Consider the following 142,490-nt stretch of genomic DNA (forward strand, 5'->3'; position numbering starts at 1 on the left):
CATAATCAACATAACAGTTAAAATAATTGATAAACTGGATGTGAAACATGTAAAGAAATCAAAGATGGAAAAGGATGTAGAAGGGAAGAAGATAGATAGGAGAGACCAACAATTCATGTGTTTTGTTCATATTCTAGTATTGAACCTTAATCTAATGACATAAAATTACAAGAACACCCTTAATGACTAATCCTGTTTTCTCTTAACACTCCCCCTTGAAGTATTCCTCCCAACATTTTTAGCCTGTCAAGTAGATGAAAACGATGATTTGCAGTCAGCCACAGTAAATATATGAGCGACCTGATCCTTACTCGATATATGTCATGGTACCACATCTCTATTTTCTACCTTTTCACAAACAAAGTGGGCGTCTATCTTAAATCTTAATGTGTTTGATCCTGGCATGAAATACAAGTTCCCACGACATCTTGATTGCACTTTGGTTGTCAGTATAAAGAGAGTGAATCTGGAACAGTATGTAGCTCCTGTAGCGTTTGTTTCTTGCTACTCCACGAGACGACAATGCTTTCTTTTACAAACACACAGAATCTTGTCACTTATTTTCTCTTATCGGGGTCCCCTGCCCAATCAACATTTGAGTATGCTGCAATTTGTAAGTGGTTTCGTTGTTCTTAGTCGTTTCTCCATGTGGATTTCGCTGTTAGAAATCGGGCAATCCTTTTGGCCGTCTTCAAAAACCCATGAGCACACAGACCCATCCTCATAGGTGCTCAAATGATAGTAATAAGGAAAGAAAATCATCCAAACTCATTTTCCCATCCAAAAATTCTCCTTCCTTTTCATTTTAGTACAAGGATCTTACATCCGACTCCGTAATCTTTCTCCTTTTCCATTTCGGGGAAGAAGACATGGGAAACAAATAATACCGCAAGCAAAGTTCTCCCTTAGCTGTGTAAACTGATCAAGGATTAGGAAAATTAATTTTTAGTGGGGAAGGCACTAACGATTGTTCTCCCAACCCTTCTTTCTATGTTCTAAAAATCCTATTGGTGTCTTGCTTTCTATGGCACCTTTTCTGAAGGTCATAGGGCATCTCTTTTTTCTATCACATTTTCTTGTTAACCGATCTCTTTGTCAGAAGCAATCACTTGAATTTTTTTGAAGAAAGCTAGAAAAGAAGAAATAGATGCACTTCAAATGAATAATATACGGAAACTGGTTCTAATGCATACCCATGTCTTCTGGGAACTTCAGTCACATAGAGGGCTTTATTTTGTCCAAGTGTTTTGTTCTCAGCAATGACACTGATAACATGCTGAGGGAAAGAAATCAGAGCAAGGATGTGTAGTTAGTTATTCAGTCAATATGGCATATACATAACTGAAAAAGGAATTATATTTTATGAATAAAAGACCTGACCTTGCGAGTTATTTCATATAAAGTTTTAAAAAAAACATATTAAAAAGTAGGGATTTGCTAGCGTCCATTGCAGAAGGCATTTCGCAGATGGCCGGTTGCAAGTGAGAGCAGCCACCTCGTGAATGAAGACAAAATCTGCTTAAAAGTGAGCCTATGTGGCTGCTCTCACATGCAACAGGCCATCCGCGAAATGCCTTCTGCGATGGACGCCAGCAAATCCCTAGAAAGTATGGCAAGTTCAGTAAGACAAAACAAAAAAAAGACAAATTGGAATTACACTCCAAACATCTGCTTGAGGTAATACATAAATACAGAAAAAAGAAATCGGAGTGAGATCTGTGCCAGGAATGGGAGCCATATGGGCAGGGTCAGTTAAAACTAAATTTCGATGGGTCCAATGTGAGGAACCCCGGACCTGCAAGAGTAGGAGGTCTTCTTGGAGAGGATAGTGGAGCGATGAGATGCCCCAAAGACTCAAATGAGGCGGAGATCAAAGTGGTTCGGAGGAAATGAGGCTAATTGACAGTAGGCTTTTTTATTGCCCAATTGTGGAGGGAGACTCCCTCAATGTTATCCGATGGGTGAAGGGTACTCACCCGCACCCATGGTGATTTGCTCCTTGGATAGATGAGATCGATTCAGGATTGTTTAGCGTCTTCATTTATCTCCTACCATCATGTTAGAAGATCGGCTAATTCAGAAGCCGATAGGTTAGCTATGGATGGTGTAGACTGGGAAAGTCTTCATTTTTTTTTCCGTTCCCCCTTCTTTCTGCTAGCATTCTTTCTCTTTGTACTGACCACCTTTGTCTCTTTGTTTCTCTCGTCTTTCATATAATAAAATTCATTAGCATTCAAAAATAAATATAAGAAATCAGAGTTTCTACAAGACTTCCAATTGCCGTTTTTCCCACCGAGAAAATGACTCACAAATGAGAGAAACTAAAGCTGAGCAAGTAATGCAAAAAAGAAACAAGTTAATAATTCTTTTACTCTACAATATTAATAAAAAAAATAATCCCCTAATAAAAGCAGATCGACTTATAGATCTTTACATATAAAAAAAACAATAGCCATAATTTGTTTTAAGTACTGTAAAAGTGTAAATGACGCCACTGTTAAAGAGAAATGATTCAAAGAACGTCCTAAAAGATATTTTCCTGACCCTCTTAGACACAGTTCTCAAATAATGTAAGAAAAATCTCCCACTGACTCGCAAATTGCTGGTTATCTTTTTTTCCCATAAATTGACATAAACTCACATGGGCCAGATCAGTTGTAACTGACTTGTTTGCTCAGGCAGGATCAGGGAAAAAGTGGATGATTCATTCTTAAGGAAAACAAATAAAAACACCTAACAAAAATTGGGAAGCATGTCCAATATGCAATGGCTCATAGTCTTCAAATAGGGCCAGAAATCCCTGGTTTGCATCTGCCTAAGAGTTCTGAATATGGTACACAAAGAAGGAGAGCACAACAAAAAAGTGAATCACGGATAGAATTAATCTACATATATTTCATTAACTCATCCCTGGTTTGCATCTGCGTAAGCCTTCAGATATACAGAAATGGCAAGGAGCTTCTTATTAGAAAGAATCCAAAGAGATTTAATAATACAGAAATGCTAATATCATTAAGTTCATTGGTAGATTTAGCAAGTGTAATTTTAAGTATTCAATAATGACTTACATGGTGCTACAGATATTGGTGTAAAGGATTCTTGGACTTATACCCAGCTTCCATGATGCCTACAAACAAAAGCTCAAAGTACAATAACTAAAGAAATTAAACCTCCACTGTAACTTAACTACGACATAAACAATCTGATAGCGATATCTCCTGCCTTGAGCGCACAATTTCTTAAACATACAACTAGTAAGAAGATGAGCCATCAACATTTACTGATCCGATTGTGTTTTAAAACTTGCGGCCAGATTGCCATAAGGGACAAAAGTAGAGACCTAATGCATGTTTGTAGATTAAAAATATCTATATCAACATTTTACTTCACTCACATTTGTTCTTAGGTGTATTATTGATGAAGCATCCAGTATTTAAGCCTACTACATTGACCAAAATTTATATATGAGGGCCATCAGACTTAGAGATCTATAGAATAGTGGTGATAAAGCTATATGTTGAATTTTCTTAGTGTTTAACTCTTTATTCACCATTAGCAGTTTGAGTTCTTCATGCTTCTGCGTGTTTAGATTGCATCATGAATGCCTTTTTCTTTCATTCATGTTTCTTTAGATTTGCTATGTAAATTTCTTTCTTTATTACCTTTTTTTTTTTCATTTTTACTCACACTTTTAGATCAATGGATATATCTCTATTTGTCGAATTGTCATTCATAACTCTTTACTGATCCTAAAAATTGATAGTAGTCAGACCACACGCAGACTCCAAACATGGTTTCCTCTCTTGAAAATGAAGAAACATTTGAAATTGGGCTAATGACCAACACGTTATTAGCTATCATGAATTGAATTTTTCTTTAGAAGGAATCTGTAAGGTAATCATGTGTATCAACACCTTCGGCCAAAATGGCAGAATGAATACCTATGCAAATAAATTCATCAACAAATGCATGATCCTTTTTCAGTTTCTTGTTGGGACACCTTGTTCCTCCCCTGTTGTACTTATTATACACTATGGAATAAAATCGTAACCTTTCAAAAAAAAATAAAAGGCATGATCCTTTGGACTGTTGTCATCCAAGAACGGGTTAATTGCAGTCAATGCATACCCATGAATTTCATCATAAACCAGATGATCAAAGCAATGCAAAAAAAAAAGGGAAAAGGACAGGGTCACTTTAGTACCAATGTTATGCTGCCTATCATTAAAACAAGTATTAAAGAGCCCTGTTTAGACAGAATTTGTTTGAAGTTGAGGAACAAACAACGTAGACTTCAATTCATGGATGAATTCAAACATGGGACCAACTTGTTGAGATGGTGGGCCCAAGTTACGGTCTTGGGTGAACAACGTAGACTTCATGGATGAATTCAAACATGGGACCAAATTGTTGAGATGGTGGGCCCAAGTTACGGTCTTGGGTCCTGCAGCCTAGATATGAGACTAGGTGAGCCCAGCCTGGTATGGGACATGTTTAAAGGACCTAGCCTAACGCATTCCACCAGCCAACAGTGCTCGAGCACTTGGAAAGGGCTTCCTGGTAAAAATCAAGAGTAAAAGCCACTAGAGTGAAGTTGCCAAAGAGTGGGCCGTCACGGAAGGCCGACCTGGGCAAAGGGCTACTTAGAAAAAAAAAAAAAAAAAAGGTCAGAGTGAAAGCCGTCACAAAGTGGACCGGACGATGGCGGATGCGGAAGAATGGTGGAATGTTACGTCCTGAGTGGGGGCCTGCCTAGGTATGGGACTAACCACATGGGAATGGTTTAAAGGGCCTAGCCTAACGCGATTCATCAGCTCTTAAGCTCTCGGCGTGTTGGTTAGATACCTAACAGCCCAATGCTTAATTGGTCGGTTAGGTGCCTAAAAGCCCAATGCCTAATTGGTTCAGTCCGTGGGGCCCACCCTATTCGGTGCAAATATCAATCAGGAAGGGACATTTCCACCCTCTTTCCCAGCATTTACAAAACAAAAGAAATAGAGGGAAATCTGGATATCCCAGCATTTACAAAATGGCATCATAATCATCGGAGACAGTTGGTGGACTGTATTTTGCTGAACTGTGCCATCTGATTCTGGAACAAGAAGGTGAGTTGCAATTTCAAGCAATTTCAAGGTATCCGTGAAAAAGTAACTCAGTCATTTTGGAAAATGTTTGGAAGACGAGAGAGAGAGAGAGAGCCAAAGATGTATTGCACGCTTTCTCTGTATATTTTCTTCAAAAATGGGAACACCAAAATATAGAGATATATTCTCGTATATTTATTTCATGAAGAGGAAATCCTCGACGTCAATTTCTACAAATTTCGCGTTGAGATTCTATTTATTTTGCTGACATGGCATACTATCAGCCGTTTGTTGTTTTTGGAATACGGAACGGCGAGTCGAAATTCATGTGGCGCGCCCCGCCTTAACATTAGGGTGCAACTCGGGTGGGGTGCGTGGGGTTGGATCGGGTTGAGCCCAACCTTAGATAGCATTTCCCCAATCCCAACCCGAAACCTTGGGTCTAGTTCCCCAACCCAACTTGAGCCAAAATCAGGGTGAACCCGTCAAGTTCGGATTGAGTCCAACCCCAACTGCACCAGTATGCACTAGGGCTGTTGTGGTGGCAGCTCGTGCAAACATGTCAAGTAGAAAAGCCAGGACGGCCCTACTTTCAATTGTCAACAAAAGCAAGTCGTGCCACCGGACAGCTTGCAATGGAGCTGTTCTTTTGATAGCGGTGTAAGCGTAGTCCAATATCTTTTAAAAATACTACAACGTGGGATGATCGATGCCATGCATTTGATGGTGCACGACGTAAATAGTTGCACTAACTATTTACGTTGTGGCCCATCAATCATCCTATGTTGTAACGTGTAAGCCGTACAATACTTTTTGAAAAATATTGCACCATATAAAAACTCACTAGGCTGTTTGGAAATGAGGATTTTAGAATCCAGGTTTTAGTTTGAAAGCGGTGTAAAATCTAGATTTTAAGTAAGAAATCCATGTTTTAGAAATCTTCCCAATCCTGAGATTTATAAAACCCGGAAACATAGGCCGATCTCCTACTCTCTCCCTACCCAAAGAAGTGCGAGAAATCAGAAAACAGAACGACAGACGCTCTCCTAAAATCTGCAAGTAAAACAATATCAAGACACGCTGGTATCGAAGGTTGTCCCAAACATCCCTCTTATTTTGCCACGTGTGCTTAAGGAGGGACATGCTTGTTATTTTACTGAAAAGACAAGGGTCTTTTTGTAATGAAAAATTATTTCACTAAGGGCCTGCCCAGTTTTTGTGGAAAGGAAACGGATTTTAACCCCAAATCCGTGGAAAATAGCTTAAAATCACCGTTTTGTTGCACGGAGACGGAAAGCGCAAATGTGACGTGGTTTCCGACTTATCCGACGTGGGTTATCCGTTTCCGTCATTTGAAATCCGAGTGTGTTAGTCGGATTTGAGCCTCGGAAAAACAGAGGAAAAAGAGGAGGTGCGCTGTTTTAAGAAAACCCACGAAGAAAACCTCCCAACTTTGTCTTCCTCCACGGAGAAAACCTCCCAACTTCGTCTTCTTCCTACTGTACTTCTCGCAACTCCTCAAAAATCAGCAGGTAAGTCTCCTCCCTCTATCCTCTTTCCCTCTCTTTCTATTTTTTATTTATTTTTTGGTCGTATAAATGTGTCTTTTCTTCTTCTATCTTGGAAACCCTCATTTTTTTCATTTTTTTGTTGGAAACCTTAGTTTTATGTTTGATCTGTGTTGTAAACCATATATTTGACCATTTTTTTTCTTCGACAGCCTCTTTTTTGCTGGAAACCCTCTTTCTTGCCATTTGTTTTTCATATTTGTGTTGGAAACCTTCGTTTTTGGGTTCGATCTATGATCTAAACCCTTTTTTGGCATTTTCTTTGTTGGAAACCCTCTTTATTGCCATTTCTTTTCCTGATGTTGGATCTATGTTTGAAACCCTCTTTTTGAAGCCCTTATTCTGTGTTCCAATAGTGTAGGAAACCCTCTTTTTTTATTTTCTCCATTTCAGTTCATTGGCTTGGATTTAAGGGTTCGGATTTAGGCATTTGAGTTTATTGGATCTGATTTATTGTCTATGAGCAAAATGTTTGTGATCCAATAAACCGAGATTCTCATACTTGTTGATTGTTTGTCTGTGATGCCCAATACTGCTGTTTAATCTCTGGTTTGCTTTCCTTTGTTTTGCAGGTGGTCACCCTCTCATTTCTTTTCATTTCTAAGAACTATTCCATCATTTTCAAGGTAGTCAACACTCACAGTTATTTTATTTTTCCTATTTAGGTATATGTGCTTATATTGTTTGGATGTGCTTGGATGGATGGACGGTTTATGGAGGGGTTGTTTATGGATGGATGGTTTATGGAGGGGTTGTTTATGGATGAATGGGTTATTTATGGATGGTTTATGGAGTTGTTGTTTAAGGATGGATGGTTTGTGGAGGGATAGTATATGCATGGTTGGATGGTTTATGGAGGGAGTGTGTATGGGTGGATTGATGGTTGATGGATGGAAGTGTTTATTCTGATTGTGTTGTTTGTGATTATGTTGATTTCTTTTTTTTTATTTTGTTTAAGATGCTTTATTTGTGATTGTGTTGTATTTTCCATTGAGTTATTGAGTTCTTATTTAGAGTAAGATGCCTCGTCGTCCTACAAGGAGGAAGAAAGAGTTGATGCGAAGAGCTGAGTTGAAGCGTAGTAATGAGCTAGTTGGGCAAGCAATCACACTACTAATGGCTGGTGCTGTTGCTATGTTAGTACTTTGGAAAGAGTACTACGAAAAGTATCTTCTCAGAGCTTCATATGAAAGCAATTACTTCACGCGTCGTACGTTCATTTCCTTTATCATCGATTTAGATGAACATTGTCAAAACTTGCTACGAATGAACGTCACCTGCTTTCGTCAATTTGTCGAAATATTTAAAAGGGCAGGAACCCTGGAAGATACAATCCATTGTAAAGTGGAGGAATAAGTTGCAATCTTCTTGCATATATATAGCACATAATCAGAGGGTTCGGACTATTCGAGCATCTGCTAGATGTTCAGGGGCAACTGTTTCAACGTATTTCAACAAAGTACTAAAGGCAATTTTGGGTATGCAAGATTTCTTCATCAAACCACCGACAGGTGAGACATCATCGCAGATTGAGGGAAATCCAAGGTGGATGCCATATTTCATGGATTGCATCGGTGCAATAGACGGCACATACATACGTGCTAAAGTATGTATTGAAGAAAAACCAATATACTTTTGTCGTAAGCATTTTATAGCTCAAAATGTTTTGGTGGCCTGTGACTTTGACCTAAAATTCACGTATATCCTACCCGAATGGGAGGGTTCGGCTTCTGACTCGAGAGTGTTAGTGGATACATTAACAAGGGCTGACAAAATTCCACTTATTCCATGTACATTGTATATGACATAGTTACATTGTAGTAAACAAGTTCCCACTTATTACTAGTTGCTGATATAGAATCTTTTTTTTATTTGTAGGAAAGTTTTACCTCGCCGATGGCGGGTACCCTCTCTTACAACATTTCATTACCCCGCATCGTAGGACCGCATACCTCCTAAGTGAGTGGAGCGAGCGGCGTCCACGGACTAGTAATGAGTTGTTCAATCATAGACACTCGTCCTGTCGAAATGTCAGTGAGCGCACATTTAGCGTCTTGAAGAAGCATTTCAATATTCTTAATGAAGAACCAATGTACAATATCGCGAAGCAGATTGACATCTTCTTGACATGTTGTTGCATCCATAATCATATTCAGCGTTTCATGCCTAATGATTCAATACTAGAAGATGTGGACAACTTTCTAGCTAGACAACTCTTGCTACAAACTGTGAAAGATGAGGACATACCACGAGATCCTCCTCAATCAAGGGATGATGACAAAAGAGCATGAGAGGAAATTAGAAACACGCTTACCACACAGATGTGGAATGATTTCAGTAGACGTCATTGACGTTAGGGGATTATAGTTTCACTCCATATATGGTTGGAGTAATTTTATTATGTTTTGATGGTTGTATGACTCTTTTACTGTTTCGAGTAACTTTGTCATGTTCTGATGGTTGTATGTGTGTTTATTCAAGTAACTATGTTGTTATTAGTGTGATGGATTAAAATTTTGAAGGAAGATAGTAGCTAGTTATTTTGGATGATGTATGTTGTATTTTTTTATGCTTGGATGATGTATGTTGTAACTTTGTTATGTTTTGATGGTTGTATGTTGTAACTTTGTTATGTTTTTTTATTCAAGTTGTTATATGGATGTATGACTCCTAACAAATATATATGTGCATATTGAATCAGAATGACAACTGCGCTACAAACCTCCCAGAAGAGGGGGGAGAATATCATTTGGAATGACCAAATGGACAAAGTGTTGGTAGATACCCTTCTAGTTCAAATCACAGAGGGGTACAAAATCCCAAACGGTTTTAAGGATCATGCTTATATAGCTGCAGCCACTGCAATGAATGCCTTTTTCAACCTCCAACTCAATAAGGAGCACATAAAAAACCACATCAAGACTATGTAAGAAACATACAAGAGTGTTTGCATCATCCTCAGTAGAAGTGGTTTTGGTTGGGACAATGACACCAAAATAGTCACCTGCGAGAAAGAGGTCTACGGTGACTACATCGCTGTAAGAAACACTTCCTCTCAAGATACAATCTTCTTATAGTAGTATCATATCCAATATCTTCTTATTTTTTATGCTCATTGTCACAGGCTCATCCAAAACATAAGAAACACTTCACTACCCATCATGTTTTGCATGACGATATGTCCAAAATCTTTGGAGATGAGTTCGTGAAAGGCGTCGGGTCTAGGACGCATGAGAATCCAAACATAGCAAGTTCGTAGCCAGTCAGTCTTTATGACATTGGGGATGACTTTGCAGATGACCATACCCCCATGTCTCAACACCCACCATCTCGAGAAACAGATCCCATTAATGGTGGTAGTGAGACATCTCCCTTAAGACGGGCTGGCACCAGACGACAGAGGACTCGTCAGGGTGGGGCACATTTGGACAGTATGTCGCGTCTCTCAACAAGCATGGACAAGGTTGCCGATGCCCTCACAGGTGCGCGTGCCCCTGCTTACTTTGCACAGCTTCGTGAAGCTGTTAGAGGGGTTAGGGGTTTTTCACAGGATATCTTGTTGAGGACCACAGAGTACCTCACAATAAATCCATCTCAGGCTCATCTTTTCATCATGTACGAGGAGGAGGAGAGGAGGTCGTACATCCGAAGGAAGATGGCTCGTTTCATCAGGCAGCAGGTGGATGATTGAAGGTGGTTATGGTGGTAGTTACTGTTATATGAACAATACTTTTATGACACTTTTTGGGAGGTGATTATGGTGGTAGTTATTGTTATATAAACTTTACAGTCTTTGTTTTATTTTGGATGGTGGTTATTTATTTTGGATGTTGGTAGTTATGGTGGTAGCTTTTATTTTGGATGTTAGTAGTTATGGCGGTAGTTATTTTTATCTGTAATGATCTTTGACATTTGGATGGTGGTTATTTATTTTGGATGTTGGTAGTTATGGCGGTAGTTATTTTTATCTGTAATGATCTTTGACATTTGGATGGCGGTTAATGGCAGGCGGTGCATATTTTCTATTTTGACATTTGGATGATGCTTTGACATCTTTCCATCATGTGATATGTTGTCTTTTTGTTAAGTGAGTATGGGGAAGCAGAAGTACTATGATGTCTTTAATGGCAGGAGGCCTGGGATTTACTACGCTTGGCCAGAGTACCATGAACAAGTTGACAAATTTAGCGGAGCATGCTACCGCTCATTTGGGACGTTGGCGGAGGCTCAGTCACAGCTAGACACATATTTGGAGAGAGCCAGGTATCGGAGCAGCGAAAGAGTTGAGGAAGTGCAAAGAGTAGAGGAGTTGCGAAATAAAAGAGCAGAGGCGGTGCCACAGAGGGTGTTACCATGGGTTTCCCTCTTCCTTGTTGGTTCCATTATATTGCTTTTAAAATCTACTTCTTAAGTTTTTTGAGTATTTATTTGTATTAGTAGACTATTTGGTAGGGCTTAGGGGGCATAACTTGCTTTATATGTGGTAAAGGACATATTCTGTGTTGTTTCTTTTCCGTTTCCCTGGCAACTGAATGCACATTCCTGTTGTTTCTTTACTGTTTCTTTTCCGTTTTCTGGCAACTGAATGCGCACTCCTACTGCTTTCTTAGCAGTTTCTTTTCCTTTCCATTTCCTTCTGCCACGTCATTTCCTTTTCCTTTCCGTTTCCTGCGCGCAACTGAACAGGCCCTAAGGCTATGTTCATTTGTTTTCCAAAGAAAGTAAAGGAATTTGATATTGTAAAATGGAAAAGAAAAGGTAAAAAAACATATAATGGAAACCTATGAATAGTTCCTACAAAAACTAAACAAAAAACTATTAAGAACAAAATAGTATCTATGATCTACTTTCTAAAACTTATTAGGAAAGAGTCAAATTCAAACTTTTGATGCTATTATTCTATTTTATGTGTTTCTCAACTCAAATTAGTCCTATTAAATGAAAACATAATGAAACATAAAATAAGAAAGTAATTTTTAAATTTTATAAAATATATAATAAATTGGTGCAATAATACATACCTTTTTGTTTGGTTTCCTCCGATATCTCATTTTCATATAAAAAAATTCAATAATAACCTAAGATATATAAGAGTATAAATATAATTGTTAGAACATTTTAGTGCTAATAATAAATCTATATAAGAATAGATTATAAGTGTAAAATAGTGTAATAGGAAAAACCTTCATTTCAAAAAGAAAAATAGGAAAAACCTTATTTATCAAAAAAATATATAATTTGTTTCTCATAAAAAATCACACTAATAAATTTGATAATGAGTCACATCTAAAACTATTATAAATTGTCTTGAAGCAAAGTAACTCACTTAAAGGCTCTGTTCACTTGCTGTCTCGCGCCTTCCCGAGAAAGGAAAACCGTGCTTTTTTTCCCGAGAATCCAGTTTTCACGTGTTCTCTTGGTTTGTCGAGAAAGCGAATATTACAGACGTGGAAAAAGGAAAAAATGACGTGGAAAATCTCATTTTCTTGCTCTCACGGGATTTGATTTCCGACTAAATTGGTGGGATTTTGTTTCCTTTCCCACGCGAGAGTGAAAAAAGTCGGGGTCTTTTTATTTTCCTCAACCACGCGAGAGACAAACCCAATGAGAAACAAGACCATGAACCACGCGAGAGACAAACCCACTCTGGCGTCTTCTCCGGCTCCTCTCCGACGAGGTACGCCCCACTCCCTCACACCTCTCTCTCTCCTCTCTTCCTTGCTTTTTATTTTCTACGGTTTTTATTCTTTGAAGCCATCTTCTCCGGCTCCTCTCTGATGAGGTACGCCCCACTCCCTCACACCTCTCTCTCCTCTCTTCCTTGTTTTTGATTTTCTATAGTTTTATTCTTTCAAGCCATCTTCTCCGGCTCCGGCTCCTCTCCGGCAAGGTACCTCCACTCCCTCGCCTCTCTCTCTCTCTTCTAATTTTTCTAAGGAGATCTAGGGCTTCAAAGTTCTGATCTGGTTCATTTTAATTGATTTCTTCTTGGTTTTTGCCACTGATTTTGTAAAAATGTTTTCATTTTTCTATTTTTTGCCCGTGCTAATTAGGGTTTCTATTTTTTTCGTTTTGTCAGTTGCAAAAAACCGAGTTTAAGTTTATTTTAGATCAAAAATTTTCCCCCATGCTGGTTTCTTCTTGGTTTTTGCAACTCATCATGTCAGAACTGATTTCTTCAAGTTTTCTTCTTGCTTAGTTGATTTATTTTTATAAATCTATGGTTTCATTTTTTTGGGTTTTTTCCCCGATTTGGGTTCGGATTTGGGGTTTTTTTTTTCTTCATTGATATGGCAGAAAAGAAAGCGAACCCAAATCAAGTAGAAAGAAGCAAAAAAATTGGTTCTGATCTAGTTCGAAAATTTGGGGTAATTCAAATGGGTTTGCAGTTTTGAAGTTATTGCACTGTTCTTGAAGTTTTTAAGGGATTTCACTGATTTTGATCCTTTTTTGGGGTGTTTCGGTTCAGTAGGGTTTTGTTCTTTCTAATATAATGGCTTGGTTGTTGGGTGTTGATGATATGTGAGTGTCGATGATATATGGGTGGATGGGTGTTGTACATTTGGGTTTGGAGAGCTTTTACAGCATGTTTTGTAGAGCTTTTACAGTATGTTCGTAGGGTTTTGCAAGTGAACAGGCACAGGAAACCTTTTCTCTGGATTTCTCAGGTTTTCCTGGGCAAGTGAACAGCCGCAGGATTCCTTTTCCAGCACAGTTTCTTTTCCTTTCCTTTCCTTTCTCCCACGTCAGATTCCTTTCCTTTCCTTTCCTTTCTCGAGAAAACAAGTGAACGGACCCAAATTGTTTATCAAGCACCACTCTACTTCTTGTTACAACCTATGGGCAAGTAGCATATAGATAGATTAAATGACATTGAAAGAATGAATTTTTCTCCTCACCACATTTTATGTATGTTTTTTTTAAGTTTTTTAGTGGCTTATAACAAGAGTATCTTTTATGTGAGGGGAGTCATCACATTTGATGTGTTTTTTATGGTTTTTTTAGAGGCGTACAATAAAAGTAGCATTTAATTGAGAAGATTTAAAGAAATAAGTTGATTTGCTCATCACACTTGTGTTAATACTATTTTGTAGTAAAAAAGACATATAGTTGCAGAGTGATACCATTCCAAAATGAAAGTTGCAAAGTGATCAGCAACAATTCAATGAAAAAGTATTAATCAAGTCAGATTTTTACACTTGTATTGATAGAATTTTGTATACCAGACAAGACATATTGGGTTAGAGGCCATTGCTAGATAAGTGTTTAACTTTCATAAGAAGTGCAACTTACTTTATTTTTTTGAAAAATCCAAATAAGAAATTTAGGCTTCAAAATTAGATTTAGGCTGAAAAAACAAAAAACCCAAAACTAACCAGAGGGGTTTTCCTACAAACTTGCAATGCTGAAAAACTCAGCAAACGAATTTTCGAAAACCCTGTTATGAAGAAATCTTAAAACACCAAGTAGAAAGCCGATTAGTAATAAAATAAGTAGAAAACATATGATGAAGCAAATGTCACTTACCCGGAAATCAAAAATAGAAAATAAGAAAGGGCATACGCGAATAGTGCCTCTCCAAAACGAATAACCGAAAACCCTATTTTGATTGTCTAAAACTCAAAAACTAAACACCTTATTTTAATCTCCTCGAAAACAAAAACCAAAAACCCTATTTTGATCTACTCAAAAATGAAAATAGAATCCCCCATTCTTGTCACGAAAATGAAAGCAGAAAAATCGTATTTTGATCTTCTCCAAACAAAAACAGAAAATCCTATTTTAATCTTCTAGAAAATGAAAACAGAAAACGAGAAAGAGAGGGTGAGGGATTACCTGGTTTTGAGGATTGGATCAAAACTTTAGGCTTGGAAGTTTGAAAACGATAGAGGTTGACGCAGAAGCCTCTCGAAAAGTTGGAAGATTCCACAAGTAACATTTTCAGCTACTCAACAGCGGAAATAAGACATGAGAAAAGATTGGAAAATGACATTTTCACATGTTTTTTTTTTCTAATTTTCACGTATGAGATTCTCGATTATGAGGAAATCAACAGGACAACCAATTCCGTGTTTTCAAGGAAACTTTGGGCTACTTTTCCTTTCCTTTCCGCCTCCTAGAAATCAATGAATAGAGCCTAAGGGCCCGTTTGGTTTGCTGGAAAGGTCTTTCTACTTTGGAAAGGCTTTCCAGGGAAAGCCTTTTCCTTTCCTTTCCTTTCTAGGCAAATTATTTTCGTCGTTTGGTACAACAAAGCCGAAATATAAAGCTTTTTTCTGGAAATGTATTAATCTCGTTTGGATGCATGTTATTTGGAAAAGAAATAACTAGAAATAGAAAATATTTCAATCAAATCCAAAATTAAAGAAAAAATCATGACAGCAAAATTTTGGCTTACAAAAAAATCTTGTCTGCCTACCACAAGAAAGGGTCTTATTTTGATGAATAATGAAGAAACCAGATTCTAAAAGAAATAAATAAATGAGAAAAAATTGAACTAGGATACAGCTATCAGCCTATCAGTGCTAGAAATTCTTTGCTCCCAATCTTCAAAGGTCTGGGTCAGATGACAATCTAGGATTTGACAGAATCCTGATTGATGTCGATTACTCTGGCAATATGTGATTATTCATAAAATTACAAATTTAGGATGAGAAAAAAAAACACACAATGAAACATGACCATCATAACAACAAGAAATGTACACACATAGTGCAATAACCCTATCAGAACAACAAGCAACATAAACAATATAAATACCCTCAGGAAACACCCAATAAGCACTTTCGATTTTCTCGCACTGAGAGTACATATGAACCGGATAATTCTGCACAAAGAGATCTGATATCAAGTGGGGTTTTCATAACCAAACAATGTATTTGTTTGCCTTCTTCATTGGCAGACAATTGGGCACATGATCTGATGAGAAATGGGAACGCAAACTGGTTGGGAAGAGAGAGAAAAAAGGCTTCTATAAGCTGATGGATTTGGGTGTGGGATCTGATGAGGGTATTGTAGAAATGAAGAGAAATCCGCAGTTTGATGAAAGTGATCGAATATGGAATTGGCGTAATCCAAATCGTTGGATTTCGGAATGGAAGAAATATGAGACGGACAGAAAGATTGGATGATTTTGGTGGGGATGGAAGGATGATTGAAGAAGATGCCTGTTTTGATGTATTGGGCATGAATCTGTTGAATTTCACAGGTTGAATAGCATCAGCAGGTAGAGACAGGGAGAAAGACATATTTTATTATAAAAAAATTAGAACAATGACTTCAACTTAAAAAGCACAAAAATAACCGGAAGAGAGAGAGAGAGAGAGAGAGAGAGTTTATTAGGAGGTAGATGAAGTTGGAGATGATAGCTCACGATTTCTGTGATAAACTTTCGTATGAGAGCCTTCTTATTAGGCGAGGGGAGATGAAGTCGGAGAAGATATCTCACATTTCTCTCTCCCCGATATTTATTTCCTTCGTGGAAAGGAAAGGCGCATCTCATCTTTTAGTTGGAAAGAAAATCGAGTATTTGCCTATTTGGGTTGAGTATATCTAAGATATGGAAAGGTCAATCCGTGATGTATTTGCTTTCCTCCTCTAGACAAACAAGGGAAAAAAAGATAAAATCGTGGAAAAGCTTTTCCTTTCCATCTCTTTCCACGCCTTTCCACAAAACCAAACAGGCCCTTATAGGCTTATATGCCTTACCATATGGGACACCCGAGGGCTGCTGTTAGTGGAATCCTGGACACGGACGAGCCTTCTTAGCAGCTCACTATAAAAAAAACAAGACAAAGAAAAAGTAGCGTAATGTCTACTAAAGTAGAACTTACCTTCACCGCCTCTCTACAATAAAATGTCCGCTCCAAATCCCGCCGGAAATAATGGCGAAGACGGAAACGGAAACCACGCCGCGGTTGCCAAAACCGCCGGAATCATAGTATTTTCCGGCATCGCAATAAGCATCATCAAAACCCTAACTTCCAAGAACAAATCCCACAAATCTCCTTCTCTCCAAGAATCCAAGGTAAAGAAGAAAAACCCAATACTCTTACCCTCTCTTTTGCCCCATTTTTTTTTCCTCTTTTGCTAAGAGTCATCTACTTTTGTTTTTCTTTCAGAAACCCATTACCCAGAAAAAGAAATCATCACCTAAAATGCGTCAAACCATAGAGATTGTGAAGGGAGATACCCTTTGGGGTCTCTCTAGAAAATACGGGGTACGTTTTTTTTTGTTTGCATATTTGGCTATTTCTTCTTCTTTTTTAGCTTTTTGATTTGGGTTTTTTTTTTTTTTTAAATGATAGAGAGTGGGTGGTTGTAGGTTTCGATTGATGCAATCAAGGAGGCGAATGGTCTTACGGGGAACACGATCTATGCCGGGAAGAAACTCGTTATTCCCTGATATGTTTCTCTGGATTTGGCTTGTGCTAGAATCCTTTTTTTAGGGTTTATGTTGTTGTATCCACACAGAAAAAGTGTATGATATGAGTTTTTCCTCTTGAAGGAATGGAATTTCACTGTTTTTGGAGATAAAAAAGTGTTTCTTGAGTTTTTATAGGATGAAAGGCCTTTTGGTGATTTGGTCCATTATTTTTCAAAAAAATGCCGTACGGCCCACACTATAGGATGATCCAAACCGTCCATTGTGCCTGAGACATTGTTATCACAGATGCAGCCTAATAGTCCATCTGATTTACATTGTTTTATAGGAACACCATGGATTTGGTATGGAAAAAGGGTAAGTGATATATATTCGCCCCCTTTTCTTCCTTGTGCCAGCTCTGGTGTATTCATAATTCATCACTACACTACAAGGCAGTCGCGGAGCCAGGATTTATGCATGGGGGGTGGGGGGAGCTCATACTGTCTTATACATAAAGGGGGACAGCCCTTCAAATTTTAAAGGGGCTGGCCCAATTGAGTTGGGGCTATTAAGGAATTGGCCCAACTCAACAGGGGCAAGCTTATACTGTCTTATACATAAGGGGGGGGCAGCCCTTAAAATTTAAAAGGGGCTGGCCCAATTGAGTTGGGGCTATTAAGGAATTGGCCCAACTCAACAGGGGCAACTGCCCCGGTGCCCCCCTTATGCTACATGTAGCTCCGCCCCTGCTACACGGGGTGGCTTAGGAAACAAAAGAGGGACAATATATCATTTCCACCCAAGAAAAAAGAAGTAAAAGACGAAGCCAGAAAGGTGAAGAGAAGAATGATATGTGGCATCGAGTGGAGAGGAACAGTGGAAATTTTTTTAGGCGATTCTGATTACCGGAGAATGCGAAGGTGGAGCAGGTTAAGGGCACTATGGAGGATGAAAATTGTATTTTCCTTTGTATGTTTTGGGAGACCAAAGGAAAGTTATGACAAATTAGTGTTTCTGTGTCATCTTGTGTTTTGTTGTAATAGATTTGATGGAGTAGAATTTGGGCTTAATGTATGCAACATTTATGAAGGTATTTGGTCCTAATTTCATTCCCTATTTCCCTTTGTAGTTTCTTCATTTCATCGACCTGTGATGTGATGATCATTTTTCAGATTATTTCTTTCCTTGCATTGGTTTACGTAATTTATGTTTATAGTGACCACATGTTTTGTGGTGGTAGATGTGTCGACATTTTTGAGTCATCCATCTTACACCAGTTAGATCATGGTCTAGAATCACTTTTTTAAGAAGATTTTTCGGTCATGATCTACCCTCATCAATCCTTTCTTCTTTTCTTTCTCTTTCTCGAGGGGGGAAAGAGAAGTAGGGTCTTATGGAGGGAGGGGGGAGGGGAAAGCTTGGGCCTACCTATCCCGATAGGACCCCATAAAGGAACGGGAGCAGTTGAGAGGTTCCATATTGCCGAGCCGAAGGGCAGCACTTCTGTACGTGAGCCGAGGGCCGCTAAATAAATGGTTTAGATCATCAAAATAAGCGAGCCTAGAGATGTAAATGAGAGGAAGTCAAGAAATAGAGGACATGAAGAGAGGTGAGAGTAGCAGAGAGTGGCTCATGAGGTCCATGTCACTCGTGAGGGTAAGTCGTACGATTTATTGTCACTGAAACATTACTTTTTGTAGGGAGGCAATGAATGATTTGCCCCAATGTCCCACTAAGAAATGCTGAGCATAAGTAGACTTCCTTCAAAAACGAAGAGTTTTTATATGATGGCCGACCGGGTAATTTACAAGGGCTAGGTGGCCCGTGAGTCTTTTGACCAGATCCACCTAGACCTTGCTATTTTGACGGTTGGGCACCATATAAATTCTCCAAAAAGAAAGGCAGGTCTTATACATGTGTACCAACATTTAAATTGACCATCAACATAAGCCTTTCATAAAAAAAATACAAAAATAAAAGAAAAGAGAGCATGAAATAAATTGCTAAGATGAATGGTTTGGATCATCTTAAGAAGTGGGCCCCACTGTACTTTTTTGAAAAAATATTGGACTTCAATGTAGAAGTCTAATTAAAGTTCAACACTTTGGTGACTTGTGAATAACTGGAACGGTAGAAATTAGACCTGGCAAACAGCCAGGCCGGGCCGGTTTTGACCCTGCCCGTATGGTCCGGGTCAAACTGGCCTAGTCAAAATGACCCAGAAAATTCTACGGGTCACTAAGCTTGGACCCGCAGGTCACCCGGATTTTTGACATATGTTTTAAGATTTTTTTATTTGTATCGGGATTTGCTAGCCACCTTCACCAGCCATTTATGTTGACTGTTTGAGAGATTTGTCATATTGTTTATTGTCGCGTGGTGCAAACTGCAAAGATTGGGAGAAGTACGATTTGTGAAAAAGGTGGCTAGCAATAAATAATAATCATGGAGTACTAAGTTTTAAGTGAGAAATTACAGGAAAATGGAACCAAAGCAGAAAAATTACCGGAAAAAAAACCGAAAGAATGTTCTAAAATATGACAATTACGAGAAAAATACATAGAAAAACAGAAAGTTATGACAATGACGGAAAAAAATACATAGAAAAATTAAAAGTTTTGACAATTACGGAAAAAAAGTGCCAAAATAAAACCTTGCACTTCTCTACAGGCGCCCGCGGGTCCACCCGGCCCGGCCCAGTTTTGACGGGCCGGGTGGACCCGCGGGTCAATTTCAAACGGGTCACTGATTGGTGACCCGGACCAGTAATTTACGGGCGGGCCGGGCGGACCAACAGGTCCAGGTCACTTTTTGCCAGGTCTAGTAGAAACTCACTTTTGTAGCAAAACTTTCCCCCTTCCATTTAAATATTATCTAGACATACTTTGTGACTCCAAACAATGTATCAAAGGAAGATCATAATTATCAAGTGAAACTATTTGATGCACGTACTCTTAATGGGGTCAAGTCTGCACCTATTCTTCCACCGCTTTCCATTTTTTCTAGCACCAATTCTTCCATTCTTTTTTCTTCTGTCTCTTCTTTCTTCTTCCTCCTCTTCCGAGTTGTAGCAATAGTCTTCTTCTCCTTCCTTTTCATCTTCCTCCCCTTCCGAGTTGTAGCAATAGTCGACAATGCAATGAATAAGGTGGAAATGAATAACCAAAAAAAAAAAAAAAAAGCAAAGGAGAAGAAGAGGGCAAATGGTTTTTTGGATTGCACCCCTGCCTCAATGTGAAAGGGGGATAACTCTGTGCACTTAAATTTATACTTAAAATGTAATTAGGTTGTCTTTTTCCCAAAGAAAAAGTAAGGAAATGATATTCTCACAATCTCACCCCCCTTATTTTGATAATGAGACTCCACACTATGAATCAATTCCCAAAAGTACAATTAGTACAAGGTAAGTGATATGTAGCCCCACTTTTGTTTACTTGGGACAGCCACTTGTGGTGCATCAATGACTGCAGATGGGCTGATTTAATTCACTTGGGAAGGACTCAACAGGAATGATTGCCATGGACACTGGAGGTGGCTGTCCCTTGTAAAAAAAAAAAAAAGGGGCGGGGGGGGGGGGGTGCTGAGTTTATCATTTCCCTTGGTATAATCCATTACTTATTTGATCTATTTCAAGTGGGGCATTATTTTACCCCGGATATGGCATTGATGTTTTGGGTGATTTGTGGAGACAAAAGGGTCATAGGGGTGCAACTCGGGTCGGGTCGGGTCGAGGCCAATCCAACCCGAGTTGCACCCCGATGAGGATCAACCCGACCCGAGGAACCTTTTTTTCCAACCCGAATCTGACCCGACCCAAGTTCATTAAAAAAAAAAAAATTTAAGCTTACAAAAAAAAATTCATAAACACGTCGAGTTTCACTCAGGTGGGTCGGGTTGCCCAAACCCTCAACCCGAACCCGAACTGGCTTTTTTTCGGCTTGAACCCGACCTAAGTTGCACCCCGAAAAAGGGAGATTGGGATAGCTAGCCTTATCCAAGGATAAAATAAACCTTGGTTTGCCACCGCAGGGAGAATGGACCCTACTGAAAGAAAACGGGGAGTCAGACATCAAAGAGAGAAATGAAGTCACCGATCAAAGAATACAGGTTAGTTAGGATGTCTGCCCTCCAACTGAATTCCTTAAAACCCCCGCTTCCCAAAACATTCAAACGAGAGGGTGAAATAGAGAAAAAATACAGAGAGAGAGAGAGGGGGTTTGCTTCTCATCTTTCCTTGCTCCCTTTAACTCAAAGCAATGGCAACATCACCTCAACCTCCAAACGCCAACCACCCTCTCACAAACATTACAAAGACAACAATGAAGAAGAAGAATAAAATGTTCCATGGAGGAGCAGAAACTCTATCCAGTAATAGAAATTTCCCTTTGAAGAAGAAAAATCAGCTTCCAACTTCTATTTCTTTTCCCTTCTTTTCATTAGAGAGTGGGGATCGAAAATAATGGAATCTGAAGTTCCTCTCTGCTACTCATGTGGAGACCCAGTTGGGTTCTCTTCCAATGGAGAGGTCTTCGTGGCTTGCCACGACTGTAATTTGCCCGTTTGTCGGTCTTGTGTCGATTATGAGATCAAGGAAGGAGGGAAGAACTGCTTGAGATGCGCTGCTCCATACGTTCTCACCTCGGGTTAGTCCTCATCTCTTCTATCCGCAGCTCTTGAGCTTCCTATCTATTTTATGTCTAGTTTATTTAATTATTGAAGCTTTTAGTTTGTTGAGAAATTCGCCTATGAATGGTTCAGGGTTGAAGAAGAACACCACTGATAAAAATGTTGATAGTATAAATGATTAAATAACATCAACTCTAACAGCTCGGAACGATCACACATTGTTGTCTGAGAATTGGAACCCCCACCTTCCTAAAGCTCAATTTTGACGGATTTAGTCTTGGAAATCCATGGCCAGCAGGGGTGGGCGGAGTTTTGAGAGATGAGTTTGACAATCTTTTATGGGCCGGAAGTTAGAGCTTTGCTTCAGGGTGTTCAACTTGTTGAACCTTCCCAAATGGCTCACACGGTGATAGAAGGGGATTCCCTTAACGTGGTTAGATGATCGAGGGGAGTCCATGCCATAACATGGAGATTTTCAAATTGGTTTGATGAGATTCAAGATTTGGTGGAGGGGCTGAATATTTCGATAAATCATGTTACTATGTTAGAAGATCGGCCAATGGAGAGATTGGCGAGGGAGGGGGTGTCTAAGGAAAGTCTAGCCTTATTTGATCATCTGCCACCTTGAGAATTCCTTTTTGTCTTTTCTCCTTTTGTTTATTCTTTACTTCTCCTTATGGGGTCTCGTACGTTCAGGTTCCCTGTTTTATTTTGATGAATTTCTCGCCATGGGAAAAAAAACACCAACTCTAACGGCTTAAGCTTTTGTAGTAATTGGTTGTTTCACATTGTATCTGAGCCATGGTCCTGGCTCAAAAATCAACAACTCCTTGATATTAAATATCTACGCGTACGGCCAACCCAAAAAGAAGAGCCACACTTGAGGGGGAGTGTTGGAAGTATAAAATTATTAAGTTTTTGGGGTAATTGGCTGTCTCACAAAAAATTCTTGAATCCACAAGAAAATAATAGAAAAACCTTGAATCCACGAGGGACGAAGCAAACTGAAATAAATTTATTCAATGAAAGATATTGATTCATATACATGCATGCATTCCTATTTATAGTCTCCTTTTTCTCTTAACTTCTAATCCAACCAAAATTAGGATTTCTATCTTAACCATAACTCTTACTAACTAAAAAAGAAAGCAAGAATTCTAAATGTTCGAAACTTACCGACTTCTCCAAAAGCTTAAGCTGCACTCTGGGCTGACCATCGCATGTGGATTTTTGCTATCCAGGAGGTTTGAAGTCGAGATTGGCTCTGATACCATGTTAGAAACTTACCGACTTCTCCAAAAGCTTAAGCTGTTGGAGAAAGGCGTTATTTATCTTTTATACTTTAACACTAAAGAAAAGAAGAATTTGTTTCCTAAATCAAAAGGATAATCTGATACAATAATGTATAAGCATATAACAGATTTTTTCAGTTGCACAATTTGTTTCAATTAAGTTTTGTGTGTATTGGATCAGACTGTATGATATGCATTGGATTTTTTGGGGTTACTGGTGCACATTGTATTTTCAATAGTTTGAACAATTTATGGAATTAGCTCAAATTCTTGTGTTTTTTACTTGTGTATATTTCCTTCCTCAAGAATCAAGATCAGCCATGAGTAGCTCAGTTAGACGGTGATTTTATTACTCTTTCTGATAAAATATTTTGTTAGCATTCTTTGACTGTGTCTACTAATTTGTGTATCTTGTCTGAAGCCTTGAACGACCGGTCAAGATTTTCATTTGGATTAATTCTGTATTCCAACTGCTAGGATCTGTTTATTGAATGCTCTGCATCTTTTCTTCTAGAGATTTTTGTCCTGTAACCAGTGTGTATTTTGGTCACAATATCTTAAGGTTCCTCACTAAACATCTCTGGATGGAATATTCAGAAAACTCCGTACTTGATGTGGAAAAAGATGTACCGGGCAGAGGTTTAACTATGGGAGCACATCTCCATGATTATCAGGTACCTGTCCCCTTTTTTTAATGTATGTTCCAGCCTCTTTGGTTATGTTTGGGTTAATTTATCAAGTAACCAAATACATCCATGCATTAGAATGCCAGCTGATTTCATAATTTTATCATAAATTTTGTAGGATACTGCTGGTCATGGTAGGAATTTAAGTAGTCTTTCTGCAGCAGAAACTGGTAAGCCATTTTTCCCTAGACTTCCTGTGAACAGGAGGCGGTTCTATTGTATTCTGTAAGTGTTGAAATTTTCGTAACCTGAATTATCTGATGTTGTTTTGAAGATTCAATTGGTGAATCTGGGAACCCAATATGGAAGAACAGAGTAGAAAGTTGGAAGGAGAAAAAGACTAAGAAGAAGAAGGCAGCGAGTAAGGTTGGAAAAGAAGCCAAAATTCCATCCGAGCAGCAGATGGAAGAGAAGCAGTAAGAGCTTAATCCTATGCATTATGTGGACTCATTTAGAAGGTAATGAGATTAATTTTGTTACTAATATATGATTTTTTATACAGGTCTGTGGATTCTGGACAACCACTTTCGAGAATTATTCCAATTCCTCCTAATAAGCTCACACCATACAGATGTGTGATCATTATGCGACTAATAATTCTCGGACTTTTCTTCCATTACAGAATAACCAATCCTGTTGATAGTGCGTATGGTCTATGGCTCACTTCTATCATTTGTGAAATCTGGTTTGCCATTTCTTGGGTGTTGGATCAGTTTCCAAAATGGTTCCCCATTAATAGAGAGACAGACATCGACAGGTTATCCTTAAGGTATGCATCTGAAAGCTCAGAACTGTGAAAACATATGAAAGTTATGGGCAATGATATTTTCACCCCACTTTTAACGTGATTTGACGTCAAAAAGCGTTAAGTTGCCCACTGTTCATGTTATAAGGGGGGGTGAATGTGTACTGCAGATGTGTGAAAATATCATCTCCCGAAAGTTATTTGTATATGGTTATATGTTTTAGTAGCTAGAGAAAATATTAAAAGTAGTCGTGTCATGGTTGTGACTTGTTTGACTTGCTTCTTTATTCTCATGCATATAAGGATACTAGAATGCTCATGAGTTTCAACATTAAGCTCCCATCAGTATTTTCCTGATTTCTTCTGATAGAACTACTTTTTTTTTTTAAATATTCTTGACATCACCAAAAGGATTTTGTAATCATAGAATTCTAACAGCATGTCTTCATGAGAAAATATTAGTATAGTTGTGCAAGCTTAAAGAGGTCTTGTAGATTGGTTCTTCCCTATATAATAAAAGATATGTCCGGTATACTCATTCATTTGCATAAAAAATCAGTAATTAGCATAAGATATCCAATAATTCAAGAAATATTCAATAAAAATGCAAAGATTGTATGCTCACAAAGTTACCCATAGTTTTTCATGAATTTAAATTTCATGACTACTTGGAACCTATTAAAAAAAGGATGGTCCATTTTCAGAGTTTCTGCATACGGCAACCAAGATTAAACACATATGCACATTTACAGAGCTCTTAGAAAGAAAACCTTGATTTATCATTTTGTTTGTATTTTAAAACTATGTATATACTATTCATATTGATGTACTTGTTTATGTCCCATGCTTCATGAACAAAATTTATAAGTATTATTCAATATTTCAATATCATTATGTATGTGTACAGTCTCGTAAGCATGTCTGCTTTTGTAGGTGTTGTATCTTACATTGCATGTCTATGGCCTTGTCTAAGGTATATATCTTGCAAAAATGCGTAAGAAATATCGAATAATGGCATAATAAGAATTGTATTAAAAAAAACTTGTTCAACTAAAATTGATACCCCATTGTGGGTTTAAAGCTCAAGGTTTTTAACTTGAATGAGTTTCATCCTGGAATGCCTATCCCCTTCTCCCCAAATTTGAAGCTTAGCTACTATTGATGGTTGATTAGTAACAAAAGAGGAGGCATAATTCTTAAGAGTTGGATATGTCACAATGAAAACAGTTGTCTATGACTACCTTGATATTGCATATCCGATTCAAAGCTCAAGAAATCTTTTGCTCAGGTTAAATATCATCCTTGTTTAGCTCAAATGTTTATCCCTTTTATCCACTGTTTAAAAACTCCCTAGGATAATCGTCAACTGGCCCTAGTCGACCCCCTTTACCTTGGCTGGGTTTTCCTGTGAATCTGAGTTTTCCCCCATCAAGTCCATCAAAACTCCCTTTACTCATCTGAGTTAATGAAAAATTGACAGCGTCAATTATTGACTTACCCAAGTCTGACTCCCTTTTACGTCGACGAAGATCTCATTTGAATCTAGGTTTTTGAAACACTCCTTTTACCCTAAATTCATTGCTTAGATACAATTGATGGTTGACAATAAGTGAAACAAGTATTAAAAATCATTTAGTGGCCACATAGGAGAGAAAAAATGCTCAGAAAATGAGAGAAAACCAAGAGGACAAGGCAATGCAAGATACGAATCAAAGGATAACAAGAAGCAGTTAATGCAATGCATAAAGTTCTAACTAGGGCTATTCTTAGATTTCAAACACAACACAAATTGTAATAGAGATCAGGCATGTTGTTCCAGCTATACAAAGTACCCTAGTAATTTAGAAATGGCATCATCATATCAAACATTTTTTAGCAACATCTGTGTGCACTTCTCTACTCATCAAAAAAAAACATCTGTGTGCACTTCTCTATTTAAGCAAATTCACTTCCTCTATGCTAGGGTGTTTTCTTTCTACTTTTTTTCTTCTTTCTTTTTTATTATTTTATTTTGAGATCAGAATTTAAGTTATATTTTCAGTCCAAAGCTGTTGATAATAGTGAAATTTTTAGGGAACAATATAAGTCCTCTATGGTTTATCATGATCTTTGACCTCTATGGTGACTCTCACTTTGAAATGTTTCACAGGTATGAGAAAGAGGGTGAAGCATGTGAACTTGCTGCTGTGGATTTTTTTGTTAGCACAGTCGATCCATTAAAAGAACCGCCATTGGTCACTGCCAACACTGTGCTTTCAATTCTTGCTGTGGATTACCCTGTCGACAAAGTCTCCTGCTATGTCTCTGATGATGGCTCGGCTATGCTTACATTTGAATCTCTTGCAGAAACGGCTGAGTTTTCAAGAAAATGGGTTCCGTTTTGCAAAAAGTACTCGATTGAGCCAAGGGCACCTGAGTTTTATTTCTCACAGAAAATCGACTATTTGAAGGATAAGATACAGCCATCTTTTGTAAAGGAACGCAGAGCAATGAAAGTAGGCATCTAAGCTTAAACCTGACTTCTACTTGAAGTTCAGTGTTATTACTTTATCACAGTTGAAATGCTTAATAGTGGAGCAGATATTGATTGAACATATGCATTAAAGAATAAAAAACACTGAGGCCAATTTGTGATAATTCTGATTTTTTTTCTCTTTATTACAGAGAGATTATGAAGAATACAAAGTGAGAATAAACGCTTTAGTTGCAAAGGCTCAAAAAACACCAGATGAAGGCTGGACAATGCAAGATGGAACATCTTGGCCAGGAAATAATCCTCGTGATCATCCCGGCATGATTCAGGTTTGATTAGATTCTTTCTGCGTCTAAATTTTTATTACCTGAATTTCTTTATTTTACCTGAGTTAATTTTTTTTTTTTTTGCGGTGTATCTTTAAAAGTGCCACTTCTCAGTTTCTTTCAGAGCAATACTTTTGGAACATTATGTATATCTTAATGTAAACATCACCAACTCTTCTCTTGTTTGACATCTTGTGGACATACATGGCTTCTCCAAGTGCGTTTTTGGTATTTATTTCTAAAATGTAGTTATTTTTTATTTTGGAAAGGTTATTGATATTTTTCGACTCCCAAAAATGTAAGAAGTTTTCATCACATGGCTACCTGTCATTTTTAAAACTTATTTCACAGTTCATTAAGAATAACAGGAGCATGCTATAAGTTCTCCTTCAGAAAAATTATAATTGTTTCCTACAGTACCACACAGCTTCTAACTGCCTTATTAATTTTGCAGGTTTTTCTTGGACATAGTGGTGCCCATGACATGGAAGGAAATGTGCTCCCCCGACTGGTTTATGTCTCAAGAGAGAAAAGACCTGGGTACCAACACCATAAAAAGGCGGGCGCCATGAATGCACTGGTATATATCTACATCATTCAATTATATATTTAAAATTATAGGATCTTTTAACAGGTTTATCCAATTTAAGCTGAAATTATTGGTTCCTTACAGGTCAGAGTGTCTGCAATACTCACAAATGCTCCATACATTCTCAACCTTGACTGTGATCACTATGTTAATAATAGCAAGGCAATTCGTGAAGCAATGTGTTTCATGATGGATCCACAAGTTGGTAGAGATGTTTGCTATGTTCAATTTCCTCAGAGGTTTGACGGGATTGATCACAGTGACCGATATGCTAACCGAAACATAGTATTCTTTGATGTAAGCATAGAAATAGACATTTCTACCTTAGAAAAATATCAAGAAAAGATGACATAGCAGTTGTTGAGTGTTCTATACTATTTTCAGGTTAACATGAAAGGCCTCGATGGCATCCAAGGACCAGTCTATGTGGGGACTGGTTGTGTTTTCAACAGGCAAGCACACTATGGTTATGGGCCTCCATCTTTGCCCAATCTTCCCAAGGCTTCTTCATCTTGCTCATGGTGCGGCTGCTGTTGTTGTTGCTGTGGCTCTAAGAAGGATCCTAAAGATCCATTAGAGGTTTACAAAGATTCAAAACGGGATGATCTAGAAGCTGCCATTTTTAACCTCAGAGAAATTGATAGTAAGTGTGTTTTATGTGACCATATTTTGAAGGACTTGGCAATGTTTCTTACATGGTTTTAAATTTCCCTGAATTTTTCCTGGAACGACCGAAACATTTCCGTTTCCATCCCCATCGAAACGGAATCTCCATGAATTCCTCCCATGTCATTATTTCCGATGAAATTCCCGAAATTTCAATCGAAATTCGACAGAAATTCCCGAGATTCAACCGAAATGGTCGGGACGACAAAAAATGGAAAGATTTTATGATTTGCATTTCATTTCATTACGTAGAGAATGATATTTGGTAGGCAACATTATTGAAATGCAGGGCAAAGTACGGTATCTTATGCCAAGGATGTTTGATCGGCATTGGACCAACACGTGTCACTAGGTTTCTGATGTGATTAGGCCATTATGGATGTCTTTCTTGCTTATGTGTTGGTTTCTAATTATGTATTTATGCTTATTCTAGCATTTCCCGAAGTTTCATCTTAAAATTTCATCATTTGCATTTGCTTCCATAAGTTTTGGTGATTTTACAAGATTTTCACTGAAATTTCCACCAAACCCAAAATGTGTCTGTTTCCATGCCGACTGAAACTGAAACTGAAATTTAAAACCTTGGTTTCTCATGATATGTGTATACTTCATGCAGATTATGATGAATACGATAGGTCACTACTAATCTCACAGATGAGCTTTGAGAAAACTTTTGGCTTATCTTCTGTATTCATTGAGTCTACGTTGATGGAGAATGGGGGAGTACCGGAATCTGCAAACCCATCAACCCTGATCAAGGAAGCAATTCATGTCATTAGCTGTGGGTATGAGGAGAAAACTGAATGGGGAAAAGAGGTAAGCCTTTTGGTTTCATTTTCTTCCCATCTGAGAAATTCATTTTGTCTTCCTGAAACATGCAATTCTGCTGTTTTTCTCTTTCTTTTTCTCAGGTTGGTTGGATATATGGGTCTATCACAGAGGACATTTTAACTGGTTTTAAGATGCACTGCCGAGGTTGGAGATCAATTTACTGCATGCCATTGAGACCTGCATTCAAAGGATCAGCGCCTATCAACCTCTCCGATCGGCTGCACCAGGTTCTACGGTGGGCTCTTGGGTCTGTCGAGATTTTCTTTAGCAGACACAGTCCCCTCTGGTATGGTTTTGGGGGTGGCCGCCTAAAATGGCTGCAAAGACTGGCATATATAAACACCATAGTCTACCCATTTACTTCCCTCCCTCTCATTGCCTACTGCTCTCTGCCTGCTATATGTCTTCTGACTGGAAAATTTATCATTCCAACGGTAATTTCTTATCTCCAGTTCAGTAAATTAAAAAAGGAATACTACAATATGTTCTACTATCAATTTGACTCTGACACTGATACTTTGGTTGTATCAACTCATTTTAATGGAGTGTGCCTCTTCAAATTTATAATTGTTTAGAGACTATAGATATGCATTTCACAAGTTCGCAACTTCCTTTCTATTGTGCTCGATGACTAATCTTGCTGATGTCCTAACATCCTCTTACTCTTTTAAATTTTTAGCTTTCAAACCTCGCCAGTGTGTGGTTTCTCGGCCTTTTCATGTCTATTATCTTGACGAGTGTGCTTGAGCTGCGGTGGAGTGGTGTGGGCATTGAAGATTTGTGGCGTAACGAGCAGTTTTGGGTTATTGGAGGTGTTTCTGCCCATTTATTTGCTGTTTTTCAAGGATTTCTTAAGATGCTTGCTGGCATCGACACCAACTTTACTGTGACAGCAAAGGCTTCTGATGACGCAGAGTTCGGTGAGCTCTATGTTTTCAAATGGACCACACTTTTGATCCCTCCGACAACACTTCTCGTCGTCAATCTGGTGGGTGTTGTGGCCGGATTTTCTGATGCATTGAACAGTGGCTATGAAGCTTGGGGGCCTCTTTTCGGCAAGGTCTTCTTCGCATTTTGGGTGATTCTTCATTTGTATCCTTTCCTTAAGGGTCTCATGGGGAGGCAAAACCGGACCCCAACCATTGTCGTCCTCTGGTCAGTGCTGTTGGCATCTGTATTCTCGCTTATTTGGGTGAAGATTGATCCATTCTTGAGTAATACGGACAGTTCTAGCGGTACCCAGAATTGCATTTCCATCGATTGTTGAGTGTTCAGATGAGAATAGGAGTCATTGATTCCTAAGCTATGAAGTTCGAAGTATGCTTGGAGGTGGATTTCAGTTCATTGAGTCCATTGATTGTTGAGTTTTCAGATGAGAATAGGAGTCGTTGATTCCTAAGCTATGAAGTTTTAAGTATGCTTGGAGGTGGATTTCAGTTCATGAAGATTATATGACAATCCCCAGCATTTTGTACTAAAGATAGAGGTTGCAGTTACTTGCAAGTATTTGCTGAGATGGGTTTCCAGTGATTGTTAGATTTCTCTGGCAATCAGTTACTATTGTTTGCAAACCGAAATGTATTACAGCCTTTCACTATATAAAAACTCCTTATGTTACAAAGGATGGTTAATGTAAAGGAAAAGTTGAAGAGTATTAGTGTTTAATGTCTAAGACTGGTAATCTCAGGCATGGTTACAACATTCTCCGGATAATTCATTTTTTTTTATTTTTATGCCTGAATAATTAAACAAATATCGCATTTATTTGATTAAATTTGAATTTACCAAATAAAGCATGAATTTTTTGAATTAAACTAGAACACTATGAATAATTTGTCAATTTTCTTATATGTTTTTTGTATTTCTCTCGAGAAATTAAAAATTAATGAAAGGACATTATAGTGTGAACTTATGTTTTTGTATTTCTCTCGAGAAATTAAAAATTAATGAAAGGACATTATAGTGTGAACTGAACCAGATCCTAGTCTAGCAAAAACATGCAGTTAAACATCCAATAAATAAGCATGTAACAGATATACCTGTTGTAAATAGGAAAAACTTGTATTTTTTTTTTAAATATTTCCTGAACAAGACCCAAACTTTTCTGAATTTTTCAAACATTTACCAAATCTAAATTGTTACAACGATCTCAGCCTCCTATAAAACTTTTCTTTTAATTGGTGATTCATTATTTCATGCTCTCTACTAAACACAAATTTCAAAAGCTGCTATGAAGAACGCTTCGTTTAGAGAACTGCATTTAGGGAGGGAGGATTGTCCCATAGAATAGAATTTTGGTGCATGACCAATTTATAAGACCCTTTCTTTCGCGCTAAATCAATTTTTCCTTCAACTGTAGAACATGTCTAACTTCTGTCAAGGTTTTTTTTAAGGTAACTTTATTACGGAAAAACCAATGTACATTTACATGAGGGGCCCATATACCCCACTGAAAATACAGAGACATCCTCAAATAGCTGCAAGTGTTGCAGACCCGGCACATTACAGTCACTAAGGCAAAAATACATACAGTATCTGCATGTTCTACAGGTTTTAATGGTTCCATCATACATCTTTATCTCCATTGTGCCTATCCCACTTGTCTTGCATGAATTGTTGGGCCACTACGTAACGGAGGGTTACGATCATCCTATGGAAATGATTTCTGGGGAACAACCTATTTACGTTGTGGCCCAACAGATGGACGGTTTGGATCATCCTATGGAGTGGGCCGTGCAGTACTTTTCGAAAAATACTAGACTATGCAGCCACACACCATATAAAAACTCCTCTTTATGAACCTTAAAGCATTACTTTAGCTTGAACGTTCATCATTCATTTCCAGTTCAAGGGTAATCTGTGTTGCTTAAAGGGAAAAGGGAAACCCTCTAGCAAACGAAAATGTGTTTGGGTTTGTTTGGGTTGAGATACGAATCATAAAACCAGAAGGATATACAAAAGATTACTGCTTTAAATCACAGTCCTGTTTGTAACATCTTCAAATTTCTTTTTCACTTTCCTCGTTTCAAATATTTGAATATCACTCCAGATCATAATCCTGTTTTTAAATCATAATCCATTACCAGCAACCCCTTATCTACCAAAGAATCTTAACTAATTTACACTAATTTATTCATATCAGTTAATGAGAACTGACCTTTGGCTATTAGGAATGATGCAAATTCAGAAAAGTGGGTGGATAATCAGCTATATTTGATTCCATATCTTACTCATGTTTGGGTCACCAGTACCCTCTGCAAGAACATCTCCCATCCTCAAAATGGTGAAAGCGATTAGAATCTCTCATGATGATCTCCCTCCTCATCATCTTGGACATGAATTTCGCAACCTCATGACAGTCACCACATACTCGTAGATTCTTACTAACCCGAATTGGCTTTCCAGTCGGCGAATTCAAGATCCCAAAAGCAATAGCCAATTTCTCACTGTGCCCACAAAGAACCTCCTCCTTACTCGTATCATCTCCATCAAGCAAAGCATAACTCTTCTTTGGAATGTACCCTTCCTCTTTCATCGTCATTCTTACTCTTTCCAAAAGTGTCTGTATTTTTCTAGATTGTGGGTGTGATCTGTCCCCCGCAACAAATACATGAACTTTACTCTTGATCTCTATCCAACTACAACCCGGGTTCTTTCGTAGCCGACGGCGACCAATCCTCTCTCTCAAGTTCTTCACAGCCTCCCATTTGTCGGCCTCTGCATATATATTGGCCAAAAGTACATAATACCCTGTGTTCTCTGGTTCTAACTCGAAAATACGCTCCGCAACTTTCTCTGCTAAATTTACATCCCTGTGGATCCTGCATCCACAAAGCAAAGCACCCCAAACAGTGGAATCCGGCTTAATTGGCATCAATTTGATGAACTGATACGCCTTGCTTAAACGCCCCGCACGGCTAAGGAGATCCACCATACACGCATAATGCTCCAATTTCGGATTGATTTTACAGTCATTTCTCATGATATTGAAGAATCTCCATCCTTCATCTAATAAGCCTGAATGACTACATGCATATAGAACAGCAACGAAAGAAACCTCGTCTGGTTCAATGCCCATATTCCGCATCTTCTTGAAGACTTCAATGGCATCTCTTCCACGTCCATGCATTCCATATCCCGCAATCATCACAGTCCATGAGATCAGATCCTTTACAGGCATCCTATCAAAGAGAAAGCGCGCGAGTACTAGAGCACCACATTTCACATACATGTCAACAAGAGCATTAGCTACATAACCATCTAAGAAGAACCCATTTCTCAGTATGTGGCCATGGATCTCCCTGCCTCTCTCTAGAGCAGATAGACTGGCGCAGGCCGGGAGAATACATGCCATGGTTACTGAATTCGGCTTTATTTCAAGTTGCATTTCACTAAACAGACCAAGTGCTTCACTGGGTTGACAGTTCTTCGAGTTACCCCCGATAATGCTATTCCACGAAACAATATCCCTAACAACCATATTATCAAAAATCGATTTAGCTTCCATCATGCTTCCACATTTTGCATACATGTCCACAAGTGCATTAGCAACAAACAAATTCGATTCCAAGCCATTTCTCGTAACATAATTATGGATCTCCTTACCATTCTCAAGTGATCCATTGGAAGTACAAGCATGAAGGATACCTGTAACCGCAAACACATCAGGCTTAATACCTTCCGTTTCCATTTCATGAAACAATCTGATTGCCTCATCCAATTGTCCGTCCCGGGCATAACCCGATATCATTGAAGTCCAAGACACTACACTCCTCTTATTCATCTTTCCAAAAATCTGAACCCCATCGTCCAAATTGCTGCATTTTGAGTACATATCTAATAAAGAGTTACTGAAAGTCATCTCCTTGTCAAAACCAACTTTTATTGCATAGCCATGAATCACCTTCCCCAGCCTAAGATCACCCATTTCTGCACAAGCTGGTAGAATACTGACCATAGTAGCTAAATCCAGATCTATCCCTGAACTCCACATCTCACTAAAAATTTGGAGTCCCTCTTCAGCAAGACAATTTGAAACGTACCCGCTTATCATCGTATTCCAAGATATAGCATCTCTTTCAGGCATTTCATCAAACACTTTGCATGCAAACTCAATTTTCTTGCATTTAAAATATAGAGCTATAAGAGCATTTCCAACTGTAATATAAGAATCAAACCCCAATTTCAGCACATACCCATGTATCATCTCACCATCTCTAACACTCCTTAAAGCACCAAAACACTTCAAAACACAAGATAAAGTATAAGAATCAGCTGCAATCCCCAATTCTTGCATTTGTCTAAACAGAGATACACTTTCTCTAAAGTCCCTATTCTTTGTATATTCATTCATGAGAAAATTCCATAGGAAAACGTTATATTTAGTAATCCCATCAAAAACCCTTCTCCCCTCTTTTAAATCCCCACAGCTAACATACATAAATACCAGTTTCGCACCCAAAGCGCCATCGATTTTAACACCCGAAGAAGATATCATCACATGGACTTTCCTTCCATCTGAAAGGGATTTAAGATCAGCGCAGAGTTGCAATATAGAACAGTAAGTTCTCAAATCGAGCTGTGCATTTCTGGGGTTGGAATTACAAAGCAAATCCATGGCTGATCTTAGGTTACCCAATTCACAAAATTTGCAAATTTCTGAGTTGTAATCAGTTTCATTTTGAGACAGGGATTTCTCGAGCAATGCAGAGGATCTAAAAGAGGTAAATGGGTGGGAATTTGAACTAAAACGTGGGTTTTTTGACGAGGGTTTAGAGGTGAAGAAGTCATGATTCGTATGGAATGGTTTTCGCTGCTGCTTTTGGTGAAGTGAAAAAAAGCTGAAGTGAGTCGTCGAGATTGTGACTACCGCTGTTGCCATGACATCGGAGTGCTGTTGTGAGAGTTGAAGGGACGTTCAAGGAAAGAAACAAGAAAACATGATGTTCTCGCTCTTATTTTGATATTGGCACTCCCTATCTTCTATCTTATTTTAGAAAATATGGTTTCTGAGCTCGAGCTCAGAAATAGGATGGGTGCCTGTGTTGTTTTGCTTATCTTCTATCTTATTTTAGAAAATATGGTTTCTGAGCTCGAGCTCAGAAATAGGATGGGTGCCTGTGTTGTTTTGCTTATGTTAGATATTGATTGACATAGATAGGGTGTGCCTAAGAAACCATCTCCAGACGTTGCTTTGTGGAGGTTGAAAATGGACGGCTAGAAATTGGGTCCATTTTTTGCGTCTACAGATCAAATGGTTAGGATAATCTTATGAAGATGATTTGTTATGAACACCCTATCTATGTCAAGATCTATGGAATTAAGGGGTTGGATGAGTCAAACAACATGGGAGATGCCCTATTTAAAAACTTTAGCTCAAATAAGCTATTTGAGATCGAGCTCAGAAACCTCGCCCCATCTTAATTGGGTTGGTGCAAGGCCATACAGAAGCTTGTGAGAAATCGCCTCAAAAACATCTTCATCCGACTTGGATAGAGTAACAAAAATCAAAAGAGACTAACGTAAGCTGAAAAAAAAAAAGGAAACGACAACAAAATCACTCCTCTCTGGTTGAAGTTGAGCTTACCCACAAATTGGGAAGGTCTCGTGAGCCATCTTCCTGTTTTCACATATTGGAGAGGGAAAGGATATATTTGTCCCCATTGGAGTGTGAAAGGAGTAATCAGGAATGCACTAGATGGGGTTGACCCTGAGAAGAAAAGGGGGCGGATACATCACTTCCCATTTGGAAAGTCTGCCCTTTTAGTGCGTGTTTGGCGTACCGTTTAAAACACTGTTTGGCGTTTGAAACACCGTTTTGAGGCCAAACGGCCGTTTGGGAGTGTTTGGGTGCGCAGCCTCCGTTTGAAACACCGTTTTGAACCCTCAAAACGGTGTTTTGCAAACGGAGAGGGGGACGTCCGTTTGAAACACTGTTTTGAACCCTCAAAACGGTGTTTTGCAAACGGAGAGGGGGACGTCCGTTTGCAAAACGCCGTTTTGAACGGAGTTTTTGGGCTACGGGTTTTTACATGTTTGCCCTCACCAAAACCCATTTTTACGTATATGCGTGCGATTTTATGCGTTACGTCAAATATAAAAAAAGTGGGGGTGTTAATATCATTCTTGAGGACACAAGTTTGTTAAATTGTTAATATTTAATTCAAGACAAGGGGCTGCTGATATCATTATATGATCTCTTAATTTTGATTTTTTAAAGACAAAAGAATTAAAAGAAACCCTAGTTTCTTACTTTCTTCATCTACTTTGCAAAGTTGCAAACCCTCTCAGGCCTCACTGCCTCAGCGCCTCCACTCGTCCGTCAAATCCGGCAAATCCGGCCGTTGAGAAGAAGAAGGAGAAGAACCCCAAAGGTAAAGCCATTTTTATTTTATTTTTGACAATGATGTTAAATTTTAATAGTGTTTGAATGAGATCCTAATGACCTTTTAATATTGGGCCTAATGAGAAAGTAGTTGAGTTACATTGACACCAACCAAACAATGCCCTTTTTGATCATTTTACCACTAAAACTCTGTTTTGGGGCATTTGCAACCAAACACACAATACCTCCGTTTACCGTTTAAAACGCCGTTTTGATCTGGCCAACCAAGCATAAAAATGCCGTTTGGCAAAACACCTTTTTGAACCAAAACACTGTTTTGCAAAACGGAATTTTAAACGTTATTTCAAACAGTACGCCAAACACACCCTTAATCTCCTTCGCTAGAAGGTTTTCGGTTGCTTGCACGGGAAATTCGGGGAAAGGCATTCTGAAGCAGGCTTTTGAATGAAAGACAGCCACACAGGCTTATTTTCAGCAGATTTAGTCTCATTAACTGAATTCATCTGAGGTGGCTGCTCTCATGCAAAAGTCGGTCGTGAAATGCCTTTCTGCAAAATTCTATAGCAAATCCCTTCAGTAACATGGCGAACTCACCTTGGTTTACAATTTTAAGCAGCAGGTTAACTAAAAACAAATGCGTCCAATTGAAGTGAGCTAATTAAGTTGGGAAAACGGACAACAGAAGTTTTCATTTTCCATCTTCAAAATCCGTACTTAAAAAACATGTACACAAAATCAATAAGGATTGAAACAAAACAAAACAAAACAGGAAAAACACAGATTTTAAACTACAGAGCCCTAGATTACCGACGAAACAGTCAAAGGAACTAAGCAACCTTGGTGTTTTGGGTTGGGGTCGGCTGACGAGCAGGAAAACAACCCCGTCTTCTTTCCTTCAGCCATATACTCGCCCCTTCTAAACACTGAATCTTCTTATACTCGCAGCTTCCTGATAGACCCGTTCCAAATTATCTTTATGATCAGACAAATATACAAAGCCAGAAATGTTGGCAAAAACAGAAACAAGCACCAATCCCAAAAGACCAGCCGCTCGTTGGTATATAGAACTTTCTCACACTGGGTATCCCCCACTTGCTGGTCTGAACCTGCAGCATATAAGCATAGAGTGGCCGCCATTGCTTTGAATTCATAAAAGAAGCACCCTCCTCATCTTTACGTGCCGGCTAGGTGCAAGAAACTCAGACCGGATTGCCGCTTCACATGCTCAGGAATAAGCTTGTTGATAAGCTCTGGTGAAGCACCACTTAACTGTAAAGAAAGAGAGAAAAAATTGTGACAAAAGTAATCTTGATCACTTTATGTCGTATATAAAAACATAACGAGGACAAATCGGAAACAAAAAAAAAGGAAAAAGGCAGAACTTCGAAGCAAGACTACCCATGGTATTTAAGAATAAAAATTACAACATAAACTGGAAATTAGAAGTCCAAATAAAAACCAATGATACAGCATACATTGAAAGAAAAATATAATCATCATGCAGATGTGAAACATACTTCTTGTTTGAAGTTGAAGAGAGGTGGTAAAGGGCGACCATTTGGCAGGCGAGCATTGGGCTCCCTTAGTTCGTCAAAGAAAGGATGGGCACATGCTTCCAGCTGCAAAGCCAAAAAAAAAATCTGTGACAAGAGAAAAGTAATACCAATATCCACATATGAAAATAGAAAACTTTTTGCTTGTAAGTCGATGAAGTGCAATATCATACTAGGCAGGCAACAGAAAATGACAAGTAAGACAAATTGATCAACCACAGCAGAAATGCCCTACTCCATGAACTAAGGCTGAAACTTGAGATATTTTAGTAAAAAAACCACCACCATAGACAAACATACAAAAAACCATATTTTTTGGAACAAATAATTGATTTTTATTTTTTTTGAATGATAGGAACAAATAATTGATTAACGATGCAAAGGAGTAGAATTGATCAGCGGAATCACAGCCAACCTTAATTCCACATCGAAAATTAAATGAGTCAAAAACATCTTTGTTGTTCCAAATGAAAAGGCCGGGTAAAAAAAAAACTCACGGCAGTGCAGCGAAGACTCGGCGAGTACTGGAGAAGACGTGAAGCAAGATCTATTGCTTCTGGAGGCATCCGTTTGTGGAAAACCTGAACCCAAAAACTCAAATAAGAACAGACAAGCACAGCAAATATCCAAAAAAGGAAAAGATACAGGCAGCAATATTTCTGAAGTTGGTTGGCCTGATAAACTACCAACCAAGCATAAATACTTGCTTACAAATGGCATAGGACAGATCAATTTACATGAAGTGATCAATGCTCTATCTCAACACGTTTTACAAGTCTTATCAAACAAACAATGTTTAACTACCCTGATTTCCACATAAAAAATTTAAACTATCAAACTGAATGACTATTCCAGCGTGATTTCAAGGGAAGCTGACTTTCATGTAACTTGTAAAATATAGTAATATACTATAAATATATTTAATATAATCAACGAATTTCTGTTTTCTGCAAACAATATCTCCTCAGCGGGTATTCTGGTCAGTAACTCCCTAGGGAATATATCCTCATTGATGTTAAACACCAAGATATTTAAGCCCACAATGATAGTTCACTCAATTCTAAGTCTGCAATAAAGAAGAGTAGTTATAGAGTGTGACATAATAAAAGTGAAATGATATCAGCACAATCATGTTTGAAAATTTTCACTAACGCATCTTGTCTTTTAGTATTTAAAGCTGTCATAAGGTTATGAGTTATTACAGTTCTCAAAAAGCTCTCAAAAGGCAATTAAATAAGAAAAGACACGCTGGGTCTGTGCAATTATTAAAACATGGTTGTGCTGCTTGTATCATTTCCCTAAAAAAATCACAATATAAGGTCTATTTTCCACATCATTTGAATGTTTCGTAAAATAAAACAACATATAATATTAATTTATTTAGGAAAAGTTTTAATTAGTAATTGATATATCAGAAATCTTAAGGGAGTCTTTTATAATGAAGCAGTTAGACACAGTCGTACCTTGTGCCAAGGGTGAGCTTTTATCTGTGGAAACCTAAATTCGGTGTAATTAGGATTCATACACCGAATTTCCTCCCTGGTTGGAGTACCAAGAACCTACAAAAGCAGGCACCTAGTAAGTAATCCACAATTCATCATAAAACAAAAATATCCAGCACTACCTATCACAGATAGCATCTACCTTGATGATCTCAACAAGTTGATCAACTGCGCTTTCCCCAGGAAATAGCGGCTAAAGAAGTTGTAAAAATTGAGTCAGCAAGCAAGAAATAGGAGTCAAACTAGAAAAACCATTGCAAAATATAAAAGGCTGTCATTAACCAAATGCTTAGCCAGTTTCACCTGGCCAAGAAGCAGCTCGGCAAGTACACATCCTGCTGACCATATATCAATTGACGTCGTATATTCTGTTGCACCAAATATGAGTTCTGGAGCACGATAGTACCGAGAACATATGTAACATATGTTCGCTTCACCCTTGACCTGATTGGACAATTGCATCCATGGTGAAAATAACATACATTGGAAACTAACATGCAAGAAAAAGTAATCACAAATACCAAAATGAATTGAAGTATGAAATAAAAACTCAGTTTATATACATAAAAGAGTACACACGGCTAGAATCAGATTACCACTACAAACCCATGCCATTGGAAATTAAGGCAAACAGTTCAACTAATTGTTCTCCAAATAGAATAATGCACAATGATAAACCCATACATTCATTAGTTAAGACATCCCATACATTCATTAGTTAAGACATACAGGGTGATAAGAGCAAATAATCTTCTTTCCACAGCACACATGATTGGTTTATCATGTGAGGCACCTCTACTACACTTAGTCAGCAGTTTAAAACAGCCAGGTCTTTTGAGTACACATAGGCCGCTCATTTTTTCCATGACAAGGCATCATTTCAAAGTGTGACTGCCCTGCCCCTAGCATTCCTCTCTCTCTCCCTTGCCTATTTTGTAGGGAGCATGGAAAGGTGGTTGTAGTCAGACTATCCGTCACCTCTTTTCCGCTACTCTCAATCATGAAATTTCATTTCTTAAGGTTCCAAGCAATCTCTAAACCAGGATTAACTTCATATTCGAGTCACCGACGTGATTAAATCACTACCAAAAAGGTTGGAAGCTATCTCTACAGAGCAACACTCAACAAAGCTAGCCTTGGCAAAAGATAGAAAGCAGTAAATCAGGTGAAATATAACAAGCATTGTGTTTGCAAAATCAAGATCTTTATTGGTTAAAAAAGCAGTGCAAGGCATTTTGCCTGTAATCAAGAGAAATAATGTGCACACCTTTAACTGTTAATTTAAATATAAGAATATGAATATGAGAAGAAAATAAAAGAAAAAAAAAAATATATATATATATATATATATATGAAGTCTCACATGAATACCGCATACAAGATTTCACAAAAAGCTATCATAATTTACCAGGGATTATAAGGTGCCCGGCCTTTTTTCGAAGAAAAATAATGGCTAGTAAAATAGGTAGGAGCCCTTTCAATTATCCAAACCAATCACTTGTTGGCCCCTACAATAGTTAAAACCATTCATAATGTAGGATGTAAAATGGACAATTCACAAAGTTTAAAAACACTGGTACAAACATCTCCATCATCAAGGAGTTAGGCTGGTGTGATGCATGAGATTTTTCACCTATGACTCATCCATTGTATGGCCCGGTCGATGAATGCTTTGAATCATTAATCCGTTGGATCTAACTTGTACTTTTGCATGGGAAAAATATACAAAAGTATAATCACACACCTTACAGGTGCATACTAGGAACTGCATACTAGGAACTCTGATGCATGATCTTCCACAATAAGCATTGTATTTGAATTTCATATTAGGGAAAGGGTTAAAGGATGATTAGGGATGGATATAATAGGGAAAGGGTTAAAGGATGATTAGGGGTGGATATAATAGGACTTTGGGTTCGATACAGGATTTATATAGCTAATGAAAGGGATTTTATTAGGTTAATTTGAAAAGACAGGAAACGATGTGGGTTTGCAGAGAATTAAAGAAGAATGAGAAAGAAACTAAGGCAGTCACACCTAGGATTTTCCTAAGCATTCAAAAGAAGGCAATCACACCCTCAATGAAAAGCTTAAATGATGCAAATTCTGGAATTCATTCACTGCCTCAAAATGTCTATTACAACTGTTTATATAGACTCCATATAAACTTGGTGACCAAGTAAACTTAGGGCGAAGTAAATATAGTTGTCTTGGACTCTTTAAACTTACTAGACTCAATAAAAGCTGGCCCAAATCAACAAGATAGGCCCAAAAATAAAAGCCACATGACCTAGCCTACTAGTACCAATCCGAAACCAAAATGACCAAAATACCCATAATAATAAAACTCAAAATTAATAAAGAGTAGCAACAGAACTCAAAACTGCTTTGACTCATTAGGCAAGATCTGGTTGGGAATATTGCAAAATAATTGTATTGGCCTTTGAATTAGGCTTGCCCCTCGTAATATTTTTCAAATCTCCCTAGCATGGTGCTTGCATCGTCTCTCCCTTGCTTGGGAAAACTCGACTCTCGGGAGTTGAATGAGTGATATCCCTCATAAAGATCACGGCCCAATTGTTGAAATTCCTCATCAGAAATCCACGTGCCATCGACCACGACCTATTCTTCCACTTCACCAAATACTTTTGGTACCCACAGCTTCGAGTCCGACCACAGGATATTTTTTTTATTTATGAGCTTATATTGGTGATTTGGACCAGCTTTTATCAAGTCTAGTAGGTTTAAAAAGTCCAAGACTATTGTATTTACTTAGTCTCCAAGTTTACTTGGTCACTAAGTTTATGAACTCCATATAAATAGTTGTAATGGTTATTTTATGGCAGTGAATGAATTCCAAAAATTTTAGCATTAAAGCTCTTCATTGAGGGTGTGACTGCCTTCTCCACTAAGTGTGAATGCTTATGAAAATCCTAAATATGATTGCCTAGGTTTCTCTCTCATTCTTCTTTAATTCTCCGCAAATGATTGCCTAGGTTTCTCTCTCATTCTTCTTTAATTCTCCGCAAACCCACAATATTCCCCGTCTTTGTAAATTAACCAAATTAAATCCCTTCTATTAGCCATATAAATCCTCCATCAAAACCCAAAGCCCAATTTTATCTATCCGTAATCATCCTTCAACCCTTTTACTAGACAATGCCCTAATCTGAAATTCAAATGCAGTGCTGATTGTGGAAGATCCTGCATTAGTTTGGTATCGGAGCATATCAACACTATGTCTACTCGTACGGGAAGAACCTACAGAAGGAGATTGACTGATCATCAATGAGACGATTTATTGTTGAGGCTTTTAGAGCAAATGGATGGGTTAAACACTTGTATTGGGGTCCTAGAATCAAGGGTTACTCAAACCACGGGTAGCTGCAACCAACCTTGATGGAGAATCGAGTAGAGGTGACGCCAAAGGTGAGAGCTGCTTAACGAGATGGACAGAAAGAATATCAGCCACGTAATCTCACTCTAAGGCGGGGGAGTAAAGACTGATAGGCCTCAACAAGAGCCCCAAGCCTCCTTGATGGACGGGCCAAGGGAGCTGCTCGAAAGAGAATATTACGAGCCTCAAGACATGGCGGGAAATATCACAAAGAAGCTAAAGGTGGATGTGCCAGACTTCAACGGGAGACTTGATCCAACAATCGTTGCCAGTTGGTTGTCTGGGATTGGGGAATATTTTGATTGGTGATATGTCAAATGAGACGCAAGTTCGTTTTGCCAAGATGAAGCTCGTGGGTCTAGCAAAAGTGGGGTGGATGTCCTAAGTCTAATCTTCTTATGTCCCCTTACGTCAACCAAACCTTTAGTACAACACATTCCTAAAGGAAAGACTCACATGGTTGACGTAACAAAGAAGCACGATGGTACCCATCAAAAAAATAAAAAGCCCGATGGCAAAGACTTTTGCTTTAGGTGGGGAAGCAAAAGACCACATGACCTAGCCCACTACTACTAGCCCGAAACCAAAATGACCAAAATACCCCTAATAATAAAACTCAAAACTAATACAGAGTAGCCCACTACTACTAGCAACGAAATTAATAGAGTAGCAACAAAACTCAAAACTGCTTTGACTCTTTAGGCAGGATTTGATTGGGAATCATGCCAAATAACGATATTGGCCTTGGAATTCGGCTTGCCCCCTCTCTTATAATATTTTCCAAGTCTCCCTTCCAAGGTGCTTGCATCAAACTCTCAAGAATACGAACAACTACAGAACTGTAACAAAATGGCAAATGATCAATTTGGTACCATGATGCAGAAATGGACCACAGTGACCGGCAGCTCCACAGGCATTGGAAATTTACTAAAATTGCACTGATAAAACAACCAACTGGCATCAAACTCCTGATTCCAAAAGACCACTTGATAATTCATCAAAGAGAACCAAGAATAAAAATAAGTATGTATTGCACCCAAGCCCATTTATATGAACAGGATTAACTTAGAACAACAATCCATAACACACAACAGTTCCATAAAAAACACCAATTGAGTTGAAAATACTAAAATAAGGGATGATCTGTAGCATTGTTGAGCTTTATGTCCTTTGCTCCGCTCCAAATATATGCCCTCGTGCCCAGCTCGGTCTTTGGTTGTTGTTGCTCTTTCAAGCTCCTAATAAATCTTTTTATCATAAAGATAAATATACTAGAATAGAAGACAATGCAAGCACTTATTCTCCAAAGGAAGGTTGAGTCATTTCCCAAGCAATTCCTAAAGCAAAATCAAGAAACATGAAAGTGGAAAGAAATACAAAATAGCATTCCTGAATCCTGTAGGAATACCCTACAGTCATCTAAAGCTACTAAAAAGACCAGCATCACTTCATGAAGAGCAACAAAACCCATGGCAACTGTTCCATTATTATCCAGACAATTTTAGTAATACCTTCTCGGACAAAAGCTCTTAGATCAGAGGTGCAATCTTTCTCCTGCTCGTGTACCAACTTTTTCTAGATCAAGGTCTATCTCCAGAATTGACTAGCTGAGAGTTGACTCAGGGCAAGCCACACATTGCATTGGCTTTGTTGATCAAATCAAGTGGAGTCAGCATCAGGATGATGTGTAGTTAATGGTTGCAAAAGGCCAATGGATGTTTATGGTGATTACAAACAAGTGGAGACGTCAACAACATATCTTTAGGGTAGCTGGGAAATAGACCAAGGTGGAGATTGTTGGGATTTGTGTCTTGTTTCCACCTTAGAAGCAGGAATCTTCCCTCAAGGGGCCGCTCCTGACCCAGAACCGCGATTCAGCGCTCCTTAGGAAGAACCTTCCAGGGAGTGTGATCCAAGAGAGATGGAGACCGCTCCCATGGCGCTCCCAACCGGCTCCTATTACTCCATTTGTACCCCCATCGCCAACTTACTTGCGTCAAACTCCTCCAACTATTCATAGTACTTCATTGGAGCAAACACAGAGGCAAATCTTCAGAAGGCATGAAGAAAGAGGACACGAAAATGAAGATTGTTCGAAAGTACGACTTTTTGCTTGCATATTGGGTGCTCTTGGGTTTGATTTTCCGGGTTGTGGGGATAGAGCATGTAAGGATTGGGTTGAGGGATTAGCAATTATCTCCTTGTAATCTCCAGGGCTTGTTGCTCATAGTGGAAGATGGTGTATCTCCTGTGGATGTAGGCAATCTTGTTGAACCACATAAACCCATGTCCTCGATGTGCACCCTTTGGTTTGTTTACAGTTCCCATCATGTAACTCTGATGTTAGGCTCATTGTATTATCACAACGGCTGTGACTTGACAGTGAAGGTCTCTGGTTCTTTTGTGCATGCATTTCATATAAAAACTCTTTAATATGGCCTCAAGGCCTTAATGTGACCCCGAGTAAACTTTAAACAAACTAGTAACCATTTTAAAAAATTATTACAACGGAAACAATGACAAACTAGACGCTAAATAAAGTTGGTATTCACCCTAATGGTGATGGTGCCTTCAAGTCTATAGAATTGGGGTCATGGGTTCAAACTTCATAGTTATCTATCTGGACAAGTTCTACAAGGAGCAAACTTCATAGTTATCTCTAGAGAAGGCGAAAAAGAGACCGTAATGTCTACAAGGAGCATTGCCTGCACCAAATATTAGTGACACATCCAACATTCAAAAAAAGCATTAGTGAAACTTCCATAACCATTCTAGCTGGTGAGGACAAAAGATAGGCTGCATGATCATTAAACAAATATATTAGAATGCATGATCATTAAACAAATATATTAGAATCAAATACTAAAAACACATGAACATACATTTGCACGTAGATTCATGATAAATATGGATACAATCTACAATGCCCAAGCACCAAGACAAAACACATACAAATCAAGTTACTGCTCAACATCTAGGAACATAGAAATCAACTCTACAAGGAGTTACCTATTAGACATGCGGATGTTAAAGGAAATCATGAATGCGACCATGAATGCCATGCATATGTACTTCAAACATCATAATACTTAAGACACTGCATGTGATCCAGCGATGTCTTGTACTGGTAATCATATTATACCATATCCAAATAATTTTTTACATAGAACACTTAGGAATCTGAGTGACCCAGCAACAGGAGCCCTCATTCCAGTCCTTACATGTGTGTTTACAAAGGTTATCATGTACACCATTATCCAGGGGACACACCAAACATACCATAGAATGATACACACTTGAGGGGAGGTTTTCAAACATACGAGAGACAAAACGACACTAGAGGCTTAACCAGCATGCCCTTACGGCCATCTCAAGCCTCACCCAGCCAAGAGCTATGTACAATTGATGATGCAATGTATCATTATGCAAGACGCCCGTAGTAAGGATACAATGCGCATACAAAGAAAGGATGATGTCGTACATATTATTCTGCATGCAACTCCCTTTAAGTCCAATCAATTAGACACTCTTCTCTAGTAATATATAATTGAGGAAACCACAACCTTTTTTTTTTTAAGATTCACCTTAGTACTCCTTGTTGTCCAAGGCACAAGAATCAAATGAGGCACATAGTTGATGGTTACTGCATGTACTCCATAATTACCTCATCGCTTGTGGACTAGAGGTCATGCATATCCTAAAACTTGGGTATGGACACATTGTAAGAATACAAATGAAATTTATCATTATTTTCTCAAGTTTATAATAAGCACCCACTTCGGATACACTTTTTTAACCATGCAGGTAACATCGTGTTTAATAATGGAAAATGTCAATGGTTTCAGAATAAGTCCAGATACAAGAATTCTAGAGATTTTGCAACACAATTCAAGTATCCATTTTCCTTGCAACAGAGCAGATTAACCATTTTTTTCCGAGGAGTCAGCTGAATTAGAATTCAAGAGCATTATATAAAAAAACAAGGGCATATTCATACCAGAACTTTCGCGCTTCCAAAATCACAAAGCTTGACCTGGTGAGTAAGAGGATCAACCTACACAAACTTCCACTAGCAGTAAGAAAAACTGCCGCGATTCCTTGATTAATTTATATAAAAAAAAAGCTGCAGAAATCTTATGGTCAAACAGACATACCAGAAGATTTTGAGGTTTCACATCCCTATGACAAACTCCAGGCACAGTATGAATATAAGCCAGTCCCCTAAAAATCTGGCCAACAACGCCCACTGTTAAGAGGGGAAAAAAACAAATACAAAATATAACATGTTAAAAAACTAGAAAAATATTATACTTGGTATGTGTAAAGTTTCACGTAGATAAGTGGCATCCTCTGGTTCACATTGCTGTAATGCTTCAGAACCCGATACACAGTTTCAGGAACATATTCCATGACCAAGTTGAGAAAAAGCTCATTTTTGCTTGTCGTGGAAAAGAAACAATGCTTCAAAGATATCACATTGGGGTGATCCATAGAGCGCATTAGTTGGAGCTCCCGATTTTTAAACCGTCTATCCTGTAAGACCTTCTTTATAGCCACAGTCTCCCCTGTTTCCAAGCATTTTGCCTGAAAATAAATAACAAGAGCATTTTTTTTTTACCGTTAATAAATAACCAGAGCATATCTTCAAAAAAAATATGTATATCCAGAGTACGAAATCAAAGGTAGGCATATCAGAACTGCTGAAGATATTGGGAATCAGATCAACTACTATGGTTATACCTGAAAAACAATCCCAAATGACCCAGTCCCCACAACACGCTCTGCCATGTAACTGATGGTCTGCAAAATAGAGAAAGAAATACAGTTTCTTAGCTACTAAAAAAATGTGTGAATAAAATATGCTGCTTCCATCGATTCACACAAACTTAGTTTGGGCATTCATCAAAAATGTCAATGGCATACCATCTAGCATACATAGGTCACTTAAGTTACATTCTAACACACTTAGATTCACCATTTAACCTAGAATTTTCCAAGGCCAGGCCAACTTGTATACGTTTACACCAACAATATCGATTCTAACATGCCCCAATTCACCATTTACAAAAACTGTTTGAAATCAAAATTTTAAAATAATTAAAGAAACAAGAACCGGAACAGCCAATTTGTAAGATCTAGCCCTAACCCGTTTGGCTTCTCCATTTTTGCCTCCAATTGTGGTGGAAATGATGTGACCGGTGACAGGATCATTTCCCTCAGCTACAGATGCTGATATTTCCTGCAACAAAGAGTCGGCGAAGGAGTTACCATGAATGTAATTTAGGATCCATAGATTTGAAGCCTTAAAAGAAAAATAATGGAAATATATGAGATGTTGATACGTTTGAAGCCTTAGAATAATAATGGAAATATATGAGACGTTGATGGCGAAAAATCAACCAGCAGAGCAAACAACATACAAATGAAAGTAAGTATAACTAACCATTATGGTTAAAAATCATCAGATTTCTAAAGTAACCCTAGGTTAGAGGAAGGGAATAACTCAGATGTAAAAATCATAGAGAGAGAGAGAGAGGAACAGCAATAAAAGGATGCGAAGATGTAAAGGAGAAGCAGAATGGAAACGCAATGCTTTTAAAGAAAGCATGAAATTTCTGAATATGGCAGACCAAACAAGAAAAGATCAGAAAATCATGAAAAGAGAATCAAATGCGACTAACGCATCAAGTAAACCAGAAAAGATTCAAGAACAAGCAACAAGAACGTAGCTGGCAAATATGAGAATAAAAACAAAAAAATCCAAAGGGAGGAAAAAGAAGTAATAATGAAAGATCAAATATCTCAATAAATGTAGCAGGAAATCAAACGATCAAATGAAGATCGTAAAAATTGAAAGAGCAACTCCAACGACACACGGAGAAGAGGACAAAGATCAAAGATCTGATTAAAAATAAGAAATGTAACTGAAACAGCAACAGATCGGGAAAGAAAAACAAGAAAACCAAAGATCCGACAAAATCGAGGAGAAGCGTAAAGCCTTAAAAGCATCATAAGAAATAAAAAGAAAAATCAAAGATGTGACGGTCAAAAACAAAATATCACTCAGATCGTGAGGGAGGGAAAAGGCAAAAAAAAAAAAAAAAAAAAAAGAGGGAACACAGATCAAAATCGCTGTAGAAACAATAAACCAAGGCAGAAAAAAAAAAAAAAAAAAAAACCTGATCGCTCCGATCGCAGCAAAATTTAGAGATCGATGAAACGAAACCTCTCGTCACCGGCCTTGATCGAGAAGAACAGATCAAAGAAAAAAATGTCGCACCATCGCAAATGAAAAAAAAAAAACAGAAAGAAAGAAAAACAGGAGAACGAGCAAAAATACCTGTAGAATCTAAATCTCTTCCAAAAGAAATAAGAATGAGATAATATCACTAAGATCACCACCACATGATGTAAAAAAAACACGAAAATGGTGAAATCAGCAACGATTCATCAGAAGAAAACGGACAATAGAGGAATGGAAGAAAAAAAAAAAAAACGGAGGCAGTAAAAAATCTAACCCTAAAAAAAGGAAAACGAAGAAATCTGGACAAATATAACCCTAAAAAACAGGAAAACGAAGAGATCTGGCCGGAAAATACCTTATGTTCTCCCATCTCAGGAAGACGAGGCGCGATCTTCACTCCTTCGTTCTCTGGTGGATGAGGAAACGAGGCCATGTGCAAAACTCTCTCTCTCTCTCTCTCTCTCTCTCTCTCTCTTCTTTTTTCTCTGTTTGTCGACCTCTGCAAAATACTAAAAAGTAATTAATAATTAATTACGTTGAAAATAAAGCTAGATTATAAATAATTAGATAAAATCAGAAGACTGAAAGTCTGAAATACGAAGGCGGCAGAGAGGGGGGTTCCGGTTTTGATAGGACGTTGTAGTAAGTGAATTGACATAAATACCCTTTGAGTGGACAGGTGGTTCCCGACAAAAGCTGTCTCTAGTCACATGGTGGGTGGGGTTCCCTTCACGAAAGCGAGGTTAAGTCATTTTGGTGCCATCCCAAGTGTATCGGATCCCTGGGAATTCCGTATTTCTTACTATATTGAAGGGTATTTTTGGAAGCCCACCACAATTATATTATTTTCAAATGACAAGATTACTTTCCCATACGTTAAAGTAAGTCACTGGATGAATTGATAGAATGAAGGGCGCCCTCACATAAACTAGTTTCAAGGGCGCCCTCATTAGTCAGTTTCAGCAAAAGTGCATTTAAGATTGCGCCGAAAAGAGTGGATGGTGCCTGAAAATGTGGAAACAGTGTTGACTTTGGGGAATTCAACCAGTGGGGACGCCCTTGAATCTGATTTTTGCAAGGGCGCCCTTCATTCTATCATTCCACAAGAAACAAAGACTAACTGAAAATTACCGAAAAGGACAAATAAGAACCTGATAATAAATGTGGTAAATAAATAAGATAAAGTCGCGACTGTCTCTGGGACTTTTTGGTCAAATACGGAAACCGAGGCGGGCTTTCTTCGTTCAACAAGAAGGGTATTGCCGTAAATACAATACAATGACCAGGGTAAACTTTTTTATTATTTCTCCGTTACTTTCAAACTTGGCAGTCGTATACTCGTTTCCAATAGATAAGAACAGAAGATACATGTGTAATTTAAACGACGCAAATGCCCTCCTGAAGGTGCAGTGTTACGTCCTTTTCCCGTGAAGAGCCTAAGAGGCAGTTTCGTCATTCAGGAGTAGAGTCTTAGGCCCTAGGAAATCAAGTTACTTAGTGGTACTTTATTTTTACTCGTACGGATTTCCGTACTTTTCGGGGAAAAACATATGCGCTTGAGAGAAGTACGGAATGTGTGCGATAGTTTGGAGGAATTAAGGATTTCGGTATTTCTGAAAACAAGAATCAAACACGGGCGATTCTTCAAAATCGGGTGGGAAAAGAACCATGATACCCTTCTGACATGATCAGAGTCCTCGTATGTTGCCTTTCCTGATGGATGAGAACATCAATCATTATCTTTTAAAATTTTTAATGATAAGAACTTTAAATATCCTCAAAAAAGCGTTACAGTTTCTGTTAGGAGCTTAGATGTAATTGCTGAATTTAACTTAAGAACTGACGAAGATGAAGAAGAAAAAGAAGAAGACGAATCTTTAATTGCATAAAGAAAATGAAAGATTGCTGGCTTGGAGGCACCAGTACCTCCAATTACAATAAAAGAAAATTTCTACACAACTTTTTTTCATACTCTATTTTTTTTTTCTTTCCTATTTATAGTTCCTGTAATACTCTATCTGCTTCTAACTACTTAACTTCCTAACTAACTCTGTTACAATTCATTCTTGCAGTTAATCCTTCAGCCTTGCTGGCACTTCTCTCTTTATGTTGGTAACTCTTCTTGTAGCCCTTGGATCTACCTGGCTCGTTACATTTGTTTCCCCTTGGAAATGAACTTTGTCCTCAAGGTTTAAGTCAGGGTAATCATGCTTCAGAAGTTGTGGAATGGCCTCTCCCTTCCTCTGTTTCTGGACCGTGATACTCCTCCTCATTAATAAGCAAAAACAGTGCTTATGCTTACATTTATATCATGGATTGTACTTTTCATCACATGTATAACACAATCCTTTATCACGTTTAGCTTGCAATTCTGCTGATGTTAACCTCTTAATTGGACCATTCTGCGGAGGAATTTTGGTAATTGATGAAGAACCCCCAATTGAATTATCAGTCACAAGCTGAGATACAGGGGAAAAGGAAATTTCGAAACTGGGTTTGTATGTAATTTTCTTGGCATCATTAATCTTGGCTTCAACCATTGTAGCTAAACCTACAGCTTGGGATAAAGAATTAGGCAAATGAATCTAAACCTCATTTCGAATTTCTGGTTTTAGACCGTACACAAATCAATCTACCAAGAATTTAGAAGGAAGATGAACAGTACGGTTGGCTAAAGCATCGAATTCCGCTTGATAATTTCCAACGGTGGAGGTCTGCATTAATTTGGCTAATTTGCCTTGAGGATTATCATAAATGGAAGGACCAAACCTGGTTTGGAGAGCCACAACGAGTTGTGCCGAAGAATCAAATGGTTGTTCCCTTTCCCTTGCTTGAAACCAATCATATGCTTTACCATCAAGATGGAAAGAAGCGATTTCTAACTTCAATTCTTCAAAAGTGTGTTGAAAACGAAAAAATTTCTCTACCTTCGAGATCCAAGCCGTTGAATCAGTGCCTTCAAATAGAGGAAATTCTAATCTTAATTGTCTTGCAGAAACCCTCCCAAATTATTAGCATCTCGAACGGTTTCTTGAATTCCACCTCGCACGCCTGCTTGATTTTCATGGCGTCCTTCGTGATCAATTCTTCTTGACAATTGATTGACTCTACCATCAAGAGCAGTGAGTTTGTTCGAAATCTTGAGCAGAACATCTCGCTGCTGAATAACGATTTCTTGCTGAGTTTGTATGCGATTTTCCTGTGAAGAGGTAGTCTCACGAAGTTTCTTGATTGCATCATCCAAGCTCTTCAAACGAGTATTCTCAGCCATGAGTTAAGAAGACAATGAAAGCACCAATGTTAGGAGCTTAGATGTAATTGCTGAATTTAACTCAAGAACTGAAGAAGATGAAGAAGAAAAAGAAGAAGATGAATCTTTAATTGCAGAAAGAAAATGAAAGATTGCTGGCTTTGAGGCACCAGTACCTCCAATTACAATAAAAGAAAAATTCTTCACAACCTTTTTTCATACTCTATTTTTTTTTCTTTCCTATTTATAGTTCCTGTAATACTCTATCTGCTTCTAACTACTTAACTTCCTAACTAACTCTGTTACAATTCATTCTTGCAGTTAATCCTTCAGCCTTGCTGGCACTTCTCTCTTTCTGTTGCTGACTCTTCTTGTAGCCCTTGGATCTACCTGGCTCGTTACAGTTTCCCACTTCTCACGTAAAATCACGTAAGTCTCTCTTGGCTTAGAACGGCGACGTTATTGAACATTTATTATTTCCCATGTCTCTTTTGGCTTAGAACGCGGTCGGATTCTTGAGTACGTTGCCGGAATATCAAGTACGCCGCCGGATTCAAAAAACACACATCGTTCAAAGATATCAAGTATGCCGCCGGATTCTAGAGTACGACGCTGCAATATCAAGTACGCTGCCGGATTATAGAAAACGCCGCCAGAATATCAAGGGTACGCCAGTGGAAGTAGGGTCTGAACAAAAATAGAGTGTACGCCAGCGGAAATAATGGGTACGCTGGCGGAATCTCATATAAAGAGGCGGTATTATTAGAAGACGTCACCGTTCCATATTGATGTCCACGTGTCGTGGATCCGACAGTCTATGCATATTGGGAACATACAAGATTTAAACGAACCCAAGAGACTATGGGTTCAAAGAAAAATTTCAAATCCAAACCAAACTAGCTGTGTATAGAGGCGCTAGCGTTCCAAAAAAAAATTCAACACGTGTCAAGCATCCATCCATCTCTAGTTATTTCCAACGGCCAAGACAGAAACGAACAAAGGTTCTGTTAGTTGAAATACACATTCAAACGAACAAAAAGAAGCCTTGTGAAGCGCGCCATTTAATGGGCAATAATGAAAAAGGAGATTTTTGTTGATGTCATAAGGGTATCAGGGTCTTTTTCCCACCCGATTTTGAAGAATCACCCGTGTTTAGGGGTGTCAACGGATCCACTTCGGGTCGGATCCACCTATGTCACAGTCACGATCCATTCAAATTCCTTATTAGTAGGATTGGAGTCAGATTGGAGTCAGATCCTACCTTCTACGTCATGATCATGATCTATTTTAATTCGGACTGTCCATCAAAGTGTCCTATTATGTCCCACTAAGCTAAGTAAACAAGTAATTTTTTTTAAGGTGAGCAATTTAACAGCTTGAAGAGATATCAATGCAGAATGATTGATCTCGTTGATGCTTGATGGCGAGCTCCAGAGGAAAGAGAAATGAGAACCCTAGATCTAAGTTTTTTATGCTAAAAAAATTAAATGGAATAAAAACCTGAACGCTTCCTAGGGCAGTGTAAGATCTACGAACGAGGGAGTCTCTCTCGCTGGACTCCTCTTGAGTTTCTTGTCTTCTTGAGAGAGATTGGGATTTGGGATCACCGTTGTTGTTAATGGTAGCCGGGTAGCCAAAAGAACAAAACCCCAAAACCCCTCTCTCTTTCTTCGTGAAGGTATGAAATGAAACGATTGAAATGAGTGATGTCGCATTCCCATCCGATTCATTAAGTGATAAAGAGGTTTTGACCAAAATACCCTTTATAGAACGGTTAGCATTAATAAAATTTGGAGGATATTTTTGCAAAATATTTCGGATCATGACTATCCAATGGGCATATGTGGCTTGCCATACCCAATCCGAAATTTTTCGGAACCCATATTTGATGATCCAAACCCATGGATCTTATTCATATGTTTAGATCCCGTTCATTAACGTTCTGATTCGGACGATTCATCGAACCGTCTGGAACCATTGACACCCCTACCCGTGTTTGATTCTTGTTTTCAAAAGTACTCGAAATCTGTAATTCCTCGAAACTATCTCACACATTCTGTACTTTCCTCAAGCGCATTTGTTTTTGCCCGAAAACTACGGAAATTCCGTACGAGGGTGCCCAAAACACTTTCAAAATGAACCCCGTCCTTGAAATAAAACTATGATGCGAAATGACCAAAATACCCTTAACCAACAGTTAAAGCTTTAAACAAAGATCGTCACCAGCACTCACCCCTGAGTGAATGATACTTTGGTTATTTTCTAGAGGGGGTGACTGATACTTTGGTTATTTTCTAGAGAACCATAATCAGCCCAGATTACACCCAAGTAGAACTCACCCATAAAAGTTAGTCATTAAGGGGAGGGTGCCCAAATCCTTATAAGTCCTTCCAATGTGGGGTCTTTGCGTTCGGAGGATAACCAAACAGGGAGATCTCCATCCCGGAGGATTTTCACCGTCCTAAGGATAAACAAGAGTTTATCACACCCAAACTCTGGTACCACTTATTGGGACTTAGGTAGAACCCACCCTTAAAAGCTAGCTATTAAGGGGAGGGTACCCAAGTCCTTATAAGCAGTCCACATCGGGTTCTCACTTCCGATGTGGGATCTTTTCTCTCTAGTGGAACTCCAACAACACATATTGCACCATTTCAATCTTTTTTTTATTATTATTAAAAAGGGGATCCCGTCCTGTCTCTGTCTCCCTCTCTAAATTATTGAGTGTTGCTATGGAGACCGAGAGTGCAACCTAACAAATCCTCATATGCCACATGGCAAGGGAAGGGTTGTTTTGCCGTTCACATGGATAAAAAGCCAAAAGTCAAGGGAAAGATTGCTGATGTGTTAAAGAGACTATTTGTTGGGTTCCACTCTGTCCCCAACTTGGTTACCATATCATTATTATAAACTATTTGCATATGATCTGAGATGCAGTTAATCTTATTCGCAGGCCTTGGCCGCAACGAAGTACTTTGTTGTGAATAGATGAGATTAATCTCACTAAACCATTTTTTTTTTAAACCTTGGCCGATCACAAAAAGAGTGAAAGGTTGATTTCTATCCCCCTCCCCACCACCCGAAGGATAAAATTACCCCCCCCCCCCTTAACGTTATTAGCTAAGTTTTAAAGGGAAAGAAAAACGTTAAAGGGGGTGATTATATCCTCAAGCAGTGAACCATTCTCACAGAAACCGTTAGAGAGGGGGGGGGGATTTTATCCATCACAGGGAGGTGAAATCATTTCCCTATTATGTCTATCTTGATTAATGCTTCCCATGCGGCCTAAGTTTCATATTTGCAAATAAGATTAGATTAAAATAATCTTATTTGCATATATTAATAGTGCCAATATTCAAAGATAGAAAATTCTAACAGATGCAGTCCAATATAACCGCCCCCATTGGTCAATATCCACTTAAGGCTATTGACCAATGGGGGTGCCATTTCACCCCTTTTTTTCCAAGGGTGCCTCTGAGTGTAGAATCCCTCTTATGATTATCTTATGAATGAGTTGCTATTTAAAAAGAGAAATTATATGATGTATGAGGCATGTTTTGCTGCCATGTTTGACCGTTAAAAAAAAAAAAATGAGGCCATGTTTTGGCTGCCATGTTTGACCATTCAAAAACAAGATGAAATATTTTCCATGGAATTGTAGGTTATGAAATGGTGAGAGACAGCTAGGGAGGGTGAGAAAAGGAGAGCTAGAGAGAGAAGGCATGAGTGGGGAGTGGTGAAAATGCTGAATTAGATCATCCAAATACTAGTAGTTCCACATGTCTCATTGGAAAAATATTTCATGGCAGCCAAACATGTGCAGATCTCCGGCTCAAATTTGTTAGAAACACTCTTTTTTAGGTGACCTGCTCAGAAAAGTAGAGAGGCAAGATAGCTATAGCATATCCATTTCATCAAGTTTTATAGGAACCATCCATCAAATGAGTTGCAGAATTAGTTCTACAATAAAGCTTAAGCCCAGAGAATCAGTATAAGTACACATCTAAACTCCTTCCTCAATCCGATCCAAATAACAAAACTAAAATCAAAATTCAGCCCATTCTTACCCACGATGAGCTGAAAAGACTATTCTAAACTAGAGAAAATAGTCTAGTCATAACTTAGGAAAGAGTTTTACAAACTAGCTTAAGTGCATTCAGACGCCGTGGGAGACATGTTCGAATGAAAGCTAGAACAGCTGCCTACTTTGGAAGTTGGTTTGTGATGCTTCACAAGAGGGACCAATGACTGCACAACGTCCGCCATTAATGGCCTGTAATCTGCTTCAGGTTGTACACACATGGCGGCAATAGCAGCCACCTGAATAACCTCTTTCACTGAATACTGCCCTTCTAATGATGGATCCATTATCTGTACAATCTTCTGTCTGTCCGTTAGCCGAGTCAAAGCCTTCGGCATAAAGGATGAAAATTTTGAATAAGTAAAACTGTAATTATGGGTCATATATGCTAGAAAATGACAAGAAAAAACAATCTACAGCCAGAGGCCAACTTAAACAGCACCATCTGGAAAGACCTCATGGATTTACATGGTTTAAATATAGGTGTTCTAGCAAAGATCTCATCCACTTATGTAGGGGGAAGAATCTAATCGTCACTGTCTATGGGGCTTGTCTGGTTTGACGATGTTGAAGTATAAATGATTAAATAACACCAACTCTAACAGATAAAACTTTTACAGTAATTGGTTGTATTACATGGTATCAGATCTATTGCCTCACAGGAGATCCTGGTTTCAAAACCCAACAACTTGATATTAAAAATCCACGTGTACGGCCAACCCGAAAAAAAGGGGGGCCACACGTGAAGGGGAGTGTTGAAGTGTAAATGATTTAATAACACCAGCTCTAACAGCTTAAGCTATTGGAGTAATAGGTTGTTTCACAGAACATAGAGCCAAAATAGGGAATTCATCTAATCCAGGCTCCTAATTTAGCAAAAAAAATGCTCATCATAAAAAAAAAAATTAACCACAAAAAAAGAAGAAGCTGGAGTGCAATTCCCACTCAGCCCAGGTTAACATATGCCTTTTTAGGGGGTCAAGTTCGTAAGACAGAGGCATGGGATTTAAATGTGAAAACAAACAATGGATGAAGCAGGATACAGGAATCTCCAATATCCCATTCAGTCTATCTGCAAACCGGACAGCTCCATAGAGTAAAAAGATTTATTTCTGTAATTTTCTACGTAATGGGAATAACATAAATGCAGCACTTAGGATGGTAAGATGAAAGTAGATGCCCACCCAAGATACGAGAACGCCTTCACCAGGAGGTCTTTTCATGTCAACTGGAACCCTGCCTGTGAGCAGTTCCAAAAGCACAACCCCATAGCTGTATACATCTGATTTGGTTGTCAAATGTCCAGTTAAAGCATATCTGTTTACACAGTGAAAGCTCCACCTTTTAATATCGTTTGAAATGACATTATTTTAGGTGTCTAGGTTAAAGAATAGAGTTATGCCATTCACTTTAATGATAAAACTAAACAGGAAATGAAGATGCAACATTTTATTTTCAAGAAAATAAAATAAAATATGTAATTCTCACTCAGGGGCAACATATCCTTGTGTGCCCAGGACCCTGGTGGAAACATGGCCTCCGACTTTCTCAGATCCAAGCTTGGCCAAGCCGAAGTCCGAGACTTTGGCATGGAAGTTTTTGTCGAGGAGGATGTTGCTGCTCTTGAAATCTCTGTGAATTATGGGTGGGCTGACATGTTCATGGAGGTATTCCAGACCTTTGGCAGCTTCCAAGGCTATCCTCATTCGGATTTCCCAGTCCAACTTAGAAACACCACCATAGGAACCTGCAAATCTAAAACCAGACCAGTAAATTCAACAAAGACAAAGGCAAATCAATCAGAACTACCCTTACTGGACAAGTCATGTAACATGCACACAGAAATTTGAACTGTATTATATTTTTTTGAAACACATGGGAGGAAATGCCTGTTTTCACTTAAAGACATTAAAATACACAATAAGAATAAAGCCAAAATACAATACAAGAATAGATAGCATCGATTATCGAAGCAAGTTATCTTCACCTGTGCAGAAAAGCTGGTACATGAGAGATAATCAACCACAAGCTATTCTATAGCATTATGATTATTGCAGATTGCTTGTCAATAAGAGAACGTTTGGCTACCATGAAATTTTTTTCCTGGAATATTAGCTTACCCGATGGTGGGGAGAGTGGGAGAGGGACAGATATTAGAGGGACCGAGTGACAATAGGGCAAGAAAGGAAATAAAAAGCTCTACTAAAAATATGGACTTTTTCCTGATTTTTAGATACTTCACACCCTCATCTCAGTCGTGCCCTCTCAAATCTCTCTCCCCCTCCCTCTTCCACCCGCCCTATAAAAAACAAATCCTGGCTGCCAGACATAGCCTAAATTTACTATAGTAACCTACTTTACGTTCTCAGTCAGTTACTCCTATATATACGAGGAAAAAGTTTGCAATTACTCTTGGCATTTGACAATAGAAAATGTACTAAATATTGTCTGAATATTGCATTCTTTTCTTCCTTACCCTCTCCCACAGTGAACTAGAGTGCCTTTTACGCCTGAAGATCAATAGACCTACAACTAGAAATTCAAATTGGAAGACTCAATCGAGACTGGAATCATCATACCATTGTAACTGGGTTAAAGCCTTTACACCACATGGATGACATCATCAGCAAATGTACATGGAATATGGGAGCTGTAAGGAGAGGCCAACAGGACAAAAAAGATGAAATCATCAAAATTTGTCACGATCTTCCAAGTTTTTTTTTTTTTTTTTGGTATTCAATAGCATATGTTAAATGATATAAACAAAGAGTTCTTCGGATTGATAAAAGCAGTATCTTCTGAACATGAACATCTTGGAGTTGGGACTTGGGATTGTCGTGATTTGTGGTCTTCTGATGAAGAGTTGTCTAAAAAGTTTCAGGAACCGTGCAGAAAAAAAGAGCAATATAGCACTAATCTGATTTTGTTGATTTTGAATTTTAAAGTTGGATTGATTCATCTCGAACCCCCAGATAATGTGAACTAATCTGATTTTGTTGATTTCAAATTTTAAAGTTCGTGTAGATACTTAGGTTATCATTTTATCATTAGGATGAAAAATGTGAAAATATCTGATCTTAAATCCGATAGATAGATTTACTTGATTAAATTTGGACTGCGTTTAGAAAGTTCATTGAAGCCTCCAATAGACAATATTTGGGTGGATCATTGCATAACTGAAGGTTAAACCACCACCCTCAATTACTTTTACAACATATTTATTCAAAAAGAAATCAAATCCTTCACATTAGCTATACGTAAAAAAAAATGGACGAGGATGCAAAGAAAATCATGTATTTCCTAATCCCAAAGTGCAGAGATGAAAACATGAAGAATCAGCTCATGAACTCGCTGCAAGGGTGTTGGCAGGAGGGAACTCAACCCCTAGAATATCGGAGGCCTTCGGAATCAATGTCATCTCACCAACCCAAGTGTGGAGAGTATTGGTCCTAAATATGGAAGCAGGCATCGTACATCTTCCTCAAAGTGTGAAGGCTAAAGAATACGGCAAGGCCCGACTACTGGCGGAGTGGCAGATATACATCACCCTACAATCTCTCTTGAGACCACCATAAAGTTGGCAGGTTTTCAGCCAACAACCTTGGAGGCACCTCTTCTCACCCAAAATTTGATGCATACAAGTTCTTAAGCAAAAAGGAAATCTCCAAGGACGAAACAAATATAGGCTAAAAGCTAAGGGCGTGTTCAGTAACGCTTCCCATTCTTGCCTAAAGAATCGGGCAGAAGCGGATTGTGGAAGCGACAATTTGTTGTCGCTCCGTGGAATCTCCTCAATTAGCCCTAAAAAAATGGGAAATATAAGTAACGGACTCTTCGTGGGTCACGCTTCCGAACAAGATTCTCCAACTTTTTTGTGCTTTAGTCATTCCTGCGCCTAAAAAATAGGTAGAATCTATTTTTTAGAGGTTTGCCGAACACGCCCTAAGTGACTCGAGATTCAGTATGATCACCTCCTCCCCCATACTCATACTCTAAGTAACTTCCTTCCGCATCTCACTTTTGAGCATCTGTGGTGTTAACCTCGAGAAATGCCATTTGGACCAAGCAAAATGCGAGAGTCGTGCCATCTTGGTACAAAGCATGTTTATAGAAGACATGGAAGTCAACAAAGAGAATAGGAAATACACAAGATAGAGGCACAAGAAAAGGTACCTTCCCATGCTAATTTCCTACATCTCCAATCCACAAGCAAGGTGCGACACGCCGACACAACTACATGTCATTCCCCACAAACACATGAATAATGTCTGGGAATTTACCATTCAAAATAAATAAATAAATAAATAAATAAATAAAAATGTCTGGGAATTTACTTGCATTCCCTCTCAAAGAATCAAAAAGGAAATTTCTTTCACTTCCAAGGAACTCTCATATCATGACATTCATTCTCAAATTTTGTGAATCATATATGCAAAAGGCATCCCGTAAATTCTAACACAACTTTGCTAGCACACATGGCTCAATTACACGACTTTGCTAGCACATGACTTTTCTCCTTTGTGATGGCAAGCCCAATCTCATCACGTACAATTTACATTTTCTACATTTAGGATGCATTTCATAGATAGGATTATAGGAACCAGTTTGAAGAAAAACAGTACATCTAGGGTGTAAATTTTATAGATTTCAAGGACTAAACTTCACAGACATGCATCAACAAAAAAGGTAGTCTTCCCACATTCACAAAGGAGCAATTTCAAGGAAACCCCAACTGGACCTCTAGGGAAACAACAGAAATCAAGTAAATAGAACCAAAACACTAGTCTCACAAAGCGTCCCTACAATCCAAGCATGCATGCAAAATGCTTGCTAAAATTCATATTAAATCAAGCCAACCATCATATAAACAGGAACATTAACATTAGCATCTTGATTCCGTATCTAAGTGCTAATGCTTCAGCATCATTGATCCCTTTCCCCCCACCAGTCAACAGGAAACTAGTCATGCAATACCTTCCTCATCTCTATAAATGCCCCTGCAATTCTTGTTGGAGTCAGTTGTCTAAGCTCGATCAGTCAAAATTGAAATTATAACTCCTTGTGGAGGTGCCCATCTAGAGATAATTTTGTTTGGACTTTCACCAGCCGAAAAATAGTAACACCAAATGATAAGAAGTGGCTTTAAGGCAAGCGGTTTCAACTCGTGATTGTAAAAAAGAACAAAGGAGTCATTCCTACATCATACGATCATTATCGAGAATACAATAAAAAAAACTAGTGATTGTACGAAGTGGGCATAGGAGTCATGCCATTTTTTCTAGTTTCTATGAGCCCCGCCATGCTAGAAACGAGAATATAAAAAAAACTAGTGATCGTACGAAGTGGACATAGGAGTCATGCCATTTTTTCTAGTTTCTATAAGCCCCGCCATGCTAGAAACTTCATATGAGGCATAGGAACATATGTACTATAGGCGGCCCAGTGCAGAGGCTCCCGCCATTACAGGGTCTAGGGAGGGCCAGATGTACGCAACCTTACCCCTGTTTTGTAGTGAGGCTGTTTCAGTGATTGAACCTGTGACCACCAGGTCACAAGGAACATATGTATTATGTGCAAAGAAAATTAAGAATCAGCAGATCACTTGCTGGTCTACTGCAAAGTACTGAGTGCATTGTGGGCCGAGGTTTTAGAATGGTTTGGTATTTGTTGGACGCAGCCAATAATACTATAATAGTAAGGGAGGCATTGGAGAGCTGGCAGTGTAAACACTCAGGTAGTCTTGGGCGATCATATGACACGTTGAGCTGCATGGTGGGGTATTTGGAACGAGAGGAATAATCGAACCTTTAACAACAAGTACAGTTAATTGGACTTTATTTTGGAAAGAGGCTGAAGGTCATTCTAAAGACAAAGCTTAAGAAGTGGAAAGAGATATTTCTTGGAAGAGGAGGACCAAAAAAGAATGTCAAAGAGAGTTGGGAACCCTCTCCTCTGAACCTAATTATACCTTCTACTCTGGAACATATCCTCCGAGTAGGCAGAATCAGGAATGGCAGAAACCTCCACAACACCAAACTTTCCTGTCCCAGCTCAATCAATGTCAGCCTTTAACCAACATATCTTTTGGGAGCTAAGTATTACTAATCACTTTAAAAGGCTACTCAGTTCAGAAAAAAAAAAAAAAAAAACACAAGTATCACCAAATATTTATCAAGAAAATAGTTTTCTTCTAATCTGTCCAGCATGACAAAGACGACAAGAATATTTGTTTGTACTTAGATATTGACTATCGGATGGTTCAAAAAAAAAGAAAAAGGGCAGTGATATCTTCCCCCCTTCTAACAGAAAACGTTAACTTTTAAGCCTTTCGGAGTTAACGGTGGCTCCCCCACCCCTTTGCATATCCTAACGATATCTGTTAAAGGGGGGACAATATCCATCAGAGGGGGTGGGGGGGAGGATATCACTTCCCAAAAAAAAACCACACATCACAGTGAGGATATTTAAGAAATGTTAAAGAAAAAATGTGAAGAAAAAAAAAACCCAATAGAATCACCTAGTAAAAAACCAGAAAGTGTGCATACCACTGTCAGGATACAAATGTTCTTGCAGACCTCCATTTGCCATATACTCATAAACCAACAATTTATGGTGATTGTCTGTGCAGTACCCAAGTAAAGACAACAGATAAGGGGAATGAAGCCGACTCAGCAAATCCACCTGTCATCCAACAACTACCCAGATAATAAAAAGTAAAGCATTAACCTTGCAAATGAAGTAAATGAAAATTTTAATTGGGCTTTACTGGGGTATCTAAGAAAAAGAAAAACCAGAAAAAATTGTAAGGTTATAGAAACTAAGTATCAGACCTCCATTTTGAACTCCTCTTCTCCCTGTTTCCCACACCGATCCATCAACTTAACTGCGATTTTTCGCCCCTCTTGAATCACACCCTTGTAAACCGACCCAAAACTGCCATGACCGATAATATTAGCCTTACAAAATCCACTGGTTGCAGAATGAAGCTGCTTGAAAGTAAAAACCTGAACTCCTTTCTCCATAGTAATCTGAACATTTTTTGAACCATCCTTTCCACCATGGTTCCCTTCAAACCAATAAATAGAAAATAACAAGATTAGATAATCAAATGTACAAAAAGAGTGATATTGAGAAAAAACACAAACAAGCACAAAAAATGCACGAATGGGAAGGATGGGAAAGAGGAAATTTCATAAAGATCAACTAAACAGAGCAGAACAACTACATCCAAAACCAACAGAAAGCAAACGAGAGGAAAAAAAAAAACCCTAAACTCACCTTTTAGGGTTTTTAAATGCTTGGAAACCTTGTTCCGGATGTAGCAGTAGTAGCAGAAGGAGAGAAGCAAAGAGACCACAGCCAAGACAGCTAGGGCAACGATGGCCACGAGAACAATAAGTTCTTTCTTCGCATCTCGACTCACTGGTTCCATTTTTGCAGGCGCATTCAAAACCCTAACCCTAGAGAGCCAGTTAAGAAGAAGCTGGCATTAGAAAAGATAGTGTGCGTTTTTGAGCCTGTCTCGTTTTGTCTTGTTGTCAGGAGAGTGTATTTATGGAAGGAGATGGTGAGAGACAGTGGGTTTTGAAGGTTTCTTGACGGAACGGGAAGAAGAGGAGAGAGTGTGAGAAAGACAAAGAAATCCCATTTCCCAACGCTTGAGAGAGAGAAAATGGTGGAAAAAGCTGCAAACAGAGGGAGAGGGTTTTGAAAAGGCTGATACGGACAAGACTGGACGGCTTTCTGAGGCGTTTTTCTTTCATATGCGCGCGTTATTTTAGTGTCTCCCAAATTACAAAATAATGTAAGGGGCAATGATTTTTTCGCCCCCGCTGTAGGATTATGCGCCCCCTGGTTAACGTCATTTGACGTCAAAAAGCGTGGAGTCTGCCCATAATTCACTCTCCATTGTGTATTACATGCTCGCGAAGAAGCATGGTCACCGGGAGTTTGTACACCCATAAATGATTAGAAAATTTTGTTTGAAAAGGACTTTTCTTGCCTCCTTTGTATTCAATAAGATGATCTGGTCTGTTGATCAGACTGGCGCTAACAGGTCAAACCCCGAAATCTTTCATCTTTGTTTAGGGGTTTGCAAGTAAAACTAAGGGGCCGTTTAGATATGCGGATTTTAGATTCTTGAATTTCCTCAAAATCATAGTTGGGAGATGAGAGAACAAGAAAATAAGCTATCGTTTTCTGTTTTCTCGCGCTTCTTTCCATCAGCAAGAGAGAAGGACCCAAGATTCTAGAGAAAAGTGAAGGAGTGCCCTATCTATAAGGGTACTCTTGGGGGTTCCGCTTCTCCAATGTTATAATAAAGCTGCCCAGACCTTGTGTATTCCTTTGTTGGCTAGATGCAGAAAAAAAGGATCACGCTTGGGCCCTTGACAAGTAAGGAGACAAGCCATCGTTTTCTGTATTCTCCCCCTTCTTTCCATCGGCAAGAGAGAAGGATACAAGATTCTAGAGAGAAGTGAAGGAGTCGGTTTCCTTCTCTCGTCTCCAAACTATGATTCTGAGGAAATCCAATATTCTAAAATCAGCGTATCCAAACGACCCCTTAATGTTGAGTTTTGTAGATTCGTTCTGCACGGGACTACTAACAAAGCTCATGAATGTTTGCAATACCAACTATCTCGGTTACAACTTACAAAACATTTCCGTGCGGAACCCAAAGGGCCCATTTAGTTGGAAAGAAAGGTTTGGATACAAAGAGTTCTCAATACTACCATTAAGAGACCGTTTGGATACACGGATTTTAGAGTCTTTGATTTCTCCAAAATCCTAGATGGAAGATGAGAGAAGGAGACTATATGTCACTTTCTGATTACTCGCCCTTCTTTCTGTTAGGAGATCATCATGTTCCAGGTTTTAGAAATCTCAGAGGATTTCTTACTTAAAATATGGGATTCTAAAGAGAAGCGAAACGGATGGTCTCCTTCTCTTACCTCCCATCCATGATTTTGAGGAAATCCAAGATTCTAAAATCCACATATCCAAATAGCCCATAAAGGAAAACTGATATTCACACTACTTTGTTAGATTCTAACTCCTCCCCTTTATTTTAGGCTTTGGCTGGCAACAGAGGGCCGTTTGGATACAAAGATTTAAAAATTCAGAATTGCACAATTTTGGATTTTACAAGATAAAACCTGCATTTTATGATCTGAAAATGTACAATATTGGGGCATTTTTGGGTCTAGAGAAATTATTTTATTGGAAAAAAAACCTTTAAAAAGTGGAAATTCCCTGAATTAAACTCTATTCAAAAAATGGGGAAAGAGAAAAATCCTACTGCCATCGATTACTTTCTTTTCCAAGAAAATAGAGTTTCTATTTTTCGGGGCTTTACTTCTCATAACTTCTATCTTCAATGCTTATCTCTCCTCCTCTCTCTCTCTCTCCCTCTCCATATTTTTCATGAACCATTTCTTTAGGCTACTTATATTGGCACTACCATGTTTGATAATTACACGAACTGACATTGTCTTTTATTAATTAACCGGCTGGTAAAGATTTGTTACAATTAACAAAGAGCTCTCATAACTCATAAGCCAACTTAAAAAAAAGAAAATACAAGGTGAGTTAGTGCAATTATCAAAACAATATTAAGTACCCAAGAGAAATCATATCATACTTTATTAGCTGTCATAGCTTGGCCCCATAAAAGTATCCAAGTCCAATATCTGTGCATCATATGCACGCCAACCAAACATTTCTGAAAAGCAACACTATCTTAGTGGCAACCAAAGGGACGGACCTTTTTAGGTTTCCTTTGTTTTGAAGCATAAGAAAGGGAAATATTCTTTACCCTCCTTTTCCTATGGTTTGACAGGAAAGTCAAACAGTAAAAAGAGGAAGGAGGGGGCTGTCCCAGGCAAGAAAAAGGGCGAATATTTCACTTCCAAAGGGAATAATAAATCCTCTCATTAGACATTTCGATTGTAACATTTTTTTGGCCCCCCCCGAACTGACCCTTGAGTATTCTAATTTACTTATACGAGACTTTCGAGGGGAAAATTAGTGCCATTTAGAACTTAAAAGAGAATAAAGACTAATGCATTTTCAACCTTTCAAGGGGAAAATTACCGCCATTTTGCCATAAACGAAGATACAATTCGGAAATCGGAATTGAATATCATGGAATTTGCGTGTGGGGGTTCCTCCTCTCATTCCCATTTCTGGGGGCACCGGAACCAGTTCAAACTTCAAACACAAGAGGGTGACCCATTTTAAGTCTGTGGGTGGGCCCCACCAGTTGTGAGAACAAGGAGAAGGTGCCAAACTTTCCACAGAATCCACTGTTTTTCTTCACAAAAATAAGAGGAATGCTAGATTCACAGGCGCCTTTGGAAAAAAGGCAGCAAAGGGCGTCCCTTGTCAGATTCCACTAAAGACATTTATGATTTAAACTTTAAATGGGATTTGACCAATGCAGGCGCTACCACAACCAGATAAAGGCCATGTTTTGGCTAACATGAATATTTTCTCAATGGAATATTAGGTTAGAGAGGGATAGAATGAGTGGGCAAGGGAGAGAATTGAGAGAACATGACGACTCCAAGATAAGAAAAACAAACTCTATTTTTGGAGAATTTATATGATGGGTGGACGTGAAATCACCTGAGGTCTAAAAAAAAGTAGGTACGGCCCACTTTTTTTTTATGATCCAAACCATTCATCTGTTTGGGCACAACGTAAATAGGTTGTGCCCTAAAAATCAGTTTCATAGGATGATCCTAACCCTCTGATCTGTAGAAGATTCCATAAGTGATTTTTGGAAATCTCCATATTCAGATCAGGGTTAGGATCATCCTATGGAACTGATTTTTGGGGCACAACCTATTTACGTTGTGCCCAGACAGATGAACGGTTTGGATCATAAAAAAAAGTGGGCCATACTTGCTTTTTTAGACTTCACGTGTTTTCACGGCCACCCATCATATAAATTCTCCTATTTTTGAGTAGAGATGTTCTTTTCCATATTTTTCACCCCCTCCTCACTCTCACTCTCACTCTGATCAGTGAACTTTTATAAACCCCAACATCCCCCCCCCCCCCCCCACACACACACACCATTTTTGTCTGACACTACACCCCGAACTCAGAAACATGCAAAAGATGATGCTTTCAAGATTTGTTTCTTGAATCGCCAACAATTCTTTCAAGACCTTCTCTAGAAAAAAAGAATTACAAATGATAATTTATAAAAACGAAAGAAAGATTGGCACATGAACATTTTATCTCTATCAAAATTCCCACCTTCATAATTCGTCCTCCCCAGAGTCTCTTACAAAAAAGCATACCCAGCCATTACTTGAGTTGTTGCTGCTTGTTGTAGTGATCTGCTGCCATTGATAGCGACTGTATTGAAACTGGGAACCCCTGACCCATCTGCATATCCACCATTGAAACAGAAATCATCAGAAATTAAATAAGAGAATGATAGTTTGGACTTTGGAAGGTAATGACATGGAATCTTTCTTTTTTTGAAAATTACAACTATATAACTGAGAATCTTTAATCTTCCAGCCAAACACTGTAAAGATCTAAGTTCCATATTGAGCAAATCATGTGTTGATTAAAAACGGTTAAGTTCAGAAATACTACAGTAAGGCCATTAAACAAACTCTGCAATGGTTGCACCATGAGATGGCAGTGACAATGGAGTTAGAAGTGTGAAAAATTATTTCTAAAGGGTTTTTTTTTTTTTTTATAGATAATCTGGGGTTTGGTGGGGACCCCTACCGGTTTATTAGAATGAGAAAGATATTACAATCAGCATACGAAACACTAACCCTATCACAAGAATAGGGAAACAGGCCAAGAGAACAAAGACAAAGAGGAAGCACAAGGTATCTCAAGAGCAGCTAATAATCCAGAGTGTTAATCATCCTCTGACTCAACTTCCTAGATCTCTGGCTCTCCCTCAGATTCTGGTGGCTCTTTCCCTGCCACGCTTCATTTTGATTAGAGGATGATGTAAGCTTTTTTTATCGGTGTCTGGAGATTTTGAATTGCTGATTTGGTCCCTTTCAGCTTCTTCCCCATTATTGGAATTGTCTGATTCTGGTCCATTTCCTGTCTTGTCATGACCTTGAGACTTCTCTTGGTCCTCTGCCCCTCCCTCATCCTCTAAAGGGTGGGGGCAATTTAAGAATAAATTATCCAAATAAGGTGGCAAATTTGGGCAAGGGGCATTTTAATGATAAACAGCAATAACCTAAAGTTTTCTAAGTCTCATTTAGTTCTTAATATAGGGCAATCATTTCAAAAAATCTTAAAAAGCAGAATGGGATTTCAACCCACAACCTTTCCAAGGTACGAAAACAACTTAACATAATACGAATTAAGTTGTGCTGAATTAATATTATATATACCTAAATTTTATGTGCTTTATTTTGAAAAACATAGGACAGTATTAAAAATCTCATCGAAAAGTTTACAGCAGCTTGCCAAACAAGGGCTAAGAGAAAAAAAGAGAAAAATAGAGGTCTTAAAATGTATGTGAGCAGGTCTAAAGTGTTTTGAGTCAAGACCTAAGGAGGGAATGAATGACTCTGGTTTATTTTCAGACTTCTTCCCAGTCTTTTTCCGAAACATTTCGCTGAATTCTTCTGAAGCCAAACTTGGTAACAGTGGGTTCGAATAAGCTGTGCAATTTACTACAAGGGTTTTTGCCGGAGGTTAGAATCTTGGCTTCTGATTTTGGTAGAGGCCATTTGAACAGTTATTTTCCTCTTTTGGTTCTTTCTGTGTTGTCAGTTTTATTATTTACCAATTAAAATAAACTAGTACTCACTAACAAAGTGACCAATAAGAAAGTGTAAAACCTCACCGTGCTACTCAATGTGAAGGAGTTCATGTACCCAGCGTATTTTGAAGCTGCCAACAATAAAGAAATAAGTTGTCAAAGCATGAAGAAGTCTAGCAAGATATGAAATAAGTTCCTGCTAAAATCAAGAGTGTTGATGAATCTTGAGAGAACTCTGAAAAAGATTGATACGTCCATTCCAGGCATATCTACAATGTAAGTATGATTATATAATTTATTTTCCTCATAAATATATTTGATAACTTCCGAATATTCTTGACCTAACAATCTAGGCCAATACATTTTTTTTGGGAAAAAGGTATAACACATGATAAATTGATAATAAATGCAAATTCCCTTCGAGTAAAAAAACAACCTATTTGAAAACTAACTGATGGCTGACACATTGAGTTTGAAAATGTATGAAAATAGGGAGAAAACCCAATACAATTTGGGTGCCCTTTGTATATATTTATAGAGGGCTTTACAAGTAGTTACCATGGAGAACATGTGCTTAACTAACTATAACTACATGTGTTTGAATTCAAAATAGATAACTAAATAACTTCCTAACCTACCACTACCATGATCCAACGGTCAGATCTTTCTAGATCGATCCACTACATTCTAACATGCCCCCTCAAACGTATGTGGATTAAAAAACGGCATACGTTTGATTACAATAAAATATCCCACAAAATTAAAATCCACCAATTGACGCACACAGCCGCTAATGAAAGTCTTTTGATGTTAGTGATTGAAGCCTTTGTCGAATGTCCACTGAATATGATCATTGATGCCGGTTGCCGAAGAAAATGTCCCTTGCAAGATAAGTAGCAAAGAGCCTTAATGGGCTTGTTGGAACTCGAGCCTCCATGGGCAAGTCTTCATGGGTCGTTTTGGATACCGATCCTCATGGAAAGAGATCACAATGGAGCTAGCCATATTAGGCATTTGTGGGCCTTCAATGGGCCATCGGTTTTGAATGCCGATCCACATGGAATTTTGAATGAATCTCTCAGGCACGCACCTCGTGACAGAGGTACCTCAACTGAGGAGAAAAAGTACTTCGGGCACGCACCAAAATTAGGTACCTCAGCAGAAATAGGACGAAGAAAAGAGAATTAGAGAAAATAGGTGAGAAATAGAATAGAGTCTAGCAAAATGACGATTAGAGACTAGAAGAGTGATAGAAGACAAGAGAATAAAGGTGATGACACTTTTAAAGAAAAGGGTGCCATTATCAATAGATAGGGATAGGTTTATTGCAAGGAGATGATTTGGAAGGGGGTGACGACAATTTCTATCTAATCAAAGCGGTCAATCATTATGGAACATTGGACTAAGTGACATTGGATTTTGTGGTGAGAAGCAACAAGCAAAGGGAAAAATGGTTATACATCTTTGAAGGGGGGTGAATATGGAATAGCTTGAAAATGTTAAGGATCTGGAGAAAAGTGAGTTATCGGCTAAGAAGCACGGGTACTCTCCGGAGGCCCACGCACCCGTGTCGGGTGTGTATCGGGTGCGGGTGCTCTTTGGGTGCGTACCCGGTACACACCCTGCTCAGGTGCCCTTGGGGGCGCACCCGGTTCAAATTAAATCTAAAATTACATATTTACAATAGAGGGGCTGTCCGAATTAACAAAAGCGTGGTGGTGGTGGTGGGGGGGGAGTGAATATATATATATCCCATAATTAAAAACCTAACAACTTAGAAGTAATATTAGATTTTGGTGATGTTATTGTTATTTGATTGTTCTCCAATTAAATTGTTTGAATTCTTTAACAAAATATTTATTTTTATAAATATATAACAAAATATAAAAATATATTATATTCAGCGTACTCCCAACGTACCCGTATTGTGTCGTACCCGCACCCCGTACCCGTATCCGTGCTTCATTGGTTATCGAAGTGCAATCCTTTGATTTCTAGTGCAAGAAACAACAATAAGTCCATGAGTGATTCTTCGGCAAGCGGAAAAGTGAGACTGGAACCATTTGTTGTTGAAGCAACCACATAGATTTGGTGGCGCTAAAGGTTGAGGACGCCTTGAAATCTGAAGGCGAGGGTGGGCGGATTTGAAGATCATAAAAGCAAGTAGCAAAATGGAGGGAGGTAGCAACGGACAAGGATGGTGGCCCGGCGAGATCTTGATCTCCAAACGTGGACAACAGAGTGGCAAATGTTGGGGTTTTGATGCGGTGGTTTCAGCGGCCCGGCGAGATCTTGATCTCCAAACGTGGACAACAGAGCGGCAAATGTTGGGGTTTTGATGCGGTGGTTTCAGCCATGAGAAAGAACATTCTTGGAGAAGGAAGAAGGAGAGAAGACAACATCATGTGTTTATACATGGATTTGCATGATTGCACCGAAGCATAGAAGATGACACAACATGCATTTGCACGGTTGGGATTTGAGAGAAGGGTTTCAACTTCTTCTTTTTTTTTGGAAAAAAAAGAAGGATGTTTTACCATGGCCAGGCGGACGTCAAGATTTGCCATCCCCCGGAAAATGAACTCGCTTGTTGTGATCAGGGCAAGATCTTAGGCTCTGATACCATGAAAATGTATGAAAATAGGGAGAAAACCCAATACAATTTGGGTGCCCTTTGCATATATTTATAGAGGGCTTTACAAGTAGTTACCATGGAGAACATGTGCTTAACTAACTATAACTACATGTGTTTGAATTCAAAATAGATAACTAAATAACTTCCTAACCTACCACTACCATGTGCTTAACCAACGGTCATATCTTTCTACCGATTCCATTGGGCAGATGGAACTATCTTTGTTATAATCTATAAAATGCCCAAAATACAATAAGATCATACAGAAAAGATGATAATAGAAAAAAAAATCCACCAATTCATCTTGAATGATCTTGTGATTCATCGAACATTCGCATTCCAAAACAAAATTGCTCCATTTCTTGTCAATTGCCACATTTTGACAATTAGGTCACTGAAATGCTTATTGACATGGCAATAGAAAGTCTATTTGGTCACAGACATGCTTTTAGACATGGCAATCAGAAAGTTCAGTGAAACTTTCTGAAATTTGGAATATTTCAGACAAGAACTTGTTCACAAATTCTTTTCCCATATTTATATAAATGTCTGTGCATGTGTGTTTTAATTTCACAGGAATTTATTTATATTAACCATGCATCAAGATTACATATATACGTCTAACAAAAATGTTCACACATGATTTTGGCATTTTGCATATTGGCATTGCTATTGAGTGCACAAGACCGCATGTTAGCAGATACAAATATTACTTACTTTTCTTTAAACCCACAGGCTTTGCAAGCAAAAGAGCATTCACAAATGCACCAACATTTTCACGTATAGCCGCCTCAGAAAAATTCACCTGCAAATGATGATCCCATGTGAGGTAAAGTCATAAGTACCCATGTCAACATCCATAACCACAAGAAGTTAGGGAACATGCATGTTTGACAAACACTTGTTACTTTGTGAGCCTGCATGTATTTAGCTATAGATCAATCAGGAATTAACATGAACTCTGCGTGTCAATTGATCTTCAGCTACATCAATATCCATACATACTAGTTAGAACATCCAAGTAATGCACAATAAAGGGTAATTATCTATAATTTGTAGATATAATGGAACCAAGGTTTTAAATTTCGGTCAGCATAGAAACATATGCAAATGATAAAATTTTAAAAAGAAACTTCGGGAAATGTTACAATAAGACAAATACATACTTAAAAACCATCACCTAAGCAAGAAAGCCATCCATAATGGCTTAATCACATCGAACACCTAGTGACATGCGTTGTAGCACATGTCAGGAACAATAAATACAAAAGTACAAGGACCTGTCATCGCCGTCCCTCCTAGGGCTGCGACTTTATGTCAGTACCACAGATTAATGAGGTGGTATTAGTCCCATGCCGATTTGACAAGATTTTATACGGTGTAAGCCCTTATAGTCCCTTATTTTTCAAAAAGTACTGTGCGGACCACACTATAGGATGATCCAAACCGTACAACATATGATGGGCAATAATGTAAATAGGTTGTGCCCTAAAAATCATTCCCATAGGATGATCCCAACCTCTATAGATCAGAGGGTTGGGATCATCCTATGGAAATGATTTTTAGGGCACAACCTATTTACGTTATTGCCCATCATATGTACGGTTTGGATCATCCTATAGTGTGGTCCGTACAATACTTTTTGAAAAATAACGGACTACAAGGGCTTACACCGTATAAATATCCCGACCTGACATCCCATACATAATATATGATTACTCTGTTGTGCAGTCCAAGTCCAATGGTGTTGCCTACCAAATATCATTATCTACATTAATGAAATGAAATGTAAAGTAAAATGACTTCATGACTTGCAAAAAAAAAAAAAACATTTCCCCTTTCTCTGTTTAATTAGAGGCTCATCATTAGTACAATGCATTGGTTTTGAAATTTGAAATTCTTGTGACTTCACATTAAAATGAAAAGTGGGCCCACCTTCGATTCAGCTAGGATGGAACCGTAAAGCATGTCGACAAAGATAAAAATCTTATTTTTCTACCTTTGCAAATGGTATTCGCACCACTATTTGCACCATTTACATCTGAATGACAATTTATCTATAAATACGACAAATCAAAGGTTGAAAACTTTAAAAAAAAAAAAAACTCCAAACTTTTTAAGGTTTTTCAAAATAGGGTTTTCAAGGAGAAATTTCAAACATTTTAGGATTTTCCAAAACAAGGTTTACCGGAAAAAAATCCATGGAAAAGCAGGAAAAACTTATTTCATTGATTTGCAGGATTTTTCTATTCACAGCTGAATAGGCAGAATTTTTTTTTGTTAAAAAAACAGTTTTATACCGTGTAAATTAGAACATATTTCCATTTCTTTGTTGTTTCGACCATTTCGGTCAAATTTCAGTAATTTCGACTGAAATAATGAAGTTGAGCAAATTCAATGAGATTTCATTTCGGTGGAGATGGTAACAGAAACATTTTAGTCGTTTCGTGTCAGTTTGAGTGGAAATTTAAAACTATGGTAATACACAGGTTTAGCATATTATTTGCAACTCAGAAATTTGTAACTAAACATGTTATCCTTCTTCATATCATTTCTATGCAATATCATAAAAATCAGGACTTATTGAAATTTCCACTTCAAAAATAAAAATAAAAATCTGGTCATGCTGATTTTCATAAAGATGGTAACCATTGTATTTGTTTAATCTGATCAGTTCTTCAATAGAACATGACAAAGAATTTGTTGCCCACCATACCTTTCCAAGGCCTACATGCACAATAGCAGTTTTGTCAATTTTAAAATCAACACGGCCACATTTGGCATCTTTGACTGCCCCAGCAATATCACTCGTCACAGATCCCAACTATAAAGTAGAATAAACAAATGTGAGGGCTCAGCATGATTCATCCAGATGTTCATAGCATTCAATAAAAGTAAAGAGACTCACTTTGGGGTTGGGCATCAAACCACGAGGTCCAAGAATCCTTGCAATCTAAGAAGAGGATAATATCAAATTGAATGAAGAAGAAGTTCCCGTATCTAAGCATCCACACACTAAAATAGGTTTCTAAGTGTCAAACCTTTCCAAGACGGGGCATGAAGGTGGGAGTTGATATACACTTGTCAAAATTGAGCTTGCCACCTCCTATGGGGTTTTGCATTCAAGAATTTAGAACTGATTCAACATCTATTTGTGATCCATATTAAAGAAAAAGATTTCTAATTTTGGCAGTGGGACAACATTACATTACATGACAATAAGGGTCAAAATGTAGCACCGACATATATTTCTTACGAATGCAAGAATTATTGCATGACCACACCAATGACGTACCCAAATCTTCTACTGGTACACGGACAACTGTGTGGACCGATAGACTTACCAGAAGATGCACATATCCAAGTATTTACATACACTGAATAGACTCGCAGTAAGTTCGTTTCTAACCAACAATCATAAATAATTTCCATCGGAGCAGCATACCAAAACTGACACGAAACGACCAAAATGTTTATGTTTTCATCCCCACAGAAACGAAATCTCAATGGATTCGTTTCACTTCATTGTTATTGTCGAATTTTTGAAACTTAAATTCCCAAAATTTGACCAAAATGGTCAAAATGAAAAGAAAAAACTGAAAGATGCTTTGATTTACAATGTATAAAGCTATTTTTTTTTTTCAAAACGAAAAAATACAGCCCAAATCTGCTGTAAATAAATTAAAAAAAACTCAGCAAATCAAACAAACACATTTTTTCCTGCTTTTCTAAAGGATTTTTCTACAAAAACCTGTTTTAGAAAACCATAAAAAGTTCGGAATTTTTTCAGCAAAATCATGTTTTGGTGGAAATTCGGAACCATGCTTCAGAGCTAAAATATGTAAAAGAGAGTACAATACAAGGATAATAAACCAATTGACTAATTGAATGCTATTTTTTGAGAGGAGGGGACACGGCACCTCAATAAGAAAACAACCTATAAAATCCTAATTTGCAGATGCCAGTATTACAAAATCAGAGGTTATGTCTCTAAAGCGGAAAACTGAAGCTTCCTTGCATACAATATCCGTGATACTTATTACGGGAATTCAGAACATGGATTCCAGTGAAGTACCTTTCCTGATTTCCTCAATAAGTTCATCTCCACCAACTATATCAGCTCCTGCAGCTCTAGCTTCATCTGCTGCCGTCCCTTCTGCAAATACAGCTATCCTGACCATCTGAAGAAATGATAACTTATCATTAAGTAGAAAAAATTACAGCAACATCTATTGAAGCAATAATGTTATGGCCACCATATATTCAAATATATATATATATTATGACCAACCATACCCTGCTAAAGGCAAGGAATAGTAGTACCTTTCCAGTACCATGAGGCAAGGTTGCAGCACCACGTACCATCTACAATTCAATTCAGATATCAGGTAACTCTGAATACAATCGAAGTAGTAGTCCTACTAAAATATTTAAGATACTGATAAATAAAAGTTTTGAGTGGGCATGAGAAATGTGCACACCTAATGATCTTCAAAATAATAAACCCCTGAGAGACAAGGGAGCAGAAACTAAGAAGCAAAAAGAAGCAAGCTGTAAGAATGTTAAAAAAACAGCATAACATCCAAAGATTCAGCCATCCCTGGATCAAGTTCTTAAAACTTCCGATGAAATCTAGAAATTGTAATACTAGGCTCAGTCCTGAAAATCTCAGTTGAGTCTGGAAGACTCAGAATAGTCTCCCCAGGGACATTCTTGAAGAAGAAAAAACCAACATTCAAATGGTTTGACCAAGTCAACACCGGATTCAATAAAAAAGGTCATTAAATTCAAGAACCTAGTTCATGATATGGAAAATAAACACAAAAAAGAACCAGGAACCATCCATCGCTCTTCTACCTGGGAAAATGATGCAAGGACTGTAAAATGAATTTACAGCCATAAACCTGCCACTTAACATAATCAATTAGATATTTGGTTGCAGTCATTAAGCTAACACCTAATCATATGAGAAGATCGGCCAATGAAGAAGCCGACAAGCTTGCCAAAGTAGGGGCTGACATGGAGGGAGCAGTTTGGATCTTCTCCGACTAGATGGCTAAGGATCAGTCCGCAATGAAATCACTCCTATCCGTCTTGGTGTTTGATTTTAGTTCACCGCATTTGTATTTAAATTAGACCAAGTGTTGATCCTGGACTGGGAGGTACGTAGATCTGTCTATGTATTTGGGGTATGGGCTAGTGGTTTTGGACCTTTTGCTGCGTATGTATTGCATTGGGAGGGATGCCCCATCCTCTGTAATGTAATTCATGTTCAGATCTTAATAAAATTGTTACTTCTCCAAAAAATAAAGAAAAAGAAAAAAAGAAATAAGTTCACAAAAAAACTGATTTTTTTAAAGAGTTGTTGTCCGGTTCAAGGCCATGTGAACATGGGTAATTCTCACATTTAAAGAACTCGTCAGGGATACCATAACTACTGATAGTCCATTATCCGTTTCAGGTACCCTAGTTCGTTGTTGACATGTAACTTAAATGCATTTAGGGACAACCAAGTCTCTATCTTCTAATAGTATTCTGACCAACTTACTTGGGGCGAAATTATATTGTGTACGACATGCACGTGATGGGGTTATGGCGTAGTTTCCACCAGTGTTTCAAATGCGGATGCGGGTCAAAATGCGGCCAAAGCAAATCCTAGTCAACTCGGCACGATGCGGCCCAGTACTTGGCTGACGCGGTACTCGACAGAGTCAAAGGAGTTTTGATTGACTTTGTATGGAAAAACACAGACTCGGACAAGAATGCGGCCAAGGTAAAAAGGAGTCACCTCAGACGAGTCAACAATGATGCGGGGGAGTTTTGAAACTAAGGTTTCCACCCTTCGTGTTTGATCCACCAATGACAGCCCCTCTCATAAAGTCGGACGCTGTTGGAACAAATATCAAGTGTGGCACCTTGATTACGCACAGAAATGCCCGGACACCATGTAAAAATTCCTTGGGAATGTTCATATAAATTCAGTAGAAAAAAGTCAAAAACTGTGTGATGGTATCCTATTTTCCAAAAGGTTGGATACCATAACCTTACCCATTATGGATGGTGATCATTTATAAGAAGTCAAAGTCCAGACAGATAGTGAACCCCCAACTTATAAGAAGTCAAAGTCCAGACAGACAGTGAAGCCCCAACCCTTGCAAGTTGAAGACTTTGGACTAGCTATTTTTTCCATTTTTTATGGAGTTTCAATTTTTAGCAGTCTACAGGGAAGTGAACGTAAAAATATTTGTTTGCAAGGAGTATCCTCCACCTGCCGGCACAAGTTTCATGGTGAAACAGTTGCCGCATGGCTTTTGCCAATTGTGACTACTAGATTCTGATTAATATCAAAATTATATCAAAAAATATGAACCATTACTATCTAAAACAGCAATTATGCTGGGAAGAGATTTATGGGGATACCAATGCTCGAAGCCACAAACTAAAGGTCAAGTCTAGACCATGGTTTTAAATTTTGGTTTCGGTCCCAATTCGGCCTTGGCCGAAATCCGGTGCTAGAAAAAAAAAAGTAATACTTTATTATATCAATAATTTCGGCCGAATTTATGTCACAGAGTTACAACAGAAAATGGGTCACAAACACAACAGTAAATGAAGTAAAGCTTTCGTATCATAATCATGCCAAATAGGAACACTTCGAGCAAAATATGTTACAACTTTACTAAGCTGAATCACAAGGATAGGATCGTGAAAACTGTACCTGGTCTCCTCGACGAGGATTGACACCCAAGTTCACATGTGCTTCAACAGTTTCAATAAAATTCCGCTTGGCATTAGCCTGAACAATAACTAGAAGTGACAGAAGAAATTAGCAATAATTTTGAACGGCAACAAAGGAATCAGTGTAGAAAATTAATGACGAAAGGACTACTTAACAACTCCCAAAGACACCATACAAGTTTCCATGACCACGCCATCGTAAGAAGAGAAAAAATACAGTGCAAGCAAATAACCTCCGACCATCAAGTTTAAAACAAGATTGTACTTTTAACTGTTTATTCAAAGAATAGTGGATGACAAACTCAAGGCATAGTGGGGAGGCTGTGGCGCAAGTACATGCCATGCTTCAGGCTTCTAGTTGTCTTGAGCCCAACAACATAATTTCCAATTTCATTGGGCCACATCTTTTTGGATTTTGTAAGCCAAAGCACAACAAGTCCCATAATATAAAATTAACCAGAAAGTACATCATAAAGGCAAGGCCAAATAACTCTCACAGATTGATAAAAAAACGAATCGACAGGTTATGCTCTTTTATTATTCTCCATAACACAATTTGCTTTTAATAGACCAGAATATTACCCCCCCCCCCCCCCCCCCCCCCCCCCCCTTTCAATAAGAAGACATACCGAGATGTAGACATCTTATCATTCGGGCCTCCTACTAGATTGTTACCATAGTACCTTTTCACTATCATAGCCTCCCCTTGATATGTTAACTTGTAAGGTTCTGTACATTTATAATGATTCTTTTAACAGTAACCCAGTTATTTGGATCAGTTTGTTTTCCCTCCAAACAAATGCATATTTCTTTCATTTAGATTTGCAATTGTCTCAAAGGAACAACATCTTCACCTCACAGAGCATTCCAAAATATAATATGCATAAGAAATGCACTTTGCCTTCAGTTCTGCAGTAATTAGAGACCTATTACCAAAACATTCTCCATATGAGCATTACTATCAGTGCATACGCCGAATCTTTCAATGATCTAACTCTAAACCCACCCTCTTCTTTTTTGCTTCTAAATATGCAGGCCATTACATCAAGTAGGCTGCCTTAGCTAAACAGAGCTCTTTTGAATGTAATATCATTTCATTTCACAACCCCCAATTTTCCTATAATTTGGCCGACACTTCAAATTTATTGCCGACTCACGTGTCCGGCAGTGTCCGACACGACACACGTGTCCACACGTGTCGACACTTCTTTGGACACTTTTACTTGTATTGCTAGAAGTGTTAGACTTATTGTGGGTGTGTGGACATGTTTTTGTACCGTGTCAAGTGTGATATTATGCTTTTTATTGAATATTGTGTTTACCCCATTTAGACAACTCGTATCCACATCGAAACTGGACACACGAATCCATATCCACAAATCATGATTACATATACGGTCTATTTTAGAAGTGTCCCCGTTTCTAAAGTTTGGGGGTTTGCCGTGTCCGACACGGAGTGTCCATGTCCACAAATCATAGTAATTTTCTCTATTAAGTGTTTGTAGTTTTTTCTTTGTAGCCACAACGAAGTGAGTAATAAATTGATTAGAGTTTCTAACAAAAGATGAAACAGAAATAAAATTGGGAAACTAAAAAGAGACATACAGGAGAAGCACATACTGACCTTGACTTCCTTAATGGCATCCAGCAAGTCCATAACAACTTTCTCCTTCTTCTTCTCCGCCTTGATAAGCATAGGAAAGGGAACCTCTTCCTCTTCAACCCTAAGAACCCTCCTTAACCTAACATTAGTTTCAATCCTCCTCTTTTCTTGCTCCATTTGCACATTCTCCTTTCTTTCCTCTTCTTTCAACTCTTCCTTTGGCGCTTCCTCTACTGAAACCCTATCTTCAGGAAGCGGAGCTACTCGTGTCGGATAAGAAACAGGCGATATAGATGGAACATCCTTCACATATCGAATGTCTTCGCGAGTCCACGGCTGTGATCCTGGATCTGTTCCCCTCTCGGAATCAGTTTCCGGCTGCCGGAAAACAGCACTTCCGGCCACCTCTCGCGGCCTTCGCGGCGGTAAAGGTTTTTCTAGTGGAGAAGGCTGATTAGGGCTTTCATGTTCTGAAGAGGGATCTTTAGGTTTTGTAGGGTATGAAACTGGTTTGATAATTGGAGAAGGTTTTGGAGTTTTAGCTGAATCTTCAGATCCGATATCGGATGAAGAAGATGAAGAAAATGACCTTGGAAACCCTAGAAGAATGAATCTGGAAGTGAAATTTGAGGATTTGAACCCTAGAGTTGAGGACGAGGATCGTTTGTGAAACCCTAAATCTGAGATGAAAGAAGGTGAGGGAGATGAAGATGAGCGGAGGAGAATGGAGATTTGAGAAGGAGAGGGTTTTGTGCAATAGCGGCGAATGTGGGAGATGAATATCTCTAAGGCGGCCATTGTTTCTGAGCTCGAGGAAATGCAGGGTTTTTGTAGCACGTGCTCCAGTTAGAGCGCAAAGGGTTTTTGCTAATGCCTTGCTGGTTTGTAGTTACTAGAAAAATCAGGAGGGAATTTATGGTGAGACTCGTCTCATTAGAGTAGTAAACAGAGGAGACTTGATTGGACATATACTAAGTCGGGCGCAAATGGTCCCACCAAAACAAAGTAACTTATGTTATGTTTCTTTTGAGATAAGATGGGCCTGAAACAAAGTTTAAAACGGTAGATGATTTTTTCACAGCGGCTCTGTTTGGTTGCTAGGATTTTAGTGGAAGAAGTAGTCAAAGGGGGAGGTAACAAGCGTGTAAGTTGTGTAGGCTTGTCTAGGGGAGAAGAGTGGTAGTTAAAAGGAAAAAAGGAGTAGGGCATTGGGTTGCTATTGGGTTGCTAGAAGATGTTTGAAAATATTTGAGTGTCATTATCAAAATGGGTGGTTAAAGAGATAGAAAGAGAAGAGACAGAAAGAAAGGAAAAAAACAATGATTATATAAGACCAACAAATTCCACTCTTCTTCTCCAAAAAAAATCCCAAAAAAGAGGTTTTGCATTTGAATTTTAGCAGAGGGGATAACTCCGCCACATCAGCGCCACCAAGGAAAAAAGTTAATGATGATGTCTCCTCAATGTTTAGAATTCAAATGGAATTTGAGCTCAAATTTTACAACAAAATAACATTTGGCATTCCATATCCCCTAAAATGCCCAGCCATCTTCCACCTTTTTTGCAATCAAACAGGGCCATAGAATTATGCACCCCACTGCAACGGAAATTATGGGCAAACTTTAACGCTTTTTAACGTCAAATCACGTTAACAGGGGGTGAAAAATCATCAAACATGGTCGAAACATTACATAACCTTGGGATTTGCATTTTGCCAGGGACTTTGCATGAGAGATCAGCCACACAAGCTCACTTCACTTTGCAGCTGATTTTTATCAGGTGTCTGCTCTCTCATGCAACAGCCAGCCTCGAAATGCCTTTATGCAAAAGTCCCTAGCATATCCCACCTTAAAATGGGTGTACTATTTGTTTTAAGGCCATTTTAGGTCGAAAGAAACAGAGTCCTATGAATTAAGATCATAGGTCAATATGAGACTCAAAAGGTTTTGTTCCATATGGATGTTCCGCCCTCTTCTCTTCTCTGGACCACCCCATGTAGTGTTAAAAGAGTGGTAGTGGATACCCTAGAGTAGGGTAGCCCGGGGAATACATTCAACAAAGTAAATACAGAAAGTTTGTATAAGGACCAAAGATAGACATTTTAGGAAGCATTCACCGATTAATGTTTTGTAAAGACAGAAATACCTTTATTCACTTTTAACTCGATTAATAGGTTGGGTTGATTCTGATTCCAGTTCGTTTTTTTAGCAAAAGATCAACCTGACCCGACCCAAGTTGCAACCGAAATTTGTGGGTGACTACTAAAAGAGACGGGAGGAAGAAGAAGAAATTGTGTTCAGTAATATTTAATAAAACTTGGGATTTGCGAGCGTCCATCACAAAAGGCATTTAGTAGATGGTATGTTGCATCTGACAGCAGCCACCTCGTAAATGAAGACAAAATCTGCTGAAAAGGGAGCCTGTGCGGCCGCTGTCACATGCAACAAACCATCTACGAAATGTGTTTTGCAATTGGCTCTAACAAATTCCGAGCTCTGTTTGGTTGCCCGGTTTTTTTTGGTTCCTGGGATTTATGTGGGAGAAAAAAAATCTCAGGAGATTGGTGGGAAAAAAAAGTCCTAGAAGTATCCCGGTAAAATAAAAATCCCATGTTTGGTTGACCGGATTATGGTGAAAAAAAAAAAAAACTTTGTTTGGTTGCTTGTACTGTTGGGAAGAAGAAAAAATCAAAAGATGAACCTAGCCCATCGATCCATCAAACCTAATCAAGGGTTTCACCAAGAAAAGTCAAACCATTATTTCTGGAGGCCTTAATCTTGAATATGGACACCCATGCGGCATGGGACTAGAACCATGGGGTCAGCTCATGATAGACTACAAAATCAACAGTCCCAATTACACATATAAAACCCACTCATGCAAATCACCGTAGTTGACTCCTAATCATCTAATTAATAGCAATCATCAGAAGTTAATGGCATTCCTTTATAGTCTTTGTTTAATCTCAGCTGTTACAGGCTGTTTTGACTCACAAAAAGTAGAGAGAAAAGTGAACCTTTTGCCAAAACAGGAAAAAGGTAGCTCTTTTTACGTAACTAGAAGGTAACCAAAAGAATGAAAGACTAGGTAGTAGAGATATGAACATTCATGTGTAAGACAGGACACATAAGTCATTACAAGGGTGCAAAACTATGCAACATTACACACCCATTTTGCCAAATGGCCATGTACGTATTAACATTTCTAATAGTGCGGTATGTTGATGGTTAGATCAGCCTGGCTTTTTCTGGCTATCTTTTCTCTAACCTTCTCACGCTTGATCTTTTCTCTTCGGCTTCTCTTCTCTCCTGTTGTCTGAAATTGAAATGTACACAATCATTTAGAAATGTCTATATCACAAAGCCATGAAACTACAGCAAAGCAGTGATAAGAACCATGATCACGTATAACACCATGTAAAGCTGTTCATCGAAAGGAAAATAAAACTACATCCAACAGAAGTATTGGACCCTACGCGACATAATTTCAAAAAATAACTGATCAAATTAGTATACTCAAAATCCATAATGAATCCCAACCAAGGTTTTAAATTTTAGTTTCGGTGTCAGTTTCGGCCACCACCGAAATCGAAATATTCCAGTATCGGTGGAAATATTGTCCAAAATGAAGTAAAATTCGGTTAAAATTTTCAGTGGAAATTTCTACAATTTTGATAGAAATCTAGGTGAAAATCTTTAAATTTTCCTTGGAAATCTTGTAAATAAGCGTGAAAACAAAAAATCTTTAAAAATACCGATCAAAAAATAAGCGTGAAAACGAAACTGACTAGCATAGTTTGATGGGGGCCTCACAAATCACAAATCAAAAGAGCTCGGCAGAGAGAGGTTTTGTTTTGAGAGAACTGGGGTTGTTATATCTTTATGATTCATAAAAAAAGGGATCTTAACCGTCCAATTGGACTGCCTTTGATTAGCAGAGTTTGATGGCTGCGATCCAGAGGTCCTCCCTCTTGATCGCCTGAATCGTATTGCCCGTGTAGGGTTGAAAGGTGCTAAAAAAGGAAAATGGAGAAATTCTATCATGAATGGGCGTTCCTTGATATTTGGATCAAATATCAAGGTTGGGGTGATGAGTGCGTGTTCATACGCCCACTCATCATATAATTTCTCAAGAAAAAGATATCAGCAAAACTATGATTTAATAATTGCACAAACCCAGCTTGTCTTTTCTTCTGGATGGGGGATTTACCAAAAATCAGCTCCATTGGATCACCATAGGGTGTCTATTTGTGGGGCGGACAGATACTGTTTGTCCACAAATCTGTCCATTTTTTGCCCCACAAATGGACACCCTAAGGTGATCCAATGGGGCTGATTTTTTGTGGACACCCTATCCATGAAATGGCCCATCAAATGAATGCTTTGGATCCCATAAATTAGCTTAAAATGTAAAACAAATTGAGCAGTGCCATTATCAAAATATGGTAGTGCAAATATCAGCTGCCTTTATTTGAAGGTGAGAAGTGTGCTGGGCTCACTCACTCCCCATCATTCCCCAATCACGATCAAGCGGTAATAGGTTTCATCTGCAATGAAACTATGTCTCACATTAAATGGATTTTTTTTTGTTTGGAAAATCAATTTTCTAGCATTTGATTTACTCATTTCTCATTAAATCTTTTCCCCTAGAAAGAAAAACATAGGTGAGTAGTGCCCATGGTTTTAAATTTCGGTTTCAGTTTCAGACACAGCCAAAACCGAAATTTTGCCCAAAATTTGAGTATTTTGGACCTAAATTATCAAAATTCAGTAAAAATAAGCGTTTTGTCAAAATCAATTAAATTTTGATCTACCTGTTTTTTTTTTCGGATTATTTAGAACCGACTGTGAGTCCAAAAACTGATTATTGGACTCAAAATTTAAGGGTCCAAATCTGATATTCTTTCTTGTCATCTCATAATCCGAATTCCAAACAATCAAAGTAAACAACAATTGGACGCAAGTAAATGTTAAATAAACAGTTTCACGATTGAAATGTGATAAGATCTCCAAACAAAATCTCTTTAACCTATGACAAAAGCAACTGAAAGGTAGAAAGCAACCTAATGATCTACTCAGCCATCAGAGATTCCTAGAAAAATAGATTTCCTCCCTGACCAATTGAACCAAAAATATAAAGGAAAAAAAAGAAGAAAACTACGAGCCAATCTTGAAGAAGAGGGCTACGACCTGCAAGTGAAGATATGGACCGGTCTGCGATCAAGGGTTGAAAGCCGAAAAGACCACCACAGAGTTGTGTCCTCCAAACCCGAAGGAATTTGAAATGGCTGCAATAAAATACAAGAAATCAGGCCCTGGTTACCGCTCATCAAATAACTTGAACGAAAGTTCACAAGGCTTTGCATCTTACCAACATTCACTTCATGCTGTTGCTTTTTATTTGCCACAGTGTCAAAGTCCAGTGAAGGCTCTGGATTCTGCAATTCATGCAAAAACCATCCATAAAGAACAAATTAGATACAAAATTGTGTGTACGCAAGTTCAACATCCAGTGTATCAAATGCGACAAACAAAAGCATTTAAGTGTGTTATTTTCCATTTCATGGGTCATTTCTGCCAAGTTTCACAATGTAAATAAAGAAAGGACTCCCATGCTTACAAATTGGTTTATGGTAGGATGTAGCCAGCCAGTAGTTATTGCTTTCACAGTGGCAATGGCTTCTAGCCCCCCTGCTGCTCCGAGGCAGTGCCCTATCATGGACTGAATCCAGACACAAGTCAAAGAGAGGTAACAACTAACTTGTTCCATCACAACCTATGCTAGTTAGATTTGCAGATTCACCTTGGTTGCATTGATTTTGATCTCTGAAGGGTTTTTGAAGACCTTTTTTATGGCATTCACCTCAGCTAGGTCACCAGCAAGTGTGGAAGTTGCATGCGCATTTATGTAGTTAACCTGGAAATGAAACACACATTTTCTTGTGAGCTGCAACCACTTTCATTCCTTTATGCAGATAAAAATTTCATGCAAGGGAGACCATAACTGCAGCAACCTACTTTCAAAAAGTCAGAATTTATATATATTTGGTAAGAACTTGTATATTTTTCTTACAAAAATTAAAGTAGAAATTGCTGGATTCTAGATGATAAAAATTGTCAACCAAATTCACTGGCTAGAGTGCTGTGTAAGAAGGCAAAAGAACGAAATGGCATTCACACATATGCCCATGTCTTTTCAATACTATATGAACTCATGGTCCCAAGTTCTAGAGACCTCATACCAAGCATCACGGATTTCAGTCCATTCTGAAATAAAACAATGAAAGAGAAAAAATCGTTGTTCCATTCTGTAGCTTTGAGTACTAATGACCCAGCACAAGCCAGTAAACCAAGTTTGGATGTGTGCAACATGCTCAGGTATTCATAGTAATTGATGCATACATCTATGAAGTCTTAGAAATAAGCATGGAGAGATAAACGACATAAGAATTCTTTTCATAAGATTTACCTACAAGTATAAGATAAAGATTTTAACTACATAATCAAATAAGATTCATATTCTAGTATTTTAAAAAAAAGAAAGAAAAAAAGATTCATATTCTAGTGAGTTTTGTTTTAAATTTGATTTGTTGGCCTCGGTATACTTTAATCAGTAATTAGGGAAGTAGAAGATGTAAAATAAATATAGATCATTCCAGTAGCGATTGACCAGTTGACTGCCACTGATTTCATTGAAAGTCTTGCCTTTTGGATTAGCACAATAGAATATAATGTGAGAAATCGGAGTAAAGATGAGAAATATTTCGAGAAATTCAGGAATTCAGATTCCTAAATGGTAAATTTTGATAAAACCTGGCTATAATTTGAGTGAACATAGCGAGCCGTTTTTTGTTACTCCTTTTCATTGTGGAGGGTAGGGTGCATAAGCAAAAGCAACATCGCAGTTTGTGTGTATAATTGGAAAGCTTCAGTGTATAGCGTAGTACGTGACAAGCTGTTTGCATTGATACAAAGCGTTCTATATAGCAGAATAAATATTATAATGGCGATTCTAATCAACTTTCACTGTATAACCCCTGCTAAAATCAAGAGATATTATGGTGCAACTCTATACCCAACGTATCATTTCCTCCTTTTCTATTTGCTTTAATTTGTAAACTTTGTAACTGCTCCTGTGCCCTTTTCTCAGGTAACAGCCACTATTTAAAATTTTAAATGGTGACAACCGGTGAAAAGGCATGTGTTGTTACTTTGCCCCTCTCTCTTCTCTCTCCCTCTGTGCATTGACCGAGTGACCAATAGGGATGGACCAGCGTGTATTTTTCGAGGTTTAAAGCATGGTGATGGCAGCACATTTTTGTGGCGCTCATCCAATAAGTATAATAGGAAAGGACGCATGTGAACAAGAAATAGAACTTGACACTAAGAATGACTAGAAATACATTCGGATCTTTATCTGCTATTGCAAAGATGAAGAGGGCTGGTAGACAAAGCACGAACAAAGCGACTTCACCCTGCCGAAAGAGTTGTTTTTCTTTTGGCAGACAATTACAAACACCTTCTTTCCACACTCTCTCTCATGTGCATGCATCGCCGCACGCCTTTTCGCTAGTTTATTATAAAAGAAAAGATGAAAAGGAAACAAACCACTAGGCATTCAACTAATACAGAAAAAATGATACACAATTCAGGGGAACGAACATAATAAACAGCCTATGGATAAAAATTAAAAGACATCAATGCAAAAATTGTACTCGGATGATATTGTTTAGGAAATCATACTCGAAAAAGAACTTGCTCAAGATTAAACTGAGTAGACTTGGGAAAGTCGACACAAGTGAGTTTTTCATTCACTTGAGCAAGTAAAACGAATTTTTTTTTAGCCGACCCCCAACTAGTTTGGGACAAAGGCTTAGTGAAGTTCAGTTGAGTTGAGTTGAGGGATAAAACCAAGTCGACTTAGCCAAGTCAATGATTTACAGGGAGGAAACAATGCTGATGAAACTAATTAGACACAAGATGAGCAGATTGACTAAAACACGTCAAATTAAATACCTCTTCTGGTGCCACTCCAGCATCTTCAAGACTTCTTTCAATGCATGTTGAAACTCCAAGCCCATCAGCTCTAGGATCCGTCATATGATGAGCATCACAGTTAACTGCACCTCCCAAATACTCAGCAATAATTGGTGCATTGCGTTTCATTGCATGTTCCAAGCTCTCCATCACCTATCACGAATGTCGCCAAGACAATATAAAGAACAATAACTAGTGTGTTAGGTTTCATTACAACTGTATGTAGTTGCATTCATGTATCATTCTTGTTGTCAAAATCCAAAGGTTGTGAAAGGCATATTTTTGGAGCAACAAAATGAGGATAAAAACAGACAAAAAAAAAAGATGAAAATATGCATACTAAGGAATTACAAAACTCTTGTAACATCCAAACCAGCCAGAGTAGTTCCGACTTGATCATGTTTTATAAAGTTTGGTACCATTGATCATCAAGTATTTTTTTCATTTTAGAAACGATATCAGGGATTTTATTGACAAGAAAGAAAATAGACACAATATTTACATATGGTGCAGAGATTGACCAGCAAAAAAAGTATCACTATGGAATGTGTCGGTGTTCTGTTTTGAAAAAGACATTATAAAAAACGGATTTAAAAAATAAAAACTTAAATAGAAAATATTTAGAAATTATAAGAACCCGCCATATCTACAAAATTTATCAACTAGACACATTTTACTACTTAAAACATCTACCGAATGTACGCTACCATGAAATTTGCTCCTGATGAGTCTAATTAAAATTATAACTCAATTTCAGAAAGGGAGATGATACATTCGCCCCTTTTTCTTCATTGGGCCACCCGCTTGTGTAAAAGGGTAGTCATAAATACACCTGAGGGGGCTAGCCTAGGGGAAAAAAAAGGGGAAATATATCACTTCTCTTTCAGAAAATACAGTAAAAAGAACAAAAAAATCAGGTACCACAATTGAATCACGACTTTGATGGAGGCAAATATGTTACCAGTAGCTGTCGAATAACATGGATATAATGTTTATATCTCAAATTCTATCCCATTTACATTCATATGGTCTTCCATGATTTCAATATGGGCCAGACGGACCCACATCTATAATGCCTCTTGGGGGTTGCTGACACTAATTCACACACCCCCACAAATCCCATTTTCGGGAATAGGAGGCAATGCCGCCAAAATACAGAACATGTGTATTTTCATAGTATGGAAATTGCAAAGTTTTTGGAACTTAGAGAAACTCAAATATAAACAAAAGAGGCGTTTTTGATGTGTTTCAACCCTCTCATTCTCCCATTAAATATGAAAGGGTAGATTACATGAGGAGACCCTCAACAGATATAACAGAATCACATCTGAGAGGCAAAATTTTTTTTAAATGTAATTGTTTTTTCCCTGTGTTTTTGGTCAATTTAGGCTGAACAAGGCACCAAAATCCAAAAAGAACAGATCGGGATTTCCAAAACATTAGCTAAAAAGTTCTGTTCTCAGTTCTATTCTACAATCCATTCCGGAATAAAAATGACAACTATATGATTAGTTTGATTAGGCAATCATTTCGAAGATTTTGGCAACAAAGTTCATCCACATAACCAACCATTAAAATAATATGATGAGCATAACTCAACAAGTAAAATTAGGCCATCTTAATTTCACTCCTACAACATATGAAGACCCAAACTCATTTTACACATACCAATATTCCAGCACCTTCACCCATAACAAAGCCATCTCGATCTCTATCCCATGGCCTTGAAGCAGTCTGGGGATCATCATTTCTCTGTGACAAAGCTCTACATGCAACAAAACCCCCTATGCCAATGGGAATGATTGCGGCTTCAGTTCCACCGGCAAGCATTAGATCAGCCTCACCTCGGCGGATATGGTTAGCAGCAGCATAAAAGCAATAATTAGAGGTAGCACATGCAGTTGATATTGAATAGTTTGGGCCCATGAAACCAAGTTCAATTGCAAGCAAGGCAGATCCCATGTTAGTTATGGCATAAGGAATGAAAAACGGAGTTATTTTCCTGTGTCCTCTCTCTATAAGAGCTTGAACCCCATCAGAAAACACTGTAAGACCACCCATGCCTGTTCCAACAAGCACACCGGCTCGCACACTGTCAATCTGCAAACATCACACAGTAGCTAACATAAGACAAGAAATCCAATCTAGAACATAATCAATAGAACATGAAGGGCATCTTGACTCAAGCAACTATGAACTATAGAAACTGCAAAGATAAGATATGAGATAGGTATAAATTCAAAGTTCACAAATGTAGACAACAGAAAGCACAAAATGGTCATTCCCAGGGCACCCCAGTCAAAACAGTCCACCACGACTCTTGATTCTAGGAGTTAAATGCCTAAATAGATTGCCTTAGATCATGTTTTAAGTGAAATGGATAATTTGGGTATTTTGAAAGTATCACTTAAAGTCACTTTAGTGATTTAAGTTAAAAGAGAGGGTCCACTCAATGATCTTAACAAAGGAGAGTAGGGGGGGTTGGGATTTTATTTTCGTAGTCTTAGTAAAGGGTATTTTAGTCCAAACTGTAAGGTTTTGTTTAGGACTCTTTTAGAACCTTCTAGCTTTCTTTCTTTTCTTATATACGTAGCCCAAGGGCACTAGTGATTAAGCTTTTTCTTTGAAGAGAATTTATTCTCCTTTGATTGTGGTGTGATGCACAACCAACCTAAAGTGTGATGCAGTAGGATCAAGAGGTGTGAGTCCTTGGCTTGTCTATCTTCTTCACTTATCTTCTCCAAGTTATTATCTCACTCTATTCTTCTTGTCAAATTCCTAGATCTCAATCAATCAAAGGCTTCAAGAAGTTATCGTTAGTTTCATTAAAGAGTTTTTGTAAGTGAATTTAATAAGTGAATGATTGGATCTCCTATCCAAAGGTCTCAGATTGATTGAGACCGTCAAATTTCTAATCTGACTTAGATCTTAAGATCCAACGGTCAGATCTAAGGTAAACCCTACTTAAGGATTTTGAGTCTTTTAGAGAGTTAGATTGAAATCTTTTTTTTTTTTAAGAAAGTGCAAGAAAATTTAGTACTTACGGATTTTCATCAATTTTCTTGATTGCTTTATTTGAGAATTGAAGATATTTGAGATTCCTTCATTATCCTACATCTATATGTTTCAACAATGCCTGAGCTAGTGAATTGAAAAGTTACAAGTTACTATGAAACAAATAAAAAAAAACAAAAAAACCCTTCATGAGAAACCGATATATGCATCTGAAAAAAGCCTTTCTACATATGCATGTTACCAACAGATAAAACACGCATAATCACCGTTAAAAAAAAACAGATAAAACATGGATAAATGACTTTACATATTAACCATCCAGAGGAAAAAATTGAAAGAACGTGAATAACACAACAAAACAGTAATGCTATTGCTAACAATAATTGCATCAAGACTATAACTTATTAGATGCATATTTTGGAATCACGTGGACATGAATACATACATTCCAACACTGAGATCAAAACCATGTGTAATCATATTCAAGGATAGCCTTTTATGTACAAATTACTGTTATCATTCAAAAGGAAAAAAAACATATATTCGAGGAATAGCCACATATGAGGATAAATTTGTATACGGCCTTAGAAACCAACGCATGAAATGACCTTTTTTCGATTATCTCACTGAACGGTAAGACACAAATCCTTAAAAGGGTAAATAACAGTGACATGCAAAAGCAATCTCATCAAAATGGGTACAAATCCTTAAAAGGGTAAATAACAGTGATATGCAAAAGCAATCTCATCAAAATGGGTACCCAAGCGGATTTCAACAAAATAAAAAGAACTCTTTGTTTACCATTATTTTTACGGCCACATCCAACTAAATAGTCAAGATTTTCTAAAAATTGTATCCAATCCTTTGCAACTAGAATACTAAGATTACCAAGACCTTCAGGGCTGCTTGGATATGTGGATTTTAGAATCTTGGATTTCCTCAAGGTTCGGGATGAGAGATTAGAGAAGAAGGAGACCGTCTGTCTTTTTCTGATTTCTTGCCCTTCTTTCCAACCAGCAAGAGAGTAGGAGATCGCCCCGTGTGTCTAGGTTTTAGAAATCTCAGGCTGGGGGAGAGATTTCTAAAACCTGGATTTCTTACTTAAAATCCAGGATAATGGATTGTAATATCCAGAGTTTTACACTGCTTTCAAACTAAAACCTGGATTCTAAAATTCATGTATCCAAACAGCCCCTAAGTAACAAAGAAACTCCAAAATTCCTAAAGTTTCTATTTTGATGTCACCCACTTGCATAATTTTCCTCCATTATATAGAGGTCAAAAACACAATCATGTAAACAACAGGGCAGAGAGGCCTCTAACTGTTTCTATTGTCTGCTAAGTTATTAAAGGGCGTGATCTGCAGTAACAGGACAAGGGTACAATTCAGATGCCTACAGGGCCTTAAAATGATTCACTTGTTTTTTTTTGTTTTAATTTTTTTTTTTGGATGGCTAAAATGATTCACTTGTATCCCCTGCAATTCCGCTTCTCCAACTTCTACCAACCAGTGTTACCGTATTTCTATTCTGATGCTAACTAACAGTTAGAACTTAAAAGCATTGCTAGGAAAGAGAGCCAAATAGAGAGTAATATACTAACAAAACCAAAAATAAATTAAGACAGCAATTCCCGAATTTCCCAAACAATGAAAGAAAATACCATGGATCAGGATCTCCATCACTGCATGTTGAGAAGAAGAAAAAAACATGAAAAGCCTAGGGCAGAATAAATTCAAGATACATGCACACCAATTCATGAATCAGATTTCTTTCCGATCAAAAACATGCATAAGCCCAGTCAATGATCTACAACCAACACGTCGATAGGGATGGATCTGGAGTCACCCCCATTTCAAGTATAATCTGCATTGGATCCAGAAGAACAAAGAGACTCTACATAGCATATCATAAGAGGATCTTTCTACAATGAAAAGCAGTTAGGGGCCATTTGGACACAAGGTTTTTATAATCTAGGACAGTTAAATCGTTGATTTTACGAGCTAAAACCTGGATTTTATAAGCAAAAAACCTGGATTTCACATTTTCAGGATTATAAAATCTAGGTTTTAGCATATAAAATCCAGCATTTAGTTTATAAAATCCAAGATTTTACAATCATAGATTATAAAATTCATGTATCCAAATGGCTCCTTAAATCCCAAAAATCAACACTCAGATCTTAACCAAACGCAAGTAAACCAAGTCCCCACAAGGACTAAAATAGCACGTTGAGACGCCCCACTCTCCACCCCCACACAATCATTTTGTCAAAGAGATAGTGTGCACAAAAATCAAATAAAAAAAACACACACACAGAGACAAAAAAGAAAAACAGAATTATCAAATCAGCCCTAAAAAACAAATCCATATTCAATGCATGCATGCCAATTCCAATGCCAATTAGGATTACTTTATACCTTATCAAGATTTCCCTAAAAAACAAATCCATGTCCAATGAATGCATGCCAAATCCAAATTCCAATGCCAATTAGGGTTATACCTTATCAAGATTCCCCCCACCAAGACCAGCATTCTCCAACGCCTTCTTCCCACCAACAATACAATACCTTAGACAATCATCAAGACGACGATCATTCTTTCCATCAATATAACCATCAGAGGTGAAACCACGAATCTGGCCACCAAATCGCGTTGGGAATTTGGATGCATCAAAGCGATCTATAAAACTAATGCCACTCTCGCCAGAGAGTAGTCGATCATAATAAGTATCCACATCATTTCCAAAAACGGAAACCAGTCCCATGCCAGTGATAACGACTCTTTTCTTCGGATCGGTTTCCCTTTTTGGGGGTGAAATAGTAGAAGCAGAGATAGATAAGGGCTTCTTTTTGTTGGCATTGGGGATTTGGTTTCCGATCGGAGATTTTCTGAGGGGTTCGGTTTGTAAGGGAGAGATTCGGAGGGAAGGGGCTTGAAGGACCTGCATGGTTTTGGTTTGGTGTTTTTTCTTCTTGTTTTTTTACGGTGGATCTGAATGTTATGAGTTCTTATATAGAACAAAAGAGCGGATCTGTCACTCGCTCCCGTCCTCCATGTGACAACCCAGTGAGGCCCACGTATTTAACGTGGTGTGATAGGAACATTTATTAGAGCATAAAATTAGAGGCGAAAGAGATTTGGAAGAAGAGGCTTTTATAGTTGGAAGTTGGACATTGTTACGTGGACATCTTGGTAGGGTTGGTAAAACAGACCGGACATGAGAAAGTAAGTACCTTGGTTGGGTTAAAAAATCATGAGAGGGTCAATTTTTAGAGAAATTATATGGTGCCCGCCCTACGACAAAAGTACCACCCTTGATGTTTGATCTAACAACATGCTCTTAAAAAGTGGGCTCCTGTTGGATCAAATATCAGAGGCAGTACCGCCCACACCGGACCTGACTCCTAGGCACCATATAAAAACCCATAAACTTGACCCAGATCTGATCAGGATCACGTCTGGTTTAAAGAAAAAAATCTGAGACGTTTTAGCTTATCTGAGCTAACCACTACAGCCAGCACATCACCCATGTTCTTTGACTCATCAAAACCATTCATTCCATAAAACCTAATACATATAGGGTGTTCCTAAGAAATCATCTCCATAGAATCATCATAACCATTTGATCTATGCAGATACAGAATGGACCCATTTTATAACCGTCTATTTTAAACCTCCACAAATCAAGGGTTAGATAACCTTATCTTTGTTAACTCAGATAGAATCAATACCTAACATAAACCAAACAACATAGGTACCTACGCTATTTATACTATATCTATTATAATATTAAAAAAAATCTCTGTTACATTATTAAAACTTAAAAGATAAATCGTTAACACTCCTCTCTTAACTGATGCATGCATTTGATGGTTGACACCTACTTTTCCTTTAAAGATGTCTTTATAGAAGTGTTTCCCAACTCGAAACTGTTAATTGAATCCTGAAACTGTTAATTGAATCCTCGCTTGCACTATCGCTTAATGGCACATCATTCGTGTCACACATTTTCAAGGTGAAATAAGTGCAGGCGGAAAAATCCAACCTAACCCGAGATAATTTCCCAAGATAAGGGTAGGGTTATGGAAAACCTAACTCGAATTGCAACCTTTATGGGTTGGAATATGTCCAAACCTAACATGATCTATGCGAATCATATTTGATGGAAATAGGAAAGGAAACACAAATCAAAGATGACGACATGAATCTTATCACCGCATGGGTCCTATCTCCGTCCTCGAAAAGCATTTTTGGAAAAAAAAGGGAACGGAATGTGGCAAGGAGGTTCGAACGATTCTACAAGTCAGTCATAACTAAAACGATTTCACCCTGAAAAACCTAAACTGAAAGGTTTGAAATGATAATAAAATAGAGACAAAGTAGGATAGCAACTATAAAAAAGAAGAACACTTCTAACAATCAAGCAATATGAAATAGGGGTGCAACTAGGGTCGGGTTGGGTTGGGTTGAGGCCAACCCGAACCCAACCCAACCCGAGGAGCCATTTTCTCATCCCGAACCCAATCCGACCCCAACCCGAGGGGGCTCAACCCGACCCGACCCGAGGAACTAAAATCCTATGCTAATCCTACTTAGGAAATAAAATCCTAGTATCCTGGTGAAATAAGAAACCTACTACTAATGTCCTACATCACCCTCCAATCTATAGAGGAACTGCATTTTATGGAAACCTCTATATATCGGAGAGCTAGGATCATCCTTTGGAAATGATTTTTGGGGTACAACCTATTTACGTTGTGTTCGATCATATGGATGGTTTGGATCATCCTTTGAAATGGTCCGTACAGTACTTTTTGGAAAATAAGGTACTATAAGGGCTTACACCATATAAACTGGAGAAATTATGTGATGAAAGGCCCGATAGTTCATTATTTTTCAAAAAGAACAGTACTTCAACTCCATAGGATGATCCAAACCGTCCATTTGTTGGGCCACAACTCAAATAGGTTGTGTCCCAAAAATCATTTCGATAACTCAAATAGACCGTGCCCCAAAAATCATTTCGATATCGAGTTTGTTGGGGCACAACCTATTTGAGTTGTGGCCCAACAAATGGACGGTTTGGATCATCCTATGGAGTTGAATTACTTTTTTTTGAAAAATATAGGACATGTCCTACAATTGAGTGGTTAGAATAAAAACAGGTGACTGTCAATATTGAACTTTAGAAGGCATAATGGGTTGACATGATTAGTGATTTTTGTGGCCATGGTCATCTAAGCGGGTCTCACTTAGGACCGTGTAGAGGGAAATGATAATTGGTACCTTGTTCTTAATTTGGACAGCCCCTCCATGTGTAAAAGTGTAGTCATAAACAAGGTTTAAAATTTCGACCAAAATCCGAAATTTCGGATTTCGGTGGAGACCGACACCGAAATGACGAAAACCCAAAATGGTATTTTATTTCGGCCGAAATTTCAGAAATTCAGGGGTCCGAAACCGGTACCGAAACCGAAATTTTAAACCATGGTCATAAATACATCAGATAAGGCTGTCCTAAGTAAGAAACAGGGGCGAACGGATCACTTTCCCAGTGTATATTGCTCGTTTATTTGTGTTGGGGACGGGCGATGTACGCATTTTCAATCTACCACGATGACAATAGAAAACGACAAGATATTGTATCCCTCGTATATACTTTATGGGATTTGCTAGGGATCATCGCAGAAGGGATTTCGCAGAACATTTTTGCAAGAGTGCTGAGTGCAGCCACCTCGGATGAATTAAATGAATAAGACAAAATATAAACACATGTGGCTGCACTCTCGTCCAACAGCCATTCCGCGAAATGCCTTTTGTGCCTGCCCCTAACAAATCCCCTACTTTATACCAATTTTCTATTTTTTGGGATTCATATCAGCACTACAAACTTTGTTTTACACGTTTTTGATCGGTCGATAGTTTCTTCGTCACTGTGACAGCCTTGTAAAACAAAGTAAGAAGTGCCACTATCATGGTAGTGCGGATATCTGTGCAATGTCCTCGTGAAGTGCTTCCTCGTGCATCTCATGACATGGCCCACCATATTCTCACCTTCTAATCTTTTGTCTTGTGGGATAATTCCCACCTATTAATTGCACTTGGACAAAGATGAGCTACTCACGTCAAGTGAAAGCCATTGAAAACGTAATTAAAGAATTATAAATTGTTTAATTACGTAATTAAAGAATTATAAATTGTTTAATTACTTATTTAAATCGAATTTACTCACACAACAGCATCTTGGGTATATCTCAAAGTCCATTTTGCAGCCTCACTTTTTTCACGAGAAAAATGCCGCGGCCGCCGCCGCCTTCACAATGATTTATGAGTGTTTTATGGAGTAGAATTGGAATGCTCGTATCAATTGTTATTTTATCTGATATGATACATTATAGTCGGTAACATAGTTTGGATATACGCGGGTTTTAGAATCTTGGATTGACTCAAAATCATGGATGGAAGACGAGAAAAGAAGGAGGCTAAGCCCCTTAAATTCACTGTAGGGATTCAATTTATCCTGAAAAGGTGGGGCTGCGAAATTGGCTTTGCAAAATTGCTTGGACTCTTTTAAAGACTTAAAACTCTAAACATGAAAGTTTTGAGTTATATTGTTTAGAAAATGATATTTCCACCTACTCTTCAGCATTTGCACTCTCTTTTGTGCGTCCTTCACTCAAGATGACTGCATTTCTACGGTTCCACCCCTATTTATCTGTCTTTATCTTCTAAAAACAATAGTTTTTTTCACAAAATAACAAAGAAAGGGTGCTTTCAAAGTTTGTCTTTGTCTTTCTGGCCACCAAAGGCTCATAGATGTAACGTCATTTTTTTTAAAAATTAACCCCAAAACAAGGGCAATTTTGTCTTTTGCTAATTAGTTTTATTATGAGACGTAAGGCCACGTTTGGATACCCATAAAATTTAGACTTGGAATTTCAATTCTTTTCTGCGAGACATTATTTGGAAATCCATATTTATGGCAATTACCTTCACCCTTGCTGCTCCTCGACCTTGCTGCAGCAACATCAAGATGCACCCTCCCTCTCTCTCTCTCCGCCTCTCGTACAACATGAGCATGGGATGATTGATGTATTTTGTATCCAAAACTCAATTCCAAAACCAAATACAAAAACATGAGGTATCCAAACGTGGCCTAATTGCTTTTCATACCATTTTATTATTTACTGGGAACTTTATTTTTATTTTATTTTTCCATGCGGATAATGTTGGTTTTCAAGACATAGCCTTATAACTAATCAAAGAGTGGCGTACATCGACTCGTATCTCAGAGGAAAACACTTCGTTTGGAAAGTTAAAACAAAAGTGGAATCAGTGTGTATTGCATTTCGTGGGCATTCTTAGATTTCTTTCAACTGCGTTGATTTAGAAAGAACTAAATTAAGGAGGGGTACTTGTGTCGCAAAATCATAACTGGCAAAAGAGTGGCCAAAATTAGCTTTTAATAACACGCAAACGCCATTAATTGCATGGTTAGGATAGCTTGATTAGGGAGTTTTTGTGGCACAAATGAGTGCAATTTGGTTTAATAGAATTTCCGTTAGAAAATGAATTGGTGTCAACACTGTTCCATTTCAGAGTTGTTAATGTGCACGCCTCATTTAACAGCTCGGACCCTCTCATATGTGGTAGGGGTGCAACTGGGTCGGGTTGGCTGGGGTTGAGGCTAGGGGCGATGCTAGAAATTTTGCAGAAGGGGGCAAAAATTATAGTAAATTTTATTTTCAATCTTAGGGGTGATTGGAAAGGGGGGCATATTTTTTTAAAAAGAGGGTAAGTATAAAAAATATTGAAAAATAAAGGCCTATTTTTTCCCAAAAAATTGAGGGGGCAATTGTCCCCCTTCCCTTTCAAGTGCCATAGCCCTTGGTTGAGGCCAACCCAAACCAAACCGACCAGATTCCAACCCGATGAGGGTTAACTTGACCCTAAGAACCCTCTTTTCTTTGTTTTTTTCCAACCCGAATCCGAACCGACCCGAGTTCAACCCGACCCAACACAAGTTTTTAAGCTTACAAAAAAATGTTTGATAAAAAAGGTTGGGTTTCACTCAGGTCAGGTTGCCTAAACCCTCAACCCGAACCTGGCCGAGGTTGGGAGAACTCAACCCGAACCCGACCTGAACTCGACCCGACCCGAGTTGCACCCCTAGCACTGGCCACTAAATAAATGGTAAGAAAATAAAAAAGCATATCGTTTCCTGGAATACAAACAGGTCTACTAATAAAAGTTGTTTAGGGACTAACAGTGACCATGGTCGTGGCCTCATGATATTCTACCAGATCAACCAACGGTCTCGATCTTACATTGCTCTTCGAGGACTCAAAAGTGTGCCTTTTACTACTGATTGTAAAAGTGAATTTCCGCGTAGCAAGATAAAACTTGTCGCTCGGCTGGCTTGGCTTGTTGGGAAGCGAAGGGTTCGGCCGATTACCTTGCCAATGAAAATGCTGCCATTGTTTCCAAAAGCCGCCCAAAAATACATCTGCCAAGTAGCTAAAATGCCGGCCAACCAGCTGGCTTAGAATCATACACATCAGCAAATAATATTATGCCACATTTCTTTTTGGAATGATATCCACTCACCCATGTTTTAATAAATGCACAAACCCAGCTTGTCTTTTAGCATTTAAGGAGCTTTCAAATGTTATTACAGTTTTCCAAAAAGCTCCCACATACCAATTAAAAGAAACGACTAGTAGGGTTTGTGCAATTATTAAAACATGGTTGTGCTGATATCATTTCATCATTTCCCATCGCCACACCAGTTCTTAATAATTGCACAAATTAAGCTTGTCTTTTCCTTTTTAATTGGCTTCTGAGTTCTGATAGCTTTTGAACAGCAAGTCTGCAACAACTTTTGCTGTTTTGCAGCTGTTTAAATAATAAAAGACAAGATAAGTCGGCGCAACTATCAAAACGTGATAATGCCTAGATTTTTACTTTTTTAGCCCTTCATTCCAAAGTAAGCGAGACCAAGATCCGTTCGAACGCTGAGCTGGCAAACGGCAATCCTCCGCGTGTACTTCTTCAGTCACGTTCTTTATTTCGCCGTTAAGTCACCGTCATTAATCGCCGTTAAGTCCTTCACCGACCTCTTTAAAGTCAACATAAAGCTCTCGCTCTCGCTCTCTCTCTCTCTGTCTCTCGCTGCGTAGGCGCGGGGAAAAGACGAAGAAACAAGAGGGGAGCGAAAAAGAATAAATGGGGCTGAATCGGAATTCTTAACTCAGTTACCGGAGATTATGAAGAAGAAGGAGGCTCAAGCCCTTCTTCTCGGCCGGTACGAACTCGGAAAACTACTCGGCCATGGAACCTTCGCGAAGGTATACCATGCTCGGAACGTGAAAACAAACGAGAGCGTTGCGATCAAGGTTTTAGACAAAGAGAAAATCCTCAAAGGAGGATTAATCGCTCATATCAAACGCGAGATCTCGATTCTCCGCCGTGTTCGGCACCCGAACATCGTTCAGCTCTTCGAGATCATGGCTACAAAGGCCAAGATCTACTTCGTAATGGAGTACGTTAGAGGAGGAGAGCTTTTTAATCGAGTAGCCAAAGGAAGATTAAAAGAAGAATCTGCGAGAAAGTATTTCCAACAGCTGATCTCAGCCGTTGGATTTTGCCACGCGAGAGGTGTTTATCATCGAGATCTGAAGCCGGAAAACCTGTTATTGGACGAGAATGGAGATCTGAAAGTATCGGATTTCGGATTGAGTGCCGTATCGGATCAGATCCGACAAGACGGACTTTTCCACACGTTTTGCGGTACTCCTGCTTACGTGGCACCGGAGGTTCTCGCCAGGAAGGGTTATGATGGATCAAAGGTTGATATCTGGTCTTGTGGTGTGATTTTGTTTGTTCTTATGGCTGGATATCTTCCTTTTCATGATCAGAATGTTATGGCTATGTATAGGAAGATTTACAAAGGGGAATTTCGTTGTCCGAGATGGTTTTCGCGCGATCTAACTCGTCTTCTTTCTCGTCTTCTTGATACGAATCCTGAAACTCGAATTACTATACCGGAGATCATGGAGAATTGCTGGTTCAAGAAAGGATTTAAACAAGTTCGTTTTTATATCGAGAATGATCAGTTCTGTAATGTTGATGATGATGTATATGAGCCGGAAAATCTCGATCGGATGAAATTTGAATCTGAATCTGAACCTTCTTCACCTGTAAAACGTCCTCTAGGGTTACCAAGGCCAGCAAGCCTAAATGCTTTTGATATCATTTCGTTTTCGCCAGGGTTTGATCTTTCTGGATTGTTTGAGGAGAGAGGTGAGGAGTCTAGATTTGTATCTGGTGCGTCGGTATCGAAAATTATATCTAAGTTGGAGGAAATTGCAAAAGTTGTGAGTTTTACTGTGAGGAAGAAGGATTGCCAGGTGAGTTTGGAGGGTTCGAGAGAAGGGGAGAAGGGGCCTTTGAAGGTTGCTGCGGAGATATTCGAACTAACACCGTCTTTGGTTGTGGTGGAGGTTAGGAAGAAAGGAGGGGATAGAGGAGAGTATGAGGAATTCTGTAATAGAGAGCTCAAGCCAGGATTGCAGAACCTCGTTTATGATGAATCTAATTCCGCCCATCTAGTATCTGATATAGAAAAGTATGAGGAATTCTGTAATCGAGAACTGAAGCCAGTATTGCAGAGATCTGCTTCCGCACATCTAGCCTCTGATACGGAATAGGGAGAAAGAAGTATGCTCTTCTCTTCTTCCTATTGTTTATTTCTTTTCATTGTTTCTTGGAGTTCTGTAATCTGTATCATACATACGTTTCTCATTTTACTTCTTCTCCCTTTTGTTTTGTTTATCTACTGGCCTACTTCTTGTAGCAGTAGTTAGAACCCACCCACAGTCTATGTATGCTATTCTGTAGGTGAATATCTGTATTTTCCAAGTTTATAGTTAGAAAAGAAGGAATAAAGCTTTACTGGCACGAGATAGATAGAACTGATATTTGTTTTCTCTCCTTCCTCAACTGGTAAACAGTTACAATGAAGTATCTATAAATATGCAGCTTTTCAATAATATTTGTGTGTAGAAGTGGGCAGCAATACTTAGTATGCGCCATAGCAAAGAGAAGACAATGGGATGCTTTTTGCATCTTAGAGACAAGGGGAGGAATGTAGGGCAGTCAAACAGTGCAATTTGCAGAATAATTTGTGCATTCTTTTCAAGCCAGTATTGTGAATGAAGTTTACTGTAGTTGCCACCATGTCATTACAATTGTTGATCGGTAGTATCCTACTCATAAAAATGATTAGGTTTTCGCATAATATTTCGGTTCTAAAATGGAATGACCCAGGCTTTTGTTTGATTTTACTCATAACAGAGGAAAAACAAGTTCATGGCTGTTCTTCTAGTTGATTTCTAACTGTGTGAAGTTCAAGTACTCACGTGGGCTGCAACTGCCATACCGAATCAATCGGTATCATTCTTTTTGAATGAGAGACCTTAAGTGATATGAATATTCAGCCCTTTTTGCAGCATTGTTCTTGTACCTGAAAGTGTCTGATTGAAACTGATTGGGTGGGATTACTGCATTTTCAAACTTTGAACTAGCATATATGCCAACAATCAATCAATCTCTCTCTCTCTCTCTGATATATGTGCGATCAATCTCGTGTAAAGAATAAATGCAGATTAACTCAAATAAGTAGGTTCATTTAACCTATCCAAATTTGAGGATGAAATGAGATAGCATCTTGAATTCTTGATAACTCCCTTATATATTGTTGTAGAGAATTTGATTGGTTTCTGATGTGATTAAGTATTTCAGTCATCTTGGCTGTTGGATTTAGTTTTTTTTTTATTGGACTATGGGGCATGTGTTATTTTCTTTTATTAGCATTTTATTTGATTCATTAGTATTTTATTTAGTCTAGATGTGGGACGTATCCCAGCATATGCCCCACCATATCCTCCTACCATAACCAACCTAATTTTTTTTTTTGAATGATGAAATAATATATTAAAGGAAAAAGGAATCGACCCCACAACCTAGGAGGTCAGGAGAGGGAGGAGACAAGAAGAAAGAAAACAAAAGTACAACCTTTCAAGGGGGAAGCAAGTCAAACAACTGAAGACCCTTCCTTGCAACATCATCCCTTGCTAGTCTTTCAGCTTTTTTAATGACCTATCACCCTCTTTTAAAACCTTTTCTAGCCCTGGCCCACTTAAGATCCCTTTTTAACCATTACCACCTTTTAAAACCATTGTAGCCCACTTACCTTACCCCCACTTAAACATAATCCCTCCACCATACAAGTACTCCTCTTTAGCCTCACCTCGAATCATGCTATGTACTAGGGGATGTAGCTATTAGTTATTATCTAGGAGAAGAGCCTATTATGTATATGGCTAAAAATCCGGATAGAAAATCTTTTGAGTTGATAATTCGCAAATTTTTACCCTAAATTTGAAATCGTGAAGGAAATCCCCCTCCCTTTTGGTGGTTGATCTCTCTCTCTCTCTCTCTCTCTCTCTCTCTCTCTCTCTCTCCCCCCCCCCTTCTTGGCTCATATCTTCCCTTCTCCTCCACTCTCACCTCCATTCAATCTTTCCCTTCCTTCTCTTTTTGCTCCCCTCCTCTATCATACTTCCTCCTTTTCTCCATTCTCCTCTTACCTTCCACTGTCCATTTCACCATCCTCCTTCCATCTTACGTTCATCCCTTCCTCTCCCTCTTGCTTCTTTGTATTCACATTTCTTTTTCCTCTCTTCTCCCTCTCTTTTCCCCATTCCCTCTTCTTGGTTGGGTTGATAAACTGCTCTCCCCTTTCTCCCCTTTTCCCTATCTTTTTCCCTTGATCTTGATTCCACCTTTTTTTATCTTGATCTTTTCTTGATCTCAATCCTTCTTGATCCCAATTCTTTCTTCATTTAGTTCTCCTTATATTGGCTAAGATTAACCACCTTTTATCTCTACTGTAGCTTTCTCTCTTTCTCCTCTTAGAGACCCCTGCAGCATGACGACGTCCGATGTCTGATTATGACATCACAAGCACATATCCATCATATTTTTTTTTCATTAGTCTACCCATATTCCCCTGATTCTTTCTTCTCAACCTTATCCTCAATCTTTCACCCCATTATTCCTTGCAACACATCATGAACCTATCGCCCCATCATTTCTGTATCTTGCTAGATACCTTTTGTACCGTAGTTATGTATTTTCTTTGAGTGATTAGCTGACTTTTCCTTTGATTAAAATTTATTGTTGGCACTTTACTTGGATGAGCTGATCTCTACCGATGATTATTTTAAAAGCTCTGGATCTTTATGAAAATCTTGTTACCAATTGATTATTATGTGCTGTTTATTTCATTATGGTCATGTATTTTACTATGAAACTGAATTAAATTTTTTTTATTGCTCCTTAGTTCTGAGGAAATGATTCGCAAACCCTAAGTTTGTATCAAATTGGTATCAAAGCATGGTTTGTAGAGAGCCCTTGAGAATTTAGATCACCAACTAATCACTTTCTACTGTGCTTGAGATTTAATTTTTCTTGTTATTTCTTTTAGCTAAAAGTGGTGGTGAATAACAATTTTGGTTGGAGAAATATATGTAGTTATATTGGAATTCTCCTTCATACAGGACAGAGGAGCAAGAGAATGTAAAACATCTCCAATCAACCACAGCTATACAAAGAACTGAAAGAAGATCTTGATGGGAACGATTGATGGATTTGGGTGAGCTGGAAGATGATCGCTGCATCTGAACAACACCTTTATAAAGTGGCACAAACACAATAATATGTAAGTTGTTCCAAATTGATCCTTTTGACGTCGTGATTCCTGAATAGCTTTTATTTGGCAATTTTCATAATCATCCTTCTCAGAGTATTGCCTTCCAAATCAGACTTGTAATCTTTGGGCCTGGACATGGTAATCGTTAACTGCAGAGAGAGAGAGATAACCAGTAACTTCTCCTTAATGCTGTTGCTTGTTGCATTAGAGAGTTCCCACAAATCAATCACATCTTTAACCTATCCTTCGGATTTCTTAATTGAAGACTGGTGCATTGGTTCAAAAGATTGAATATGCAGTGACCAGAACTTCTGAAAAGCCACAGATTCCCATTATCGGCTACCTAAGTTAAGAAATCTACTGAACCTAGAATATGTCAAGAAGACGATCCTCAAATGTTGGACTGTTCTTGCGATCTATGCTGAGACCACATATATCACAACTGTGGTAGCATGCTTGCAAGGAGGTGTTTGGATGCCCCATGATGTTCTTATATTGTATCATGGTGCCCACCAAATTTCATATTGACATCCCTGGTGTTATTCCACAGCTCAACCAAAGTTGATTGCTTCGACATGGTGAAAAAACTACTGATTGGAACTCACAAAAACAACTCTGGAATAGCTTTCTTGTATGAAGTGGTGCAGCTCAAATCTGATGTGTTTTGATAGTTAATCAGTTGCCTAACTCTGGAATAGCCTTTAGGGTTGGCGGCGTGGAGCTTTGAGGAGAGATTAAAAACCAACAGAATGTTATGCACATAGGAGAGAAAAGGCAAAGATTATGATGGTAGTAGTTATGGGGCTATCTTGCGAACCATGTTCAACTATTAAAGCACATGCTAAAAGGGGGGGGGGGGGGGGGTGGGGGCGCATGCCTACTGCAGAGGGGGTGAAAATATCATTATCTTTATATTAGGCAGGTAAATTAGATTGACGGTGACCGCAGATTTGGTAACCTTACTAACCTGCCGATGAAGGTTCAACCAAAGCAAGTCAAAGTCTCAACCCTCGCGACAATTCAGTAGACCCACAGTCAAAACTAGCGGCTGTTGGCGTTTAACCTCTTTTCATTTGTGTGTTCCACAATTAATACGCCATGGGAAGACAAAATCCTTCCCCTTACAATCTATTAATTGGTTAATTAGGATCATCTTGTGGATTTACTACCTATCAAGTAATACTTAGAATTTTTCTCTCTGCTCGTGTAGTGGAAGGCGTTGATTTTGTTTCTCGCTATTATAATGAACGCTTTCAGTAGGGCACTCCATCATTTCAAATATATTGTGCCATGAACATTGCTGCACAGTGGGTCCCACATTTGATCGATCCGAACCGTCCATTTGATAGGTTTTGGTTTCCGTCTCCTGTTTTTTGTTAATCTGAACCGTCCATTTGATTGGAGTATTTTTTTGAGCGATAGGAGATCCAAAGCAAGGACTATCAAGTGAACGATTCAGATCAATGAAAGGCAAGACCCGCTGCTGAAGCTTAGCATTCCTCTAATCTCACACTGAACTTAAGACCCCATCCGGTTGCTCAAACCCACCCATGGTTAGGATTCTCTTATCAAAATAAGAAAGGTTTAGTTCTTTTTTAGCCTTTCACTTTTATGCCACTTATTAAACGGTTAGGATTCTCTGATCACGAAAACTTTGGACCATTGCCAGTCCCTAATGGGGCCCCTGGTGCGATCAGTCTGCAGCACAACCAACCCAGGTGCTACTATTAACACTTTAACAGGAATGGTGCATGTATCATTCTTCTTTTAGAATTTAATGTTGGGAAGGTCTATCTGTACTCTTGTTTAATAATGGCACTCCTCATTTGTAGGAAAAGATGAGTTCAGACTTCAGATAGTGACCCTAGAAGCTAGAACTAGCTGTAAAATCCAATGGAGCAGCTTAGATCCGAATGGAGGGATGCTCATGTATGAAAATATCCTCCCTATTTTTATTCATTTATGTCTATATATGAAGGGTATTTTTGTAACATTGAAAATCTACACAAGACGACAAAATATTTTATGGGAAATGATATCAGCACAACCAAGTTTTGATAAATTATTTTAGTGGGTAAAAGTTTTACTAATTTCACAAACTCAGCTTGTCTTTCTTTTTTATTGACTTATGAGACCTAGCTCTTTCAATTATAAAGGACAAGATGAGTTAGTGCAAATATCAAAACATGGTTGTGCTGATATAATTTCCCTATTTTGTTTCCTACTACTAATAACCGACAATGTTTTGAAAACAAGGTAAGTTCTCCCGATTATCAAAACATGATCTTGCGGATATCAATAGCCCTTATTTCCCGGCTTTTTGTGTTTGATTGATGATTAGTCTTTACTCATTGCCTTGCTAATTTGTCCACCCAATAAGCGTAGAGCCTCTAACAGCTGTAGTAAAAAGTGCAAAAGGTGTACAGTGTGTCATTAGTAAAACAAAGCAATGCAGATCTGATTCCCTCTCTTTTCTTTTGCAAAAGTACTCTCTCTGATGCTCCCATTTTGGTAATAAATTATGAGATTTTATATGGTGTAATAGTCCCTTATTTTTCAAAAAGGGAGATGATATTTTCACCCCCCCTACATTACGCATGCGCTCCCCTCATAAGGCGTCAGATCACCTTATCAGGGGAGGCATGCTTAATGCCCGAGGGGTGAAAAATCATCACCCTTTTCGAAAAGTACTGTATGGACGATGATCCAAACCGTTCATGTCATGGGCCATAACATAAATAGGTTTTGCCTAAAAAATCATTTCCATAGGATGATCCGAGCCCTCCGATCTATAGAGGTTTCTATTTATGTTATGGCTCATCACATGGACGGTTTGGATTATCCTATAGTGTGGTCCGTACCGGACTATAAGGGCTCACACCGTATAAAATCTCGTTATTCTTACAAGAAACAGCTGCGGTGGAACATTGTGTTTTCTTTCCCTTTTTCAGTTTAATCTATTGAAAGCAAGAATCTTTCCAGTTTAATCCTCCAGTTTTAAGCCCTTTTCACGGCAGAACCCGGGGCAAATCCGTAATCTACCGTGGATTTATCATTTTTGCACCGCATTAAGTCGATTAACAGCAGGGTTCCTTTTTCGCATCCCCATGTAGGGTAATGCGCCCCACTGTTTAGTGTTTTTGTTGACGCCGAAAAGCGTTTAACAGCAGGGTTCCTTTTGTCGCATCCCCACTGTAGGATAATGCGCCCCACTGTCAACGTGTTTTTATTGACGTTACCACTTACCAGTGGGGCGCGTTATTCTACAGGGGGTTGAAAAAATATCTCCCAATTAAAATCACATTTCTTTTTCGTCCCACATGTAGATAATGCGCCCCACTGTTAACGTGTTTTTTTGTTGAGGTCGAAAAGCATTAAATCTGCGCACAATTCACGTTACCAGGGAGGGGGCGCGTTATCCTAGAGAGGGGTGAAAAAATCATCTCCCATTCGAAAAATCCAGACCAGGTCAGAAAGACCCAAACGTAAATAATAAGCCCTAGCAAACAAAAAAGGATAGGAACGAAGTCCCATCGCGTCTTCGTCTCCCTTCGTTTCAGCCTCCCTCAAAAATCAATCAAACTCTCTCTCTCTCTCTCTCTCAATGTCTCTCAGAAAGGCATTTCTCTCTCGTAAGGGTTCCAATTCTAGATCTCGCTCTTTATACAGAATCACGTCAAAAAGCGCGTCACCTAATAATGCCTTGAGAGAGCTGAGAGATTTGCAGAGAGAAGAAGAGGAGGAAGAAAATAAGGGTTTGGTTGAGAAAGAAGATGCTGACGTGGCTTCCGATCCGATCCAGGAAAATCGATGGTCCAAAATGCTCCCGGAACTCCTCGGCGTGATCATCCGGAACGTTGATTCGACCGAAGATCGGTGGCCGATCCGAAAGAACGTTGTGGCCTGTGCTTGTGTTTGTCAGAGATGGAGAGAAATTACTAGAGGGATCGTGAAGCCTCCGCAGGAGAACGGTCAGATCACCTTCCCTTCTAACCTCAAACAGGTTCGTTAGGGTTTCTCTCTCTCTCTCTCTCTCTCTCTCTCTCTCTCTATGTTGTGATTTCTTAGCAATTTCTGGTTCGGTAGGGTTTGTTTCTCTCTCTCTCTCTCTTTCTATGTTGTGATTTCTTAGCAATTTCTGGTTCGTTAGGGTTTCTCTCTCTCTCTCTCTCTCTCTATATATATATATATATATATATGTTGTGTTTTCTTAGCAATTTCTGGTTCGTTAGGGGTTCTCTCTCTCTCTCTATATGTTGTGATTTCTTAGCAATTTCTGGTTTTTGCCTTATAATTTGGGATCTATTGTGGCTAGATCTGGTAGAATTTGGTTGCTAATCGATGTTTTGGACATATTATTTCATAAATTGGTTGTTAATCGATGCTTTGGATCGATTCTCACTAGTCGATCCTAATCGATTCGTGTTTTTCCTTTTTTGTTTGTTCGCATTTTAAAAGCCGGAGGGCTTATCCTTCTATGAAAATATCTATAGATAAGACGTTTTAGGGTTTCTAGAAGCTAGTATAGAATGATCTCAAAACGGAAATCATTGCCCTAATCTGATGCCTATTATCAGTTTTGCGCGAAAGACGAAAATGATTGCCCTAATCTGATGCCTATTATCAGTTTTGCTTGAAACACGAACTGTAATGCAAACCTTTTATAGAATACAAGCGTGAACTGTAATTCAAACCTTTTTGTGGTCTGTAATGGAATTCCATTATGCTATTTGTAGAGAGTTTCAATGTTAGTGAAGTATGCATAATGTAAGTGATGAAAACGTTTTCTCCTATTTTGGTTGCTGGTTCTGAGATCTAATTCTTGGATTTGTTTGTTGAGTGCAGCCGGGGCCTCGGGATCTTCCTATTCAGTGTTTTATAAAGAGGAACAGGAGGAATTCAATGTTTTACCTGTATCTTGGATTGACTCAGAGTAAGTAAATTTCAAGATGCAATTGATTTACTTGCCCCATTAGTTTTTTATCTGATTTTTCTGCACTGTTCTTGGTCTCCTACTAGCATGCTGGTGTGTATGTGTTGAATATATTAAGTTAGTTGCAACTTGCAAGACCGGAATGCAGGAGGAAAAAAGAACTGATTTTTGTGCCTAGAATTTCATCCTATATATTATATTATATTATATATTTCTTTTGTATATTATAAGCGCACACATAGACTTTCACACACCCCAACAAAAACTGGTTTGACATTTTCAATCTTCTCAATTGACTCTGACTTGCACTGTTTGTAATTGGGCATTTTTAAGTTTTTACTCTTTCAAGAACCTTGAAAAAACATGGCGACTTATTTTTTTAGGGATGTAGTTCCAATGACTTACCATACAATCATATTTGTGTATCTATTCTGAATTTATTCATATATGTATGATGATCACTGTCTGATCAGAAAAAGGCGATGATGTTTGGCTCTTACAATTTAATATGATATGTGTGATTCATCCAAGTCCAGCCACTGTTGTGGGTTTGCATTAATAGATAGTATTTATTTATAATGTTGGATATAAAATGTTATATAATTTTATACTGATGGATATGGCAAATGAAATGCAATTCATCTTGTCAGGCCGTGTAACTCTTTTCAGCAAATTGTTCATGGAATTTTTCATTGAATGAGCCTCCTATAGAAACAAGTCAGCTTCTTCACCCCAATGATTAGGCAGCAGGCCAACATCTAAGCCACATCCGTACAAGTTTTGAGAAATGTAATATACATAAATATCAGATTGAATGCTAAGAGCTAAGAAAAAATATGCTTAACGGGTTGACACAAAGAGAATGACGACTTTGATCTAATAATACTTAGTACATTGACCTGTAGATTGGTATCCGTAATTGAAATCACTCTAGGTCACCTTAAACAAAAGCTTTCAGTCCATGCAAAAACTGTTGCAAGCTGAGTCTTGAGACGACCATTGCTTTACCAAACCATACTTAGCACTTCTCATACAGCTGCATAATTTTTTTTTAAGTTTCAAAGGGCCTTTTTTATAATCAAGATCAGCTATCCAAGTGGGACCATGCCCTCACAGTTTACTGGCTATATATGCCTAAAGCAAAGGTATTTCTCGCCTGCAATTTGCAATACAGGCATGTAGGCAGGTCTTAAATTACATTCAGACATTCAGGTGGGTTTATTTACTTGGCTCCTCAAATTCCCCCCCAGCTTGGATCAGATTCTTTAACCACACTCTAATCCCAATTTGTCCTGATTCAGTCAGCTTCCATCAATTGTTATTTTATTCTTCACGACTTCTTCTCTATATTAGTCAGAACCAGTTAAATACATCAATCATTGGTGTCTTCAATTGGCTCATGCACATCTTCGTACTACTTTCTGCATGTGTGTCTATACATATGCTACCAAAAAGGCATGCGGCAATGCACACACAGTTGGGAGAGAGCGGGAGGGATGGCTTATACTTATATATGCTAGTAAAAGGTACTCGGTAATGCACACACACAGTGGGGGGCGATGCACGCACAGTTGGGATGGGCCTTTTGTGTAAGGATTAAACCGGATATTCAAAGTTGCCTCATCTGTGTTTAGTCATTAAAAGAGGATCTTTCTTGCTAAAATGCCTTTGAAAGTGATGATTTCCTATTTTGCTGTATGTGAAATTCTAAATGCATGAGTAGTAATGCATGGAATAAATCAAATTTATCTTTGTATTTGGTAATCCGTGCTGGAAAAATCAATTTCTATAATTCTATTCTAGAATTTGCAGAAACCAAGTACATCCATTTAATAGGTACAGTTGTATGTGAATGAATAACTGAACTAGAAACAACTACGATTTCATATTTCTTGGAGTCTAAGCTGAAAAGGCCCGCATATGATTGAGAGGTGGGAAAATGAGTCGGATTTTCTGCATAGGAATGTTCCGGACGGGTTTCAGACTAACCAATTTCTATGTTTCTGTAATGTTTGTGGCAGACTGGCAGTTTTTAACTCTGGAGAGAAAATTTTCCAATTGTTAAATTGCGCCTTCATTTTTCAATAATTTCCACAACCTCTTTATTATGTTTCATATTATTTTGTTCTTGACTATTGTTCTAGAGTGTGCAAAGTTTCAGCTCATATGAATTGTTCTTGCAGCAGTTGCAGATAAAGGGAAATTCCTCTTAGCTGCTCGAAAGTTTAGGCATGGTTCTCACACTGAGTATATCATATCTCTGGATGCCGATGACTTGTCTCAAGGAAGTAATGCATATGTGGGAAAGTTGAGGTAAGCCTTCAAAAATTTTCTGCCTTTGCATACTCTACCTGCTTGATTTTTAGACGTCCTGTTCTAGTGAATGACTAGTTTGTGTCATGTTCTTTACCAGTACTATTAATGTTCATTATGGTAGTATGTTCTACTTTTAGAAATGATTTTCATTTATTATGCATAGATCCAATTTTGCATAAACAAGCCATGCTGATACAGAATCTCTAGTGATTCTATACATAGGACTCTTGCTAGCTGATGTATTAAATTCGGTGAATCTGCAGAGATCCACATAGAAGGCTGTAACCGAAAAAAGTGAATAAAAATACTCCAAATGTTGGGGAATCTGGGTAAATGGCATTAAAGCCTTTGGAAAAAGGCTACCCCGTCCGCTTCACTATTGATGGCCCTTCTTACATGTCAAAAGATACTGGAAAGGCTCCCACTCGATCCTGAATCTCGATCTTGTATCCCACTTGATCCTTAATGTCACAAGGCTTGTTAATGTCCACATGATGACATTTTCGAAAGGCAACCGATTTTAATGATGTTCCAGTGATGCCCTCGTAGTGGATAAGTTAAGTTGTGTTATGCGAGTAGGAAAGAGTTTCATAGGCAAATAGGCTCAATTAACATATGAAACAGTTAGAACCGATGTAATAAGATCAGTCATTGGCGTGCACTCGAGTAGTAAGAAACTGTGACTATATAATAAGATCTTCTATTGCATGGCTTTCGTAATAGAATACCTCACTAGGAAGCTATCCACAGTTGCATATTTTTGCATATTGCTCCTCTGATATTGACGAAAAACAGAAGGTAATTTTGGTGATACATGCATCAATTTATTTTTTTAACGTATTGGTAAGTAAAGATTAAAAAGAATCTATTTCTCAATGCCCTAAAACTACTTGATAGATTATATTAGGGAAATGTTATCAGCACAACCATATTTTGATATTTTCACAAACCCAGCTGTCTTTTTTTCTTTAATTGGCTCCTGAGATTGTTTTGGGACATTTCCCATATATTATTATAATACAATATATGAATTTTATTAGAGTTCAAAAATATATCAAGTTTTTTTTTCCGAGAAAAGGTAACGAAATTTTATTCATAAAAATGACTGATTACAGTAATGGGACAAGACGTCCCCTTCCATTGAATACAGTTCTCCTTGTGCCAGTTAACAGCCTTTTATGTCTGGCAATTCTACACAGTTGGATTCACATGTACAGATAGTATCTGCAAAATATTTCTATATTGTATGTAATCATGCTGAGAGAACATTTCAATTTTTTTCTTTCCAATGCGTCTACTCTCTTTGCAGATCCGATTTCCTGGGCACTAAATTCACAATCTATGACAACCAGCCACCTTATGATGGTGCAAAGCCCTCGAGCAATCGAGCAAGCCGCCGTTTTGCCAGTAAGCAAATCTCCCCCCAAGTTCCTGCAGGTAGCTTTGAGATCGGACATGTCTCTTACAAATTCAACCTCTTGAAGTCAAGAGGACCCAGAAGGATGCTTTGCACACTCCAATGCCTTCCGAGAAGAGAAACTGTTGATAAACCTCAGAAAGACTGCAATACACAGAAGCCGGAGTTAAGTGTTGGATGTGCAATTCTGAAGAACAAAGCTCCGAGGTGGCACGAGCACTTACAGTGCTGGTGCTTGAATTTCCATGGGAGAGTGACGGTAGCGTCGGTGAAGAATTTTCAGCTGGTTGCGACGGTTGATCCAAGCCAACCGGAGGAAAGAGGAGATGAAGATACTGTGCTGCTTCAGTTTGGGAAAGTAGGGGATGATATTTTCACCATGGATTATAGGCAGCCATTGTCCGCCTTTCAGGCATTCGCGATTTGCCTTACAAGCTTTGGTACGAAACTGGCCTGTGAGTGAATCCCTCTTATTTAATCTCTGAATGTTGTATGTTGTGATGTTGTTGCTTAGCAACAGCTTCTTTGATTAACAGTTTTATGGTACAAGATGGAGCATGTTGTAAATGTGTTTCTGTATGAATATGGAGCTCTGTCAGGAACACACTCTCTCTCTATCTCTCTATCTCTCCAGGCATTTGAATGCTTTGAGGTCCATGTTATGAGTAGAGTAATAGCTCTTGGTCGTGCCATGATTGAGCCAAGTACCATGAAAACCAGGTTCTGGACTTTTTCAGTGCAAGGCTGTAGAAATTATGTAATCAAAGTTGTGTTTAGGCACTTCTTATGAGATTCTATAGACAGGTGAGTGTGTTTTCGTAGATAGTACGGCAGAGCCCACTTATTTGGATGAACTACCCCATTCGTTTTTTAGTCTCCCACTCCCCCCTCCCCCCTCCCCCCTCCGTGGTGAGGCTGTGTCCCCAAAAATGCCCGTGTAAGCAGTGAACCATTCTCACAGAAACTGTTAGAGGGGGGGAATTTAAGTAGAGCCACTTTTTTTTCTATTTTTCAGCAGATGGGCAGAGCCATTAAAAGGGAACAAAACAGAGGAAGTGGTCATAAGCGCCAACTGAAGTACACCTATCATTAGATGCACAACAGTATATCATTTTAACAACATTCTAGTGGTACTAGTATTGACCACAAAATTTACTCAGCTCTAAATAAAATCCGAGAAATGAGATGTAAAAAGGTAGTTGATCCGGTGATTTGGCGATCTGAATTGTTCAATCACTCGGCTGCAACGGGTGATTTGGCTATCCGAATTGTTCAATCACGGCGCTGCAACGGATGGATGACGCCCAAAAATCTCTCCAGAGCATAGGGCATTAACACTGATTGGCTATACTTTAATGTTAACAAACCATCCATTTGCAGGCCAATACTCAAGATCATAGGCGTCATCCAATGAGAGGGCGCCTAATGTGGGGGGCCACCAGGTAAATGGTCCAAATAATCAAATTGCAGAGCCCACCTCCACTGCTCTGTTTCTTCCAGGCTGATTCAAATGGAAACCATTAAATCATCATAATTCAGGACAAAACAATCCTCATTCACAACAAATGACATGGAATTCACAAGTTCTAAAGAGTATTAACACAGTCAGTTCATGCACACACCTATCTAGCATTACCCAACCTCAAGAATATAGTCATGGAATTCACAAGTTTTAAAGACACACTGTAGTAGTTTCTCACAAGTATTAACACAGTCAGTTCATGCACACACCTATCTAAGATTAGCCAACCTCAAGTATAGTCACCCCTGCTACATATGCAAGTAACTTGGCTTCCCTGTACAGACTTGCTGTTAGAGACTCAACTGCCATTACTTCTTCCCTCGCAGCTTTACGCCAAGAACCCTCTCCAATTTGCCGATAATCTGTTGATTAGGAATGGCTTTCCCAGACTCGTATTCTTGTATGACTTGGGGCTTCTCATTGATCATCTGCCAGGGATGGGCGTTCCAATGTATGTAAAAACCCTAAGACTCAAATAAACAAACAAGGGTATAAGGAAGCAAGAAAGTACCTGTGCAAGTTGAGCCTGAGTGAATTTCTTATTCATTCGAGCTTGCATGATGCTCTTCTTCAGTTCAGTTGGTACTCGTTCATCTGGCGTGAAATAAGTATCAGAAGAGTTAAAATTGAAATATGGATACTCATTATTGAAACATTAACAAGAAACCCATGGCAGCTTATTCTACCAAACAAATAACAGTTGTAAACAATATGCCATCACCATGCAGTTGTTTAAGAAAATGCTTAAATAATACTGCATGAATATAACAGGTAATCAAGACAATTGAATCTACAGAGAACAAATGAAACCTAGAGTTCAGACTGTGCAAAGAAGGCAAGGTGAGAACTTTCAAAGGTAAAACGTACCTTCTTCCCATCATCAATGTCAAAATGGACACATCAAAGTAACTTTTTTCTCCATATTTTCTTACACATCAACAAAGTAACTTTTTCCTTCCCCTCAGAGATGGAAACCCCAGAGCTTCCAGAATTTCAAAAGAACAAAAAAAAAAAAAAAAAACTCCATCAAATCCTTCACTTGTTGGGCCAATCCACTTATAACAGGCTAATGCATATCCTGTTTATGATTTGGCAACCAAAGGCATCCATATATAACAAGACGAGCTGTGGAACATTCAGTCAACATTGGCTCCCCAAACTACAACTATTCCCCATCTCCTATGCATGCCTACTCTACAATTTGGCATCCACAAACATTAAGTCAGATAGGCCACGGAGATTGTCACGAACTGCATAATATTCAGTCAACATTGCAATGCTGAATAATAAATGGGTAGCTTCAGGACGTTAAACCTAATGAGGGAGAACGGTTGCCAATGAGGAACTGCTTCAAAGTTCTGCTTGAAGGAGTTGGCCGAACAGGGGCTGGCTGATGATGTGTCCAATTATTTAACTGGGACCTCATTTGCTTAGAACTGCTAAATGGAAGAAGATTGAGAAGCTGAGGAGGCATTTACAGAAAAGGGAGAAAACGAAGAAATGGAGGGAGGAAATAATTCGAGAGGCAAGGCAAAGGGATCTAAGCACCCAAATGTCCATATGAAACCCTTTCGGTGCATTCCAATGGATGAGAAAGGGAGATGGAGGATGTGGCTTGAAGCAGAGGAAATGGGTGAAAAAGTAGTGTCGTCCCTGAGCTCCATTTTCCTATTCTAGTGACTCTCTGGATAGCAAAATGGAGGTGGAGAGCTTCCTAAACTGCTGAATATGAGGAGATTGGTGGGGGTCTCATTTACCGAGAAGAAGTTAATAAGAGAATTGCCAGGGAGAATAAAAATCTTAAACTTTGAAGTCAGTTATAGCAGAAGTAGCTAGGGAGGTCAGGGTGGCAAATACCAAGGGGGCGTGCAAGAAAAATGGTTCTAAATGAAGCTTTATCATGGAATATAAGGGTTTAATAATTGGTTCATGTACCCCGGCAACAGAAAAAAGCAATATTTTTTTGTCCGAAAAAAATAAGGGTCTAAGAACAGACGATAGGAAGGGTGCGAACAAGGAAGTGACCAGGAGGAGGATTAGCTATCTCCTTATTGAGGAATCTAGACTGGATATGATTTGTTAGCCATATGCGGGATAGTTGAAACAACAGTTGAGCGGCCATTAATACAGGAGGGGCATCCGGAGGTCAGCTAAAGGTATGGGATCCTGATGAGGCGATGATGGCCTATCTTCATAGGGGCCAGATTTGATATCTGTGTTGCTCTCCTCTAGAGCGGGTGGTTTTTAACTGGGTCCCGACCAATGTCTATGGTCCCGGGAACCAGAGACAGGGATTACTGTGGACTGAATAGGATGAGGAGAAGGGCAGGCAGCCTCGCTCATGGTGTGTGGGAGGGGATTTTAACACTAAATTGTATTCACATGAGAGACGGACTGCCGGTAGAATAACTGATAACTACAAGCATAAAAGAGTTCACAAAATTCATTTACAGAAGTGTCATACAGATTTATCCCCCCTATGGGCTGCGCTTCACGTGGACCAGCAAGAGGATTAAAGTATTAAACCAGTGCTTACTATGATCGACAGGTTTCTGGTTAACCTTGATTGAAGAGCTACATTGCAAAATTCACAATTGTTGTTGTATTTGTGGTTTAGAGAGGTCAGTTGAGTTTGGCTAGGAAGTTACATCAGTTGAAGCTCAACATTAAGGAATGGAGAAAGAATGCTTTTGGTAGAGTAGCAGGAACGAAGAGCCAAGTCTTTGGGGAGATGGGGGTTACCGATGGTATCGAAGAAGAGAGATTCATCAGAAGCCAGTAGGATACAATGAATATGATATCAGAGGAAAAGCTTGTTTAGGGTTTTAGATTTTCTTTCTTTTTTATGTGGGGGAGGGGCGGGAGAAAATAATAAATATTAATTAAAGAATAGTTAAAACAAGAGTTAATAATAAAATAATAAAATAATAAAAAAGACAGGTAAGCACGACATTCTATAATAAAATAATATGTCATACTTGATAGTACAAAAAACATGTTGACACATCCCACATTAAGTCCGAAACCTCCAACAGTATGCTTACAACTGTCGAAAGGAGTGTCGATACGTGTCACCCCCGTGCACAACGGTAAATTCAAAGTGTCAGCTAACACATCGGTGTGAATGGATTCTTTTTGATGGTTTTTTCTTTCTTTTGAATCGCACACTTTTGCGTTCTTTCGAGACTATTGGGACCTCATTAAGGAGGAAGTTATGAGGATGCTATGTGATTTCTTTGTGTGAATGACCACATTGACAAGGATGCTCACCCTAAAGAAAGAAATGCGCAGTGGAAATCAAGGACTACAGAAATATTACTTTGGAGGGCATTTTGTATAAAATCATTGCTAAATCTTAGTGTCTAAAGTGTGTGAAGTGTTAGGGAAGGTGATTTTCCCTCACCAAGGTGCTTTTGTAGACGGCCGTAAAATACATTAGGGGTGCTAATTGCAAATGAATGCGTTGAGCCTAGGAAGAAGGGAAGCTAGGGATCAATTGTAAGGTTGACATAGAGAAGGCATATGATATGATTCATTGGGGATTTGTTGATTACTTATTGGGGAGGATGGGCGCTGTAGATAAGTAGATGAAATGGATTATGGGGTCTGCTTTGTCTCCTCAATTTTATATTCTTGCAAATGAAAAAGTTGTTTTTTCTCCCAGCAAAGTTTTTTGGGATATGAAGTCTGTTTTGTTTGTGGGCTTCCAGAAAAAATAGAATTCAATGGCTACTCTATTCAAGATTTGTACAATAAGTTGATGTGATTTAGCCTTAGGATTAGTTATCCTAACTATATTTGTTTTATTTCACTTATAAACTTTTATTTAGCTATTTGTTGTGTTTGATTGGACTTAGATGCAGGAGATGTCCACATCATGACCCGTGACCACTTACGCACTCCCCATGGCCCACAACTTATGGCCCTAAACCCATTATGTAAACATTCACATGGCCCATAACGGGGATGTCCACATCATGACCCGTGACCACTTACCCACTTGCCCACCACTTGTGGCCCTAAACCCATTTAAAACCTAGTGGCTCACATGGCCCATAACTTAAAACACCCCCCCCCCCCCCAAAAAAAAAAAAAAATCTTCTCTCTTCTCTCTCCACTTCTCTCCCATTTCTCTCCTCTCACTGGCTTGGAGTCGCCACACCCCTCCCCTTCTCCTCTTTCGTTTCCTCACTCTTTCCCCTCTTGTTTCTCTCCTCTTTGGTGGACGACCCAAGCCCAGAGGCACCAGTGCCACCACTTCCCTAGGTACGCCCTACGCCCTTCTCTCTTTTCTTCCCCCTTCCTCCTCCACGCTTTCCCCATGTCCCAAGACTTTGTTTCTTTCTCTCCTCTACTTATCCCCTTCTTTCTTCACCTTTTTCTTCTCTCTACTCCTCTTTTGTTTCTTTCTCTACCCTTTCCCCTTCCCTTCTTCTCATTCTCTCTTCCCCGTAACATTCCCCTCACCTCCTTACAACCCAACACTCGCATCCCAAATTAGCAACCTTTCTTTTCTCCATTTGGCTGATATTTAGAGATTGACAGGAACCATTTTCACATTTATTACAGATCTGTTACACTTTTGAGTTACAAATGTTCTAGTTGTGAAGCCATTAAAAAAATTGTTCTAGTTGTGAATGACTATCATATTGTGTTTAATATTTTAAATCATTGTTTCCAAAGTAGGAAGCGAGTGCAAGAAGCAATGTGGGGAGTGAAAGCGAGAACCAAGGTATCTAGTAAAGAGACAAATGCAGTGAAAAGCTTTGAGAAAAATAACAAGGAAAAATGCACGGAGAGTCATCCAAAGTTAAGATGAAGCATATAATATGCCTCATTGGAAGCAAACAAGAAGCGTTAGAAAGAGATAGGGTTATAATAGGTTAGGGAGGAAGGGTTAATGTAGGTTATGGATTACAAAATACAAATAGTAAAGAGGAATTCACGATTAATTAAAACTACAAGTTTTAGGGATTTATGGTTTTACATTTTTGATTATGTAGATTTAATGTTAAGTTATTGGAGCACTCCAGCGATGCCGAGAGTCTATGCGTTCGGATGGACAAAGTTCCAGCATAAAATCCTAATAGTCGATCACCTGCGAAACTGTAAGGTTTTAATAATGGAATATTGTGCTCTATACATGGAGGCGAGGGAGACATAGATCATTTGTCCCTTCATTGCAGGATTGTCAGACATATTTGGGGCTGGATCCTTAGGAGATTCAGTATAGCTTGGGTCATTACTCTTCGATTATTAGAGGTTACTTGACAGCTGAAATTCATGGTTTTGCCTTCATCTCTTTTTTGGTTCTTTTTTTTTTGCATGAAATTCTTATTTTTGGGAAGAATATGTACGGCGCTAATTACTTTATATTGCATTATTTTCTTGCCTTTTGCAGTACAACTTTTGTTAGTATTATACCATTTTATTGTTTCGTTTGATCATTCCTTTTGTGAAAAGAATTGTTTCTATGCTTTTAGTTCGGTAGTAGGAAAAGAACTTGACAAACAGGCATGCATAAAAAGGCACTGACAAGCTCACTCACACTGGACGCCTAATAAATCAAGCTAAAATTATCAAATCAAAGTTTTCAGTTGAAAAAAATGTGCCAAAAATCATTAGAAATAAAAGTAAACATAAAAATGTGGTAAAAAATCTAGTGTATCCCTCTGTATGGGACCTTGAGCAAGTGTATCAGCCTATTCATGGGCAGTCATTTCTAGCCTCCAGCAAGTACATTAAGCGCTACTATTATTTTGAACTGTGGTTTCACCTTTCCCTCCCTTCTCTCTAAGCAACCTATCATGGTGCACTATTTTCTTGTCAAGCTAGAACCACAGACAAAATGTTTGGTCAGTGTATATGGTGATCTTAAAATAGAACCATTTATATCTTGCAATGTATTTATTTCCAATAAAAAAACCATTATCTCCATACTTTATGGCATCAACCTGTTATGCGATGTCTTAGTTTGCAAGCTAGCTATCAGCCAGCAAGTCATCTCTCCCAACAAGTAGAACTATGAGTGCAAGTTTCCCCACACATCCTAGCAAAACACTTGTAGAAGCTCATTCTACATACCACTATAATTTATCCAAAAAAGGTGTGATAAATCAAACATCAATTTTGAGTCTGAACAGATTATGCCAAAAAGATGCATGCCTGTTATGTGGTGAAGGAAGATTTTCTTATAATGGTGATTCTTGACATGGAAGCATACACAGCTAAAGAAAGCAAATAGAAATGCAAGGAACATATAATCATCAAATACCAGTGGCAGAAGTCATCATTCCATCATCTTTCCAAAAAAAAAATCATCATTCCATCACAACAAAATAAATGTTTGGTTCAAACATGATGAAATGTCCTTCAGCACAATATTAAAGGTGATGCCCATGATGATGTTCCAAATATAGGGTGGATCAACAATAAACCCACAAATTAAAATTCACAACAATAAGAGATAGGAAAATGTAAATTTTATCCTGCACGAAAAATACAAAATTAGTAGCAAGCCATAAGTATTTACGGGCAAGATTCTCTGTTTCCTCATCAAGCTTTCTTGTATTCAAAGTGGTGCTGCTTGAGGCCGCTTTGTTTGTACCAGCAGCACCTGCAAAAGATAAATAATGGTAAGCACCAACACTCTACTGAGAGAGAGAGAGAGAGACTGCATCTATCAAATGCATCTTATTATGTAATAGAGCAAAATTCTACGATTAAGTTTTGTAGACAAAGTCATTTAAATAGATTAGGAAACTACTGTATAACTCCTATAAGAGCATCCACAGGGCGGATTGAAAAATCAGAGAAAATTTTCTCGAATAACGCCTCATCACAAGGGATCAGAGATAATCACACACGAGGAACAGGCCTTTGGGAAACAGATGTTTCAATCAATGCTCATCGATGAATAATGCTGCCCTCATTGCTCACCTTCCAACCGATTGCTTTCTTTCGTATAAATCTTTCTTTTCTAAATTTACTTCTCTCCTGGGACGGGGATACGAGTATCAACAGCCAAACATAAATTGACTTTCTAAAAAACAACTCATATTCAACCACTAAAGTGCTATCCATACATCAACAACGGAAGCCTAGAGTTCCAAATAGGGTTTGGATAATCTTTCTATTACCGTGAAATCCTTATTACCAGTCCACACGATATCACCAACTCAATAACATATTTGATTTACAGTCTCCATATTTATGCGAGAGAATCGATTAAGAAGGCCAGATCCATACATTTTTCCAGAGCAACAGATTCACAGAATCATAATCTAACTACTAACTGAAAAAAGAAATAAAAGAATCATCATCATCATCATCATCATCAGAGAGAGAGAGTAATATTTTCCCTGAGCGACAGATTCACAGAATCATAACCTAACTATCAAGTGAAAAAAAAAAAAAAAAAAGAAAAAAGATCATCATCAGAGAGAGAGAGAGTATCATAAGCCTTCGAACAAAAAACCTTTATAACTAGAGAAAATAGAGATCCATAGATAAAGCTTGATTTACAGTCTCCATATTTATGTGAGACAATCGATTAACAAGGCCAGATCATAATCAGAGAGAGAGAGAGAGAGAATCATAAACCTTGGAACAATAAGCTTTATAACTGGAGAAAATCGAGATGTATAGATAGAGCAAATAAGAATCCATAAAATTACAATCGTAACCTTTTCTGATGGTTTCTATCTCGGCACCGCTACGGCGAGCGGCGTTAACGACTTTCTCGTCTTTTTTGGCGGCAGATGTCGGAGCCTTCTTTCGGATCACAACGGGCTCCCAGTCCTGGGTCAAGGGTCCGATTCCGGCCATTTCTCTCTTTTTCTTCCTTCTGATATCAAAGATTCTGCTGAGAAAATCGAGCGTTTGCCTTTCTTCCTTTGCTAGGGTTGCACAAAACACAGGAGACGGGGTAGGCTCCGAATAGGCTCCGTTAACGGACTACAGAGTCTGTTGACACTTATTTAAGTAGACACTATCGAAAAGTTCATTGGAATGTGACGGGAAATGATAAACTGGCACTGTTTCTAGGATAATTCGCGCCCCTTAAAGGAGGTTATGACTTATGAGGCAGAATTGTAACGCTTTTTAACGTCAATTCACGTTAAAGGGGTGCGAATTATCATACAGGGTGTGAATTTATCCTTGCCCAATATATCTTGCCACAGCAACTGATATTAAGTAATTAAACCTCCTTGTTTTATTTGATTTAACGGTTTATAACCCTGCCGCCAAAGGCTATTGACTATTGAGTCTATTGACAGCTGATTGAAACTTATAAAATAGGGATATTTGTCTCATTATCAAAACATGGTCTCAACCATGGTTTAAAATTTCGGTTTCGGTAACCGTTTCAGAAATACGGAAAACCGAAATTTCGACCGAAATTCTGAAATTTGGTACTCCCGTTCGAAATTCCGGACAGAAATTTCGGACCGAAACTACCGAAATTTGGTAAATGGCGAAATATTTAATTTTGCCAAATACCGGTTTCGGTCCCCACCGAAATCCGAAATTTAAAACCATGGTCGCAACAATATGATGAGATTCCCTTTGTTGTAATACGAGAATATCCTTTGTAATTTTACAAATTACAAGTTAAACATGAGGGGTATTATATAATATCCATCTAATATAATAATACTAAAAATATTTCATTCCTATCAAATTAAAATAGTCTCCATCCTCTCTGTTTCTCCTATAATTATAAGGCATGGCAAGATAAATTCAAGGTCAAACTATGAAAAATGTCTTTTAATTGATGAAATTAACCATCTTATCTTTGGGTGAGGAAAAGTAAACATGGCACACATGTATAATAGACCTGGCAAACGGGTAACCTGTGCGCAGGGGCGGAACCAGGAATTTACACCTGGGGGGGCCAGACTAGTTGTAAAAAAAATGCATGATACAGACACACACACACTTTCATAGAATTAAAAAAGTTAAACCATAAATTTAAACTAATGAATTAAAACTATGATAGGACTTTCAATACACGAAGAGTATGCTATAACTCCATGAATATGCGAACGTGTTAGCCAACTTTGATTGAAGCCGACAAAAGAAAACAAAAAAAGTAAACCTAAATCTTTCTATTTAAGTTGTGCCCGTCGACTTTTCATATCATAAAATTCATCTACGATCATATCTGTACTGAAACTCTCAGCGATTTCTTTTTCGATGTAGACCACCAAGCAATCTGCAAGAAATTCATCTTCCATCTTGTTACGAAGTCTTGTTTTAACAAGCTTCATAGCTGAAAATGCACGTTCTGTAGTTGCAGTTGAAACCGGAAGAGTCAACACAAGACGTATCAATCTATCAATCAGATAATAGATCGCTGACTTTCCCGTTGCACTTAATCTTTGGCAAAGTTCAGAAATTGTGGAAATATTTTGAAAATCTGGATGCTGAAGTATATCAAGCTCATAATGCTGTAGTTGAAATCTCAAATGAATTTTTTCGTGCTCTGAGAAATCTTGAGGATAAAATTTCTCCACAAGATTACGAATATCTTCAATTTTAAAAGATTTATAAGCCTCCTTAGGATTAAGAGCAGAACTAAGAATAAGGACCTCTGTTGCTTGCTCATTGAATCTGCTATTTAGCTCTTGCAATTGAGAGTCTATTGCAGCATTAAATATGTCAACCCGATAATGGTGCTCCATCGTAATGGGATCCTGTGATTCACGTGACCGACCACGACCTGCTGTGTAAGGGGCACTCATATCAGGAATCTCAATCCCACGTCTTTCGCAAAATAATTTCGCATTCTCGAGTAAACTATTCCAGCCGTCTTCCCTCAACTTTTGAATGAGTAATTTTGTAGTTGAGACTAAGTGCAGAGCATTCAAAATGTCTTGCAAACGATTTTGCAAAGCATGGCAGAGAACATCAGTGATTCCCATGATTTCTTTCATCAAATGTAATATAAAAACAAATTCAAAAGATGTCATCACATCATAAGCGGTATCTGCATCACCACGTTGAGAAGAAGTGGCTCCTCCTCCATTAATGATATTTATAAGCACTGTGCAAGTAGCAGAAAACATCTTTAGTAAGCTGCAAATAGATCTATAATGGGAGCCCCATCGAGTATCCCCAGCTCGTTGCAAAGTGCCGATTTGATTAGCCCCTCTACCAGACTCAATCTCATCGATAGAAATCAAATATGCAATATCATCCGCTTGGTTAGACTGCAATTCATCATGACTTTTGCAAGAGGCACCGATAATATTAACAATGGAAGACAACTTTGAGAAAAAATGATGAATAGACATTACTTCTCTGGATGCTCCAACCAATGTTAATTGTAATTGGTGAGCTAGGCAATGCACATAATATGCATACGGGCAATCTTTAAGAAATAAGGCTTTTAAACCATTCCACTCACCACGCATATTACTAGCCCCATCATATCCTTGACCTCGAATGTTTTGAATGTTGAGACTGTGACGAGAGAGAACATCACATATCTCCTTTTTAAGAGTCAATGCAGTAGTATCTCTAACATGCACTAGATCAAAAAATCGTTCTCTAATAAAACCATCCTTATCAACAAATCTCAAAATAAGAGCCATTTGCTCTCTCATAGACTCATCTCTAGCTTCATCAACAATAATGCAAAATTTTTCATCCCCAATTTCTTCACGAATTGCACTACGCACTTTACTTGAGAAAATATGCAATATTTCCTTTTGAATTTTAGGCGATGTGTATTTGGCATTCTTTGGAGCATTTTCTAAGACAACCCCGAAAACTTTTTCATTATAATCTGCCAAAATCTTTATCATTTCAATAAAATTACCTCGATTTTTTGAACTTATGCTCTCATCATGACCTCTAAAAGCACATGCTTGAAATGTTAACCAACGAACGGTGTCTATGGAAGTCTTGAGTCGCAACCGGTTATTCTCAATCTCTTGTGATGTTTGTTTTTCTATCAGCTTTTCAATATGCTGTGATTGATTCAATAGATCATGACAAGCCTTCTCAGCAATTTTATGTGGTGAATTATGGTCTTTTCCAACATGACCTAAAAATGCACAATTCAATCCATCATTCACTTTTTTCCAATTTCGAAACCCTTCACTTGTAAACGCGCCTAATCCTGGGCGTCCTGTTGGTTCCTTACAAAAAAGATAGCATGAAAGACAAAATGCAGCATCCTTTGAAGGGGAGTATTCTAACCAACAAAATTTTTTGAACCAAGAAGATTGAAATCAGCGAAGATGATTCTCTACTCCAGAAAGAGGATACTCTGAAAGTTGATATTGATATGTTCCAGCAATAAGATATGCACGACGAATTTCATCTCTTTGATTAACAGGATATTCCCACATTTGATGACGCAATCCTGGATCACGTTCTAAGGAACTGGTATCAACCTCTTCAAGATGAGTTCGTGGTAACTTAGAAGGACGTTGCTCAACATTTGACATGTCAGAATTTAATGGAGAAGGTGTGCTGACTTCTGAATCATTAACATTCTTTTTTTTGAAGAATGCATCGATAGTTTTTGGTTTGCCCATGATTCAACGTATAATTTTGAGGAGTGAATCTGGATTAATAAACAACCTGAAAATTTTATCTATCAATTAGTATAATATTTTTCAAGGATTTTATAAACCACTAATCTTATAAATAAGAAGATTGATAATAAGACATCTGGGCATGCATAAATATATAACGAAGTAATGATAACATAGAGGAGGCACACCTAAAGAGTCAAGATTGTGAGAAGTAGAGATAGAAATATAGATAGTGGAATCAATGTAAATGATGAGCTAACTTTGCACAATTATTAAATCATGGTAGTGCAAATATAAAACTTCTAAACGATCTAGGCATCTAGAGGATTCCTTTTATAACTCATAACTCAACGTATCAACCCTTACACAAACTAAGTTTTCTTATTTAAACATCTCAGTTTTCTTCATCTTCTTCTTTCTAGGTTTTCTTATTCTGAAAAAGGGGTATTTCTTGTTCTAATGGCGAATGTTTATGGCCCAGGGCATTTAAGATCCAGGTAATTGAATTCTCTAGAGAGGGAATTCTCTATGCCATTGCTTGAATTATACTTGATTCTCTATGGCTTAGGCCTAACTGCCAAAGGGCATTTTTCTTATTTGTTGCTTAGGGTTTTTCTTAATCAAAGTTCACTGTTTAATGCTGCGCAATGGTGTCATGGTGATTGGTGACCCATCAAATTTGGTAGAACATCTCCATTATCCCTCAATCACCACAGCCCTCTCAATTTTGAAAATGTTCTCCTTCTCGCTCTAAAAATACAGAAATCAGAAGAGGAAAGAACTCTAAAAAAAACTAATCTCAATCGGCCCTCTGCCCCTCTCAAGTCTCAAATCTCTCCCCTTCTCCCTCTTAAAACAAAAATCAGAAGAGAAGAGCTGAAGAGGAAAGAACCCTAGCAGGCTAGCAAAACAACTTAGGACATTAATACTGGGTTTAGAGTTCCAACAACTATAATGGTTACATAGAGCTGAAAGCCCTAGCATCAAGGCCATGGCATAAATGAGTTCCATTTCTCTCTTCTCCATCTCTCAACAGCCCCACCCCCTCTCCATCCCTCAACAGCCCCACCAGATAGTCTAGGAAGGTGAGAAGAATAGATGAGACATAGACGCCCAAAACCAAATCAAGAATCTGCTCATTTCATTGGATATTCACCCAACCAGGATCAAATTAAGAGAATTAGAAACCAAACAAAAGAAATCAAAAGGAAATTGATGACTACCATGCTGTGAAAGTTCTTGAATGACCGTGAACCATGTAACCTGTATATGCTATGGCTATAATGCCAGTTTGTAGTATTAAAAAAATAAAAAAAATACGGAGAAAAATGCTCCATTTTACAATACCAAGCAGCTTAATTAATGGCCTTGTTTTGGAGATAAATCAAAAGGTGAGACCATTCATGTGGATTACTCATTACAGGGCACTTACAGGGTCTCCTAATTCGTTTATAAAAAAATGATTTAATTCATGAGCTAATGTATAAAAATGAGACCACATTCACATTGAGAATCCAATTTCTTTCTTCTCAAGTAGCTTATGCTAAAGAAATTATCCATTTAGAATAAAAGAACAAACAAGACATAAACTTCAATGCAACAACTAAACAAGATAAACATGGAAGAATAGAAATTAATGGTTGTATATGAGTATATCTTATGTGCAGAGAGTTTTCAAACAACAGACAAAACAATTAGAAAGTTTTTGAACCTAACCCCTTACAAGTTACAAGTTACAACCCTAAGATCCAGGCTCTTAGCTCTACATCCCAAAATGGCAAAATACAACTAGTAAAAAATCCTAGGGAGAAAATCAAATGAATCTTAAGTTTTGAACCCTACCAGAGTACCAGTCAAACAAGAGCATAAACATATATTAATATATACCCTAAAAAGAATGAAATAAAAAGAACAAAAATAATCAAAACTTTTAGAAATACAGAGGGAAAAAGAAAAGAATAATACATTAATACTAACCTTTTCTCCTTCTTCTTCTTCTTCTTCTTCTTCTTCCGCCCAACTGAACCAATTTTTTCGCACGGCACAAACCCTAACGTAAAAGGAAAAGCCGAATAGGGAATTTTCCAAAAATATATATGGAGTGGAGGTCTCTAAGAACTTGTTTAGAAATAGAGAGTATATGGATGGAGGTCCTCTTAAATGGGGTGAATATTCACTTCCCTTTCAGTTTCCAAGTTTCCAATTCCAGAGGCAGAGAACTCTCCTAAAAGGCTAAAATGGAAGCTTTATACGGTAATACGGGAGTTTTTGACTTTTTGTAACATAAGGATAAGGAGATGGCTCAGATGGGGAATTGATATTTTCACCCCTTGGGATTGAAGTTGCACACCCAAATCGTGGGTTTTTAAATCCCATGGGAAACTATAATAAAATAATAGGTATTTTAATAATTTTGCAAATCTTTGGGGGGGCCACGGCCCCCCCAACGGTATACGTAGTTCCGCCACTGCCTGTGCGGGTACGGGTACAACCCGTGCGGGCCGGGTGTACCCGCGGGTACGGGTCTCATTTTGCCAGGTCTAAAGTATAATGGTGAGATATCGGACCTTTTTTTGGTAGATAAGCTGGGATTGAACCTCCAACCTCCAGCTTGAAGAGTAAAAGCCTTTACCATTGAGCTAGAGCCTGAATCCCCATTGGACCTTTTCATCAAGATAAACATGCGTTCTCGAGATTAATTTATTTTGCTTGGAAAAGTTTTTGAGAGAAAATCTTGAAATTTCTTTTTGTACTTTCATTGTTTTTATTAGAAATGTTTTTTTTCACATGGTCACCCTTTCAGAGCATCAAAATATCAATGCACTTAAGGGTGAAAGTTGGGCTGGGCTGAGCCGGCATAAAAATCCAAGTAACCCAACTTGAGTTAGAATTTTGGCTAATTTTAAACTTAGTTGGGTTTGGTTTCGACCTTTTCCTCAAAGTCCATGTTAAAAATTAGGTTATGCATAGGTACATCTTGTTATCAACTGAGAAACTCGGACTGCTTCACACACACACATATATATATATCTACTACAATAAGCCGGGAAGAAAAGAGGAGAGTTTTTTCGATTTTTTTGAAAATTACGTGAGAATTACACGTCACATTTCTTGACTTTTTTGAACAAATGCACCCATTCAACTCATATAATTTCAATCCTACCCTCCCCTTTATGCTTTTAACAAAGGCACCCATTAAATCATATAATTTCAATCCTACCCCCTCCTTTATGCTTTTAACAAAGGCACCCATAAAGACATATAATTTCAACCTTAGCCCCCCTCCTTTATGGTTTTTTAATAAAAAATCTATAGGGTGATCTTAACCGATTTAAGAGGAATTATGGAAACCTCTATAGATTGGAGGGCTAGCATCAGCCTGTGGAAATGATTTTTGGGGCACAACCTATTTATGTTGTGTTCCATCACATGGGCGGTTTGGATCAACCTATGACGTGGTCCGTACAGTTCTTTGTCGGCCCGTGCATCGCACGGGGCTTTTTACTAGTATATATATATATATATATATATATATATAGAGAGAGAGAGAGAGAGAGAGAGAGAGAGAGAGAGAGAGAGAGAGAGAATTTGTATGGTGTAAGGCCTTACAACAATACGGCCCTTGATATTTGATCCAACAGCAGCTCACTTTTTGAGGAGCTGCTGTTGGATCAAATGTCAAGGGTGGTACTTCCACCTTACAAAGGACTTATTGTTGTAAGGCCTTACACCATATAGTCTCTCTCTCTCTCTCTCTCTCTCTCTCTCTCTCTCACACACACACACACACACACACACACACACACATTAGGAAAAGGGTTTCTGAGCTCGAGCTCACCTGAGCTAGAGCTTAGAAACCATATCTCCCATAGTTGTTTGATTCATCCAACCCATTCATTCTATAGGTTATGATTAGGATTATGATTTATGGTTATGATTATGGTTAGGCTTATGATTTGTGGACGTTTAAAATAGATGGCTAGAAGATGTTCTTCTATAGATTGAATGGTTAGAATTATGGTATGGAGATGGTTTGTTAGGAACACCCTATCTATATGAGATCCTATAGAATGAATGGGTTGGATGAGTCAAACAACTATGGGAGATGGTGCATTATGAGCTCGAGCTCTGAAACCTCTCTCTCTCTCTCTCTCTCTATATATATATATATATATATATATATATATATATATATATATATATATATATATATATATGAGAAAATGGTTTCTACACACAAGTGTAGATAAGTTATTTACACACTAGTTTAAAATACAGTGGAGGCCCACATTGTTTGGGTGATCCAAACCATTCATTTGATTGGCTCTCACATAGATAGGGTGTCCACAAAAAAATCAGCTCCATAGGATCATCCTAACCCTTCGAACCGTGGAGGCAAAAAATTGACAAATTTGTGAAGGTTTATACACGTCCATTTTACCTCCACAAATCGTAGGGTTGGAATGGATCCTACGGAGCTGATTTTTTGTAGACACCCTACCTATGTGAGGGTCAATCAAATGAATGGTTTGGATCGCCCAAACAATATGCCCTCCACTGTATTTTAAGCTAGTGTGTAGATAACTTATCTATACTTGTGTGTACAAACCTTTCTCTCTCTCTCTCTCTCTCTCTCTCTATATATATATATATATATATATATATATATATATATATATATATATATATATTAAATTTTTTATTTTTTATTTAGAAGTACATAAAAATCAGAGGAATGATAGAATGAAGGGCCCCTTGCAAAAATCAGCTCCAAGGTCACGCCTATTGGTTGCTTTATGCAAACTGATTTCTAATTTTTGACTTGGGTTGACTTTAGGCAGAGGCCAATTGGATACAACGATTTTATAATCCAGGATTGTATGGATTATAAAATCCATGTGTTTGAGATGGATTTACGTTTAAAATTTTAGACATAAGCTTTACTCTAGCACAATCCTTTCATACCTAAATTCTAATATTAAAAGCAATATTTCTAGGCTACTGATTTTGGCACCACCATGTATTAATAATTCCACTAAGTCAACTTGTCTTTAATTATTGAGGGCTGCTAGCAAAACAGGATTTCGTTTGGAAAATAAAGGCGAATCCCATGCTGTGACACATGCTCAAGAAGACAAGGAAGTGGGCCTGAAACCCCACGAAATGGAAAATAAAACAGTGGTCATATTCACTTTTTGTCTATATTTTTCCAAACGTTTTGGAAATGTTTTCCTTAAGCTCGATTCATTTAAGATTATGAAAACCGATGGTGAGTCCAAAACCAATTATTGGTCTCAAATTTACGTTCATTTTCAGTCCAATAATTGGATTTGGACTCACAATCCGTTGTCATAATCTTCAACGAACAGGGCCTTAATTATTTTAAGCTGTCAAAGGATATTACAGTTCCTAGAAAACCTCTCAAAGCCGATTAAAAAAGAAAAGACAAGCTGAGTTTGTGCAATTATAAAAAAAAGATCCACTTTTGATTATAATTAAAGCCCTGTTCATTGTCATAATTGTAAAAGAACAGGGCCTTATCAAAGGTTATTATAGTTCCCAAAAAGCTCTCAAAGGCGATTAAAATAGAAAAGACAAGCTGAGTTTATGCAATTATAAAAACATGGTAGTGCCAATATGAGTAGCCTATTTCTAAAATACATGGAACTTGTAGAATTCAGTCTCACTCAAGTTATGGCCCCTCCAACTCTTTCCCTCTCTCCACCACCAGAAGGAACTGTTACCCCCCTCTCTGTCTCTCATCGGCAAAGACAAAGATCCCGATCAATTCATCATCAGGTTCCAAGGAACTGTTGCATGGCTGATTTTTCTAATCTAGAGGCTCTTAGAACAATCGGTCTGTCATAAAATAAACACTTCTTTATGTTAGCATACAACCTTTTGTCAATGCTACATACTAGCATATCGTTAAAATATACAGCTGAAAACCTTGTAATGAATGGCCTTGATTCATCTAACATATACATGTACTTGGTGCCTAGAAGACATAACCATCCATTTCATAAAGCTCCACTTTTGATTAGAATGTAGTTCTCCATTCATCTCCTCCACTCCAGTTATCTAATTTAATAGTAAACCACTATTCAAATCGATGTTTATGTCTAACATATTGTTCACTCTTTGATATAATCCTATTCAAAGCTATTTTATCGACACTCATTTAATTCTTTCCAAAAGTCATTGACTGCAAGGAAGTTTTCTTGATGCTCAGAGAACTTTTCATTGCGAATGGAGGCAAGACCATCATTTCTGCTATTTTGTAGAAAGTGCAGGTGTCCATGGATAGTTTTTCAGTCATACTGGCAGGTTCAACCCAACAACAAATGGTAAACATTTATATCCCACTACGTTGCACAAAACTTCATCTCTAAATAATTCTCCATTGAAAATAAAACCAACCACTAGTGTTGGGAATACGTTTCATAGATACAATTTCTTGTAAGACGAGATTCTTACAACTTTCACCATCATTATTCACCTTATAAAGCTTCCCAATTTTAGTGCACTTTTTTCAAAGATATAGTTTTGTAGCCAATCTCCCCCTGATTAATTTGGGAGTGAGAATGATAGGTCGGATGACTAGAGCATCAACCCGATGCTCCGTTTGGTTGCCGGATTTTTTTTGGATTATTGTGACTTTTGTGGAATTTCCGCAGGAAACCCACGTTTGGTTGGTGGGCCCAAAATAATCTTAGGAATCAAAATAACCCCGCATGAAACCCTAGGAAGGGAAAAAAAAAAAACTCCAAGGAACCAAAATAATCCCAGGAACCAAAAATAAGCTTGCAGAAGATTTTTTTTCTCTTCCCAACAGTTCAAGCAACCAAACAAAGCAACCCACCCTAGTCCGGTTAACCAAACATGGGATTTTTATTATACCGGGATACTTCTACGGAGTTTTTTTTTCCCACCAATCTCCCAGGAAGTTTTTTGTTCCAAAAAAATCCCAAGAACCAAAAAAATTCTTGCAACCAGAGGTGCTCGCTTTTTCTTTAGGTTCTTGCACAGTTGCCCTTTAGCTTTTCCAACACACAACAGATTTACATCTTGGTTTTTCACAGCTGAAAAAAATAAATTGCTATGAAGTTTACCTGCATCAACTTATCAATGAAATCATAGTACAGGCCATTATTTTTGAGTAAAAAAGAACATGGCTTGGTCAACTATACAACTCATCCTTGAAGTATGTGGTAAATACAGGACGTTGCAATTATTTCCGAATAAACCAGACCATGGTTTGTTCAACTATACATGTCATCCTTGAATTAAGGTGTAAGTGGTTCTTCTTAAACAGTCGTGGGCCCTCCTTATTATTCATGACTGATTGAGGCTAACCTCATAATTTACAACTTTTAGATTCCAAATTGTTTGATCTAGAGTGTTGATTTTTTTTTTCTTTTTTTGTCTTATTTATGCCAACCCTTCTTTTGGACAATCCGCTTCCTCTTATCTACCTTGGTTTCTTGACTTCAGAATTCTGATAATTAACAGCTGACTATTGCAGAGTCGAGCTCGATCACCTCAAATGAAACTGATGGATTAGCCTTTAACAACCTTGCTAATCGCACACCTTTTTGAATCTATTAATTAAAACATGGGAACTCCCCATCCTTTTCTACATTGATACAACAAGATAAAAGCTTGCCAATATACTGATACAGTTATTGTCACTTCTGGAGCAACCCCAAAAGGTCTAAATTTCAAGAGTTCAATTCCTCTAATTTTGCTTTAAGATTAGCTTAATGGCTGATAAATTAATGATCCTGGTGGAGGTTTTAACATCATTGATCATCAGAAAGAAGTAATTTGTGAAGGAGAATTGAGTACTAGCTTGCATTCTCCATTTCAAAGTCGTTATCAGATGAAGCTCCATTCTATGTCACTCTTTGAATACGAATTCTGGTTCACTATCCCGAAAATCTAGAGACAGAGACACTTCAGTTTCCTCTGTTTGGCTGCTTAAGATAAGCATGTCACAGAATAACTGCATCATTCAAGATTTGCTTTGAGGAAGTTCAATGGAATAAAGAAACTAATCCGAGTGGTTTATAGATAGAAGCACGTTAAGGGGTTCAAAAAGGTAAAATACACAAATCTGCAAGAGCATCTCCCTTCGCTAATAAAGCCAACATAACATCCCACTCTGCAATCTTTTATTGTAATCTTCTTTGGGAAGATGGTGGGATTCTTGCAATCATCACTCATTAATCTGCAATGGGGAACCACCCCCTTGCCCCCTCCAAAAAAGAAAAAAAAGAAAAAAAAGAACAATCCCCCTAAAAACCAATGACTTTCAGGATGATATGATGTATCTCATCCAGTCTCAACATCATTCATAATGGCATTGTTATCCTATGCACTCTCCAAGCTTATGAGCCACTGAAGGATATTACAAGCTAACGACATAAAAAAAGGGTGATTTTCATAGAGAACAGAGGAACAAACACAAGAAAATTTTGAGGGTGGGGAAGGAGGGGACTGTTGAAAAGGGAATCCAATCAAAGGGGAGCAAAGCAGCACAAACCAGGGTCAGATATAAAAGTATGCTTCATCCCATCAATTCATTTGTTTCCAACCAAACAAGTAGCAGTGCATTCATCTTTCAAAATTTACATTTGAAATTCATTAGTGGTAGATGTGCAAGACAACTAACAGATGCAAGAAAAAACACAGTTAGCATCATATTTTCAGACTTCAATTCTACTTTAAGCCAAAAAGCTAAGTCAGATTTACTATAGCAAATGCATGAAACAGTAAGATACATCATCCTTTCAAACACTACAGTCAAGCAACCAATCAATTGTTGTAATGGCACTACCAACCTTCAATTTTTTTATCGAGTGAGGTTTTTTTTTTTTTTTTGTTGAGAATAGAAAATATTATTAAGGAATAAATGGCCCCGAGCCTAAAAAAACAAGAGGACTCATTTCACCATGGGGTAAGAGTCAGAAACAAATAAATCCTCAATCTGTCTCAGATTTGGCCAACTCAACAGTCATATCATTCACCAAAAGAGGGATGAGACTGAACTCAATATCCATAGAGTTGGTAAGGCCAAAGACTCAAGAAAACATGTTGGCAAATCTCTATGGACCCGTGGTCATTTTCAAGGCCAGGTAAATAGCATTAGCCAGATAATCATATTTATGAAAACCATCCTCACTTATGGTCTATATGTGACAAGCAAATAGATGATAACACATAAAGAAATCCTAATGAAATATAAACAAGACATAGAAATCCTAATGAAATACCCGCATCCTGGACCCCGGTCTGCAATCCATCAGATCCATGTTTTGGTCCACACAAAGTATACAATTTCTTTCTGAAGATCTTTCTCCTCACAGCTGTTCACACAAGGTAAACAAATCTTCATCCAGATCAAGAACTGTATCCATTAGGTGGACAGTTTCCTTTTGAACATCTTCCTCCACAGATTCTACAATTTCCTTCTGAATATTCTCCTCTTGAATTACAGCTATCTCCACAGATTCTACAACTTCCATCTGAACATTCTCCTCCTGAATTACAACTGCCTCCACGGATTCTACAATTTCCTTCTGAACATTCTCCTTCAGAACTACAACTGCCTCCACGGATTCTACAATTTCCTTCTGAACATTCTCCTCCTGAATTACAACTGCCTCCACGGATTCTACAATTTCCTTCTGAATATTCTCCTCCTGAATTACAACTGCCTCCGCGGATTCTACAATTTCCTTCTGAACATCCTCTTCCTGACCAACTAGACCGTCTTCCTTTACCCCCACCTGCATTGTATACTCAGTAAGGACGAAGTAATCAAAAATTTTCACAGATGTATTAGAGACAAAAATAACTATGATCACTTGTAAGAGAAGAAGCCCACACTGAAATAAGTGCATCAATTAAAAGCTGTGAATCAAACAGAACAAAAGAAACAAATTAAAAATTGTCTTTGTTGTGCATATGTCTTGTATTCTGACACTATACAGGACACCGACGGGCTAATGTGCACAACGCAACGCACACGCGATCGAGCTGCGCGGTCAGCTCACTGGGGGTCAAGAAGAAGAGTTTGTAACCCTAAGACCAAAGTAGTGAAAACTGTTCTCTGTGGACCTAGGTACCCTATCAAACCACTTAAATCTCGTGTTCTCTTGTGTGATTGTGTTTATTTGCATTGTTTCTTGACATTTGCTGCAAATCGTGTTTGACCCTTGCTCGAGAAGGTATTTCTCGATTTTCTACAGTCTTCAATAACAATAACAGTGTGTTCATTCCAAAACCCAATAAAAGCATTTGAATATCACTAACCTGGGTCTGATCTTTAGCCAAAGATTGACCAAGAGGCTGGCTCAAGTCAAGAACAATACTCGGCAACCGATTCATATCCCAACCAAGAACTCTGCAAACAACACGCCCAAATGCTCTATGAGCCCCTCTCCTCTTCGTCTTTGAAATCCCATTCGCATGCTGAACTAGCCCAACACAATTCCCAAACCTCCTCCCAACCTTCACCTTGATCCCTCCACAAACCAAACAAAAAAATTCCCCCCTCTCCCAGTTCTTCTCATAGTAACCCCTCAGATCTCCATCAGACGAAAAAAGCCGTAGAAAAAATTTAAAATCAGGATCTCCTTCATCTTCATCCTCATCCATCAGATCATCTTCTTCTGAGTCTTCTTCCTCGCCATCAGATGAAACATTCTTGGAGAAGAAATGTCGTGATAAATTCAAACCATTCTGCTGCAATTGGATTGCGGCCAGTTTAGCCTTCTCCTCAGCGGTCGGGCCGGATCCATGCGGCTTCGGAGCGGGCCACGTCGGGCCGGATCCATGCGGCTTCAGAGCGGGCCATCCGGATTCCGGCTGTGGGTACGGTTGAGGCTCGCATGGCCATTCCACGTCCGAAACTGGTGGATCGGACTCTTCATTCTTCTTCTTATTCCTCGTCCTTCTCGGCTTCTTCTTGGTTTCCTTTTTGAATGCGGTGGAATTACTAGGACGGAGATTAGGTTTAGGGTTAGTGCTGCGATTCTTCTTCTCCTCCTCCTCCCTTCTAGGATTAGTGTTGGGATTAGGGTTAGTGCTGTGATTCTTCTTCTTCTTCTCCTCCCTTCTAGGGTTTGTGGAGGGGCTAGGGTTAGGGTTAGGGTTTCGAGGGGGGCCTTGTTTCCAGAGATCGTGGAGGTAAACGACTTCTCTGGCCAAAGACCACTCTGAAGCGGGGGCAGAGTGATTTAGCTGGTGGTGCAAAGCCATCGATATGTGCTGAGTAGAAGAAAAGCGTTTTGGAAGAAGGGTTTTTGTTAGAGAGAGGGGGGAGGGGGCAGTTTTACACTTTTACTTTTACCATCGATATGTAATTGGATGAAATGAGATCGGTTGATAGTTTGGATTTCCTAGTACTGTTTTTTGCTTTAGATTTTAAGAACCGAATCCATTATTGGCAAAATAGTAAAATATCTGAGAATACACTCTCAGAAAGAATGAATTTTGCATAATTCGAAAAAGGGAGCTGATAAATTCGCACCGCTGTAGGATTATTCGCACCACTGTAACGTGATTTGGCCCAAGGTTTAAAATTTCGGTTTCGGTACCGGTTTTGGATCTTGAAATTTTGGTCGAAATCTGGTACCAAACCCGATACTAAAATTTCTAAAATTTCGATAATTTCGGCCGAAATTTCGGTGAAATATTAAATTAATATTAAAAAAAAAGATTTTTTGGGTCAAATTTTGGAAAAACCGAAATTTCGGTCAAAATAAATGACCGTTTCGGTTTTTACCCATTCGGTGTTGGTCAATTTCGGATTTCGGTCGAAATTTAAAACCATGACTTGGCCTCAAAAAGTGTGAAAAAGGAGGGTAACGTGAATAGACTTTTGACGTCAAATCACGTTACAGGGTGCGAATAATCTTACAGGGGGTGCGAATTTATCATCTTCCTTTGAAAAAAAAGACATGCCACGTAATCGGAAAAATAAAAAAAATGATATGGTAACTGAGAGGGTAACCGAACAAAAAGCCTTTTCACACGTTAGCAATCTTTTCCTTGATTTTCGGCTTTTTATTTTCTTAAAATGGCAAAACTACCCCTCATATGCCATGTGGTGTGGAGGGTTCTTACTCTCGGTTTTCATAGCAGCATTCTTGGCAAAAATAGACATGCCCCATTTGATTCTGGAGTCTTGGAATGGATCCTGTGCAATGCTTCTCATTCTCTCTGAATTAAACGGGCAAGAACGGATTAACGATAATCTTCGGAAACGACTCTGTGTTGTTCCCAAAAAAATCTCGTATTTTAGTATGAAAAGAAGGTGAAAATTGTTAGGCATATAATATAACCCTATTATGTTCTAATATAGGCCCAATAAGATAATGGACCGGTGTAGTTGGCCTACTTGGGCTAGAGCCCATTAACCTATTAAAACCCTAGTGTATCTCTATATATAGGGGCTGGAGGCAACAAACTTGGTATTCCAAACTAGATACCTTGGGTGTAAATGCTTCAAGCACTCTTTGCTTGACCTAATTACCTGTAACAAACTTGAAGCATTAGGTTTTCTCTTTTGGGAACGTCCTCAACTCCAGAACAGAAGAAGACGTCTGTTAATCGCTTGCTCGTGGTTTTAATTTCACTCGTTGGAATTAAGATTTAGCCGTGGGTTTGAATCCCTCAAAATTGTTTTTTGGGCGTAGTTATCTTCTCCAGAAAATGGTTTGGCCGTGGGTTTCACTGTTGTGACATCGTTCTTGGGACGATCTCTCTTTTCTCGTTTTATTTGTAGGGAGAATTACACGGTTGAGTTATTCGTGAAACCCTAGTGGGTTTCTTCTTCCACATAAGCAGAAAGGGGCGTGGTGGGAATTAATAAACCCTAGTTGGGTAAAGCCATCTGGTGCCGTCGGATTTATTCCCTCCCCCACCATACACGGCTCTTACTCTCACGATTTTGGGGGTTTCACTTGGCAGCCATGATCTCTCTGCAACTAGTGTTATAACTTGTGTTTGGTTGGGGCAGAGTTGAACAATTGGGCGTGGATTGCACTCCCACAAAGCTCGTTTGGGAGTGGGTTTCACCATCATCACCGGATCTGCAATTTTAACCCACCGGAGTTTGCCGAGCAGTCGAGGGAGCACCCTCCTCTGCAATGTTTGGTTGAACCCATTGGCCAAAACCCCTCTTTCTATTTATTCTTGCTTACTTGCAAATCAAAGAAGAAACCACCCACCAAATAAGGGATTTCGTTTCTTGGAACCGACCCACCTGTACTGAAGGGATTCAAGGGAAGGCAAAAGATTTCCATCTTCTTGACTTTCTCTATTTCCTACCTTGGTCGTTTGGGGCCAAGATCAAATTGGGGAAATTTTTGGTGGACGAAACCCTTTGCTATGAACCTTTTTTTGGGTCATCTTGGTGGCCAAGTTAATTTTTGGTGGTTGAAATTTGGTTAAAAGAACAGTAACCAGTTCTTGTGGCTGGTACATCTTGCCGTCGGGTCCTTTTCTAGTCGGTTTTGCTGGTTTTTCGCAGGCGGTTCGCACCAGTTAACGCAACCGGTTCAGGCGGTTCATTGCAGTTTTCGTGATTTGGTACGCGTTTCGGGTCTCGGATTTGGTTCTTGGAGCTTGGCCTAGACTTTGTTTCTTGCGCGGGTTCTTGTAGCCGGTTCTTAGAGTTAGTGTTTGGCTTCGGTTATTTGTTCATGGTTCACCCCCTGTAAATCCTAATTATCATTGGGTTTGGGTATTCGCCTTGGCTGGTTTGTCCTCGCCTCGGGTATTACCTCGGTGGTTATCTCTTGCTATTGATTTACATCTTTGGATATCTCAGATTCGGGTTTTGGATTTGGTCCACGATTCTGTTCATTCCTTTGGCTTTCGCAATTCGCAAATCAAGTGCACTCTTTTCAATTTGTGTTTTAATCTGAAAATAAAATGGAAAAGACTACAATTCTCTTTGAGATTGTCAAACTTCAATCATTTGGAGGTTTGGAATTTTATTCCTGGAAGCGAAAGACTCAATTTGGTCTGAAATACTTGAATGTTTTCTACACCATTTTGAGTACCTTTGTTGATTCGATTGAAGGTGTTGAGGAATCTCATTAGATTCGAGATAAGGATTTCTGCAAAGACTACTTGTTGAATTGTCTTTTAGATCGTCTAGCAGAAACCTATAGCAAGTTTAACACTGCTAAAGAAATTTGAGATAATTTAGCCGCTCAATTCAGAAAGGAGGAATTGTCCAAGACCTACCTTGTGGACAAATTCATGGATTTCAAGTTCAAGGAAAACATGGAAATCACTCCTCAAGTAACTGATCTAGAGAATTTGAGATCTAAATTAGCTAATGAGAAAATAGTAGTGTGTGATCCGTTTCTTGTGGGTGCAATCATATATAAGTTACCATCTGCATGTCACTCTTTCACAATAGAGATGTATAGAAAGAAGGTGCAAGTGAGACTGGATGATCTTAAACGATTCATTCAAATCGAAAATGAGAATAGAGCTAGGAATAACTTGGAGATGGTTAGACAGTAACAGTCAGCTGCTAACACGGTGATATATCCCAAGAACTTTCCTAAGAAATCCAAGTCACCTAAGAGTGATATTCCCAAGTTGGAAGCCAAAAAGACTGTCTTTAAGAAAAGAAGGGAAAGTGCTAGCTGCAGATTATAAGCAACCTCAGATGATTAAATCTGACATACCTTATAAAGAAGCTACAATGCTGGTAGATAAGGCTGAGCCTAAAAAATTTCACTGCCATGTTGGGAAAAGACAAGGCCAGTACTTCTTCAGTTTGGTAGTTAGATAAATGTGCCATTTGTCGTGCTTGTAACTCAAAAAAAAAAATAAAAAAATAAAATCCACTGGTGTTACCGAAGTAAAGGAGACTGGTACAATGGCTAGTGGAGCAGACATGAAGGTCACTCACACTAGTACTGCGAACTTGGCCATTTCTTCAGGTAAATAACTAACTTTATAAGATGTTAAAGTAGTTACTACTATTTTGGTATATGCACTTTATTTATGTGTGGTAAAGTAATTTTGATTGTTAACTCATACTATTTTGGCTATGCATATTTGATAGATGGTATGTATGGTTTGAGTTTAGACAATGAGACTGTTAGTAATGTTAGTTCAATGCTAATTGATCCTATGTTGTTACACAACCGATTAGGGCATGTGAACTATTAGAAAATGGTCCAACTTACTAACACTCATAATATACCATTAACTATGTTAATTAAGTATTGACAAGTGTAAGTTTAGGAGTGATAAAAGAGGAGGAGATGATATGGTTTAAGGAATTCTGTGCCTCTTAGGGCGTAATCCTTGAAACCACTGCTCCTCACTTGCCTCAATCATGTGGCATAGCTGAGTGTAAGAACATGATGTTAACTTAAGTGTTAAACTCTATGTTTGGTCAGCTAGCATGCCTGGTTGCATTTGGGGAGAAATTGCTTTGGTTGCAAGTCACATCCTGAATAGAATGCCAAACTCAATTGCTCCTCCATTCTTTATGAGTTATGGCTTATGTGATAGAGTACCCAAGGGTTATG

The 142,490-nt window shown here is 38.4% G+C and overlaps 10 protein-coding genes, 1 long non-coding RNA gene and 2 pseudogenes across 15 annotated transcripts; 5 read left to right on the forward strand and 8 right to left on the reverse strand.

Moving 5' to 3' along the window:
* Positions 1-16,371: 16,371 nt before the first annotated feature.
* Positions 16,372-17,233, forward strand: LOC143889269 (uncharacterized). Its single transcript, XM_077393445.1, has 3 exons — positions 16,372-16,679; positions 16,774-16,872; positions 16,977-17,233. The coding sequence occupies exons 1-3, from the start codon at positions 16,509-16,511 to the stop codon at positions 17,055-17,057; spliced, it is 351 nt and encodes a 116-aa protein (XP_077249560.1). The 5' UTR covers positions 16,372-16,508; the 3' UTR covers positions 17,058-17,233.
* A 4,105-nt stretch (positions 17,234-21,338) lies between these two features.
* On the forward strand, positions 21,339-30,917 carry IRX1 (cellulose synthase family protein). Its single transcript, XM_077394994.1, has 13 exons — positions 21,339-21,661; positions 23,534-23,610; positions 23,741-23,792; positions 23,897-24,038; positions 24,125-24,391; positions 26,517-26,862; positions 27,032-27,169; positions 27,621-27,746; positions 27,840-28,052; positions 28,140-28,398; positions 29,038-29,237; positions 29,333-29,686; positions 29,932-30,917. The coding sequence occupies exons 1-13, from the start codon at positions 21,478-21,480 to the stop codon at positions 30,517-30,519; spliced, it is 2,946 nt and encodes a 981-aa protein (XP_077251109.1). The 5' UTR covers positions 21,339-21,477; the 3' UTR covers positions 30,520-30,917.
* A 1,394-nt stretch (positions 30,918-32,311) lies between these two features.
* On the reverse strand, positions 32,312-35,290 carry LOC143890352 (pentatricopeptide repeat-containing protein DOT4, chloroplastic-like). Its single transcript, XM_077394995.1, has one exon. The coding sequence runs from the start codon at positions 35,131-35,133 to the stop codon at positions 32,494-32,496; it is 2,640 nt and encodes an 879-aa protein (XP_077251110.1). The 5' UTR covers positions 35,134-35,290; the 3' UTR covers positions 32,312-32,493.
* Positions 35,291-37,255: 1,965 nt separating this feature from the next.
* Positions 37,256-49,895, reverse strand: LOC143890353 (shaggy-related protein kinase eta). The gene is made up of 12 exons (XM_077394996.1): positions 49,649-49,895; positions 48,196-48,288; positions 47,790-47,849; positions 47,361-47,633; positions 47,204-47,278; positions 47,047-47,103; positions 39,956-40,096; positions 39,795-39,845; positions 39,614-39,709; positions 38,648-38,731; positions 38,115-38,216; positions 37,256-37,866 (listed from the first exon to the last, which is right to left on the reverse strand). Exons 1-12 carry the CDS (start codon positions 49,724-49,726, stop codon positions 37,771-37,773), a joined length of 1,206 nt encoding a protein of 401 aa, XP_077251111.1. The 5' UTR covers positions 49,727-49,895; the 3' UTR covers positions 37,256-37,770.
* A 6,527-nt stretch (positions 49,896-56,422) lies between these two features.
* On the reverse strand, positions 56,423-64,382 carry LOC143890356 (putative serine/threonine-protein kinase PBL7). Its single transcript, XM_077394998.1, has 6 exons — positions 63,903-64,382; positions 63,455-63,690; positions 63,142-63,305; positions 58,113-58,379; positions 57,809-57,941; positions 56,423-56,953 (listed from the first exon to the last, which is right to left on the reverse strand). The coding sequence occupies exons 1-6, from the start codon at positions 64,054-64,056 to the stop codon at positions 56,690-56,692; spliced, it is 1,218 nt and encodes a 405-aa protein (XP_077251113.1). The 5' UTR covers positions 64,057-64,382; the 3' UTR covers positions 56,423-56,689.
* Positions 64,383-67,740: 3,358 nt separating this feature from the next.
* Positions 67,741-81,240, reverse strand: LOC143890355 (Ribosomal protein L1p/L10e family). The gene is made up of 10 exons (XM_077394997.1): positions 80,379-81,240; positions 78,735-78,812; positions 76,340-76,381; positions 76,092-76,197; positions 75,058-75,122; positions 74,925-74,969; positions 74,733-74,840; positions 72,734-72,821; positions 69,466-69,512; positions 67,741-68,021 (listed from the first exon to the last, which is right to left on the reverse strand). The coding sequence occupies exons 1-10, from the start codon at positions 81,153-81,155 to the stop codon at positions 67,941-67,943; spliced, it is 1,437 nt and encodes a 478-aa protein (XP_077251112.1). The 5' UTR covers positions 81,156-81,240; the 3' UTR covers positions 67,741-67,940.
* A 2,029-nt stretch (positions 81,241-83,269) lies between these two features.
* Positions 83,270-94,446, reverse strand: LOC143890357 (3-oxoacyl-[acyl-carrier-protein] synthase I, chloroplastic-like). 2 transcript variants are annotated; one of them, XM_077395001.1, is made up of 8 exons: positions 93,911-94,446; positions 90,062-90,493; positions 88,373-88,546; positions 86,160-86,273; positions 85,977-86,078; positions 85,728-85,794; positions 85,547-85,644; positions 83,270-83,665 (listed from the first exon to the last, which is right to left on the reverse strand). In XM_077395001.1, exons 1-7 carry the CDS (start codon positions 94,355-94,357, stop codon positions 85,577-85,579), a joined length of 1,404 nt encoding a protein of 467 aa, XP_077251116.1. In that variant the 5' UTR covers positions 94,358-94,446; the 3' UTR covers positions 83,270-83,665; positions 85,547-85,576. The 2 variants fall into 2 exon arrangements, with proteins under 2 accessions (XP_077251116.1, XP_077251114.1); XM_077394999.1 differs by having other exon boundaries at positions 83,270-83,672; positions 93,911-94,445.
* Positions 94,447-100,560: 6,114 nt separating this feature from the next.
* Positions 100,561-105,275, forward strand: LOC143890358 (CBL-interacting serine/threonine-protein kinase 12 pseudogene; annotated as a pseudogene). Its single transcript, XR_013255179.1, has 2 exons — positions 100,561-102,129; positions 105,033-105,275. The product of XR_013255179.1 is annotated as a CBL-interacting serine/threonine-protein kinase 12 pseudogene (transcript).
* Positions 105,276-108,675: 3,400 nt separating this feature from the next.
* On the forward strand, positions 108,676-114,467 carry TLP7 (tubby like protein 7). 2 transcript variants are annotated; one of them, XM_077395002.1, is made up of 4 exons: positions 108,676-109,187; positions 110,030-110,117; positions 112,301-112,430; positions 113,743-114,467. In XM_077395002.1, the coding sequence occupies exons 1-4, from the start codon at positions 108,789-108,791 to the stop codon at positions 114,311-114,313; spliced, it is 1,188 nt and encodes a 395-aa protein (XP_077251117.1). In that variant the 5' UTR covers positions 108,676-108,788; the 3' UTR covers positions 114,314-114,467. The 2 variants fall into 2 exon arrangements, with proteins under 2 accessions (XP_077251117.1, XP_077251118.1); XM_077395003.1 differs by having other exon boundaries at positions 112,304-112,430.
* Positions 114,468-114,817: 350 nt separating this feature from the next.
* Positions 114,818-123,340, reverse strand: LOC143890360 (multiprotein-bridging factor 1b-like). 2 transcript variants are annotated; one of them, XR_013255180.1, is made up of 5 exons: positions 123,058-123,340; positions 121,905-121,988; positions 115,884-115,966; positions 115,582-115,800; positions 114,818-115,351 (listed from the first exon to the last, which is right to left on the reverse strand). XR_013255180.1 is itself a non-coding variant. In XM_077395004.1 (4 exons), the coding sequence occupies exons 1-4, from the start codon at positions 123,197-123,199 to the stop codon at positions 115,681-115,683; spliced, it is 429 nt and encodes a 142-aa protein (XP_077251119.1). In that variant the 5' UTR covers positions 123,200-123,340; the 3' UTR covers positions 115,385-115,680. The 2 variants fall into 2 exon arrangements, 1 of the variants encoding a protein (XP_077251119.1); XM_077395004.1 differs by lacking the exon at positions 114,818-115,351 and having other exon boundaries at positions 115,385-115,800.
* LOC143890361 (uncharacterized) lies at positions 119,469-120,819 on the forward strand. The gene is made up of 2 exons (XR_013255181.1): positions 119,469-119,638; positions 120,056-120,819. It is a non-coding gene; the product is annotated as an uncharacterized LOC143890361 (long non-coding RNA).
* A 1,142-nt stretch (positions 123,341-124,482) lies between the features above and the next one.
* On the reverse strand, positions 124,483-126,921 carry LOC143891341 (uncharacterized; annotated as a pseudogene).
* A 9,124-nt stretch (positions 126,922-136,045) lies between these two features.
* On the reverse strand, positions 136,046-138,299 carry LOC143890362 (uncharacterized). The gene is made up of 2 exons (XM_077395005.1): positions 137,239-138,299; positions 136,046-136,712 (listed from the first exon to the last, which is right to left on the reverse strand). The coding sequence occupies exons 1-2, from the start codon at positions 138,184-138,186 to the stop codon at positions 136,284-136,286; spliced, it is 1,377 nt and encodes a 458-aa protein (XP_077251120.1). The 5' UTR covers positions 138,187-138,299; the 3' UTR covers positions 136,046-136,283.
* Positions 138,300-142,490: the final 4,191 nt, after the last annotated feature.

Source organism: Tasmannia lanceolata, unplaced genomic scaffold (assembly GCF_043159265.1).
Source record: "Tasmannia lanceolata isolate RefF3 unplaced genomic scaffold, GAP_Taslan_0.1 ptg000013l, whole genome shotgun sequence".
NCBI lineage: Eukaryota > Viridiplantae > Streptophyta > Magnoliopsida > Canellales > Winteraceae > Tasmannia > Tasmannia lanceolata.

What these genes read in the sequence shown, in the direction of transcription:
- LOC143890352 (XM_077394995.1), bottom strand. Translation starts at nt 35,133, where the DNA reads ATGGCAACAGCGGTAGTCACAATCTCGACGACTCACTTCAGCTTTTTT.
- IRX1 (XM_077394994.1), top strand. Translation starts at nt 21,478, where the DNA reads ATGGAATCTGAAGTTCCTCTCTGCTACTCATGTGGAGACCCAGTTGGG. An exon ending in TCTTTCTGCAGCAGAAACTG is followed by an intron (nt 23,793 to 23,896) that starts GTAAGCCATTTT and finishes GTTGTTTTGAAG; the next exon opens with ATTCAATTGGTGAATCTGGG. An exon ending in GAAAATTTATCATTCCAACG is followed by an intron (nt 29,687 to 29,931) that starts GTAATTTCTTAT and finishes TTAAATTTTTAG; the next exon opens with CTTTCAAACCTCGCCAGTGT.
- LOC143890355 (XM_077394997.1), bottom strand. Translation starts at nt 81,155, where the DNA reads ATGGCCGCCTTAGAGATATTCATCTCCCACATTCGCCGCTATTGCACA. An exon ending in TGCCTCATGGTACTGGAAAG is followed by an intron (nt 76,198 to 76,339) that starts GTACTACTATTC and finishes TCATTTCTTCAG; the next exon opens with ATGGTCAGGATAGCTGTATT. An exon ending in GTTTGATGCCCAACCCCAAA is followed by an intron (nt 74,841 to 74,924) that starts GTGAGTCTCTTT and finishes TCTACTTTATAG; the next exon opens with TTGGGATCTGTGACGAGTGA.
- LOC143890353 (XM_077394996.1), bottom strand. Translation starts at nt 49,726, where the DNA reads ATGGCCTCGTTTCCTCATCCACCAGAGAACGAAGGAGTGAAGATCGCG. An exon ending in AAAATGGAGAAGCCAAACGG is followed by an intron (nt 47,850 to 48,195) that starts GTTAGGGCTAGA and finishes TCTATTTTGCAG; the next exon opens with ACCATCAGTTACATGGCAGA. An exon ending in CCGAGCTGCTTCTTGGCCAG is followed by an intron (nt 39,846 to 39,955) that starts GTGAAACTGGCT and finishes CAACTTCTTTAG; the next exon opens with CCGCTATTTCCTGGGGAAAG.
- LOC143890362 (XM_077395005.1), bottom strand. Translation starts at nt 138,186, where the DNA reads ATGGCTTTGCACCACCAGCTAAATCACTCTGCCCCCGCTTCAGAGTGG. An exon ending in TGGCTAAAGATCAGACCCAG is followed by an intron (nt 136,713 to 137,238) that starts GTTAGTGATATT and finishes TATACAATGCAG; the next exon opens with GTGGGGGTAAAGGAAGACGG.
- TLP7 (XM_077395002.1), top strand. Translation starts at nt 108,789, where the DNA reads ATGTCTCTCAGAAAGGCATTTCTCTCTCGTAAGGGTTCCAATTCTAGA. An exon ending in TCCCTTCTAACCTCAAACAG is followed by an intron (nt 109,188 to 110,029) that starts GTTCGTTAGGGT and finishes TGTTGAGTGCAG; the next exon opens with CCGGGGCCTCGGGATCTTCC. An exon ending in GTATCTTGGATTGACTCAGA is followed by an intron (nt 110,118 to 112,300) that starts GTAAGTAAATTT and finishes TTGTTCTTGCAG; the next exon opens with CAGTTGCAGATAAAGGGAAA.
- LOC143890360 (XM_077395004.1), bottom strand. Translation starts at nt 123,199, where the DNA reads ATGGCCGGAATCGGACCCTTGACCCAGGACTGGGAGCCCGTTGTGATC. An exon ending in GATAGAAACCATCAGAAAAG is followed by an intron (nt 121,989 to 123,057) that starts GTTACGATTGTA and finishes TATCTTTTGCAG; the next exon opens with GTGCTGCTGGTACAAACAAA. An exon ending in CTCAGGCTCAACTTGCACAG is followed by an intron (nt 115,801 to 115,883) that starts GTACTTTCTTGC and finishes CATCCCTGGCAG; the next exon opens with ATGATCAATGAGAAGCCCCA.
- LOC143890357 (XM_077395001.1), bottom strand. Translation starts at nt 94,357, where the DNA reads ATGCAGGTCCTTCAAGCCCCTTCCCTCCGAATCTCTCCCTTACAAACC. An exon ending in TCAAAATCAATGCAACCAAG is followed by an intron (nt 86,079 to 86,159) that starts GTGAATCTGCAA and finishes GTCTGGATTCAG; the next exon opens with TCCATGATAGGGCACTGCCT. An exon ending in ATCCTACCATAAACCAATTT is followed by an intron (nt 85,795 to 85,976) that starts GTAAGCATGGGA and finishes CATGAATTGCAG; the next exon opens with AATCCAGAGCCTTCACTGGA.
- LOC143889269 (XM_077393445.1), top strand. Translation starts at nt 16,509, where the DNA reads ATGTCCGCTCCAAATCCCGCCGGAAATAATGGCGAAGACGGAAACGGA. An exon ending in CTTCTCTCCAAGAATCCAAG is followed by an intron (nt 16,680 to 16,773) that starts GTAAAGAAGAAA and finishes TTTTTCTTTCAG; the next exon opens with AAACCCATTACCCAGAAAAA. An exon ending in GTCTCTCTAGAAAATACGGG is followed by an intron (nt 16,873 to 16,976) that starts GTACGTTTTTTT and finishes GGGTGGTTGTAG; the next exon opens with GTTTCGATTGATGCAATCAA.
- LOC143890356 (XM_077394998.1), bottom strand. Translation starts at nt 64,056, where the DNA reads ATGGAACCAGTGAGTCGAGATGCGAAGAAAGAACTTATTGTTCTCGTG. An exon ending in CAAGGATATGTTGCCCCTGA is followed by an intron (nt 57,942 to 58,112) that starts GTGAGAATTACA and finishes CTGTGTAAACAG; the next exon opens with ATATGCTTTAACTGGACATT. An exon ending in AAGGCGTTCTCGTATCTTGG is followed by an intron (nt 56,954 to 57,808) that starts GTGGGCATCTAC and finishes TTTATGCCGAAG; the next exon opens with GCTTTGACTCGGCTAACGGA.